This window comes from Colias philodice, chromosome 8, assembly GCF_061535455.1.
Source record: "Colias philodice isolate Cphi_HAF_F1 chromosome 8, ilColPhil1 Martin Lab GWU primary, whole genome shotgun sequence".
In the NCBI taxonomy this organism is placed as follows: domain Eukaryota; kingdom Metazoa; phylum Arthropoda; class Insecta; order Lepidoptera; family Pieridae; genus Colias; species Colias philodice.
The window spans coordinates 824,886-969,064 of NC_143093.1; the positions used below are offsets into that span (position 1 = coordinate 824,886).

The following is a 144,179-nucleotide window of genomic DNA, read 5'->3' on the forward strand; positions in this document are numbered from 1 at the left end:
CACTTTTACCGTGGTTTCATAAAACCACACAACATTTTTTCCATATGTAAATGTATATATGTATAGTTTTATGTTTTAAGTTTCTGAATAAAAGTCTTGCATATAATTAATAATTAATGTTAATATAATAAGCTATATTATATTATATGGATAATAATTAATTATTATTTATTTCAGGGGATACAAAAGTCGAATGCTGGAGAGAATGACCTGGGCCTAGCTTCAGTAATGGAAGAGTATCCAGCAGTTCATTCAATACGGAAATCAAATGAAAATACTTTTCGTCATGAACGCAGTAAGCATTTGTTATTCTTTCATTCATTAATTTAACATGGCCCTAATTACATTTTAAATCCATACCGCTATTTTTGTATGAGAATGAACTGAAAAATATTTATACAACTCATTATTTTGTGAAGAGTGAAGTCCCATGTCCCCTAGTGGGGTAAGGGGTAATGTAATGTCAGATGTATGTATGCATCTGACATCTGTTTCACTGATCGATTTTCTTTAGGGACTAGTAGGTGGACAGCCTCCTGTGTCCTGCCAGACCGAGACATTTTTTTTTCTTCGTCTCCACCAGGAATCGAACCCAGGACTACGCTCACGCTTCAACCACTGTACCAAGGAGGCGGTCAAAAAAATTATATAGTAGCTATGGTTATTTTTGTTAGCATTTCTTAATTCTAAAAATAATTTAATTTCAGGAAATATATCGACACCTATGAAGACGTGAGGACTTTATTTATAGTTTATATATCAACATGTTGTGCCAAATAAGCGTCTTTATCACAATAATTATCATGCTTTGGAATAAAATTATGAATATAATATGATAAATAAAAAATATTTTTGATTGCATCTTATATACGATCCTCACAGAGAGAAAAACTCATATTTCTATCTGTTTCTATTTTTACGATATCAATGTCCTACCCAGATTTGTTTTCTTTGTAATGTTTAAATCTGCATATAAATCATGTATAATATAATGAAATAAAACGTCTTATAAGTCACCATTTTAATAGAAAATCATACCTACGTATTCCTTAAGCGTAGGGTCTGTATATTTCCATGATGCTAGTATATTTCTGAAAACTATTTACATGCAAGTCGACGCCTGCGGGTGTCCAACACGTTCATATTATGGACAAAGGAGCAATTTAGTATTTGCACATGAAGCCTTGCTATATTTAGCTATAGCCTTGTGTATTATGCATTGAAGATGAGATATAGAATGTTTGAAATTTGATTTAATTTATTAAAACATGCAATGTGTGTTCAATAATGATTTATTTTAGTATGGATATTAATATAATAAACTAGCGGTCCGCCCCGGCTTCGCCCGTGGTACCTACATGTTTAAACTATCCTATCTCTCAAGTTGGATCCAACTGCACATGGTGTGCGAATTTTATTATAATCGTTTAAGTGGTTTATTAGTCCATTGAGGACAAACATTGTGACACGAGATTTATATATATTAAGATTGTAGGTACGTTTAAAGTTTAAGAACGGCTTAAAACTGTAAAGTCTTGTATCCACTTGAGCATGCTCAGGCGAATGAGCAGCTCATTTGGCCGAGCCGCTCAAGTGGAGACGCCTGAGCTTGCTCGGGTCGCGCGTGCTCAGGCGTCTCCACTTGAGCGGCTCGGCCAAATGAGCCGCTCATTCGCCTGAGCATGCTCAAGTGGATACAAGGCTTTAGAAAAAATTTGAACGTAGGCGAAAACTACGCACTGAAAAATATTGTATCTATTTTCAAAACATTTCATTTACACAATTGGTTATGTTCAACCTTCTTGCAAATAATTTCTTGAAACCCATGTATTAAATAAGACGATTTACTTAACTCTTGTCCAAATTACAATTGCTAACTTCATCAAAACTTGGTTAACATACTTACATTAAAGATTTATTGATTAGATGGAAATCTAATTTATATGTAACTAGATTTCCGCCCGCGGCTTCGCCCGCATTTTCAAAGGAAAACCCGCATAGTTCCCGTTCCCGTGGGATTTCCTGGATATGCAGCCTATGCAGCTAGCCTATGCAGCTTTCTAATGGTGAAAGAATTTTTGAAATCGGTCCAGTAGTTTATGCGTGAAAACCATACATACATACATACATAATTACAAACCTTTCCTCTTTATAATATTAGTATAGATAGTATAGATTTAATGCGTGATAACAAATCTATTATGGATAGAGTTTAAATCAATAATAATATTCCTATTATTCAGAGTTTACCTTATCTTGCCGTAAACTATACGTATCAAAACTTTTGGTCTATTGAATACAAAGTTTGTAACAGTATCTATACACTAATAACCTCGCTATTAAGTCTATTTACTATGAAATATAGATTATAATAGCCTGAAAATAGGGTTGATATTTATGTTTTTATTTTTTAACATGATGTAACAGAACAAAATGCCTAAATTAGTTTGTTAGTGCAGTATAAAGTGAAGTCCCGTGTCCCCTAGTGGGGTAAGGGGCAGATGCATTATTCATACATCTGTTTCACTGATCGATTTTCTTTAGGGACAAGTAGGTGATCAGCCTTCTGTGTCCTGCCAGACCGAGACATTTTTTTTTTCTTCGTCTCCACCGGGAATCGAACCCAGGACCCCTCGGTTCTACGCTCACGCGTCAACCACTGTACCAAGGAGTGCAGTATAGACAATGATAAAAATCAAACTAATAAACTTCTAACGGTGCATTTACATCAAACGAACATAGAGCTAGAACTAGAGCAAGAGCATTTTTTCGTGATTTAGTGTAAACAAAAACTGGTATTAAGTATTGTTCAGTATTGAGTAGAACATTGCATAGAATCTTTTCGAACGCCCTAAGAACAACGAAAGAATGCTCTACGCCTGTTTACACAAAAATTATTTGTATAGTGGGAATAGAATGAGCATTCGCCCGTCTGATGTAAATCGACCCTAATAGTAGTGTGCTGTCATGAAATCCAATTTATGATGTGCAATGTGCGTGACATACACATGGACAAAGAAAAATTGATCACTTTTTAGAAGTGCAAATATTTATATTTATAAATAGAAAAATAATTGTCGCGTTTATAACCTTCTGTACCTATTAAATTTATATTTTATCCATTGCTTAATTTATTAAAAAAAATGAATATTTATCTGAATTGATGCACTGCGGCATTCGAATCCGGGAGTCACAAATCAACGGAATAAAATATAACAAAAGATGAAATTTGTATGATTTTTTATTTTTATCATAGTAAAACCAGACGGAATGCGGAATGTAAAATATATAGATAAATTGTCGCTTGAAAATCTCAAATTATGCATGGATAGAGCTCAAATTTTGACGATATACAATTTCAATTTTTAGGGTTCCGTAGTTCGTACCCAAAAGGTTTTTATGTATTCTTCCTTCATGCTTCCTTTATGGATGCGTAACGAGGAATATGTTTGTAAAGAACCAATCATATCGCTTCATTTGGTTTGAAGATTGAAGCGTTTAGATTTTGAAGCGATACTATTGGTTATTTACAAACATATTCCTCGCACATTATTAGAGGAAAACCACCCTAATGCTATTGTATAGTGTACTTTCATTTCAATTATACATAATCCTCATATCCTGGTAGTTCTTTTTCACGCGTGTATCAAACTGTCGCATGTCGTGTCGTCGTGTCGTACCCGGCTCGTCCGATATGTCGTAGTCGTGAGATGTGCATGTACAACAACCGGAACATTCGCAGAATGGACAGCAGGCTTTCACCGCGTCCCATGCTCCTATATAAAAAATAAAAATAAATAAATAAGTAATAAAAAATAAATAGCAGACCTTACTATGTCACTGTAACAATAATTGAAATTAAGATTAAGAAGGCTATCCGCTATCACGGTAAGATCAATATGTGCGTAGCAATGCGGATCAAACCGCGGGGCAGAGCTAGTTAGACAATATGAGTACATAATATTATTATGATAGAAATATTTCATTTATTTTAATCAATGGACTTAATTTCTAACTTAAGCTATATGTTAAAAATAATTTCAAAACATATTTTGATCAATGCCAACTTGAGATGCGTAATTTAATATTCTCATTGAAATATTTATAGACCTTTCTATTGTTTCTTCAATGCGAGAGTTGTTAAACTATAGTTTTATTATTTAAATAAAACAAAAGAGGTACCTAGCTTAAATTTCAAGATTTTAAACATCTACGAAATTGCCGTAATTTTAGAAATAACTGTTTGCTATTGTAATATAAACAGTCATGTCAATGACTTAACCAGTCGTAAGTATTTAATTACATAAGACTTTACTTTTACATATTAACAGTATGTGCTAGCGTGTGTGTGTGTGTGTGTGTGTGTGTGTGCGCTTGTGTAATTGTGTATGTGCGTGTGTGTTGTTTATGATGTGTGTGTGTGTGTGTGTGTGTGTGTGTCTAATATTTTTAAAAGCCATCAATTTTACGTAATAGCAATCACAATACGATTAACAAGCGAATGATTAAAATTATTTTAAACATAATTTAAATATAATATAGTATAGTCTATTTAGAATTTATATAACATTTATATTATTAATTTATTTCACAAAATGTCGCCCAGCCAGGTCAGGGGACCGAAGTTTTCAAAGTGATTTGTAAAGTAAAAGTTTGCAGACTGTCCGCAACTGAGTTGGTTGAGGAATATTAAGTTCTGGGTAATTTCAAATATCGATGAACGCATTTTAGGTTTATACTGAAACTAGCTGTGCTCCGTGGTTTTACCCGCATTGCTCAGCTTCTGTTGGTGTTAGCGAGATGATATAATATGGCATATAGCCTTCCTCGATGAATGGGCTATCTAACACCGAAAGAATTTTTCAAATCAGACTAGTAGTTCCTGAGATTAGCGCGTTCATACAAACAAACGAACAAACTCTTCAGCTTTATAATATAAGTAAGTATATATTAATTTATAACTATACAGGGTTAATGAAAAAAGCGCATCATCTCTTGCAGGCAGATTCACTTCATCAATCCCAGCAGCATATTTTGTTCTACGACTTTTTTTGTTACCTACTAGCGGTCCGCCCCGGCTTCGCCCGTGGTACATGTTTACGTTTTCTCTACATAAGTACCATCCTCGTACTTCAAGGAATGTAATAAAAAAAGAATTATCGAAATCGGTTCAGCCGTTCTCGAGTTATGCGCTTACCAACACATCTTGCGATTCATTTTTATATATAAGAACTAGCTGGTGCGTTGTGCGCGGGCTGCAAGCAGCCCGCGAGCCCCTTTTGCCCCCGGGTTGAAGCAATAGGGCAGTCATTTGAAAATGCATCAAAATCCCCCGTCAATTTGTTATTATTTGCCAACAGCGATTCCACAGTCAATCGGAAGTGCTTATAAATTCCCAATTCAAATATTTTCTATTCTGGAATGCTGTCGACCTTCGAGGGTGCGTGGTGCGCGGGCTGCAAGCAGCCCGCGAAGCATCCCAGGGCAGAAATCTTCAGTTATTTGAAAATGCATTAAAATTCCCCGTCAATTTGCTATTATCTGCTAATAGCGATTCCACAGTCAATCGGAAGTGCTTATAAATTTCCCATTCAAATATTTTCTATTCCGGGGGGCTGTCCACCTTCGAGGGTGCGTGGTGCGCGAGCTGCAAGCAGCTCGCGGCTCATCCCAGAGCAGAAATCTTCAGTCATTTGAAAATGCATTCGAATTTCCTGTCCATTTGTTACATCTGCTAACAGCGATTCTACAGTCAGTCGAAACTGCTTATAAATTACTTATTCAAATATTGGTTAAATTTTTGAAACGTGATCCCGAATTTCATTTATTTGATGTGTCTAATCAATAGCGGTGACTTTTCATAATAAACTGTTCAAGACAATAAATGTGTGAAGATGTATAAAACATATTGAAAACTTCAAGTCTTTTTAGTAGCGTCGTTTAAAATCAAATTCATTATGCTTTCGGCACTAAAAATATCTAAGTGAAAGCCATAGGACTACAGTCAAAGGGTGTATCGAATAAGATATCGTTACACTATAAAAATAACTACTTTAAAAAACCGACTTCAAAAACGGAAAAGTAAAAAATAATTAATTACTACATATTATTTAGTTGTGTTATTCACTATATAGGTTTGAAGTCGGTGCCAAGCACTAAGCACTTATTAAACTACGCTATTTTTTGATACAAGAACTACCTACTTGCAATTCAATTACATTATTCGCATTAAAAAAAATTGGCTATTTTCGATACAAAAACTACACTACTCTTGGTGTAAGTCCTACGCTTATAAAGCGTGAACGATTGGCTCATTCACTCAATAAATGTGTGAAGATGTATAATAATATTACGTATTGAAAACTTCAGTCTTTTTAGTAGCTTCGTTTAAAATCAAATTCATTATGCTTTCGGCACTAAAAATAAGAACCTACTTTTCGGTTTTTGAAGTCGGTTTTTTTAACGTAGTTTTAATAGTTTTTAACCTACGTAGGTAGTTTTTTTGTTTGAGTGGGAATCGCCCTAAAGTCGCTTCTGTTCAAGAGTTTACTTAACACGCTCGTCGCTTCGCTCCTCGCTACCTATTTGAATATTTACGCCGGCCGCTGACGTGTCTTGCTCGCTTCGCTCGCTTGGCTAGTGCGGTAGTTCAAAAGTTAACCTAACTCGCTCGTCGCTTCGCTCCTCGCTACTTCTTTGAATATTTACGCCGGCCGCTGACGTAACTTGCTCGCTTCGCTCGCTTGGCTAGTGCGGTAGTTCAAAAGTTAACCTAACTCGCTCGTCGCTTCGCTCCTCGCTACTTCTTTGAATATTTACGCCGGCCGCTGACGTGACTTGCTCGCTTCGCTCGCTTGGCTAGTGCGGTAGTTCAAAATTTAACCTAACTCGCTCGTCGCTTCGCTCCTCGCTACTTCTTTGAATATTTACGCCGGCCGCTGACGTGACTGGCTCGCTTCGCTCGCTTGGCTAGTGCGGTAGTTCAAAAGTTAACCTAACTCGCTCGTCGCTTCGCTCCTCGCTACCTATTTGAATATTTACGCCAGCCGCTGCCGTGATTCGCTCGCTTCGCTCGCTTGGCTCATGCGGTAGTTCAAAAGTTAATAAATATTTTCTACTCCGGGAGGCTGTCGACCTTCGAGGTTGCGCGGTGCGCGGGCAGCAAGCAGCCCGCGGCGCCGTCTTTTGCCGTTGCTATTCAATTACCCTTCCTACTATGGACATTTCCATACAAAATTTTCGAAAAAAAAATTTTGCTTTTTACCTAAAATTTTTATATGCCTGGAAGCGGACCAGGTTTTGAAGCATTTTTTGCTTCGGCGACCCCGACCTACCTGCCACCGGTTCAGAGAGCCGTTGAATTTCGTGATGTATGGAAAATGGAAACCAGGGGTCGGAGAGAGATTCTGAGTATGCAGTTTTGTGAATATGGCCGATAAGAGCACAAAAGTCAATTTTTAGACCGATCGTAAAGTAACCGGCGCCACCATCTTGCTTTGAAAAATTGGCCATTTTTGAAAAAAAAATGGCGTCCAATTTGAAATTTATCGATTGCCCTGGTAGCGCCCCATCTTCCTGATTATTTTTTAGTTCTACACCCCCCACCTATCTGGCGCCGATTCGGAGAGCCGTCGAATTTTGCGTTGTATGAAACTCGGAAACCAGCGATGGAAACTCGATGATGAGTATGCCAACGTAATGTGAGGCTCGATTAAAGCCCCTGTGCCAAGTTTCAGCGCGATCGGACCAGCGATGGCCGTTTTAGCATTTGTATGGCGGCGGCCATTTTTTCCGCCATTTTGAATTTTTTTCACTATTTGTGGTAATTGCTCGAGGTCTACTACAAGTTTAGTTTGAGCACCCCAGATGTAGCTGCTACCGTTTGCGCGGGCCGTTGACCGTCTCCGCGGGCTGTGAGAAAGTTCAAAATTTCGGATTTTTCTGGATATCCTGGAAGCTGGGCGAGTATGAATGCATCATTGGAGTGTTTCTCCGTTGCGCCACCTCGTCTAAATTTACGTTTTTATGTTTGCGCCAAAAATGGAAAAATTCCAAAATCGAGCATCCCGCTATAGCTCCCTGGTAGCGTCCCAGGGTGGTGATCATTTTTAGTTCCGGGACCCCCCACCAAACTCGTACCGTTTCCGCAGGCCGTTGGATTTTACGTTGTATGGAAGTTGGAAACTGGGGCCCGGAGCCACTCGAACGGGGCACCGATCGATTTGCCGGCTCGAACAGAGCACGTGTGCCAAATTTGAGACGTAAGGATTCATAAACGGCGATTTTGGCAAAGTACGGCGGCCATCTTGTTTTCGCGAAAATCGCCATTTTTCCACCACCCCTGGTAATCGCCACCAGTTCCGAGCATTTTTTGTTCAGACACCCCCCCTCCAGGTATCACCGTTTTTGCGCACCTCCAGGGGTCCACTCGGTTTTCGAAGATGATCGAGATCGCTATATTTTTCCTCTGGTCACTCGGCGCACCTCTACACGATCACGTCGTTATCCCCCCCACTTTCCACGTAGTTTCCGAGAAAAGCGATGTCAGTCAGTCAGTGGTAGTGTAGCTTTATATATATATATGATATATGATATGATGATAGATATTATATAATAGATATCACTACATAGTATATTTATTTATTTATTTTAATTTAATTTAATTTAAGTATATAATTTGTTAAGTTTCAGACAACGCTGGAGAAGCCGCGGGTGGAAAGCTAAGTAATATAAATGCGAAGTAACTATGTCTGTCTCTTCTTCAAGCTTCAACCACTGAACCAATTTGGATGATATTTGATACAGCTTGAAACCTAAGAAAGAAATAGAATTGATTGATTCCGGAAATCCTACGGGAACGAGAACTACGCGGGCGAAGTAGCGGGTGCAAAACTAGTATTGTAATATAATGAACGTGATATGCTTGGTAAATTGAAATTATGATTGCTACCTATGTGATGTTAGATTGGCTCCTTTAGCCAAATGTCACAGTATGGATCACAGATGATATAATACTACACGGATTAAACGCGTGACTACGTTAGCATTTGGTTAATGATTTACGCCACTTTTAGAAATAAAATGTTGAAATCCGTGCTTTCACGCTTTTTTATTTTATAAGAATTATTATTCGGTCCTCCTTTTTTCGTTAAGTAGGAAGTGTTGCTTTAGAAAAATATAATGGTAGATATCAATACATTAAATATAATGTGTTTTTTTTCTGTTATTAGACCTTTATAAATAAGTACCTAAGTTAGGTAATCAAAATATTCATCAGGTGGAGCTGTGGTCAAACGTCTGCCTATTTATATAAAAAGGTATAAAAAATATTCTTACTACCCACAAAATGTTTCAAATTAGTCCTTCGAGCATTTACCAAGTTTTTTAGCCAGCTGCGCATATTTCAAGTACGTTGTGGCAATAGTATCATCTATGGGGGCTTGGCAGACCCTCACCACGTCTGGGGGCTGGATGGACCCCTTCACTTTGACGGTCACCCGCCGACTCCGGGAGAACAACGGGCACGGACTGTTGGGGTACACCATAGAAATCTAAATAACAAGACACATAGAAGTGCTAAAATGTCATAATTCGTATGAAAACCGCTGTCGCCAAAATCAACACATTCAAACCGAAAGCTAAACAGTACACACAAGTAAACTATGCCTTTTATTGGACAGCTTGATTTTAGTGAAAACTAACTTATCTATTAAATTAAGCTTTTGAATATGTATCCTAACGCACGAATTTACGGTTTATTTTAGAATAACATCCCTAAGTATATGAGACTTTTTGCTCCAATACGAACAAACGTGATAATAAGAATGGTCGACTGTGTCATTCATTGTTATTTCGATTACTATGGTGACGCTCGTAATACTTGTAAATATTCTATAATTTTAAGGAAAAACGGCATTATTTCTAAAAAAAAATATTTTCCGATGAAATATTATTCCTTTATAAGTATAATTACAACTTGTGGAAGAATTTCCGCAATGGGAATTGCTGAAACACACCATGTATACACTCGTACGTCTCCAGAGCAACTGAACAGTGACGAATGCACTGGTGTTGTGCAAATCACCTGAGTGGCGACAAGGTCACGCACGCTTACGACTTCTAGTGTCTTGTTATTTAGATTTCTATGGGGTACACTTTCTAGAACAAAATTATATTAAATTTTTGAGTAGCTATTGATAGCTAAGAACATATAAAAGATTTTAAAAAAGATTTAGAGACCGCAGACGTAGAGACGTAGACTGGGCTTTTATAAGAAGTCTAATCGAATAAATAATTTTTTGAGTTTGAGCTTAAATAAATTTCACTTGTGACACGTGTGCTCGGCACACACGCTCTATTTTTATGACTTTTTATAATGCTTTTATAGTGTGTGTTTGAATAAATGGTTTCATTCTTTCTTTTTTTATTATTTCCATTGACATCTGTTTTCGACCTGATTGACCTTACACCGTTTTACACGTGTAGCCTGAGGGCTAATCACTCTCGATCCTACAACTCGAGAGCAATATAACAATGCGTTCCGATTCCTAATAGGCCTGCCTCGTGGCTGTAGCTTTAGGTGTGTTTACAGGAGTTGTCTGTAATGGTGCATTTACACATTGCGTACCCAATACAATATTGAAAGGTACCTATTATAGAATAATATCTACAATTAATATTGTAATCAATATTGCTGTAACCTTGTTGCATCAATGTTACATAATAAATATTGAAATTATTTGGTCAAAAAGTTACGCTTAAAATCTTTTTTTAATAAATCGAAGGTATTATAAGACCAAGTAGGTATAAAAATAATAAGTTGTTATCGGAACAATATTACATATTAGTAGTTTATTGGCGCAATTGAAAGCGTGTAAAAAAGTAACAAACGTACATCCACACATTACAAACATTGTACATAATATTTCTAAGTAGTAGGATATAGTAGGATTACCGTAGGCCACCTCCTAAAGCACTCCTGCAACGGCTTTCTCTCCAACAAAAGTTCCGCTGACGTGTTCTGAATTTGTCCTTTCCACTCTCTTCTACGGCTCTTACAGACTGGACGGCATCTTATCACCAAGGCATGAATTGATACGAAAATAGAATTAAACTGTGATGAAAAGGATAAGTGAATGGTAAAAAAATTGCATCCTTGTTAGATTAAATTAAAATTAAATGTTGGAATTCTTAGCCGCAGTATTAGCTGAAATCCTAAACGAGGTAAAACTGTACATTATAGGGCGTGGAATTTGGGGGTAGTGGGGGGTGGAGAGAGGGGGGGTGGGTACTAGGAACTTCCCCTGTAAAGGGGGGGGCGCGAAAATTAATAGTTTTCGAGATATTTACAAGTTAAGTTTTGGTCCGCCTAAAGCAAAGGGGGCGCAAAGTAAGGACTTAGAAAATTTTTGATCTAAAGTGAAAATTGTATAGGAATCATAAAATACATAATTTTTATTCAAAACGCTAAAATAAGCATGTTTTATAAAAAAATCTTTTTCTCTAAAATAAAAAATGGCCGAGATATTCGCCCTCAAAGATTGATGATAAAACCTAACCCTTTCCCTATCTCCTCATGTCTTTTTTATATTGTCTCAGACACTGCCTTAGCTCCGGCGCTACGGGAAGTGCAGCCCTTCCGCCCTTGCGTGACAAAACACGGTCGCCCGTACTCCACTTCGCAGCTTCAGCTTATTGGTCGCCTTCGGCGACCAGCCTCAGCCGCTCCGCTCCGCACGGCTCCCGAGCTTTGTCACGGCGGGCGAGGGCTGCTCTCCCTCCGCGCCTCCGGCTTTTTACATACACTCTAGGGGTAGGGCAGACAAGACCACGTGGAATTCGGGGTTGACAGCTTCGGTTCTGTGGCAAGTCTTATGATAATGCAATGCTTATTTTAGCGTAACGTTTTTTAGCTAGATTCGGACTTTCGCAGCTTAATATTGAATACATAATATTCCATCATTGAAAAAATTTACATTTTACAATCCGTCATGTATCTTGGTAATTATCAAGTTTAGAGAAAAGTTGCCCCAACAAAACATGCTTTTATTAGCGTAATCTTTACGATAAAACAATAATAAATATGTGTTATAATGATACCAACTCCATCAAAAATTTTCTAAGTCCTGCGCCCCCTTTGCTTTAGGTATTTTTTTCCAGTTCCACATTGATCTGAAGCAATTAATATTAATTATTACTTTACAATAATAGTTTTCAATACTAGTAATATTGCATTAGCTCTTTGATTTGAAATATGACAGATTTAATGTAATAGACATTAGTATGACCTGTAGTTTTTTTTTTTGTTTGAGTGGGAATCGCCCTAAAGTCGCTTCTGGCACTCGCCGGCCGCTGCCGCGGCACGCTCGCTTCGCTCGCTCGGCTCGTGCGGCAGTTCAAATGTTAACCTAACACGCTCGTCGCTTCGCTCCTCGCTACCTATTTGTATGCTAAAAGTAAAAGTTTAATAGTTTTGTACAGTTTTAGGGCTTAACAGGAGTACGCACGAAACGATCTCGACTGAAAGGCAGCAAACGAACGGTAACTGAAAATGACGTCGTTATTGTTTTGTTCCAAGGTACAAAGCGTACAATTAATATTGGACAGCGCTAGTCGTCCGCTAAACGGATGAATAAAATAAATTAGTCGTCCGATTACCGGATGAATAAAATAATTTAATCGTCCGATAACATCTATTTATCTATATAGTTAGGTTATCGGGGTTTCTTTAGAGAACTGCCGCACGTATTATAGGTTTTTTGTGGGGGGAGGAGGGCACACGTAGGTATTTGATTTTTTTTTGCGCGTCGACGGAGCCCCGCTTCGCGGGGCTCCTATTTCTGTGTAGTTTTTTTTTTAAAGAAACCTAACCTAACCTAACCTAACGGCTAACCTAACCTAACTTGATTTTTTTTTGCGCGTCGACGGAGCCCCGCTTCGCGGGGCTCCTATTTCTGTGTAGTTTTTTTTTAAGAAACCTAACCTAACCTAACCTAACCTAAAGGCTAACCTAACCTAAACCTAACCTAACGAATTGAGGGTGAATATCTCCGCCATTTTTGATTTTAGAGAAAAGTTGTTCCTATAAAACATGCTTATATTAGCGTTATCTTTACGATAAAACAATAATAAATAGGTGTTAAAATGACACCAACTCCATCAAAAGTCCTGCGCCCCCTTTGCTTTAGTCCAACCCAACTAGCTTTAGTGTTAAAAGGTTATCTAGTAATCCGAATAATCGGACGATTAAATTATTTTATTCATCCGGTAATCGGACGACTAATTTATTTTATTCATCCGTTTAGCGGACTACTAGACACTTCGATTAATATTTTTGTTAAATTATAAATTGTGAATATTAATAATTTTATTTTATTTAATCTATTTTACAAAAACTATACTTAATAATAATTATTTTTAATGTTGTTGTTAAAAATATATAAATTTCATAAATAAAATTTAAATTATAATATTTTTTTTGTTAGATAGAAATGTTTTACCTGAAATGAAACGCGTTTGACAATCGCTGTAGGTCAATTTGACACTGTCATAACAGTAAGTTCGCGTTTCAAAGATAAAATGGAGTAAAATTTTCCGATTTTCAAAAATTCGTGACTCAAAAACAAAAAGTTTTCGCGCTGTGAAATTTCAGATTTAGGTTCCATAAGACAATAGCTAACCACAAAAAAAATTACGACTCTCAACTCCACGCCCTATAATGTACAGTTTAGCCCTAAACGATTTATTGGTCATACTAATCATTTGAATATTTTTAAAAGGACAACGACAGACAGGGCGTTCAATAATAGTGAACTCAAAGCTGTTGAGAAGCTGCACTATACACTTATTACACGAATATAATAATATTATATTTTGCTATTTGTGTCGTGAATTTACAAATATCATAAAAAGAATACTAAAGAGAGGGAGCACTAAAATCTTTCCAACACGTTTATGAAAATGGTCTATGAAAACAGCTAAAACTATGAAAAGTCTGCGTTATCCAAACTTTGCTCACAATAACCAGTGTATTATTAGCTAGATTGTTCAGAATAGTTTAGGTTTACCAAAATTAAAAATAATAATATAAGTAATTACTTGCATAAGTGATTAGTGGTCTTAGGATCAGGCTTAATTTTTGGTAACTGTATCATTTCGAAAGATTCGCATAGTGTGCTGTAAAAAATATTATGAGTGTTTTTAGAACTGTTAATTTTTGACTTGACGGATTGGAAACAGATAAAAAATAGCTAAAAATAGATAAAGTATTAAATTTACCTGTGATTTATATGCCGTTTAAAATTTATTTTCTATGCGTTTGGAAAAAAATATACAAAAAATAAAAACAGACTCTGTCAAATCATTTTCTAAATACTTAAAATATTCCAATATCCATAAAAACAGGTTCACGCATCACTTGTGAAAATTTGACAGGTAATTGACATTATTTTAATATCAAGTGTAATATGTCATTTTGTGACAGGATTAAGCGAACCTGAAAACGAGAGAGGATTCAAATGTCAACATTACGTAGGTACATACATACATTACATGTCATGTGATCAACATGTAATATTTCTTTGCATTTAGGAATTTTTCAACACATTTTTTTTTTTATTAAGAAGTTCCTCTTTTATAGGCCTATGAATGTAAAAAATAACTCTTGTATGTGTATGCTTTCTTACGCATCTAATGGACCCATAAGACCCCTCTTAATTGTCAGATTGTCAGTATATAATATTATCTGAATATATTTAAATAGACCTATATCTACACAGAAATATAATAATTCTATACCTATTCGTTGTTAAACTTAAAACAGTAAACAAATATTTTTAATTATGTATGAATATTTTATATTTTCTTACCCTTTAAATAGATGAGCTGCTCTGAACTGCTTTCCCTTTTTTAAACTTCTACCCCGTTAGAAACCACAATATTCCTGTGTAACGTATGTTTTGTATTAGTTTTTACTTTTTAGCCCCATTCAATCCCAACAAAACTGGCATGGTACTAGTTGACAAACACACATACTAACTTTAATAACAGTCCAAAGTTATCACGCCATCTGTTACATTCGTTTTAGTCGAGCAGTTTCTAACATGCCCCGTCTGGTTTCCGCAATTCATGCTCATTTTTGCACTGTTGGATAAACTTTGAAACTGCTAAATTAGAAACTGCGCACTTTGCAATAACTAACATATTGCATATTAATTTTGGGGACGAAGTTTTAACGATGGAATAAAAGAGCAATTGTTTTTAGAAGCTTTTTATTAGAAAACTTTATTTTCACTCACTTGAAATATAAATATTAATATCGAAACTACAAAATATTGATTTTATTGTATAGAAAAAAAATGGTTTTCTTTAATTTGTTCATAAAAATTGGTACATCAAGATTATTTTTTAGGCTTTTTGCAATATATTAAAGTTTGAGAATGACCAGGTGGCTCCATGTATCTGTAAAAGTAAAAAAGATGTTTATTTCCTTTTAATAAATTAGTTTCGATATTTTTTGTCAATTTCTTGTAGCGATTGCATTAATTATCTTCATCTTGTCATTGAAAAAGGTTTTGCTTGTTATTTAAAATACATCCAAGATTAAAACTGGCCCATCATAATGTATTTACCAAAGATAACCTATGTTATGCGACAAAACTATATTACATGAATAACATCATTCAAATCAGCGCAGCCGTTTCAGTATGAAAGAGTAACAAAATATATTTAAATCTATAGGTACTAATATTATAAAGCTGAAGAGTTTGTTTGTTTGAACGTGCTAATCTCAGGAACTACTGTTCCGATTTGAAAAATTGTTTCGGTGTTAGATAACCTATTTATCGAGAAAGGCTGTAGGCCATATTATACGCTAAGACCAACAGGAGCGGAGCATTGCGGGTGAAACCGCAAAACACAGCGCACATTACATACTTAGGATGCTGCACGTCCCACATCTCAAGTTTTTCACACATCTTCTTAACTGTGCCATCAGCAGATATTTTCCTATCTCGTTTCTTCACTTTTTTCGACTTTCCATTTTCAGTATCTGACAAAGAAAATAAGATTTTTTACAGCAAAACAAGCCGTTTCGATGGTAAACCGGTACGCGTAGACAAACAAAAAAATTGGTGAGTGCGAGTTTGTTTGGCGACTCGACTCTATCATATGCTGTTGAAACCTTTCAAGCAAAAAAATAATATACCGTGCCGCATGCCTTTAACTTAAACTTCAGAATGTCACAAACAGATACATAAATTACCTCAAGAAACAACCTTCTACGGAAACAGTCTGGTACAAATGTTTTTATAAGTAGCTCCTAAACATCAGTAATTTGAAGCTTGTTGCATCATTACGAAAACATACTTTTAGCAAAATAGCCAGCCAGCTCGTAGCCACCGTCGTAGCAATGCATTTTATAAAGGTACTCGCTACGAGTTATTGCTATTACGCTACGCTGCACTCTACGAACCACTCGAGACGGCTACGACGCCTTTTAAAATGCTACGACGAGGTTTTGAATTGTGTTAACCTGTTTATTTTAAACATTTCTTTGGTTTTTTATTTTGAAAATTTCTTTGATTTTCTTTAGATTGATAAATTTTAATTAAAAATAGGAAATTATAAGCCTGCCAAAGAAAAATATAGCTTTTAACGTCTTTATAAATCAATGTAAAACGACATTAGAAAATTGTAATTAAAATTATGTCTGGAACTGGGATTTATTTGAAGAATATATTTTAAAGAAAACTAAAAGAGTAAAGGGAATTATTTATGAAGAGATTTCTTTCTTAATTAAAAAATATAGACCATAAATAAGAAAACCACTAAATCCGAATAAGCTGCGAATCAGGATAGAATAGAATAAATTAGAATATTTCTGTATTCGCAGTAATAAAATACAGTGATGAAAAAAAAACTGTTTATAACGTAAAGGCGTATGTATGGACTTAGCATGATACGAACATGGCTGTTAATATTTCTGGCTGAAACTAGATAATCTAATTTTAATTAGCCAAATTATTGGAATACATTTTATTAAAATGTTTATAAGTGTAATGTGAAATAAATTAATGTGTGATGAATCTTTTGTTACTATCTACCTTGAACCGATCCTGTGATAAAAGAGATCTTACGCGATAGCCACTAAACCAAAGAAGGTTTTCTTTGTTTATAATTTTACTATTTGTTGTAGATAAATTTTATTACTTGTATTTATCTTCTTAAAATACAAAGATTTACACATTCGAACATAATATCAGAATAGCATCAAGTTTCTACGTAACGAGGTCAGTCGTTCCTAAAATAAATAGATATCTAGACGATAATAATGTTTGCATAATATTATATAACTATTGTTTATTTGGTTCAAGTGTTTGTACGTGCAGCGTGTAGGACTCAGGAAATCCTGTTGGAGCGGCGTGGGCGTATTTATTGCGACTATAAATATAGATGGGAGGTTTGTACGCTTCTATGTGGTATGGCAATACTGGAATATATCTATACTAATATTATAAAGCTGAGTTTGTTTGTTTGAACGCGCTAATCTCAAGAAATACTGGTCCGATTTGAAAAATTCTTTCGGTGTTAGATAGCCCATTTATCACGATAAGACCAACAGGAGCAAAGCAATGCGGGTAAAACCACGGAGAACAGCTAGTGTGATAATATTTGTAAATCTATCGATATAGTTCATACGAAATACATTCAAAGCACATGGCTATGCATAGAATTTTTGCCGAAATTAATATCAATTTAGTAACATAAGATAAAAACATAATTTCATAAATAAAATTAAATAAATAAATGCCTTCATAATAATACAATATTTATCTTTCGCTGCTAATTTTATGCAATGAAACCCTCATCAGTATCAGTTTAATATATTCTACTCAGTTTGCTAAATTCATATCGATATCTCGAAGTTGCCGACAAGTTTCATTTATACTTGATATATATTGTATATATATTGTACGATATTATATATATATATATATTGTATATATGTTGTCTATATATTGTACGATACGATATCGTCATACGACTATACGGTATAATAATATTTATTTATTTATTTGATTGTAATATAAATCTTTATAAGTATTCTTTAATTTGAATGAATAGTAACTTAAATAAATTATTAATTACTAAAATTAAAATTATTAAAATAATAACATTATGCTATGAGAATGTTGCTGCGAAACTATGTGAAGGTTTCCCATTTCGTGGTGCGAGTAAGATGTTTTTTTTTATTGGGTATAGGGAAGCCATTGACCACAATCTCGCCTGATGTTAAGCTGAGATTTGGTCTAAGATGGAACGCGCTTCCCCAGAAGGTACCTGTTCATTCTACGCTTGAAGATGCGCCGCTGCAAAGTAGCTGTGCAAGAAAGATGCACCCAAAGACATTAAAGTATGCTCAGTGCCAAACTTTATGGCGGCTGTGAATATCGTGCGAGTCGCTTTTCAGAACACAATTTCAGGTGTCAGTGGGCCTAAGAGCGGACTACTCGACTTACCTGCGCACCTTGCGACTCGCAGCTTATATCCGAGTCGCCATAAAGATTGGCGTCACCTGTAACTCCCTTGGTTTACCTTCTCGTTGAGTAACATTTTGAACGGAATCCTCTTCAGAATATTGCGCAAGTCCCAGGGAACAATACGACTGCGGCAACTTTCCCTCAAACGCCTTGTCTATCAGACCTGGACAAAGGAATGGCTTAATTAAACTTCGCCATTTTCTTATCTAACTTTCGTATTAAATGGCGGTTTGTATTACTTCGTTATGTGAACTATGTGCGCGATATTTATTGTTTTATTTCGATTAATTTAGTTAGACGATTGTGTTCTTTTGAGTTTATTGAGATAGGAGCATTGTTTGAATTGCAATATACCTATACATAAAATATGAAAATATATTACGGATTTTAGCTACGTACCTGTCAAGAGAAATAATATTATATTATTTTTTTTATAATCGCACATAATATATTTTATCTAAGAGGACAGTATAAGCTACATCATAATTAGGTTATTAATATAAATACCTATAATTACTTTAAGAAAAAATAATTAGTAGAGATCTACGCATTATGTTAAATTAATAAGTTGAATATTGGTAATAATTTTAATCTTACAGAAGAGCGAGAAAAAAATTAACCATTGCATTTAACAAGTGGACAAAAACAGCCCCTGTTACAAATATTAAAAGAAAATTATACCTTTTCCTTCCACTAATTCAAGCATAGAGACAGCTGTTTTCTCTTTAACAATAACATTTTCTGGCGAATCAGGTTTTATTGGAACACCAGTGCTTGTTGGAGATGACGTATCGTCATACACATTGTAATCCTGCAAAACAGTTATAAATTATATCACAACTTAAGGTACGTATCGTAAAGATTTTTTAATTCACACTGGCTCTGGAATTGAAATATGAAAGTAAATAAATTAATATATCGTATACTTTACACGCTCCTGACCGCCTCCTTGGTATAGTGGTTGACGCGTGAGCGTAGAACCGAGGGGTCCTGGGTTCGATTCCCGGTGGAGACGAAGAAAAAAAATGTCTCGGTCTGGCAGGACACAGAAGGCTGATCACCTACTTGTCCTTAAAGAAAATCGATCAGTGAAACAGACGTATGCATAATGCATCTGCCCCTTACCCCACTTGGGGACATGGGACTTCACTTTATACTTTAAATTTGTTTTGCTGATGGACTTTCTTTACAAACTTATAAGTAATCATCTCTTTATACTTTTTATAGAATAATGGGCATCGAACTCTTCAATCATCTCAGTTGTAATACAAATTAACTAGAATTATTTTTACAACGATATGCACTAGCAAGAAATAACGTGCACTTCAATCACTAAAAATATTATCTATAATTAATATACAAAAAACCTATTCAATACAGAATCGTAGTTTAAATACTTTTACTTACTATGATAAAATATTATATTCAGCAAAGTAATATAGTTTTCTAAAACATAGAATAAAAAGTAAAAGCAAAAATCGTTTTAAAATTTATAAAATAAATAGCACCCGAAGCGCTTCACAAGATCCGTGACTGCACTATCTTTTAAATCACAATTTTACAGAACTTTTACGGTTAAGTAATGGAGTCGTATAAAATTCCTGATGCGGGTTATATCTCTATTCTATAAATTATTTTAAGTTTAAAGTGCAGTTGGGATTATCAGATCGACCTTTGATAAAGTCGATGGCTTCAAACGTCATCGATGGCTTCAAAATTCTATCTATCGATTTGTTGTGGTTGTTGTTCGTTGTGTTTTATTACTGTTAACTTTGGATGATATAAATCAGGCTGTCGAACTAACCAAAACATCGTTAAAATCCGTTCAATCGTTCTTGAAATTTAAGTGGTGTTATATAACACACAAATATATAATATGGGGGTCTACAAGAGGAGAGTGAACAGGTACATTCTAGGGAAGCGCGCTCCATCTTAGGCCACATCTCAGCTTCCCATCAGGCGAGATAGTGGCCAAGCGTTTCCCTATTGCAGCATTAAAAAAAACCTTTCTATGTCACGATGTTTGTTACTAAACTCCTCCGAAACGGCTATAGCTACTACTGTAAAAAAACGTTCAGGGGCCTTAGACAAAGTAACAATTAAAAAACGATAACGAAGTTAGAAAAGGCAAAAATGTATGGGATTGACATACGCCGCGTTAGATCACGTGGTCTATCTAATGTCAATCCCATACATTTTTGCCTTTTCTAACTTCGTTATCGTTTCTTAGAGCCAGCGCGCACGAGCAACTTTGTCTCCGCAACTATTTTGTCTCTCCCATCAATTTGTATGGGGAGTTGCGTCGCTACGTGCGCGCACTTTCATACTAGCCCATGGGTGGGAGAGACAAAATAGTTGCGGAGACAAAAAAGTTGCGGAGACAAAGTTGCTCGTGCGCGCACTGTCTTAGAGCTAGCGCGCACGAGCAACTTTGTCTCCGCAACTATTTTGTCTCTCCCATCAATTTGTATGGGGAGTTGCGTCGCTACGTGCGCGCACTTTCATACTAGCCCATAGGTGGGAGAGACAAAATAGTTGTGGAGACAAAATAGTTGCGGAGACAAAGTTGCTCGTGCGCGCTAGGTCTTAATTGTTACTTTGTCTAAGAGCGTATACGCACTATGCGGGTAGCCGCATTGCGGGTAGCCGTCCGGCTGACCGCAATCACAATTATGTACGTAATATTCATTTCTATGCGCACTGTGCGGTCTGCGGTAGCCGCATCGCAGTGCGCATAGAAATGAATATTACGTACATAATTGTGATTGCGGTCAGCCGGACGGCTACCCGCAATGCGGCTACCCGCATAGTGCGTATACGCTCTAAGTCCCAAGGTCAGCTAGTAATATATAGCTTGATTCATTATTTCCATAACAATAGAAACTTACAGGCACAGTATCCAAAGCCTCCAGCTCTGTAGTACATTTCAAAAACTCCCAAAACATAACACACTTTTTTTGAACAAGATCAGTATCTTTCTCATCAGGAGTGAAGTCAATTATAATCCGTTGAGATAACAAAGGTTCCCCGCAGTCAATACCACCAAACAGTTCTTTGGAATTATGAGAAGATTCCGACCTACTAGATTCGGTAGGACTAGATGCAAATTTACCGGTCATTATGGAGTCGTTCATTGTATAAAATTCACTTGAACTATATGAACTATATTTATATAATTATTATATAGGAGATCTATATAAATAAAAATGAAACCCGTTTCGCGTTGTCACGGCATCACGCTTGAACGGGTAGACCGATTTCAATAATTCTTTTTTTATTATATTCCTTGAAATACGAGGATGGTTCTTATGTAGAGAAAACGTAAATATGTACCACGGGCGAAGCCGGGGCGGACCGCTAGTATACAATATTTTACAAAACAAAGGGACCTTATGTTTTTCGTATACTTAATATATTAATATATTTAATTAATATATTTTTTAGAAATCAAATAATAAAGTGTAAGCGTAGAAATTCAAAACCTTTGATATTAATGACATACAGTGACGTATTCGATATTAAAAATGAAAAAAGCATATTGTCAAAAAACGTGTAAAAGCAATTCACGCTACGTGATGTATTATTGAAAATACATTTTTATTAATAAAAATCCTGTTCTTCATAAAAGAGCCAAGTTGAATGGATTTAAATAACAATATCTAATATTCCCGGAAATTACATAAAAGCCAAGCTTATTGTAGAAACGAGACATATTTTTGTACTGACATATTATCACATACCTATTGTACATATAACAAGGTAGCGGTCCGCCCCGGCTTCGCCCATGGTACATATTTCGCAATAAAAGGTAGCCTATGTTCTTTCCCAGGGTCTAATGATTGTCTGTGTCTATGTTCTTTCCTCGGGTCTAAAGATTGTCTGTGTTTCAAAATCGGTTGAGAGTTTTAAGCGGGAAAGCGTAACAGACAGACAGACAGAGTTACTTTCGCATTTATAATATTACTAGATTTCCGCCCGCGGCTTCGCCCGCGTTTTCAAAGGAAAACCCGCATAGTTCCCGTTCCCGTGGGATTTCCGGGATAAAACCTATCCTATGTGTTAATCCAAGTTACCCTCTATATGTGTGCTAAATTTCATTGTAATCGGTTCAGTAGTTTTTACGTGAAAGAGTAACAAACATCCATACATCCATACATCCATACATCCAAACAAACTTTCGCCTTTATAATAGTATTAAGAAGTAGGCATTATTAAAATTTATTCCCTTACTTAGTATTATGAATGCGATAGTAACTCTGTCGATCTGTTTGTCTATCTTTCACTTCTACACGCCTAAACCATCGAACTGATATTGGATGATATTGGCTACGAAGGTAGTTAGAGACCTTAGAAAGGCGATAGGATAGGTTTTATCTCCTAAATTACACGGGAACAGAAACTATTTTAAAGATAATTTGTATTATGTTAACCAAAAATGCGATAAAAATGAAGATGAAACTAAAACTACCCGTAAAATTACATTATAACTTCAGCATCACCATTATAATGGGACAGGCCTCCATTATGTCATATTTATGGCCATAAACACATAGAGCCTAGCATATTTATCATAATATATTTCTTCCCACGTTATAATAATAGCTACATAACTATTTTTATGCCAGAGGCACTATCCCATGATATCCGTTTCTCATACAATTTGCTATCCACTATTTCAATTATATTTTAGGCAGGCCAATTTAAAGAACAGCTGAAAATGCTCCGACCGCCGCGGCCGCCGTGCAACCCAGATTGTTCCAATATTGCCCCTGCGGCAGGTACGTGAGTAGCCCGCTTTTTGAAGTTATTTTTCCATTTAATTAAATCGCTTCATGAGTGTAATGCATACAATTTAAAAAACTACCCTGACATTAAACTGTCATATTATAAAATAAATTGTGAAATAAATCAATAATAAAAGACAGTGATCAATAAAAAGAAATATTCTTGAAAATCTTTCGATAGAAGAGATCTAAGAAAATCTTTAATATTTAAGAACTCAAATGTGTTTATTCATGAATACAATAATCGGATTGACGTGATTAATAATTTCTTAGTCTGAGTCCGAAATCTCAAGTAAGCTTAAGCGCAAAACTAAATATATTGTCTTTAAATATCTCATAACTGTTCGCCCCGGCTTCGCCCGTGGTACATGTTTACGTTTTCTCTCCATAAGAACCATCCTCGTACTTCACCAATAAGAAAAGAAATACACAGTGATGAAAATGATTGGGATATAAACGCACCTGATATAATTTATACAAAACAGCTATGTATCATGCGCCCTACGTGAAGAAAAATCTCTTAATATACATACGTGAAAACACTGAGTATACAGGGTGGAATTTTGTGACGCCACCTGGTTGAAAAGTACTTTAAATACCGTAGACAAAAAAAATCTCAGAGGAAACAAGTCACTATTTCTTAAAAGGATGAACACTGCCTTTAAATATTTCCGAAAACTGGATTCACGTGCCCAAGAATCAATTATTACAATCTGTTAAAATAGCATTTTATTGCATTGATCATAAAGACAAATAATGACGAAACCTTACGACCTTGGTAAAACAAAGGACACGAAAATAACGCGTGAAATCAAATTATTTATATTCTATTGGCATTGTAAAATTCCACCCTGTATAGAAAAATATACATTTACCATGTGACAAGTGAAAATATCACCCAAGAAAAATGTATTACAATTGAATAAGCGGGTCCACACAGAGAAAGCAGCCTCGCGAAGCAATTGTAGATAATAAATATGTAGTTTGGAAAATCCAAAAGTGCACGCCTCATAATTTTTTTTTAATAATTATTTATTTATTATTATTTTTGTTTATTTAATAACAATTAAACCACATCGAATCAGACCCTGAAAAATGAAAGGGTTCTATTCCTGAGCATACTCAAGCGTAAGAGAAAAAAAAAGACTCGATTAGTAAAGTATTTCGGTCGCTATCGTGTTAACAAGAAAATCCTCCGCACATACAGACACACGGACGTCCAAGACAGAACTTTTTTAAACTGTTTTTTAACTAGTTTAAATAACAAAAATGACATCAAAAATATCATGAATGTTAAAAATAGTGTTTTTTCTTAATATGTGTGTGTATGTATTATCTTACAAGTGCAATGTATGATACAGGTATATTAAGAAGAGCTGGAACGTCAACACATTTACACATTGCACATGTTAGGCCGGGAGATACTGACACAAAATTTCGGGCCATTTGTAACAGGATGGCGGTCTAGAGGGGTCTTAGTACGCAATGACAAAAAGAAAAATGATGGTCAGAACGCTGGTACCGGCGGACTAGTCGCGTGGGCGTTAGTCACACTCGTCGGATAAATAGCGAAAGTCCAACGATTTGTAACACAAAAATTTTAGAATTTACCGATAGCCCTTAAAAAAGATGCAGGCGGTAGTGTCATGCCATACAGTTACGATGTGACTTACAGTCCGCCATACCGACGTGAATGCGTTGATTTAAAAAAAAACAATTCAACCATTTGTACCGAGCTCACTTTTGCACAGGTAACCATCGTCGTGCAGCCATTTACTAAAATTGCCATGCCATACTTTTCGGACGATTCCAAATGGTCGCCATACCGCGGAAAAGTCAAACGATTTGTAAATCGTTTGACTTTCGCTATTTATCCGACGAGTTCGACTAACGCCCACGCGACTAGTCCTCCGGTACCAGCGTTCTGAGTTCTGACCATCATTTTTCTTTTAGTCATTGCGTAATAAGACCTCTGTAGAACCGCCATTCTGTTACAAATGACCTGAAATTTTGTGTCAGTACCTCCCGGCCTATGTATGTGTCATATTTTGCAATTGTTTATAAATACAGGGTGATGTAATTGGTGTAGTACGAATATCTAAAAATCTATGAAGAATTTTGTGATACAGTAAATGGAAGAATTATAGACTATTTTACAGTATTTAATAAAATCATTTAATTTTTTGTTAATTTTCATTAGAAATGTCAATTTTTCTCACCAAGGTGGAAATTTGGATGATAAGGATCTTGTTAGAAAAATATAAATTTTGACTAAAATCGGCATTTTTTTTTTCAAAAATCAAATAACTAATTAATAATCAGAGTTATCACATTATTAAAAAAATAAGCCAAACTATACACAATTTTTACCTACTTGATGCAATCCTCAAAGATCTCAACCCAATAGAGTTACTATGGGGCATTATTAAAGGGAAAGTAGCATCACAAAATGTGAACTTTAACTTGAAAACTGTATAAGAATTATTTAGAAAGGAAGCAAATGCTATTAGTCTGGATATGTTTAGTGACGTTTGGAGAAAGACGCGAGAACATGAGGAAAAATATATTCAATTAGAACCAAAAGTAGATAATTACACTGACTCATTTATAATAACATTAAGAAATTCCGACGGCGAGTTCTTCGAGCGATGAAAGTTTCAGTGAAGTAGAAGATTACGATTATGATTAAATAGATTCTTCTTCTTCTCTATAGATACTGCTTTCTGAATTGGTGGTAAATGTTAAAACTGTTAAACTGTTATGACGATTCAAAAGTGCTTCTAGAAGAAGTCTAATTGTATAAATGTTTGAGTTTGAGTTTAAAACCAATAGTGTGAAAATTATACAATAAACATGTAACACATATTTGTTAGCGCGTATTGGTAGGTATTACGTACTTACTACAAAGTACAAATATAATATTTCTTAGATATCTTTACTCGACCAAAGTCAGGAATTTAATTATTATTTGATAATTGAATGATTATTAATAATTTTATCCAATTGATTATTATTAGAATAAATAATTAACTTCATCAATTGATTTACTTTTAAATTATAATTTTACAGGTAAATTATGAGAGCTTTCATAAGTTATTATATTTGCATATACATATCTACAACGCACCCATTTTACAATTCAAGTCTAAAATGAAACTAGAGTCGCATTTATTTTTGAACATACTGTAAGTGAAATTGCATAAGTGTGAGTACTGTGAACATGCCAGCTTTCCCTAATTGACCGATACATAAAGACATTTTAAGTTTGAAAAATCAGATGTTTTGCGCGAAGTGACAGTAAAACCCACCTCAACGCTTCGCTTATGAGGCGTGCAATAGTATAGAGACAAAGCTTCATAAAACCGCGGATATGGTTCCACTACTACAGGTACATGACAGATGCACATGCGAACCAGTAGGAAAATATCATCGCTTGTCGCGTAAAAAATAAAAATCATAAGATCATCAAAAGAATTACATTATGTAAGTAAATCAATTTAATTTGTAACAACCCTATCAAAATAGGTAAGAAACTTTCACGTTCAAAGAAGCTTTGGATATGTACTATTTATTTACTCATGTGTTTGGTCGAGACACGTCCACACTGAGCGAGCTGCTTTGCGCAACAATTTATTCGCGAGGCTGCTCGCTCTGTGTGACCCCGCCTAATGTCAAAAGCGTTTTACTGTTACATGAATAGGAATAAATACCTTCCAAGGAAAGCTTATTACGTCGAGGATTATTTATTTACATCAACATAATATAAAATCTATATTACGACCTATATTTTGGTACATAAAAAGAGTAATAAACAAGAACATCATTATTGATATCATTAAAGCACCGATAAGAAAGTTAATAACGTGGTGTTACATATGGGAGATATCTTCGATATTCTCGATTCATTTAGGCTTCTTTGCTGTAGTAGTTAACATAATATTTTATCAAAGGAAACAAATCTCAAGTTCTAGTTTTGAAAAAAAAAATCTAATGGAGAGATAATTTTCTGATGTCCTTTACAAATATTTCACTTTTCCATTGTTATATGCCTTATTTTATACTCTACTAGCAGTCCGCCCCGGCTTCGCCCGTGGTACATGTTTACGTTTTCTCTCCATAAGAATCATCCTCGTACTTCAAGGAATATAATAAAAAAAGAATTATCGAAATCGGTTCAGCCGTTCTCAAGTTATGCGCTTACCAACACATTTTGGGATTCATTTTTATATTATAGATAATCTACAGTTAATATAGTACTATACTAGTATAGGTATAGTTGGTTGACCGCCTCCTCGGTACAGTGGTTGACGCGTGAGCGTAGAACCGAGGGGTCCTGGGTTCGATTCCCGGTGGAGACGAAAAAAAAAAATGTCTCGGTCTGGCAGGACACAGAAGGCTGATCACCTACTTGTCCCTAAAGAAAAATCGATCAGTGAAACAGATGTATGAATAATACATCTGCCCCCTACCCCACTACGGGGACACGGGACTTCACACTATACTAGTATAGGTACTGTATTTAGTTTACACTGTATGTATATAAAACTACCTTAAAATAATCAGTCTATCAAATAATAGAGTCTTTTATAATTAAGAAATACGAAAAGCATGCAAATAAGCTATAGCAATAAATACACCGTTATTTAAAAAGCAGATATTCTTATCTTTCCGATTCAATGTAATCCAGCTCATTTCAATTCCAATCACAACCTCAAAGACACTTGGGAAAAATCTTAACAATTCAGTAGTTCGTTTTACTCTTGTCCTAAACACTCTATTGCCTTTCAAGCTAAACTGTGACTTAGAACGAGCACTAAAAGTTTCAATTTGCATGCTCGATGTTTTCTTGTATAAAAGACGCGAGTTAATGGACTCTAAAATATGCAGAACTCATCTTGCCTACCCACTACATTGCTACGTGCCACTCGGAGATAAATACGCTGGATTAGCGCTTATTTTTTTGTTTCTATATATATATATATATATATATATATATATGGTTATATCAATACAAAATAATTAATCTATATATATATATATAGTAGGGTAGGCAAGATGAGTTCTGAATAAGTATATATATATATATATATATATATATATATATATATATATATATATATAAAGGTGACTGATATAGTGATCTATCAACGCACAGCCCAAACCACTGGACGTATCGGGCTGAAATTTGGCATGCAGGTAGATGTTAGGACGTAGGCATCCGCTAAGAAATGATTTCCCGAAATTCTTGCGGGAACGGGGAAAAACGGGGATGCACGTACAAAGTCGTGGGCGGAAGCTAGTAGCCAATTAATTTTCAGTATAAATAGTCGAATATTGGGCAAAATCTTTAATGAAACCAACCAAACTATTATCCTTTTAAATAATAACAGCATTATAACTATATTATATTCCTCCAGTGATACTAACCAACACATTACAAGAATTTATAACATCAGAAACGGGATGATCTATGTCCTATGGATATGGATAGGCAAAGTGAAAATCTCTGGAATGGTTTACAATATTGCCTCATTTTGTCACTTTCACGACAAGCATTTATATAGTTATAAAAATTATATGCTTTGGCATTTGATACATTTTTATGCACAGGCGAGGCGAGGTGAGGTCAGGCGTCCGCGTCCGCGTAAGTAAGAAGACGCGTTCGAATCCCGACTCGTGATCGATGTTTTTCCTATTTTTGTAAAATTTAAATTTAATAGCACTCGAATGCTATAAAACTAAAATATCAAATTCAAATATCTTTTTTAAAGTGTTTTTTCAATAATTTACCCTATCTTCTATTTCGTAATCCTCACACTATCAAAGATGCGATCCACGTTCCCACATAATTACAAACAGTTAGACACACCTGCGTTTATTTACAGCTTCCAATTTATTTCAATGACACTAGAATCTAGATTATTTAGTTCTAGACTTGGGAATTTGTAATTTTCTAGTGGCTTTAACGGTTGAGTATCAATTTACGGATTTGTAAGATTATATTAAACAAGTCTGTAAATGTAATAATAAATAATAAATAAATAATAAATATTATAGGACATTATTACACAAATCGACCTAGTCCCACAGTAAGCTCAATTAAGGCTTGTGTTGTGGGTACTAGGTGACAATAAATTTAATATTTAATAAATACATATATAGATAACACCCAGACCCAAGAACAAATATTTGCCCTGACCGGGAACCGAACCCGGGACCGTCGGCTCAGTAGGCAGTTACTTACCACTGCGCCAACCGCGTCGTCAAATATGTTATATAATGTTATCACTACATAGTATAAAACAAAGTCGCTTTCTCTGTTCCTATGTCCCTATGTCCCTTTGTATGCTTAAAACTTTTTTAATGGATAGAGTGATTCAAGAGGAAGGTTGTAATATATAATTTATTAAGTTTTAGACAAAGCGGGCGAAGCCTCATTATTGTAGGTATAATTTTGAAATCAATATTATGTAATGTGCTTTTAGGTAACGTAAGATTTTCATTCAACGTTTAGTTTAATTAATAATTAATCTATACTAAATATTATAGAACTGAAAAGTTTGTTTGTTTGTTTGAACGCGCTAATCTCAGGACTACTGATCCGATTTGAAAATTTATTTCGGTGTTAGGTAGCCCATTTATCGAGGAAGGCTATAGAGTATAGGCTATTATCATCACGCTAAGACCAACAGGAGCGGTAAAACCGCACAGCACAGCTAGTATTAAAATAAAATCTGTAATATACGTGTGCAGTTTTGTACTTGTTCAGAAGAGGAACTAATTATTCTATCAGATTAGTCGTCAATAAGCAGTCGGGAGAATCTTTAGTCATTCATTATTTTTAAAAGACTAATTTCTGCTCTTGGCTTGTCTCACGTGCCTTGTACATAACTTCACTATCCATCAGTTTCCGCAGCATCCTCATTCATAATTTATCCAACGTTCTGCGTCTTATGAATATTAATAAGAAATACCTTAGTATATTAATTATTTGGCATCAAAAATGACTGCTTCCTTGCATTGAGGTCCTAAGTTCGATTCCCGGTGGAGAAGAAGAAAAAAAAATGTCTAGGTCTGGCAGGACACAGAAGGCTGATCACCTACTTGTCCCTAAAGAAAATCGATCAGTGAAACAGATGTATGCATAATGCATCTGCCCCTTACCCCACTAGGGGACACACTAGGACTTCACTTATGACTTTATCTATCTTTTTTTTAAACTTGACTATAGGATTTAACTTCTGTATTTCTATAGATCTATAGAAATAAATAAATATTTATTTTATTTATATTTATTTATTTCTATAGATACAAATTTCCAATAGAGATAAGTTATAATTACAATTCCAAGAACAATCCGCAAACACAAGATAACTGTTTCAGAGTAATTCATATTCGTGGAACAATTTATTAACTTCTTCTTATTAATAGTACTAGCTTTCCGCCCGCGGCTTCGCCCGCGTTTTCAGAGAAAACCCCGCATAGTTCCCTTTCCCGTGGGATTTCCGGGATAAAACCTATCCTATTTCTCAAGTTGGATCGAACTGCACATGGTGTGCGAATTTTATTATAATCGGTTAAGTGGTTTAGGAGACCATTGAGGACAAACATTGTGACCGGGCTTTCACTGGTTTAAGCTTTTAGCGATAGGATAAACTTTTCCGGTAAATTCGCGGACCTTAAACACCTGGGTGAATCGGAGCAAAAAAAAATAAAAAAAAAAAAATAAGATATCAGTCACTATTTTTTTAAATCAAATAATACTTTATAATATATATTTATTTCTTTAATATTCCAAAAAACGAATGGTTTTTATCACCGATATCGAATAAGAAAATAAATAATTAGGAGAAACATAAACGTTTAAATTTACGCCTGGCTTTACCTTGACATTTTGTAGGACTAATGAAATTAAAATCATCAAAAGTATTTTAATTGAGTTAGCAAAGAGTTCTAAATCCACTAAATCTAGTGTTAAAAGGTGACAGGTGATATTTTCCACTCTAGAGACGCTCTAAAAAACCCCTTAAACAACTGTACGTGACACAGCCTGTGTTTCAGATATGTACTAGCTTTTCATTCATCCTTTCCTATTATAAGCTTGAAAAATTATTGAAATAAAACCAATTCGAAGGAATTAGGATTACGAAATATATCCAACAACGGACGTAATTAAAATATGTTTACAAACCTGTTTTTTTTTCATCCTCTGATTGTTAAAGAAATGTTTTCGATGAATTTTCATGTATCTATAAAAAAAACATAGTATTTCATAAGGTAAGTGGGATAATCATGTCTTACATAAGTAAGAATGGCTGAAAAGACTTTTAATGATTTTTAGTATACTTGATTTGGCTGTGTTTGAAATAAGATAAGAACTCAAGAATGGGAAGCTTGGGTCTTCACCCAAGCTAGAATACCAGTACATGTTTTAAACGTTTATTGATTAAGTAAATATAAATAAATATAAATATTTCAGGACAATTTTCACACACGGCACAATCTGATCCCAAACTAAGCTTTCGCTTGTGTTATGGAAACCAGATGGATGATAAACATACATATATAATTTTTAAACAAATACTAATATAGATATAACACCCAGACACAGAGCAAACATCTATGTTCATCACATAAATATTTGCCCCGGGTGGGAATCGAACCCACGACCTTGGCTTGGAAGGCAGGGCTACTACCAACATATCCAACCGGTCAGTCTATTGACATTACAAGTTTATTGACATTATGAAAATCTTTCTTGAAATTATTGTTATTGCCATCAAGTATCCATACTTAATATTACCTATAAATGCAAAAGTAACTCTGTCTGTCTGTCTGTTACTCAATCACGGCTAAACTAATGAACCAATTTGCATGAAATTTGGTATGGAGATATTTTGATACCCGAGAAAGGACATAGGCTACCTTTTATTGCGAAATATGTATCACGGGCGAAGCCGGGTCGGACCTCTAGTATTCTGATATTGGTTTTAATTATCTATAGAACATAACACAAACACATGTTCCCAATTTCCATTACCCAATAATTGAATTACATCTTGCTTTAGATGCAGCTTCACACAATTATTGTTTCGACGTCTGCTCTATTTCAAATTAGCGCCCAGTTGACCTACATTGCGGAGCGAGGTTTCCACCCAATTAAGAATAATTACTTCCATTTGTATGATAAATTAACTTTATTCATAATTTACACATAACAAAATATATTATGAAGATACATTATTAATTTTAGACACATACAACTGAAAGAGTAGAATAAATTCGATTGCTCTGGCGGGATCACGGGTGGCCGAGTTGGGCAGGCGTCGCCCCGGAATGGCTGAAGACGCAGGTTTAAATCCCACCTCGTGATCGAATTTTTCTATTCTCTAAAACTTAATATTTATAAAGAACTAGCGGTCCGCCCCGGCTTCGCCCGTGGTACCCACATGTTTAAACTATCCTATCTCTCAAGTTGGATCGAACTGCACATGGTGTGCGAATTTTATTATAATCGTTTAAGTGGTTTAGGAGTCCATTGAGGACAAACATTGTGACACGAGATTTATATTATATACTAGCGGTCCGCCCCGGCTTCGCCCGTGGTACATATTTACGTTTTCTCTACATAAAAACCATCCTCGTACTTCAAGGAATATAATAAAAAAAGAATTATCGAAATCGGTTCAGCCGTTCTCGAGTTATGCACTTACCAACACATTTTGCGATTCATTTTTATATATAAGACTAGCTTCCGCCCGCGACTCCGTCCGCGCGGATGTCGGTCTTCGCGTGGATGGTTTATTTCTCCATTTTGAACTGGGAAGACATTTCTCACTAAATTAATATTAGACCCGTAGGCCGTATGTGACCGTGTGTTCGCGATTCTACAGAATAACGTCTATGGAAGAAACTGAAAAATTAAGATTTATTTTTTTTCTACGTATTTTCCCAGGATAAAAAGTATCCTATTTTATGCCCAGGATAATAAGGTATAATTATATCAAGTTTCATCGAAATCTAACCGTCAGTTTTGCCGTGATGCCTTCACATACAGACAGACAGACAAAAATTTTTTTTATCCACATATTTGGGTTTGGTATCGATCCAGTAACACCCCCTGCTATTTATTTTTTCAATATTTTCAATGTACAGAATTGACCCTTCTACAGATTTATTATATGTAATAGATTAAGATAAGATTAAGATAATAATATAAAGCTGAAGACTTTGTTGGTTTTTTGAACGCGCTAATCCCGGGAACTACTAATCCGATTTGAAAAATTGTCTCGGTATTAGATAGCCCATTTATCGAGGAAGGCTATAGGCTATATATCATCACGCTAAGACCAACAGGAGCGGAGTCACGTCACTAACGTGGGTGAAACAGCGGGAAGCAGCAAGTGAATCATAAATACACAGTTTTCGTCGCAAACACGTCATTATTATCGACTTCCATAAAGCTAAGATGCACCTAATTTCATCAATCTCTAAACAAAAACATGACCTGATTGTTTACGCAAACAGACTTAATTGAAACTCACTTAATTCCAATAAACCTGAGCCCAAACAAACTTACTTTCTAACTACGTGCGAAGACTCCTGGAACAAACTTCTCTAAGAAATAATGGACCAATTATTAAAAAACGCCTCTGTAAGCCTGTTTGTTGTTGTAGCGATAAGCGATCAGCTAAGCGGAAGCGATTTCAAAACATTATTCTTCTATGTACTTTTATCAAATTTTGATGAGAATGTTGCAAAAAGATTTGGCATAAAGATAGATCAGTTCTGGAATTCAGTAAATATATATTGTCTGCTATCTAACACAAAGGCCCAAGTACCCAGGTAATAAATACCCAGTATCAAAAAATTGTCGTAGGATCTAAAACTATGTATCGATCCAATCCTAATTTGAAAATAAATTGAAATTGTTAGTTTTAAAATATTATGAAAATCTAATATTCAAAGAGGTTCACAGTTTATCTTTAAAGGAGGAATAGAAAAAAATAGTATTTTTTGAAGGTGATCTTAGTAGTAAATTGGACCATTTCCAACTTACAGATAAGATTAACACTTTCCTGATTCATTTATAACTTCCTTTCTTACTACTCACTCTTACTTAACTACATTTACAATTGAATGCATCAATTATACCTTTTCAGAACCTTATAAACATTGAAGATTCATATTGTTAACTAGCACTACAATGCCCCATAACAGTAATATTATTTTTCAAATTAGGCCCGTGGTTCCTGACATTAGCGTGTTCAAACAAACAAACTCTTCAGATTTATAATATCTTAAAGGTTTATTATTATTAAAGGTTATTCACTTATTTCAGATACCTGGCTACATTCCAAGTTGGCCTTGCCTAAATCCACGGTAACTCTGATTTAATGTTAAATCGATAATTGACAAGTGACTAGTAATAATTAGGTACACCGATTAACAAATAACCCACGTGTCATCTGTGATATGATGTTTATATTAAATTGCGTTAATTGATTGATTTTAAAAGAGCGACTACGAAGTTTCTTGCCGGTTCTTGGACGTAGAAACTGCTTTCAGAATTGATGATAAATGACTAAAATGTGTATTAATGACGATTCAAAAGTATTATTTAATAAAGAAATGTTTGAGTTGGAGTTGGATGTTTGAGTTGGAGTTGGATAGTTTAGAAAAAGTATAATTTAAGTAAGAAATGTTTGAGTTGGAGTTGGAGTTTATTTTCCCAATATGTATAATATTTTAAATTTAATTGCAGATCCGAAGTGTAATATTGTATTATTGTTTCTACTATATTGTGAGTATTGTAGGTCTACGCAATCTAGGATGTAGTTTAAATAAATAAAATTATAAAATAATGTTTGTGTTATTTTGAACCCTTCTACCTTTATGATTTAAAAGCTTACACAGTGATGCTTAGAACAATACATCCCAACAAGCATGGATCCTAATATAATAGTATTATATTTCACATGCTGAAACGGCTCATTATCACGGCTATTTAAAAATATACTACAATATATCTACATACAGATCTAATTAACGCCAAATCCACTGAACCAATTTTGATGATAATAATTAGCAATGATGTGGCGTTGCCAAATGAAATATACCTAAATTATATTAGGAATTCTTTATTTTGCCTTCACCTAACAGTTTCATTTTATTAAGAGAGACTTATTTGTTTGATCACTTTATTTTCCGCCTGTTTGTCTGTTTGTCACGAATACTAAATATTATCATTGACCTTTCACCCCGGATTTGGCCATACGCTACACAGAAAACCACACGGGAATGCTTGAGATAGTGATAATATTATTATTAATATCATTAATAGGGTTTGGGTAATACCAGTTCGTTATCAGTTTCCATGTGTCTTGGCTTATCTGCGTCATCGTTATCAACACTCATCTGTTCCTATTAAAAGGACACGGGTCATAATTGATTCATAGAAATAGAGCAAAGAGATAGACTCAATAGTTAAGATTCAGGCTTGATGAGAAAGTCGCAAGAAAAACATCATTGGGAAAAGGTATATCTATACTAATATTATAAAGAGGAAAAGTTTGTATGTATGTAGGTTTTCACGCATAAACTACTGGACCGATTTAGATGAAATTTGGCACAGATAATCTTTAGACTCTGAGAAAGAACATAGGCTACCTTTTATTGCGAAATATGAACCACGGGCGAATATATAATATTATACTATGTAGACTTGTGTTCCTGTAGGAGTAAAATGTATGTCTGATATTGGTAATAATGAAAAGAGATTGAAACAATATCTGTCGCTTTATGAAGCTTTCAATGAAGATGAGCCGAAAATTTAACGACAAATTGAAATTTATTATTTACTCAAACATAGTACATATTTCAGTATTTATGATATCAGTAGGGATTTATTTGTTTGATTTGTAGAAAAAATAAAATAGACGCCCTGGGGAAATCATAAAACTTCGCAATTCAAATTCAAATCAGACAAAAAATGGCAATTTTTAACCTCCGTCCGAGTGGCAATATAATTTGCTTACATTTTCTTAGAAGTGAAATTGTTTCGTATTCAATTTAATTAGTTCGTTCGTTTCAGCCGTGGGACGTCCACTGCTGGACAAAGGCCTCCCTCAAGGATTTCCAGTACGACCGGTCACCGGCGGCCTGCATCCAGCGGCTCCCTGCCACTCGGACCAGGTCGTCTGTCCATCTTGTGGGAGGTCGTCCCACGCTTCGTCGTCCAGTTCGTGGCCTCCATTCCAGAACCTTTTTGCCCCAACGGCCATCGGTTCTACGGGCTATGTGCCCCGCCCGTGGCAATCAACGTGATAAATTAATTATTGTTAATTTAATTAGTGCTGAAACTTAATACAATTTATATTGTGTGACGTGAGAATTAATTTGATTCTAATTTCAGAGATATAATGAAAAACAAATTAATTATTCTAGGAACTATTTAATTGACCTGTGAAAATTGCGTTGTTTTTTCTCTGTTTTCTTTCATGTTCGTATAATTGAAATACAATCTATACTATTATTATAAATGCGAAAGTAACTCTGTCTGTCTGTCTGTTACTCAATCACCCCCAAACTACTGAACCAATTTTCATGAAATTTAGTATGGAGATATTTTGAAACCCGAGAAAGTACATAGGCTACTTTTTATCCCGGGAAAACTACGCGATCCCGGAAATCCCACGGGAACGGGAACTATGCGGGTTTTTCTTTGACTATGCGGGCGAAGCCGCGGGCGGAAACCTAGTAGCTTATATTATGAACTTTATAAAATTTTCAATGTATAGACTTTACGTAATTTTAGTGTTAATTGAAATAGAAGATTTCTGAGATTTAAAAGATATTCTTAATTGCTTTCTAGTCTAACAAGAGACGCCATCTCGTGACCTTATAGCTGTTGTCTCAGCTAATCACTAGACATTTAAGTTACAATTGAAGACAATAAAACTTAAATAATACTTACTATATAGGCTATTTACATTTTTTGTCACAATAATAGAAATAGATACGTCACTTAATAAGTTGTATTAGGTTTTTATCCAATTTCCCAGAAGCAAATTTTAGGGAAATTGATTCAATAATTTATATTATATAAAAACATATTTATTAAAATCGTGTTCATACATCAAATAGATACTTACATAAAATAAAAAAGCATCAAAAACACAAATTTTTTTATATTTTCAGGTCCAAAAATTCAATCTCAATTTTTATTATAAATTACTTTAATTACTTTAATTTTCACAATTCGGCAGGTAAATATAAAGCATGATATTATTACATTGCAGTAAAATATCCTTTATATTTTTTGTCAAAAACGACTCTAGTAAATCTTGTTCGGTACAAACAAACAAATGTTTCTTCTTTACAATATTATTATAGATAAAATGAATACAATTATCTATTATTATCTATGAACTCCAACCCGGATTGTTTAAAAGATTTATTTCGTCTATCTTGCTGACACCATTTTATAACATTGAATTTAAATGTTTTAATACATAGGTTCGTAATGTTAATATCTATGAAAGAGTAATTATCTTAACAATTCATCTCGATAGAAGCCAAATCCCAAATCAATGGTAGTTTTAAAAAATGGGTAAAGTGCGAGTCATACTTGCGACGCTAATAACATATGGCTTCGTACAAATACGCTAAATAGTGTTTTGCAAAAAAGAAATGTTCACCCATCTAATAATGATCAAGAACAGACAGACATGATAGATGGAGAGCGAAGTCTCATTAATTTAATAGTCCCGTTTAACCCTTTCTTTAAAGAACCCTTTTTTTTTAAGTGGGGAAATCTTGCATAGATACCCACGGCCTCCGGGGAAGGGGCCGTGGGTTATGTCGGATTAAAGAACCCTAAAAAATACTTGTCTGTTGTCGAAAGGCGAGAAAGATCTACCAATACCACGGAATAATAACTAGTAATTATCGCCAATAAGTACCTACCTACTAGGTTTTTCCCAAACTGCAGCTTCAGTTTCATTTTCTATGTAGGTATATTCCTTTCCCTGAAGTCACGAGCAAAACTATAATCATGTATCAATAATAATTATTACATAATCGTATTTCCAACTAATCATACATGTAATAATTACTTAATAAATTGCATCCTATTTGTCATAATGTAAACATGTTCTTGGTCTTAAAATAACATTGTCGTAAAATCGATTTACAATTTGTTTCATTAACCGGTTTATTCTAAAACTAGAACTTAAACTATAATATGTATCCATAGGTAACAATTAGGTCGTCTTCATGTTGGAAAACTGTATACCTATTTCACATATTATGTACTAGGTACTTACTGTAGCTTTCCACCCGCGCTTCAGTTGTTTAGGCGTGAAGATGAGACAAACAGTCAGAGCTACTTTTTCATTTATATATAAATACTTTAGAGATTTTCTCACTGAATTACATATTAATTATTATTGAACATTAGAATGAGGTCCAATTCGTCAAATATGATGAAATTAAACAAACCAAGCGATGTATATAGTTTTATGCATCAGCTAGCATTTTTAGACACACGTGTAATTAAAAAATGTTTTTACATTAATTGAATAAATATCGAGCGCAATAAAACAATTAATTCGTTATTTACTTTAAATTTAACCGGATATGTTTATCTAGTCCATGACCTAGTACGTAAGTAAACAATTTTTTTATGCAAGATAGCGAGATTTGAAAATCGTTTAGGCTGTTTACACACGTGCGTTTAATAAACGTCGTTATCATAAAATGTAATGAAGTACAGTCAGCAATTTAAAGCAATATGTTTTTATCGTTAATATTTGTAAATATTTTACGTGAGCAAAAATCTAAATTAATCAATGTTGTTTTGTTTTTCACAATATCATATGACAGTTCGTCGTTACAATAAAAAAGCAATACAGATAATTAATCATCATTTATTGCAGTTAATTATAAAACAAAGATAATAAAATTTAATAATCAAGGTTACAATATAGCAATTTATTTAAATTAATATTGTACAAAGTCTTTGAACCCACAAATACGCCGCTATTGTATATCTCTTCTAAATTAACTTATTCAGACTGTATTATCTGCGTGACGTCATGAGGTCAGGTCAACTAGGTAAACAATCATACCCATTGAACAATTCAAGGCAGTCTACACAGTCCGCTGTACTAATATGAACGTACAACACTTACGAACATTACTCTTTATTTCTACGATATATCTGACAAATGGCCAAAACTGGGATATAACAAACGACATAAAGGACATTTTCGAAGACAAAACTGAAGACATGAAAGCGTTTTTCGACGTACAGAGGAGCAGAGTGGAGAAGGCCCTGAACACAGGATATGTTGAAGCTGTAAAAATGAAAGACTCCGTAAGCAGTTACGTAGATGCCCAACAACGGAAGATCAGTGCTGATATTAATAGTTACGTGGAAAGTGTTAAAGAAAGTGGTAGGAAAGTAGCAGACACCTGGTCGTATTTGCCAATAGAAGAACCTGGTGCTCGGATGGAACAGCCAGACTTGGTGCTATCAGTACCAGGAGTTATAATTCGGAACGGATACCCTTGTGAAACCCATACAGTTGTGTCTGAAGGTTATATTCTAAATCTACATAGAATTCCTCATTCGAAGAACAATAAAGACGTTCCAAAGAAGACAGTGCTCTTACAACATGGTCTGTTCGCAAGTTCTGCAGATTGGATCTTGAATGGCCCAGAAAAAGGTCTGGCATACGTGCTAGCCGATGCAGGTTATGATGTTTGGATGTCTAATATACGAGGAAATAAATACTCCAAGGAACACGCTTGGCTCAAAACAAATACGAAATCATATTGGAATTTTTCCTGGCATGACATAGCGCTTCACGACCTTCCTGCAGTTATAGACTATATTGTTTCAATTAAAAAAGGTGATCCTAATTTAACATACATCGGACATTCTATGGGCACAACTATTTTATTTGCAATGTTGACTTTAAGGCCAGAATATAATAATATTTTGAAAGCTGGATTTGCTTTAGCACCAGTTGTGTTTATGTCTGATATAAAATCCCCTCTTAAATCTCTAGCGCAGGTAGCTTCTAACATAGCATATATGGAAATGTTATATGGCTCTCACGAGTTTATGCCAAAGAATTCTGCCCTTGGAAGAATATCTAGTTCCTGCGATGAGGACAATATGGACTCAATGGTGTGTAAGAACGTTATTTTCTACATCTGTGGCTATAATGATAAGCAATTTAATAAAACACTACTTCCCGTATTCATGAGGAATCTAGGAACTGGTACGTCGTGGAAAACAGCAGTACACTTCGCACAAGAAGTGAAATCAGGTGGTAACTTTCAGCAATTCGACTATGAGTCGAATAACCCGCGAGTTTATGGTTCACCAACTCCACCAGAATACGATTTGAGCAAAGTCACCGTCCCCATTACACTATTTTGGTCAGAAAACGATCTACTATCCAGTGAAAAAGACGTTCAAATGCTATACGATAGATTGCCAGCAACTACGAGGATGTACAAAATAGCGGATCCTGAATTCAACCATTTAGACTATCTCTGGGCGAAGGACGCCCCCACGTTATTGAATAAAAAGCTTTTAGAATATTTAGACGATACGTACAAGACAGGAATAGGAGGATTTTCTATCAGCTTCAATATTGGTAAATGAGTTTCGAAAAATAAGATAATTCCTCGTCGAGGGTGACGCGAAAATGTTTCTCGTAACGAAGTAATCGAAGAATATTGGGAACGTGACATTTTCTAACAGCTTTGTTGAGTATCGTTTTGTATTGTTTACTATGTACTGTGATAATATGTTATATAATTTATTGTAATAAATGCGTTATCTGCAAGCACATTTCATTATCTATTCTAAATGCGAAGATTTCGAGAATGTATCAGAATGTTATAATTAGCTCGTTATTTTGCGCAGTTCTGTTTAGTTATCAAATCAATCAAATACGATCAAATACATACAAATTATGTCAAACGCAAATAGCTACCGGTATTTATATTAATTAAATGTTATTGTTAAAATATTTATTAGTCTAATTTTAAATTCTGAAACAAACAACAACAAAAACTACAACAACATGTTTTGTAATATTTTTATTTAATTTATTTTGTTTAGTTCATATCCATGTAGTTAATAATATCATATTTTCCATTCGAAAATAGTTGGACTAAGATCTAAGTTTAATATTAAGTAATATTCAAAATAAACAATTATAAAACAGATCAAGAATGAGTTGCGAAGGTTTTATTGTAATTCTATCGACTTGTACTCGTTTTACAGTTCAGAATATAAGCCAAAAAACGTCACCATAAACACGTTTTACTTCCATCCTATTCGGTAGATAATTTCCTATTTTTTGCCCAAGGATAAATAATAATTCCTCTATAAACGAAGTAAACAAAGCGCAAAGTGTTACTAAGCATATTTCAATAAAAAATAATGTGCCATTTTCGATTTTCGGTGTTTTTCTTTGTTAGACGTAATTGCCTCTACGATACGATATATTGCACCTATTTAATGAAACCTTTGGCTATTTCACCCCTATGCGGCTTATTGCTTAATATCGTTCTGGCTTGAATTATTGGCTTTTTCAGAAAACCCGAAACGCAGAACGTGTTTGCATTTAAATATAAGCGAATGCGACCCGAATTTTTTTAGATTTCGCGTCTATGAAAGATACAGAATAAATCACCAGTTAAAAGATAGTTTGCTATCTCATTAATTTTACGGTAATAATTAATACACATTCCAGTAAATTAAATATTATTTTGGAATCAATTAAATTATCTATTTACAGTAGAATTATTAGAATAGCGCAAATAGATAGATGGTCTCTGTAAAATTCACTAGCTGTGCCCCGCGGTTTTCTCGAATTGCTTCGCTCCTGTTGGTCTTAGCGTGATGATTAGCCTCCTCATCATTGGCCTTTACGTCTATCACAGACGATTTATGGTGTATTGCCTGAGCAATATTTCTGGTGTCCAAACAATCCAATCTGATTAGCCTATAGCCTCGATAAATGAGCTATCTAAAACCGAAAGAATTGTTCAAATCGGTCCAGTAGGTAGTTCCTGAGATTAGCGCCTTAAAACAAAAAAACTCTTCAGCTTTAAAAGATTAAAGGTTAGAACATAATTATAACTACAATACATAATAATTAAGTATGTAACTACAGGAGTTTATCTTAATATATATAAATCTCGTGTCACAATGTTTGTCCTCAATGTACTCCTAAACCACTTAACCGATTATAATTAAATTCGCACACCATGTGCAGTTCGATCCAACTTGAGAGATAGGATAGTTTAAACATGTAGGTACCACGGGCGAAGCCGGGGCGGACCACTAGTATACTATATAAATAGAGCAGATGTTCTCTCTCACATAATTTCCTATATCATCACTACATAGTATAAAACAAACAACGCTTTATCTGTCCCTGTGTCCCTTTGTATGCTTATATCTTCAAAACTACGCAACGGATTTTGATGCGGTTTTTTTTAATAGATAGAGTGATTCAAGAGGAAGGTTTTAGTATATAATTTATTAGGTTGTTAGATAAAGCGGACGAAGCCGCGGGCGGAAATCTAGTAAAATATAATCTGTAACAATGTCTTTGTGGATTTTTTTAAATATTACCAATAACCAAGCTTAGTGAACTGCGGACGTAGCCCAGATATATCCCTGTCAAACGATGCTCAGAGAGGTGTTATTAATATGACGATATTGTGCTCGAAATTATTAACTTACAAATCAAATTTCATCTAATTCTCTTTGTAATATGATCACAATTATATTGAAGACGTATTCTTGTTAAATTTAATAACGGTCAGGTATTTGTCATTCCGTTGCTAAAAGGAAGGAAAAATTGACTGTGGCTTATAAATAGCTTTTGTAGAGGCGTCATAATATCTTGCTTGTAGATATTTACATATAGTATTTTTCAGCTATTGCATAGCTTCTATCGCGGGCCTTGAGCGCGGGGACCGAATCCAGAAATTCCGTAACGAAAAAACCTCACGCTCCCCACTCCGACGGGCACGGAGGTGTGGCTTGAAGGCATGCTATGCAATAGCTTTACCGCGGCAGTCCTCAATTGCCACATTTTTTATTTGTTCTGTTCCTGAATACTTCGACACTACTTTACATAGTGATTTGATTTATGAACTGTGAACTAACTTTACAATTACATATTTTGAGTGATACCTAGTGCCTATGATTTCCTCTGTTAAATCGGCAGAAAATCCAGTATCTAATTTACAATTACAAAATAAATAATGTTAAAACATGTAACTAATAATTCCATATTGTCTTTAGTGAGAAGTATCCGGTTTTATTTGACCGGAGAAAGGTCCGGATATTAGCGTGTCCGGTTCGTCCGGTTTTATGATATATTGTTAACGGGAATGAATACTTACTACGACAGCACGGAAAGAATAACACAATTTAATTATGTATACATTTACTAGAGGGCGCGGTGAAGTAAACACAACTGAAATTGTGCTCCGTAATTAAAAATTATTTATAAATATTATCGCTGCGTTTAAAAGTGAAAAGTTTGTGTATTGGACAGAACTAATTGGCATAAGTCAAATAAAAGTGTGAAAACCCGTGGAAAGTGAATAAACTATTACTTATCACATTATCTAACATGAAAATAACAGCTGATGTTCAAAATGACAGTTAACTCTTCAAAACATTAAGTGCAATTAGTGAAACATCGTTAAAAGAACAGTGAAATCGTAAAAAAATCGTTATAATATGTTATAAAGTGCAAGCAAACTCCAATAAGTATATAATCCTAGATATTTAAGACATTATTAGAAAATATGCATAATCATTCGCATTTAGAATAATAATATATTCAACTATTAACGCCATCTATCGAAAAAATCATTAACTTTTCGATATCAAAATAGCGACATCTAACGTATTAATCCTTAACTACGGAACAAAGTCCATACGTAACTAAATACGGGTACTGAGAACTTCTAAGAGAGGGCGTTAAGATGTCGAATATAGAACAGCTGATAAAAGAATTGCGAATTGATATTAACCCGTGACGCGTCCTATGTACAGACGGTTGCTCATAACTAAAACTGTACTGTAGCGTCCTGCGTAACAACGACTGTTCATAACGCGGCCAATGACTTTGAAGGTCACCTGTAGTTCTTACAAGTGAATGTTTCCAGTATAAAAAATATTTCTCTATGCCTTAAACATTTATAATTCGAATCGACACGACTCCGAGACAGGCAATAGAGACCAAAACCACAAAATAAAAAAAAAAAGTGAATCATTGATTGAGTTGCGTCATCGGCCATAGTTTGTGACATTTGTCTTGTTCAACGAATATTTGGATTGTGAATTATGCCGAGAGGAATAATTAGATGAGTGATAATTGAGACGTATATTACTGGAAATTTTACGTAGAATACGTTTATGATATTGGTTTTAGGGATATTTGAAGAATACTCAGTGAAAAAGTGTCTCAACTTTTCAGTGTGGAAGACGCAAAATGGCGCTTTTTTTCTTGTTTGTGAATAATGGAGATTTGTTATTATTCATAGTGAAATACGTTGTGTTAAATGTGTGAAAATATAAGTGAATGTATTTGGCAATCGTGTAGTGATATGAAAACGTGAATATGATCATTTGATGACTCAGCATTATCATGTAAGTGTTAGTATGTAAGCAATTAAAATTAAAACAAAAGAAAATCAATTTTTTATAATTTTATAGAAAAAATATATCGTCATGATTACATTTTTATGCTATAACTAGTTTCTTCCTCTTTCCAAAAATATATCATACATGGCATATAATTATAGAACAATAGGGTAAATAAAATTTTCAAACTCGGTAGTCATAAAAAAGCTAGATTTCGTGAACTCCCTTGACACTATCGGGATCGGTGCCGGCTGTGCGCCGGACGCGTCACGGGTTAAAAACGACTCCGAAGAGTCCTTAAAAAAAGTAGAACAAAGGATTACGAATAAAATTAATGAAAACATAGACTCAAAATTTAAAAGTATTCAGGAAGACATCGAAAAATTGAAGAAATCACATGCTGAAAATGAGCATAGATTTTTAGAAATAGAAAAATGTATAAGAATTAGAAATCTAATATTTTTTGGGATAGAAGAGCAAGAAAAAAGTTACGAAGAATTAGAAAATATTATTTTAAGCTTAATTACGTCGGACATTAACATAAATTGTAACAAGACAGAACTGCAAATCATTAAGAGATTAGGAAAAAGAACTGAAAATAAAATAAGACCTGTAATTGTTACTTTCAGCACATATGGAAAAAAAATAAGCATAATGAAAATGAAACACAATCTAAAAGAAAAAAATATTTACATAAAGGAGGATTTCCCACCAAAAATATTAGAAATAAGAAAAAAATTACAGGAACAACTTCATAAAGAGAGAGAAAACGGTAAAATAGCATACATTCGTTATGATAAATTAATTGTGAAAGAACCAAGTAACAGAAACAATCAAGACAAAGTTAACTTTAAACACAGCGGGAACAATACAAAAAAGAGAGAGCTAGAAGTTACACCACCTTACCTTTCAGGCGGACATGATAATAATAAGAAACATCAAATCGCCAAGAAGAACAAGATTCGATCCTATCCATCTCAGAGTAACCAGTATTCTATGAAACATTATATAATTAACAAAAATAAAAACTCACCCCAAATCAAACCAACAACTTCTATGTCATCAGATTCGGAATAACAATTAATAAAGCCCCCCAATTTGACAAAAACATCATTCACCCCCTCAAATAGTAAAGATTTACCTCAACATATTAATAATTATACACCTCCCCCACAACGGTTAGTCACCGCGGGGGCAGTAGACTGCAACCCTCCAAATTACATGAAAATAAAAAATATATACATATCCACGTTTAACGTACGTTCCTTAGCAAGTGAAGTCAGGCTCTTAGAGTTAGAGTATGCATTGTCACCAATAAAATGGGATATAATTGGTATTTCGGAAGTAAGAAGAAACGGATTTAAAATTGAAAATAGAGGTCGCTACATATTATATTACTACGGAAAAACAAAAGGCGAAAGAGGAGTAGGATTCCTAGTTAAAAAACAAAGTTACTTAGAAACTATAAACTTCATTGGGATATCTGATAGAATAGCATTACTGCAAATTAAAATATTATCTACCTTATATACTATCATACAAGTGTACGCGCCTACGGAAAACTCAAGTGAAGAAGAGCTCCAAACTTTTTATACTGACTTAGAAAACGCAATATCTCAATGTAGCAAGAAAGTTATAATTATGGGCGATTTTAACGCAAAAATTGGACAATCAGAAGATAACGAGGAAATGGTTAGAGGTATATATGGCTATGGCACAAGGAATAGTAGAGGCCAACGTCTAATAGATTTTTGTTTTCAATATAAATTTAAAATATTAAATACAATCTATAAAAAACCGAACAGTTTAAAATGGACATGGATGGCACCCAATAATAAAGTAAAAAATGAAATCGACTTTATTATTACTAATATACACAAAAATGTGAGCGATTTGAGTGTATTAAGTCGAGTTATACACCCGAGTGACCACCGCATGGTAAGAATGACACTATGTACCAAATCAAGAAAAATATCGCGTTCACGCTATTCGCAATCTACAACAAAACATATTGAATATGATACATTAAAAAGCCCATTTAAACTATGTCTGCAAGAATATGATACGGTACAGCACCTCTACGACGATATCGAAAAAAACATGCTTCAATGTTTGAAAAAACCAAGCGTAAATTCTAAAACTACACGAAAATGTCATATAATTACTGAGGAGATCATTAAGTTAAAACAACAGAAACATATATTAAGAAATAAAACTAATAAAACTCGTGAAGAAAAATATAAACTAACATATCTTTATAGAACAATTAATAAAAAAATAAAGGAGAATTTAAAAAATTATCGATTACAAATATTTGAAAATCATTTAAAACAAACAGGTGGCATAAAAAAAGCAAACAAGGTTTTAGAGAAAACAAAACAATTAATGACACATCTGACCACTCCTACAGGCTCTGTTACCACACACAGAAAACAATTACTGGATATTGCCACAACGTTTTACAAAAACCTATACAACGATATTGATCAAGAGCAAAGTAACGTGTTTAAAAATTTTAAGACCATCAGCACACATAATAATGAACAGTTTGAAGATGTCCCACCCTTCTTGGAATGTGAAGTAGAGCATTCTATTAAAAATCTCAAGACAGGGAAAAGTCCCGGCCCCGATGGTATAACAAACGAGATGATCATTGCGAGCAAATCTCATATAGTAAAACCTCTGACACATTTATTTAACCTCGTATTAAAAGAAATAAAGCTCCCAAAACAATGGCTATGCTCGGATATAATACTATTGTACAAAAAAGGAGATCCAAAATTTATAAGTAATTACAGACCGATTAGCTTAATTCCATGCATATATAAAGTATTTACCTCAACTCTACTAAGAAGACTGACATATATCTTAGATGACAAGCAACCAATTGAACAAGCGGGCTTTATGAAAGGAATGTCTACAATTGACCATATACATACTGTAAAACAGTTAATAGAAAAATATAACGAATACAATAAACCCTTATACATATGCTTTATTGACTATGCAAAGGCATTTGACTCTATTTTACATAGTGCTATATGGCAAGCATTAAAATCTCAAGGTGTCAATGAGACATATATATCAATAATAAAAACTATATATGAAAACAGCTATGCGAGAGTAAAACTAGACATTCAGGGACCAACATTTAAGATTAACCGAGGTGTCAAACAAGGAGATCCACTTTCAGCGAAAATCTTTATATCAGTACTGGAATATATCTTCAGCCAACTAAACTGGGAGTCATATGGTCTCAAAATCAATGGAAGATATTTATCACATCTCAGATTTGCAGATGATATAGTTTTGTTGTCAGAAAATGTTAAGGAATTACAAATAATGATAGAGTCACTCAATAAATATAGCAAAATAGCTGGCTTGAATATAAATGAGGAAAAAACAAAAATTATAACTAACAGCTCCCAACTACTTGTCACATTGAATGAATCTCCCATTGAGTATGTTGAAGACTATATCTATCTTGGACATCTCATCTCATTTAAATTATGCAACGAAAAAGAAATTGAAAGAAGAGTCAAACAAACATGGAACAAATATTGGGCTATGAAAGAAATTTTCAAAGGTCAGTTACCAATCCCATTAAAAGCCAAAGCGATGGATATATGTCTAACACCATGTCTCACATATGCATGCCAAACATGGACTCTATCAAAAAAACATGTGAATAGAATTAGCATCTGTCAAAGAGGTATGGAACGAAGCTTTATGAATATCAAACTGAGAGATAGAATAAGACATACTGTTATAAGAAAAAGAACGAATGCTCGAGATGTAGCAAGGTATGTCTGTAAAATGAAGTGGAAGTGGGCAGGTCACCTGTGCAGATTGAGAGATGACAGATGGTCACACACAGTTATTAATTGGACACCTTATTATAAAAAGCGGAAAAGAGGGAGACCAATTGCAAGATGGAGTGATGATTTGAAAAATCACGCAGGTGCCCTATGGACAAGAGTAGCCAAAAACAGAGATGAGTGGAAAAAATTGGAGGAGGCTTTTACCGCAAAAAGCGGTCCTTTATAATATATTTAATTGCATACTGTTTAATTATTTACTAACACTTCATTTAATATTTAAAAATAGAATTGTAATAGAAATAAGAATAATGTAAATACTAACAATACTAACAAAAAATAAATAATGTAATTAGATGTAAGAAAAGGAATAAATAAAGGCTTTTATTATTATTATTATACATTTAAATAAAATTGTAAGGTCTGTTTATTACTTATGCAATTTAAAAATATGTACCTCATACAAAAAAAGCTCTAAAATTATTATAAAAATCTCTCTCTCAACTTTGTGCGTGTATCTATTTATACAGCTAATTTTTAAAATTAGAAGATTGTTGTATGGAGATTCTTTCATTCTAAATTTATAAAGAATAGAAAAATTCGTTCACGAGGCGGGACTTGAACCCGCATCCTTTCGCGCCATTCCGGGGCGGATGCCTAACCAACTCAGCCACTCGTGACCCGCCAGAGCAATCGAATTTATTCTCAGTATTCTTTCAGTTTTAGGTGTCTGGAGGGACACACCGCGCGCCATCTATTGAGATGATTAACAACCATTTCAACCAATATGAAGCACTTTTCAGTGAATACAATATTGTAACGATGGAACACGACCTTTTTTGTTGAATTTATATTTTTGGTTTTATGGCATTCAAAATGCTTTATAAATATAAATTTATAAAGAATAGAAAAAATTCGATCACGAGGCGGGACTCGAACCCGCAACCCGAGATTAGCGCATTCAAAATAAGTATACCTAGATTAAAAAATAAGGTCTCAAAAATCACATTTAACTCATACAAAGTCGCGTGCGTTGGCTAGTTAAATAATATTATGTATTGGAGGCCAACAACTTTTAATATTATTTAATTTAACCACATCTCAGTCGTATCTCGCAAATGGAAAAGCGAAATTTAATTTATGACAAAAATCAACATTATAAGAGTTGCCAACATTGCCTCTAGTGTTACCAAGATCTGTCTTAATCTAGACGGTGCATATATTTATTCAGTTAGACTTCTTCTAGAAGCACTTTTGAATCATCAGAACAGTTTTAACATTTACCACCGATTCGGAAAGCAGTATCTATGGAGAAGAACCGGCAAGAATGAAGAAACTCTATAAACTAGGTACTCTATACCATGAGAACATATTTGAAAATATAGTAATTGTAATCACTTTGTCTGTAACTCTTTTAATTACCTTAGTTACAACTTATTAGTATAAAGGCTTAAAACAACTATAGATGTATCTACATTCTTACGAAAACTCTATAATAATTATGATAATAAATGATGATTTTCTTATAGAAATCAACATTATTTCGGAATGACATGAGTTATCATTTTTATAATTAAGTAGCTTACAATAAGTTTTTTTCACTGTTGTATGAATTTAATATTTTGGCGCCATCGCACCAATCTACGCCTTTAACAATGACTTCTTTCACGCCAAAAAGAAGCCAAAATTAAGATCCTAGGCGTATCTAGTCTACATATACCTATGATTTATACCAAAATAACGAATGTTTTCATTCAATAAAACACTGAATAAACAGTTGATATCGAGGACGTTAAAACAACACGAATGTTATTTATTACGTCTTGTACGTTTGTAATCCAATTTCATTTATGAAATATTAATTTTATAGGCTTATATGGATACTGTTAATAAAAAATATGACTCATATTGTACCCCGGCGTCTCCTATTTAGCCAAATTAAATTGTACGTTTTACCTTTATACTTACAAAGACGTGTTTTTTGTATCAAATATTTTCTACAGCTATTCATTATTTTTACATATATGTTTTAAACAAAAAATTTTAGATTTGTACGTTCATTTATATTTTTAATCGTACAAAGATTTGAAATTTTATCTAATACTGAAAAATTTGGCGTAGGTTTAGAAAAATATCCTATACACCTATCTGCAACAATAGTGTTCAAGGGCGGTGGCGACCACATACCACCAGGTCCACCTGCCTTTGCTTGCATAAAAACATAAAAAAAATCTTTAAAATCGAAATAAAAATCTGTTACTAAATATTCACTTATAATACCACAAGAGCTTCAAAATTATCGGGTATTTTCCGATAGGTTCGTTGCAAACAAATGATGGAGTCAAGTTTTTAGTCAAGGTTAAAAAATCACGAGCGCGAAGCGCGAGTGATTTTTCCTGAAAAACTTGACGACTTTATTTTTTTGCAGGGAACCTTGAGGGAAATGCCAGATAATTTTGAAGCTCGTGTGGTATTCGGGAGATTATTTTTCCGTCCCAAATGTTGGCCAATAATTTCACAATTGAATTGAACCTGTCAGTTTGACGTCAACGACCAGAGAAAATTTTCAAAAAATTATCACTTACAATACCACAAGAGCTTCAAAATTATCGGGTATTTTCCGATAGGTTCGTTGCAAACAAATGAAGGAGTCAAGTTTTTAGTCAAGGTTAAAAAATCACGAGCGCGAAGCGCGAGTGATTTTTCCTGAAAAACTTGATGACTTTATTTGTTTGCAGGGAACCTTGAGGGAAATGCCAGATAATTTTGAAGCTCGTGTGGTATTCGGGAGATTATTTTTCCGTCCCAAATGTCGGCCAATAATTTCACAATTGAATTGAACCTGTCAGTTTGACGTCAACGACCAGAGAAAATTTTCAAAAAATTATCACTTACAATACCACAAGAGCTTCAAAATTATCGGGTATTTTCCGATAGGTTCGTTGCAAACAAATGAAGGAGTCAAGTTTTTAGTCAAGGTTAAAAAATCACGAGCGCGAAGCGCGAGTGATTTTTCCTGAAAAACTTGATGACTTTATTTGTTTGCAGGGAACCTTGAGGGAAATGCCAGATAATTTTGAAGCTCGTGTGGTATTCGGGAGATTATTTTTCCGTCCCAAATGTCGGCCAATAATTTCACAATTGAATTGAACCTGTCAGTTTGACGTCAACGACCAGAGAAAATTTTCAAAAAATTATCACTTACAATACCACAAGAGCTTCAAAATTATCGGGTATTTTCCGATAGGTTCGTTGCAAACAAATGAAGGAGTCAAGTTTTTAGTCAAGGTTAAAAAATCACGAGCGCGAAGCGCGAGTGATTTTTCCTGAAAAACTTGATGACTTTATTTGTTTGCAGGGAACCTTGAGGGAAATGCCAGATAATTTTGAAGCTCGTGTGGTATTCGGGAGATTATTTTTCCGTCCCAAATGTCGGCCAATAATTTCACAATTGAATTGAACCTGTCAGTTTGACGTCAACGACCAGAGAAAATTTTCAAAAAATTATCAGTATAATACCATGTAGGTTGTACCACGTGACGTCGAATGGTGCAATTCTATTGGTCGATATTTGGGTCGGAAAAATAATCAAAAATAACAATAGGGTTAGTCACGTTAGTCACAGTATAATAAAATTAATCACAGTATAAATAATACATAGATCATGTATATGACTCTAGCTTACGATATACATATTCTGGCAAAGACATCCGTTTCAAACTTAGGGATCCGTTCACATGACAACGCTCGTAAAACCTTCAATAAAACCGTTTTATTGTGGGTAAAAGTGGTCGGCTTATACGCAAATGGAGATTTGAGAATTCAGAAACTTTAATAAAACTATTTGTAGAAAAACAGATTTTTATTGCTACAAATCACAGCTGCATTCCATGGAATATAATTATAATGCACACGATGAAATAGTACATTCGATAAATCTGTATTACAATACCAAAAGTAAGACATGTTTTATCCCTTTAAGTAGGGAATACATTAAAATACGTACATACAAGAAGCCATTACCATTTAAGAAATAGTATATGATCCTGGCTTTAGACAAGACTTTACAGTGTTAGAGGAAAAAGATAGCTAATGACGAAAATTATAATTTATAGATATTTTAAAGGACAGCTTACCATATTAACGATAAAAAAATTGAATACCTCATACTAAAGTAACTTTGACTACAAACTATATTATCAACATAAACAACGTAATCTATCTTCAAAGTAAAATGTCCCAACAAATTAAGAACACATCTTTGTCCATCGTTATCCCAAGCCCTTAGCATTAGATCACTTCGTCCCAATTACTACCCCACATGTCGCCTTATTCGTCCACCAATTACAAATTGGGACAAACTTTGAAGAGAATTTCCCCGGATATACTGGTAAATTATATACCCCGGACATATGGTCTCAAAGGTATAGGAAACTGGGATGGGTATTTATGACAAAATTTTACATTTGGTTATATTCTTAGTAGGTAAAATATAATGTTTAGTTAGGTTAATCTCATCTCCTCTCTGTAATTATAATCTACTAGATTTTCTCCCGCAGCTTCGCAAGTCTTCAGCTACTTCCATACCAAACTTCATTGTAATCGGTTCTGTAATATTTGCGTTTAAGAGTAACATCCATCCATCCATCCTCGGAAAACTTTCACAATTATAATATTAGTAGGATACCTACTAGATAATGTTAATAATATAAAAGTGAAAAGTTTGTTTATTTCTTTGAACACACTAATCTCAGGAACTATTTTTCGGATTTGATGATAAATTCTTTCAGTTTTCCATTCATGAAGAAAGGCCATTATAGGCTTTTTAACATTATAAGACGTTATAAAATCGATAAAAATATATCCAAAGTACTAAGCTAATTAAAATTCCACTAACTATACAAGTATACAATACCTAAGTACTGTAATATAAACAGTAAACACTCTTTCACGAATGATTTATCAGCTAACAACTCCGAAATTAATCTCTCAAGTAATTAATTACATCAAGTCTAACTTGGATTTCTGTTAACAATACGACAGTCACAATGTGTTTGTTGAACGAGTAAAGGAGACGTTTCTGAACGTATATGTTACTGGGAAATGATAAAAACCGTGATTTCGTCAAATCCCTAAGTGACATTAACAAACATGTATAATCATTATCCGACAAAATATCAAAAAAGCTCGTTATCGTCAGATCAGAATAACAACACGATTTTAACATTTTACTACATAATATAATAAATCCAGAGATTGGTGCAAACTCCTAGAATTTTTCAGTAAAATGGTAAAAAAATTCTGCGAAAGGTATTTCAAATATTACCTAATCAACATGAGAGCTTTGAAATATCTATCGCAGATTATTTATTCATTAATTAACTGCACTATTCTAGCCGTTTGATAAAATCACTATATTTATTCAGATAATTGATCAAATCTCTGTTTTCATAATTCCCCTACAACATATACATTTCCAGCCTCCCTTCTACACATTCCCCTGCGGCCTGTAACAAAAAACGTTTGTCAACTGTACGGGGATTAGTAACAAAAAACCGGCATGCCAACGGTTAAATTCTTTATCTCAAGTAAACAGTTGGAAAATGTATATGTACGTTTAGTTCAGGGCAATTTTAATTAAGTGTATCGTAGAGATAGACTAAATCTTAATACTATTATAAAGGCGAAAGTTTGTATGGATGTATGGATGTATGGATGTTTGTTACTCTTTCACGTAAAAACTACTGAACCGATTACAATGAAATTTAGCACACATATAGAGGGTAACTTGGATTAACACATAGGATAGGTTTTATCCCGGAAATCCCACGGGATCGGGAACTATGCGGGTTTTCCTTTGAAAACGCGGGCGAAGCCGCGGGAGGAAATCTAGTCTACTATGATTATATTTGTATGTATGTATAAACGTAGTATTGTTGGGAAAATACAATGAGGTATTAATATGTATCGTGGGTTGACAAGGGAAGTAGGTAGTTGTTTATTATTAAACACAGTTATTAACCTATTTCTATAAACAACTTTATAATATAACTAGCGGTCCGCCCCGGCTTCGCCCGTGGTACCTACATGTTTAAACTATCCTATCTCTCAAGTTGGATCGAATTGAACATGGTGTGCGAATTTTATTATAATCGGATAAGTGGTTTAGGAGTCCATTGAGGACAAGCATTGTGACACGAGATTTGTATATATTAAGACTAGCTTTCCGCCCGCGGTTTCGCCCGCTTCGTCTAAAACATAATAAATTATATACTAAAACCTTCCTCTTGAATCACTCTATCTATTAAAAAAACCGCATCAATATCCGTTGCGTAGTTTTAAAGATTTAATCATACATAGGGACATAGGGACAGAGAAAGCGTCTTTGTTTTATACTATGTAGTGATGTAGGTTTGAAATAGATTTTGTCTAAGGATTTTGCATTCTTTGTGCATAATAATAAATTTATCCTCACTACTAGATCCTTTATTTATATAACACTAGCTTTCCGCCTGCGGCTTCGCCCGCGTTTTCAAAGAAAAACCCGCATAGTTCCCATTCCCGTGGGATTTCCGGGATAAAACCTAGCCTATGTTACTCGTGGATAATGTAGCTTTCGAATGGTGAAAGAATTTTTAAAATCGGTCCAGTAGTTTATGAGCCTATTCATAACAATCAAACAAACAAACAAACAAAGTTTTCCTCTTTATAATATTAGTGTAGACTACACAATATGTTAAAAAAATATTTATAGACGACTACCTTTCCGCGCGGCTTCGCCAATGTGTACAAAACTTAACAAATTATATGCTTAACTCTTCCTCAAGAAACTCTATCTATTAAAAAAAACCTCATTAAAATCCATTGCGCTGTTTTTAAAATCTAAACATACATAGCGACTAACAGACAGTTACTTCGATATTGCTTTATATTATTACTAGGTGGTAGGTACATGTTTCGCAATAAAAATTATATTATTTTTTTTTTTTTGTGTGTTTTATGTAAATCTTGTGTGTGTGTGCAATAAAGTATTATCTATCTATCTATCTAAAAAGTAGCCTATGTCCTTTCTCGGGTATCAAAATATCTCCATACCAAATTTTATGCAAATTGGTTCAGTAGTTAAGGCGTGATTGAGTAACAGACAGACAGACAGAGTTACTTTCGCATTTATAATATTAGTATGGATGTAGTGATAATTTAAATGTACACGGTAACAGAACATTCTGGATATATTTAGACTTTTAAAGCAGATTTCCTACAATAAGTGAATTAAATATACCTAGATCCAAAGCAACCCACACTTGAATGCGTAGCTAAGAATAGCACAAATATTTTTCTACATTTTTCTTTGCTAATATTAAAGTACCAATGTATTTGCGGCTTAAAATATCTTTCATTTAGATCTAACCTACGAATATATAAAGCTGAAGAGTTCCAAGTTTGTTTGTTTGAATAGGTTTATATCAGAAAAAACTTAACTAAGTCGATTTAAAAATTATTTCACTGTTGGATATTTACGTGTTCCTGGCTATATGTATATGTATATGTATGTACTACTGCCGAAGTTGGGACGTACCGCTAGTATTCTTTAGTACCTTCCGTGTGTCTAAGATTTTATAGAAATTATCACTGATGAAACACAAGACACTTTATAAAATTGATTTGGACACGAAGCAGATTTCTTTCCATTTACATAAAGAAAGCAATATATATACGACAAGTTTGAACGAAATTGATATACCTTACTTACGATGAGGCTTAGGAAAACACTGCTATTTTTGTGAGAAAATCGAAATATTTCTTATTTAAGAATTAATTAAAATTAATACATCTATATACATAAAACTCAAAGGTGACTGATATAGTGATCTATAAACGCACAGCCCAAACCACTGGACGTATCAGGCTGAAATTTGGCATGCAGGTAGATGTTAGGACGTAGGCATCCGCTAAGGATTTCCCGAAAATCTTGCGGGAACGGGGAAAAACGGGGATGCACGTACAAAGTCGTGGGCGGAAGCTAGTATTAGATAAAAGCTTAACTTATTTAGACGATTTTGTTTAAAAAAAGAGCGTATGTGCTGAGCACACGTGTCAGAACTCAGAAGTGAAACTTCTTTGGCCAAATTCAAATATAGCAAAATCGTCGCCTTCCTCCGTGATGTGACAGTATTGCGTACGCGACTTTGAAATTTTACTCTCAGCGCGCCTAAAGAAGTTTCACTTCAAAATTTTTGATTTATCTATTGCCGTGATTTTGTCCGCAACGTAGAGTATATACGTCATAATAAAAATATGAATGTACAAGTTCAAAGTTTATTATTTTTATTTATCTGTTCATATCCTGTATTCTACGAAGGTTTCGCAGGATCCTATGTAAATTGATTCGAAAGGGATTGTATTGCGCTCGAGGGAGAATCCATCAGTAACAAGGATACAGTGTCAAAAGCCTTCCAATGGAGTCAGGTCGTCAGATAACTGCGCTTTGTAACAAGATCATATTTCTGAATTGTTTACTAGCTAAGAAAAGTTTATGAAAACCAGGAATTAGTAGACTTAGTTATACTTTAAAATTGTCCATTAGCCTTGTTCGCCTATTGTGTAATTTGTGTTTATTCTGTATTTTATGTGTTTATGTACAATAAAGAATTCATTCATAATTAATATTGTTTTCATTGTGGCACCACTTAAATGATAGAAAGAAAATATGATGTACAGCGGACTGAATAACAAATTTAACTAATAACTTATATTCTGTGTATAAAATTCATCCAAATACGTCCTTTTTCAGTTTTTCATGTTTATAAAAATGAATAAAACATAAATACTCACCTGAAAGCTCAGAACAGAGCATGAAAAGATATAAGTTACAAAATTTCCAAGAATTTTATCACACTTAATATTGAATATATATGTATCTACATATTAGTAAATTGAATAAAATGCATCAACATCAATTCATGTATAGAATACTGCCTCACAAGTCTTTACACCCGAAACCACTCCTTGTTACCTACCAATTAGGCAATTCACCAAATTAATTACACACATTAATTATACTTACCATTCGAACCAATCGTATTTATTACTTGACAAATACTTATCAGTAAATCACGTAAACAAACACCCCATATTATTAATCCACTGGACGCTAAAGCCCTTGGCATCTTAGACCCTTTTCAATGGATGACATAATTAGTCGACTTAAGGCTAGTTTATTTGAAGTTCATTAACGGACCCTTTTCAAATGTTGATGTACAATAGTTGAATTCACTTGGTGTATTGAAATTAATCTGTTCAGTGAAGGGAAGTTAATTCTGTAACGGTTATATTGAAACCTTTGAAACATTTAATAATAATCTTGAAAATTACGTCGTGTTAGTTACACTATTTATAAATCAAGAACGTCTGAAATGATGTGGCTGAAAAATGGTGGATAGCTTAGAACCAGGAGAAGAACATAGGATACTTTTTATCCCCAAAATTTTGAAAAAATTACAACCGGGGCAGAGTCGGAGTAAACAGCCAGTTAATTATGTGTATTATGGGTGTGTGTGTGTTATTAATGTAATAGAAAATTGCTTAACTTATACAAGTAATGAAGTGATGATTTTAATTCGCCACACCATAATATATCGACTCTACAATCCCATGAATAATACCTACGATTTTTAAAGTACGACTACAATTTATCCGTCCAATTTTCTACACCGATGGTAAAAATGTCAACTAAATATCAGTTTGAATACTTTCATTGAATCTCAATCCACAGGTTATCTTTTGCCGCAGCAATATATGGAATTTCTTGGAACATCTTAGTATTTATCAGTACATATACAATAAAACTGTAAGAATGTAAACACACCATAACATTATGGCTGTGTAAACCACTTGTCCTTTAGTAAAAAAGGCGCAAATTAACTTCGCAGCCGCAGGCCGGATCCTGAAACTTGATATTTCTATTCCGTGTTTTACATGAAAATCGTATTTCTATCATCTAAATGAGGGTAGTTTGGAGAACTTTTTATGCGCGACAAATCTTGTTGGCTATTGAAATTTCAAATGTTGTTTATCATTTTTGGGATGCTAGTTCCCGTTTTGCTGCTTGAATTTCCATATAAACAATATCTTGCTTTTGTGTGTTACGATAACATGAGAGAACTTTTTATATTTATTTTGAGAATATACTTAAGGCCATATAGGTACTATATGTATACCACAATATCGTAAACATTGAACAATTGACTAATCTCCACTGCGTTCCGTCTTGCCGCTTTCAGTGGCCGCATCGTACGTGTTTTGGAACGTTTAATACGAGAAATCAGAATTTTTTAAATAATAATTCATAAATAGATATATAATAATATAAAAATGAAACCCGTTTTCCACGGCATGACGCGTGCACGGGTGGACCGATTTCGATAATTCTTTTTTTTATTATATTCCTTGAAGTACGAGGATGGTTCTTATGTAGAGAAAACGTAATTATGTACCACGGGCGAAGCCGGGGCGGACCGCTAGTATATAATAATTCTGACTTCTAAACTTCTATAAAGTATAATATGTCTCTACATTTGTAGCGATAACTAGCATATTTTCAGCAAGGTTCTATCTATCCAAATTCAGGACAATCAAACATTCAAATGAGATAAAAGAAACAAAGCAATGCACCAAAAATGTTTCACAACCAAAGTTAGCTTTTAACAAGCACTTTCTTGTCCTACACTACAGCTATTGAAGCTCTTTGAGCTCATATTTTTGGATCAAATATTCCTCAATCCCGCCTGTGATAGAGCAGTGGATTTCTTGCAATTTTTATTATTTTACAGCTATACAGGCAAAGGAATTTTTAATTAAAGTGTAGGGGTTGTATGATTTGTTTATCAGTTTTATTACCTCCGAGTTGGTGAGCCTGGATTCAGACAAAAAGATAAATTTATTATTAAGAAAAAATATGTAGGTCTGCAGTCTCGTAAGTATCTCATTTTACTTACATAGTTTAATTATTTTTGTCATATTTAAATCATTATACAGTTTATTCATTATACAGTATGCCGACTGCAACAAAATATTTAAACAAAACGCTCTTTTCGAGTTAATAAAAAAAATAATCACTACATACCTAGTATAAAACAAAGTCGCTTTCTTTGTCCCTATGTCCCTTTGTATGCTAAAATCTTTAAAACTACGCAACGTATATTTTGATGCGGTTTTTTTTATTAGATAAAAGTGATTCAAGAGGAAGGAAGGTTTTAGTATATAATTTTTCAGGTTTTAGACAAAGCGGGCGAAGCCGCGGGCGGTAAGCTAGTTTACATATATAACATACACATAACAAACCACTAATACCAAGAATCAATATAACAAGTGTACTACAAGATACAAACGTTTCCACTCTTAATATTATCTTCAACACTTAATCCTACATAAATCCTTGTTATCTAGTGCTTATGGGAATTCCAAGACATTACAATTCCAATAGATCAGTTCATTACTAATTCTAAGAATCAATCTATGGAAGATGAAAATCCATGGAATGTCGTGTCGCATAAAAACCACAGGAACTGTCGTGTAAAGAACTGTCTTTATATTAATCTGTCTTTATATTAATCTTATAATATAAAAATGAATCCCAAAATGTGTTGGTAAGCGCATAACTTGAGAACGGCTGAACCGATTTCGATAATTCTTTTTTTATTATATTCCTTGAAGTACGAGGATGGTTCTTATGTAGAGAAAACGTAAATATGTACCACGGGCGAAGCCGGGGCGGACCGCTAGTTATAAATAAAATGGAAAATGGAAAAGAGCAACTACAGAGTTTCTTTCCGGCTCTTTTCTTAGAAAATGCTTACCGAACCGTTGGTAAATGTTAAAACTAGGTTATGACGATTTTAAGTGCTTCTAGAAGAAGTCATGAATAAATAAATGTTTGAGCTTAAGCCTAAAATCCTAGAAGTTCCTAGTTATCGAGCTATAAAAAGTTAATTCCATATAAAAATTATCAACGCAGATTAAAGGATAAGGTTAATAAAGGCTCTGCTTAAGTATAATGTAAGCAAAAATACACTTTACTTGCAAAAACACAAGGTTGAAATATAATTGCGTTTCGCCCCAGCTTGACTTGGATGAAATATTCATGATGTTTCCAATCTAAGATATACGTTTCCTCGGCACGTGTTGCCGATAGCTTTGAGGTATTTTTTGTGATGGATATTGTATATTTGATAGACTAGACAAAATTTATTTGTCCTAATAAATACGGTTCACCAGATAACATAGTTATATGAAAAAGAAAAAGGAAAAATCTGAAAAAAGTTATTACAATGTTCATAGGAAATTCTTTAATTTAAAGCAACAAAACCATTGCTTTAAGTTTTTATTTCTATTAATTTTTGTTTAATTACGCTGTTAATTTTATGACATACTAGATTTCCGCCTGCGGCTTCACCCGCGTTTTCAAAGGAAAACCCGCATAGTTCCCATTCCCGTGGGATTTCCGGGATAAAACCTATCCTTTGAGTTAATCCAAGTTATCCTCTATATGTGTGCTAAATTTCATTGTAATCGGTTCAGTAGTTTATGCGTGAAAACCATACATACATACATAATTACAAACCTTTCCTCTTTATAATATTAGTACATATATATAGAATATAGAAAAATAGTATGAAAAGCTTCTATTTAGTCCATTGAATAAAAAGTTCTAGAGTGCGTGAGTTAGTAACGTAAGATGTTTCTTCGGAAACATGTCAAGAGTCCCTAGGTAATAAACATACTAAAACCCCGGGACACTAGGAAGAGCCCCGGAGTGGGAGGAGGGGGGAAATGGGTCCATTTTTTTCATTTTTCGCTTAAATCTCAAAAACGGTACATGTTAGAGAAAAACTTTCAACGAAAAGTTGAAAGGCCATAAAATTATCTACAAGTTGTACCTAAATAATTTTTTCCTATATCCTACCGTTTCTGAGTTACACGCAGTAAAAAATAAATTTGGCTCAAACAATTTCCCCATACGATCAAAAAATATTTCTTTCTTCCAAAAAAACTCAAATGTGCAACTTGTGACCGGTACTGATAGATTGCTCTTAATTAGGTCTATAATTGGTAAAATAAACACATTCCTCCATGGAAGCCTTTAGGAGGAATCGATTGTCAAAATATTATATTAGGGTAGTTTGAGTTACTGAACTTGATCTTTTTATTTTTTTCTTCCATAAAACTCAAAAGTGCAACTTGTGACCGGTACAGATAGATTGCTCATAATTAGGTCTATCATTGATAAAAATACCAGATTCCACCACGGAGGCCTTTACGGGGAATTGAATTTTATTAGGGTAGTTACGATACTTGAACTTTTTATTTTTTTTCTTCCAAAAAACTCAAATGTGCAACTTGTGACCGGTACTGATAGATTGCTCTTAATTAGGTCTATAATTGGTAAAATAAACACATTCCTCCATAGAAGCCTTTAGGAGAAATCGATTGTCAAAATATTATATTAGGGTAGTTTGAGTTACTGAACTTGATCTTTTTATTTTTTTCTTCCAAAAAACTCAAATGTGCAACTTGTGACCGGTATTGATAGATTGCTCTTAATTAGGTCTGTAATTGGTAAAATAAACACATTCCTCCATGGAAGCCTTTAGGAGGAATCGATTGTCAAAATATTATATGAGGGTAGTTTGAGTTACTGAACTTGATCTTTTTATTTTTTTCTTCCAAAAAACTCAAAAGTGCAACTTGTGACCGGTACAGATGGATTGCTCATAATTAGGTCTATCATTGATAAAAATACCAGATTCCACCACGGAGGCCTTTACGGGGAATTGAATTTTATTAGGGTAGTTACGATACTTGAACTTTTTATTTTTTTTCTTCCAAAAAACTCAAATGTGCAACTTGTGACCGGTACTGATAGATTGCTCTTAATTAGGTCTATGATTGGTAAAATAAACACATTCCTCCATGGAAGCCTTTAGGAGGAATCGATTGTCAAAATATTATATTATTGGGGCAGTTTGAGTTACTGAACTTGATCTTTTTATTTTTTTCTTCCAAAAAACTCAAAAGTGCAACTTGTGACCGGTACAGATAGATTGCTCATAATTAGGTCTATCATTGATAAAAATACCAGATTCCACCACGGAGGCCTTTACGGGGAATTGAATTTTATTAGGGTAGTTACGATAGTAGAACTTTTTATTTTTTTTCTTCCAAAAAACTCAAATGTGCAACTTGTGACCGGTACTTATAGATTGCTCTTAATTAGGTCTATAATTGGTAAAATAAACACATTACTCCATAGAAGCCTTTAGGAGGAATCGATTGTCAAAATATTATAATATTAGGGTAGTTTGAGTTACTGAACTTGATCTTTTTATTTTTTTCTTCCAAAAAACTCAAAAGTGCAACTTGATACCGGTTCAGATAGATTGCTCATAATTAGGTCTATCATTGATAAAAAAAAGAGATTCCACCATGGAGGCGTTTAGGAGGTATTGAATTTATTAGAGTAGTTAGGTAAAATAAAAAGCTTTCGAATTTTTCACATTTCATGGGATGTAGCTCGAAAACGGCTGCGAATAGAAAAAAATGATCTAGGTACAACTTGTAGATAATTTTATGGCCTTTCAACTTTTCCTTGAAAATTTTTCTCTAACATGTACCGCTTTTGAGATTTAAGCGAAAAATGAAAAAAATGGACCTTTTCCCCCCTCCCCCCACTCCGGGGCTCCTCCTACTGTCCCGGGGTTTTAGTATGTTTATTACCTAGGGACACTTGACATGTTTCCGAAGAAACATCTTACGTTACTAACTCACGCACTCTAGACCCCCCTTGGAGGGACTCATTCAATGAACTATATTCGTAAAGAATGACCGTAAATATCTTAACCTCTTCTTATCTGTCTGAATTTAACAGCTATTATACAAAATTAATTACCAATTTACGAAACAATAAATTTCCCAGTCTAGTCGACAACGTTCCAAACAAACAGATGGTAATTGGTAATACTTAGTTTGAAATTTATACAGGTTCATAATAGTTTTTGTCTGGATTGAACTAGGTCCAAAATTGAGGAATAATTACGTATGTTTTAATAAACTTTTATTTTTAATGTTGCTCATAGCACATAGTAAGGACATGCTTGTTGCACTCGCCGAGCACACGTGTCAGAAGTGAAACTTCTTTGGCAAAATTGAAAGATACCAAAATCCATGACGTGAAGGTATTGCCATGACGCGACCTTGAAATTTTACTCTCAACGAGCCTAAACGAGTTTTACTTCAAAAATAAAACGGTAGATATTATTTTTTGTTCCCATACACACACAATTCTATTAAAACCACATCAGGCACTTTAGCCTTATCCGATTTTAAAATAACTAAAATTAGGGATAAGGTTTGCTTTCGAAGGAGACTTATTGCCAGACGACCTTTATATAATAAGAATCTTCATCATCCTCAGGTCCTAGATAATTATGTATCATTCATTCGTTTCATTCATTTATTCATTCATTCATTATCTATTATATTAATTACGTGACCAAATTTTATCTCATATACATAGATGTCTATATAAATTTATAAGTAACCATATTAATCCAAGGAAGCTGTGTGACAAGTTTAACCTAAATTGGTTCAACAATTTCAACATCATTATAAAAACAGAAGGAGCTTAAGATTTGTAATATATGTACCTAAGCGGTTTTTTAATAAGAGCAATGAGCAAGTAAGCTGAATTGTGTGTGATATACCTAATCGTGTAAATAGTAGTGCGTTCGTGTAATTGTGAAAATTGAACTGTGTGTACATATTTTAAATAACACTAACAACTTTCTTTTTTTTAATTGCAAATACCTAAATAAAATTCGAATTTGAATTTGAGAAATTAAAGCAGTTGAAAAGTTCGATATAATTTCATTTCCTTTGGGACTTCAAATTATCTATACTGGGAACGAGGATGACGAGATTTTCTATTGCAGGGGATCATTTTCGAAAGTTCTGATCCAATCAAGAAAATTGTTTCATTCACAGAAAGCTATTTTTTCAGAAATGATATTTTCATTAGGTCAACCCGGACGAAGCCAGGAGAAGCGGCCAGTTAATTATGAACTTAATTAAATAATTAATTATAATCTTTGCTGTTAACTAGAAATTCCTAAACCTTCCCAAAATTAAACAATCATGCAACTTCACTAACTTAATCGTGGTTTAAGGGAGGTTTAGGGTTAACCATGGCTGATCGAAATTACTACGAAAACTTGTATCGAAGTTTATTATTTGCTAACTACTGTTGTTACGTTAAGTTATAAGGTAGTCTCATTACCTCAAACTAAGTTTTAACACTGCCGCGTTTACCCGTAGTCGATGTACAGTTGTGTAAGAAAGTGTATTCGCAATATTAAATATTAATTGTGTGTGTCGTGTTATTTTTTTACGTATTAATGTGCAAGTGTGTATCACTATTTCCTGTATTTTTTTTAGTAACTTACGATACACAATCCACTTTGCAATGACTTATATCCTCAAATATGACAAGCATGTGCATTCATTAATACAATTTATAAAAGACGTGTGGCACTCGGGGACTGCCGCGGTAAAGCTATTGCATGCTATGCCTTCAAGCCACACCTCCACGCCCGCCGGAGTGGGGAGCGTGAGGTTTTTTCGTTACGGAATTTTTGGATTCGGTACCCGCGCTCAAGGCCCGCGATAGAAGCTATGCAATAGCTTAATATTTATTCAAAATATAACTCGCTAATCGAATCGAATATGTTTATTGCATTTCAAGTGTAAGAAAAGGCCTTTATTTATATATATATATCTTATATATAAAATTCTCGTGTCACAATGTTAGTCTGCATACTCCTCCGAAACGGGTGGACCGATTCTCATCAAATTTTCTGTGCATATCGGGTAAGTCTGAGAATCGGCCAACATCTATTTTTCATATGTACCACGGGCGAAGCCGGGGCGGACCGCTAGTATATATATATATTGTCCACCCTTCCGATTAAATTGAAGATGTGGATCTGCACACTGCTGCACACCTAATACATTAAAATATCTATATAATAAAATTTGTATTATCTACTCGACTGTACTCGAGTAACTTAACGGTACAACCGAAACAAACAAAGTTAGAAGCTTGTAACGCAGTCAGAGTGAAGTTGTAAAGAAACTGTGACGATACAAGCTATCAAAATGGATTATTTAACGAAAATGATGTTTTTGTATACTAGTTATAGCCCGTGACTTTGTTCGTTGTGTTCAAATAAAAAAGACGTGTGGCATTCGGGGACTGCCGCGGTAAAGCTATTGCATGCTATGCCTTCAAGCCACACCTCCGTGCCCGTCGGAGTGGGGAGCGTGAGGTTTTTTCGTTACGGAATTTCTGGATTCGGTCCCCGCGTTCAAGGCCCGCGATAGAAGCTATGCAAAAAAAGAGCAAACTTTGTAGGTAACAGTATCATTTCCTGTACACATATTCAGGTAGCATTTTGCTAAGCAGTTTCAACAGAGGTATTTGCACGAGGTATTTTTAAACATATAAATTTCTAAAAGCTTTACCGAAAATCCAAAGGCTTTCACCGTCCTAACTAGCATTCCGGACTACTTATGTACTACTTATGTTAAATTATGTTTAAAATTTTGGAAAGCAGCTTATTCTTCGCATAATATTATTGTTACCTTAAGTAGATATTTAATTTTCAAAATCAATTCTTATATATTCGAAATACAGGCAGATAATTAGAAAAACAACTACTCTCATTCGATAACACGGCTGCTATACATGAAACCAACTTGAGCGTAAACCAACCTTTTCGAAATTAACCACATTTTCCTTACTCATGCTTATTGATTTAAAACCTTACAGCAAGCAAGAGAAATATGGCCGGAATGTAAACTCAAATGACTGAGCTGTGGCCTGTGAGGGACACGACGATATAGCAAACATTTGCTTAGGACGAAGGGAGAACATTGCGTGATTAGCTCGGCTGTGGAGTTTTTTTAACCCTTGTAGTTTTTGCCGGAGTTTCGAAAGGGATTGCGTTTATCTATGTATCTGTTACAAGTGGCTTGCGCTGGTGATAATACTGATTAATTATATTATACTAGAAAGAAAAGAAGAAAGAAATTGCCGGGATAAAACCTATCCTATTTCCCGGAGTAAAAAGTAGCCTATGTCCTTTCTCGGGTATCAAAATATCTCTATACCAAATTTCATGCAAATTGGTTCAGTAGTTAAGGCGTGATTGAGTAACAGACAGACAGACAGAGCTACTTTCGCATTTGTAATAGGTATTAGTATGGATTAATAGCCTAAACTGTATGTCTCATGGTTTTGAATAAGTCATACGAACATTTAAGAGGGATAATTTACTATTTATTTATTACATTATTAATACCTTTACCTTTTGTTACAAAAATAAATTACGTAACATGAAAATTTCATAGACAAAACATGGAAATTCCGATTATATTACCTAGTAAATTCAACCGTTCGACGGTATGTCGATTGTGAATGCCAGACGAGTTAAAATTTTGATTAATTTAACAACGCTCGGTTTTCGTTTATTCCTGCACCCAAATCCCATGTTTGATTCCATCCCATTTATCTATTTATATCGAGCTTTAATTACGCCATATTGAATTTTCTGTCAAAGTCGTAACTAACGTTTGTGACAACAACAAAATAAAAATGTATTTCTGTAAAGGTAAAACGTTGTTATAGCGCTGTTATTATAAGTAAACTAGCGGTCCGCCCCGGCTTCGCCCGTGGTACATGTTTACATTTTCTCTACATAAGAACCATCCTCGTACTTCAAGGAATATAATAAAAAAGAATTATCGAAATCGGTCCACCCGTTCTCGAGTTATGCGCTTACCAACACATTTTGCGATTCATTTTTATATTATAGATTACATCACCTGAGATCGTATTAATTTTGATGATACATAATATATTAAGAATTATCTTACATTTCATATATTTGGCCTGAATCTAGAAGATTAAATTATTAAATCAATATTAACTCAATCAGACTTGTAAAAAATATCTCAAACAAATGAAACCAAATCTTTTTAAGAGTAAAGATTTTTATTATACAAAAGATAGAATAAATATGACTGCTTTTAAATATTACTCCTGTAGTATTTTGCCCCAACGGACTCTGAGAGTAATGTTGTAAAGAGTGCAGAGTACCTCCTACGCAATTGGGTAGTCACAATAGGGAAATCCAGTCAGAAAGACTTACTATGTTTAATAGTGAAGGGCTTTTAGTAAATCAAAGTATGTATATAATATGTAACTAGCTTTCCCGTTCCCGAGGGATTTCTGGGATAAAACCTATTCTTTGTTCTTACTGGGGTTTCAAACTATATTTATACCAAGATTTTCCAAATCGGTTCATTCCATTTGTAAACCATTCAGTGGTTTAGGTGTGAAGAAGAAACAGACATAAATAGTTACTTTTATTATTAGGGATTTTATATAAAATGTATTGCAATTATAAGACAGATTTCCATACTTCAAAAAAAATAAGATAGGGTAAAACCAGGATAGTTGCCGCACTTTTTAAAAAGGTCTTTTATAAAAAATGTGGAAGCTATTTTTGCTATAATCTGTTTGGCTTATTACTATAAGAAAGAAAAGATTTATTCGACGTGACATTGTTCTAACAGGAGTAAACACAGATCACAAGCCACTTAAAATTCAAATCCCCTTTAATATTTCAATGTTTCAGCCGATTTAAACGTGTTTATTATCAAGAGCATCCATCACTGTCAACTTTGACATACTAATGCAGTACCACTCGCATAGATTGCCGGCCATTTGTTACTCGATTCATTACTTTACCTAGTTATGTTTGTGAACAGGGGAATTTCAAAGATTTTAGACTGGCATTTACTTGACCAGAATGTTAGTTTACGTAGTCTCACATTATAGGTAAGGCTAGAGAAACTACAGGTCACTTTTATGATTAAAATAATAAAAGACCATCAGTACTCTGGTCTATCTCATTTTATATAGAATAGAATTAAAATATTCATACAAAACATAATATTAGCAGACGCTCTCAACTCGGTATAAATTATACAAAAGTTATTTTTATGCACTGAACTTTAATTACATTTATTATATATGAAGTTCATTGCATCCAACTTCGTTTATTTAGTTTGAATTTTCTGCGCTTTTGATATATTCTGAACTTCGAGCTTGCCCGCCATTTTGTGACTTTAATCAACATCTAAATTAAAATTGCTAATAAAATACCCTTTAATATTGTTTCCCCTTTCAAGTTTACGTGCTTTCAGGACCCTAATATCATTGATTAAATTATTACGTCGTATTTTGATAGAAATATACACGCTTTTCAGAACAATTCAATTTGTCTTTATTTTGCCATTTCCAATATTATTCCATGAATATATTATAACTGTATAATGTATTATGCGTGTTCTCGTATGTAATTGATAATGTACTCTCTACGTAGACTGATTATATAATACTAGCTTCCGCCCACGACTTTGTACGTGCATCCCCGTTTTTCCCCGTTCCCGCAAGAATTTCGGGAAATCCTTTCTTAGCGGATGCCTACGTCCTAACATCTACCTGCATGCCAAATTTCATCCCGATATATCCAGTGGTTTGGGCTGTGCGTTGATAGATCACTATATCAGTCACCTTTGAGTTTTTTAAATATATAGATGTTTGTTTTTTTTATTATATAGTACATTGTAGCTTTAACAACCGTATACTATATACGCGTACAACATTTCACGTATATATTCTGCAGTGTAATATAACTAACAAAGAATGCTTAAAAAAAGGAAAAAGAAAGAAATACTCCTGCTCTAAGAAATATACCAAGACCACCTAAATATACTATGTATATTGTATAAAAAACAATTTCGTACATAACTTTTTCGTAGTACCCTATACTATTATAATATTTATTACTTGCCTGCGCTACTGACCGCTCTGCATCTGATACGAATCACTGACATGCATACTAAATGAAGGCTGCTGCAGATGGATTTTTGCAATGCGCTACTTTGCGGCATGGACTGTGGACGCAGGCTTTATCCTTACATAAAGTAATAAATTTATATTGTTTATTTATGTAAGGTAAAAATGTAGAAACAGTTGAAGGATATTGACATAAAAGTACTAAAAACAACTTTGAATATTATAATGATTAAGGTGCTTACAGAAAATAATTCTGTACTTATCTTTTTATGTGATGATATGTGTACGTATACAATATTACAGATGATATGTCTGTAGTAATATTGTAACTCCCAAAAGAAAATATTTAAGTGGGATTTTAAAATTAAATCTCGTTTGTCTATATAGTTATTTACTATGTGTAGTAAAAATATGTGAAAGAAATGTTGCATAGAGCCAATATTGAAATATAAAGCTCCTAATGTTTATTTGTATCTACTTTTACACCGCTTTAAAAGTGGTGGGTAATGTCTATTTTTTTTAGTAAATAAACTTCATTACAATTATTTCACAAGGATATGCCCCAATATACGTAAAAATTAAAAATAAATCCTTTTTTAAAAGTAGGTTAATTGATACCTACATAATAAAAATAAAGTGTTATACGTTTTTCTTAAAGAATTACGTATTCTCTTAGTAGCGTCTTATTACTTACTTCCTATTAATTATTTAAGGATCGGATTAAGAAAAAAGGTTGTATCCGTACTCACAAAGGTTTTATTAAATAATGAAGAATGTTTTAATGGAATAATTTTCAATTTGACAGATTAATACGTATTTATCTTTTACTGTTAAGTATATTATTGAAATTATTGAAAATATAGAAGCAGTTTGCATTTTCAGGTACACATATTATCAATTTAATAAATCGCCTACTCTCTAAAGATTAAAAAAAAAACAGCTTTTTGTGCTCTACCTTAGATTTCGCACAGAGTACATTGTAATTTGTAACATATAATATTATGATCAATTGTTATAATTTCATTTAAAATTCCATCACATAGATTTTGTAATACTGAGTAAAATTTGAGTGTTTGTGCTTGAAAACTATTAAGATAAACATATCTTCTTGGCTCATATTTCGGGCGTATACGTAACATTTACGAGTATGTCACATCACGCGTTCTTATCTAAATTAAGATCTGGCTAAACTTGAACAGGCGTGAAGAAGAGGAAGTATATAGATAAAATATGTTCTTAGTTTTAAAGACTGAATGGATTAAAAAAAATCATTCGAGTATTGTGTAGGCATATACGTAATTTAACTATAATTTTCTTCAATAGTTACGAGTACCTAATTTAAGTATTCTAATTCAAAATCTATTAGAATGTATCTAAATATAATTCACCTCAACAAAATGGAACTGGTATTTTAATAAAAAACTGAGAATTTCTTATTTTTCCTTAAATAAACATTATTACATTAAAGCAACGACGACGACAGTATTAATGTTTTTCTAAAGCTAATATTTTGAAAATACAAGAATAAACTATGGCGTAATTAATTAATTTCCCTCCTACACGCGAAGAAAATAGACATCAAGTAATAACATCACAAAATATTATCCAACATTTTTATTATAACAGAGAATAAATATAGGAATTTCAGCGAGAAATTCTGTGAAATCTGTCTAGTATATTATAATTAATTTAAGCTGGAACACTGCGTTTTAAATGGAAAGCTTTTATAATCAAAGATTGGCGGCTCATATTTGTTAGTTTCCATCCACCCAGTGGGTAGACTCTGCTGCTGAAAACGACTTCGCCTTCTCCACAAAACAGTTCCAAACTACTTGCATCTAAGAAGATCCTCCATGTGCTGAATGCGTTAGGTAACCATTCCACTTGCCTTATATCTCCTTTTCCTCTATCCACAGAAATTTTTCCAACTACAGGATCCCATCTGATCCACACCATGCCACCGCCATCAACACCTTGCAAAAATAGCTCGACTTTCTGATTCATGTTTGCTTCAACAATCAGTTCTGTGGCTTGCGGCAACTTAACAACTTTATGGGGCAATAGACGACCGTCCATAACCGTGTGATGTCGTAACTTGATCATATCATCTAAAGGTTTCATTATAATTTTATCTCCTACTCGCCTCAGCTCTCTAACTAATGTCATAGCTCCTGACCAACCGTCCACGTCTTCTGGATGAGGAACTTCCCACATGCTAAACCACGCCACTAAATACCGCTTTCCATTATGTTCTGTTGTTTGCGCTGCGTAAAAGTCATGACCAAAGTCGATTTCTTGAAAATCAATTTCGGGATGGAATTCGTACGTCTCATAGTCAAAGCTGCCAATGATATAACCGTTCTGGAACGTATTCTTGTATCGATCGCCTTCTGACTTCATTCCCTGAGGGGACATCAATAAAACAAACTTACCGTCTAGTTCAAAGAAATCAGGGCATTCCCACATGTATCCCATATCTCCTTGCGATTCACCTATCACAGATAAGAACTCCCAATCCTTCAGATCTTTGGACTTGTACAGCAGAACTCTCCCGCGTTGGTCCAATGTTTTGCTACCAAGTATAACATACCAATCATTTCCATATTTCCATGCTTTTGGATCTCGGAAGTCGGGAGATCCATTTGGTGCAGCGGGCAGAACAGGATTACCAGCATATTTGTGGAAGTAAACTCCATCATCGCTGAATGCTAGATATTGACTCTCATTGTAGTACGGCTCCACATCTGTCACCACGTGAGCTGTGTACATCAACGTCATAGTGTCGCCAACACTAACTGCGCTGCCAGAGAAACACTGCTCTTCCCCGGGCAGAAGAGCTGTCGGCAGTTGGTTCCAATGTATGAGATCATAGCTAGAAGCATGGCCCCAATGCATAGGGCCCCAAACACTATCATACGGATAGTATTGATAGAAAAGATGGAATTCTCCTTTGTGGTACGAAAAGCCATTTGGATCGTTCATCCAGCCGACAGGTGGCATGACATGGTAGTGGAGCCTGTACCGTGGATTTATATCAGGAATTGTAAAGGATATGTATTCTTCTAATTCAACTTTTGCGCTGTCCACATCTGTGATGCATTTAGGAGAAGCGACCGCAAGGGAGAAAACAAAGACTAGAAAACTTTTGTGACGCGCCATTTTGCTTCTGAGACTTGTTGTAGAATTTCCGCGTATTTATATAAGAGCTGTTTGAAATATTCTGAAGTGCTTTGTTTGTCTTGACAGTCATGATAAACTCTAACACTTCTCATTACTAGTAAAGGGCTACTGACATTATCTGTTAAGATTAGAATTCACTCTAATTAATTATCATAATAGATTGAATGATTGACTTATCTAAGCGGAAACATAGTATTAAAATATATAATATTCACTCTGTTTACAACTATACAGTAGGGATATAACTCATTTAATTATTAAATGTTAAATGTTTTTAATAAACATTTAACATTTAATAATTTAATGAGTAAACACAAACTTTTAAATGAAATACGGAAGTAAAACTGTCATAACGAAGTTCTTTAGTAACTACCTACCTATTCCTTTATTTTTCTAAAACCAAGGAAGGTGTTTTATAGGACCACCCCTTGAGGCTGAACATAAGTTTCGTCAACAAATATATGTTTATACATAATAACCGACATACATATACTGGGTGTCCCACCGTTGGTATACTAAGCTCAAAGGAGGTAATAGTCTTGCATACGCTGAGTACGTAAAAAATAATTATAAAATTTGCGTCTGGAATTTTATAATTATTTTTTACGTACTTTTTTTAAATAGATGAATTCTTAAAACTCTATGTGTAGACACCTAACAAGCAACCCGCCCAACTTTGCCATCCGCATGTAAGCTATCTTTTAAGATTATATTTTCATTAATAAAATGCTCACATGAGCGAAGCGGTATATGCCGACTGCGCGAAGTTAGATAAGAAACATAGATTTTAAGGAAAAATTTAGCAAAATTATTTTGACGTAGGTAATTTTTATGTTTAAGTATTTTTTTACGTGATCAGTGTATGTAAGACTACAAGTCCCTTCGCGCTTAGTATACCGATAGTGGGACAACCTGTATATACCTAATATGGATATTTTTTATTACAATATGTATATTGTATACAAAAAATAGAATATTAATTTTTAAAATATAATCTTAGTTACAAGCTTCGTCACCAATAAGGCTTAAGTGTACTTATAAGTGATTCTAAATGTGATAGAGTGAAAGCCATCGCAAGTAATGAGTGAATTAACTATAAGTGGATGTAAAGTCTATTAAATTTAAGTCTGTGATATGATAAGTATGGTGCCATATTGATAAAGAAAGCAAAACAATTTTGCATTTAAGAGTGCGTATAAAGCCAGATAATTCTACGATTAAGCCCCGCACATTACGCGCCATGCCGCGCGCCCTCACAATACCCTCATACACCCGGCTCATCCAACGTACGTAAAGTTCATCGCACGCTAAATTATACACAATATTCTTCGCTCGTTCAACGCGTATTTTCGGTAGTTAGTAGGTATGTTGTCTAAAATAATTGTATAAAACAGTGAAGTTGAAATCATCACAAATTATGTAATATGTCTTTTTATTATTATTTGTTTATAATTATTAATGATAATCGATACATATTATAAAACAGTAAAAAACTGTCTGTATGTAATATATAAAAAAAAACAATATTAGGGAAACAGTATAGAGCACGAATCCGTAAAAAAAGTCTGTCGAAATAGCGAGTATAGATACTATTTTTAAATAAACATACGCAGTCGACGACACACATTCCTCCAGAACTTTATTTTGATTAATTTGGTTATAGTCCATTGAATGAGTCCCTCCAAGGGGGGTCTAGAGTGCATGAGTTAGTAACGTAAGATGTTTCTTCGGAAACATGTCAAGAGTCCCTAGGTAATAAACATACTAAAACCCCGGGCCACTAGGAGGAGCCCCGGAGTGGGGGGAGGGGGGAAATGGGTCCATTTTTTCATTTTTCGCTTAAATCTCAAAAACGGTACATGTTAGAGAAAAACTTTCAAGGAAAAATTGAAAGGCCATAAAATTATCTACAAGTTGTACCTGAATCATTTTTTCCTATATCCTACCGTTTCTTAGTTATACGCAGTAAAACATGATTTTGGCTCAAACAATTTCCACATCAATCGATCAAAAAATATTTCTTTCTTCCAAAAAACTCAAAAGTGCAACTTGTGACCGGTACTGATAGATTGCTCTTAATTAGGTCTATAATTGGTAAAATAAACACATTCCTCCATGGAAGCCTTTAGGAGGAATCGATTGTCAAAATATTATATTATGGTAGTTTGAGTTACTGAACTTGATCTTTTTATTTTTTTCTTCCAAAAAACTCAAAAGTGCAACTTGTGACCGGTACAGATAGATTGCTCATAATTAGGTCTATCATTGCTAAAAATACCAGATTCCACCACGGAGGCGTTTACGGGGAATTGAATTTTATCAGGGTAGTTACAATACATGAACTTTTTATTTTTTTTCTTCCAAAAAGCTCAAAAGTGCAACTTGTGACCGGTACAGATAGATTGCTCATAATTAGGTCTATCATTGATAAAAAATACCAGATTCCACCATGGAGGCGTTTACGGGGAATTGAATTTTATTAGGGTAGTTAGTTAAAAAGTTCATGTGTCGTAACTACCCTAATAAAATTCAATACCTCCTAAAGGCCTCCATGGTGGAATCTGGTTTTTTTATCAATGATAGACCTAATTATGAGCAATCTATCGGTACCGGTCACAAGTTGCACTTTTGAGTTTTTTTGGAAGAAAAAAAATAAAAAGTTCAAGTATCGTATCTACCCTAATAAAATTCAATTCCCCGTAAACGCCTCCATGGTGGAATCTAGTATTTTTATCAATGATAGACCTAATTATGAGCAATCTATCTGTACCGGTCACAAGTTGCACTTTTGAGTTTTTTGGAAGAAAAAAATAAAAAAGATCAAGTTCAGTAACTCAAACTACCATAATATAATATTTTGACAATCGATTCCTCCTAAAGGCTTCCATGGAGGAATGTGTTTATTTTACCAATTATAGACCTAATTAAGAGCAATCTATCAGTACCGGTCACAAGTTGCACTTTTGAGTTTTTTGGAAGAAAGAAATATTTTTTGATCGATTGATGTGGAAATTGTTTGAGCCAAAATCATGTTTTACTGCGTATAACTAAGAAACGGTAGGATATAGGAAAAAATGATTCAGGTACAACTTGTAGATAATTTTATGGCCTTTCAACTTTTCCTTGAAAGTTTTTCTCTAACATGTACCGTTTTTGAGATTTAAGCGAAAAATGAAAAAAATGGACCCATTTTCCCCCTCCCCCCACTCCGGGGCTCCTCCTAGTGGCCCGGGGTTTTAGTATGTTTATTACCTAGGGACTCTTGACATGTTTCCGAAGAAACATCTTACGTTACTAACTCACGCACTCTAGAACTTTTTATTCAATGGACTATTAGATTGTACGACATTTTTCGACTCAGCAATTATTCTAAAAATAAAATCATTCTTATAAATGTGTAGCTGGGCTCTTATGGGTCTATATCAGATGTTCCAGATCTTTGATTTTTTTTAATCAACAGAAAATTTCCATCAGACGCAACAATTTTTGTTGACGTCACTCCTATAAATGTTAGAGTGTGATCTCAGGGTCCCTCATCATACATTCTAGATCTTCGAATTTGTATATTTATATTGCCCAGATAATACCTACACAACAAAATAACTTTCATTCAAAGCCGTCCAATAGTTCCGGAGATTGGCGTGTACAAACAAACAGACACATAGAGTTTTTTTAGGATTTACGGGAACAAACCTATCCAATGTCCTTTCTCAGGTCTCAAGCTATCTCTGTATCAAAGTTAGAGCTTAGAGAGCCAGACATACATACAGACAAACAGACAAAAATTCTATAATTTGGCTCCTATATCGATTGAAAATCACGCCCCAAGTAGGTATTCGTAAAAATATTCAATGTACAGTTTTTACTTTCGTACAATTTTTTTTTATACCTATGTGATTGTAATATTATTATCTAATACAGATTGTAAATATATATAATGTGTAGTTACTATTCACAACTTGTATTGGTTATTTACTGGAGCAAACATAGGAATCTACCTATAGTAATACTATAATATATATATATATATAATATTATAAAACATTCCCGATTTTCCCGAAACGAATTTACAGAATTTACACAAATAATAATATCCAAACTCGCCTGGATAAACTTTCTCAAATGAATCTATAGTTTAGGTGGTCTGTTGCGGTTCTGCATCAGGTGTTTCAGTTTTCAAAATAAATTATTATTTTATATTTCCCGGATAATATAATAGTACCTACACAACAAAATAACTTTCATTCAAATCCGTCCAGTAGTTCCGGAGATTAGCGTGTACAAACAAACAGACAAACACAGACAGTTTTTTTTTATTTACGGGATAAAACTCATCCTATGACCTTTCTCAGGTCTCAAGCTATATCTGCACCAAAATTAGAGCCCAGACATACATACAGACAGACGTACAAAAATTCTAAAAACTATATTTATGTATAGATATGTACTACATATTACTATGTAATACAGATTATGAATATATTATACAGGGTGTCCCAAAAAGTAGTGATATACTGAAGCTGGGAGGTAGAGGGCTTAGAGGGCTATCCGAATCACCCCCATGTGTGTTATGCGATTTTTCGTATTTTCGGAGTTATTACATTTTTTTCAATTTTTCATCTATCGCCGAGTACGATGAGATTTTTATTTATGGTGACGTGAATTATTGCGCTAGATGCTTGTTTTTTTTTGTGTGCTAAGCTGAAAGATAGGCCAATTCAGTATGGTAACATTTACTATCGTTAGATCTTCGAATGGAATAAAAAAAAGAATTAAATGCCAAGAAAGATAAAATTACCCAGTATGTTCATAACTTCAAGGGCCCATAAAAAAATAAAATCACATAAAAAAGGTTTTCCATTTGGCTTTTAAAAACTTGCTCTATCGATCAGGTAGCTACTCTAAAAATTTCATTTTATTATTCTGAAGGCTTCAATCGAAAAATTGAAATCTAAATGTGGTAAGTGCAAAATTTTTATTAACATGATGATTATTAAAACCAATAAATAGGTGTTTAAAAATGATTTTTTTTAAATAGCCCCGCTGTTGCTCAATGCAAGTGCGACATCACCGTAAAAAGTTGTCTTTTTAATGTATGAATGCTCTTTTATCATTTTTAATGGTTTCTTCTGCTACTATGAATTTCCGGGTTATTTCGTCCAAATTGTGGCAGTCTCTCGTCTTTGTAGTATCCCCACGGAAAAAATTCAATAGGGTTTATGTCCGGAGACCGTGGAGGCCAGGCTAAAGGGCAAAAATACCCTGAAAGATGGATTGGTCGTTGCAGCCTGCGCATGCGCCGGTGACGCCTGCTTTAAAGCCTGGCCTCCACGGTCCCTCGAATAAACCCCATTGATTTTTTTTCAATGGGGATACTAAAAAGACCTCGGCTACTTGAGAGAATGCCCCAATTTGGACAAAATAACCCGGAAATTCATAGTAGCAGAAGAAACCATTAAAAATGATAAAAAAGCATTCAGACATTTAAAAGACAACTTTTTACGGTGATGTCGCACTTGCACTGAGCAACAGCGGGGCTATTTAAAAAAATTCTGGTAATTAAACACCTATTTATTGGTTTTAATGATCATCATGTTAATAAAAATTTTGCACTTACCACATTTAGATTTCAATTTTTCGATTGAAGCCTTCAGAATAATAAAATGAAATTTTTATGGTGGCTACCTGATCGATAGAGCAAGTTTTTAAAAGCCAAATGGAAAACCTTTTTTATGTGATTTTATTTTTTTATGGGCCCTTGAAGTTATGAACATACTGGGTAATTTTATCTTTCTTGGCATTTAATTCTTTTTTTTATTCCATTCGAAGATCTAACGATAGTAAATGTTACCATACTGAATTGGCCTATCTTTCAGCTTAGCACACAAAAAAAAAACAAGCATCTAGCGCAATAATTCACGTCACCATAAATAAAAATCTCATCGTACTCGGCGATAGATGAAAAATTGAAAAAAATGTAATAACTCCAAAAATACGAAAAATCGCATAACACACATGGGGGTGATTCGGATAGCCCTCTTGGTCCTCTACCTCCCAGCTTCCGTTCATCACTACTTTTTGGGACACCCTGTATATATACATATACATATTATGTATATTATAAAAAAATACCTATTCAATGTAAGTACAGTTTTGACTTTCGTACGAATTTGTTATACCTATGTATAGATGTTATGTATGATTATCTAATACAGATTGTAAATATAATATATATGTACTATTCACAACCGGTTTACATATTATTGATATTATTATTTACTGGAGCGAACATAGGATCTGCCTATAGTAATAATAATAATATAAATCTTTCTTGACTTGATTGATTGCACCGCGACTGTAAGAATTAGGTACCACTATGAATTTTATTTACCTATCTATAGTTGCTGCTGCTATCGCGTCAATATTCAGCCCGCGGAAATTATTTTACAGAAACTAAACTTTCTCAAATAGGTAAATCAAGACTTATCTTTTTATATTATAATTATTATTTATTAATATTATAACAATACTATTATAACTTACCTTCGACATTTAGTTATCTTTTCAATTTGAATCTTTTTTAGTTCTCGTTTCTCATTTTGTTGTTTACAAATCAATATTCGGCGTAATTATAAAACACGGCGCAGCAATTTTAGCGTGGTCTACTCGTCTCAACGGAGCGATAGCGTCTGATGTATGAAATAGAATTATGTTTTTAGCTCCCGGAACGTGCGATGGAAGATGATTTCTTGCGTAATTAAAAATATAGTAAGCGCCAAAAGTGTTTTATCGTGATTAAACCAAAACTAAAAGTAATTACACAAAATGCTCTGACAAATATATTGCAAATGTTTTAATATAATTGTTTATGAAAAAAAAATCTTAATAAGTATTACCATGTCCAGTAAAAAACGTAAAAGTGTGAAATTTAGAGGTAACTTCGTGAATTTTTTCTATCGAGTCAATTTCAATATTTTATGTTTTTGATCTGACAATATAATCGAAAATATCATCAAGTTTTACATATATTTTATTTTTTATATTTGGTCTTGAATATTACACGTATCAACTAAAAGTTGATTGGTGATTTGACTTTATACGCGCCCTTAAATATCCTAATTAGAATAAACAAATTTATCCAAAAAATTTGTACAATTTATAGAAAACAAGTGTAGGATTGTAAATTGTTATTGAGACGTACGCACTAGAATAGACTCTAGACACTAGAAAACCAATGTTGTTAGTTTTTAAACAAAGTAACAAATAACTAGGTGAAAAGTTAATTGTTTAGATAATTACTTATATTTCCTACTTCCATTAACCGTCAACTACCTAAACAAAGCTAACTTCTTATGAGAAAGAACTTTGTAAAAAAAAATTAAATCAACCAAAGGTCACACGTTAATTTCCATTATTCTGTAAAGTATGCGTCTCTACAAACTCCTAACCCATTTAAAACTTCTCAATGCTTATTGACTTTACCGATCTGATTAAAACTCAGCAGATAATTTAGAAAGAAAAAGTATAAAACTTAGAATCTTTCAAGGAATTTTTAATTTCCTGAAGTAATAGTATTTAAAAACTAAATTGATGAATTTTCAGTGTAGAATAAGGTTTTTTAAACAGAGCATGTAAAAATATACTTAACACCAAATTTACGTTGCCAAGAAAAAATGTCAAATTTTGACAATAGTAGGTACTCGGATTGTAGGTACCTTGGTAGGTACCATAAAATGATTTAAAAATATCGTTTATCCATATTAATGTTTCCAACTTTTTACCTACCTAAAACTATCTACTTAACTATATCAGAAAAATAACAGAGATATTTTATCAAGAAAAAACAGTATAATATCTCTACCGCCACAACGCTAAGCCATAGGTAATCCATAATAGAAAAGAAAGCGCCATTTACAAACAAAAGGGCTATTAAAATAATTAATTTTCATTATAACATTCCGTATCTTTCATCACGTTTAGACCGTTACGTGTACTTCCAACAGACCATTTAATACACATCCTTCAAACAATGGGATATTATTTGCTAATCCAGTAGGCTCGCCATTCCCCACGTGCGTCTGAACACGACAGATTGATAGACACTGACATTTCAAAGCTAGAAACAGAATAATAACTTTTTAAAGATATTTATTCACTCAAAGACGACGGATGCCTTTGTAAAATTATAATATCCGATTCGTAAATACGTTTCAATTGAACGCTGAAGGTTTGTATTGTTAAAGGGATCGGATTTAAAGATTTATTTGATAAAAATTGCTATATTTAGGTAGGTTATTGTTTGATAAATTCATGGATTTTATTTTTATTCTTATGTTGGAAACTTTTAAAATCTTTTTCTCATTCATCTTCTCTTGGAACTGTCTAACAAATGAAAGACAGTCGATGAAATAAACATCACATTTTGAATTCAAAAATTTTGAAAGCTAATGCAACATTTGATATAAGTAGGTGCTTATTTACTTAGATATTATCTCAAAAACATTGAGCTTAACCCAGTTACAGTAATGAGTAAAGCTTTCTGTTCCTAAAAAATATAAAAATCATACTGCAAAAGAATTCAGAACAAGATTTCGCTTAAAATTTTTGACGTGAGTTTTAAAAATGCAGCTGTCACAGCTCTTGATAAGTGTGAAAAGGAATTTTAGGATTAGCAGTATGTTACTTTGTGGATATATTCTAAAATTATTGGACACTGAATTTATACTGGATATTTGGCACATACATTATAAATTAGTGAATTATAGCACATTTAGGCAACGAGCTTTACACCCAAGTCGGATTCGACAAAAAATTATGTTCGCTTACGTCTACGTATATCGATCAATGCAGCGAATTGTAAAATACATTTCCCCTCTATCTATGAGAAAGAAACGTATAGGTAGGTATTAAAATAATTAATATACCCACCGAGACAAAAACTTCAAAGAAACACACTTAACTGTCTCCTTTAATTCGTTTTCTATCTCAATGTTCTGAGAAAAGTAAATATCTCATTAAATTGTCTGTCGTGTTCTAAAGTCACACTTATCTTGTACAAAACCTACAATCCTGAATTGAAAACGAATTACATAAGGTTTATCTTAAGATTTTAAGTCAGTGGAAGGAAACGCCAGCCGCCTGGATAGGTAGTGCGGTTGTGTTTATTTTATTCAAGCGGTGTGATATTGGAACTGAGTAGTAAAGTGAAACATTCCTTCACAAATTCCACACAATAACGTTTATATAAAACAATAAGACACACTGTTTCTTCATTTGGTAATAAAGAAGGTCGGTAATCCTGTTCGATTCGCTGTTAATCCATAGATTCGATACATTTTAAAAGAAGTAGATGATAGGTACTCTATAACGGTCTACCGACTTGCTTAAGTTATAGATACTACGTAATAAAGTATAAAGTAAAAATAGTATGTATTGTTCGTGTAATGTGAATGGTCTGATTTGATACATATTTTCAGAAATTTAACAGAGTTATAATAAATAAATACCTTCTAAATACCAGAAATAAATCGTGCCAATCTAATCATATTTCTTTGTACATCAAAAACAAGAGTCGGTCCTTGAACTTGAAATGCCAACCACAGAGCTCCCGTATTGTACATATTATGAGAAACGGTAGCATTTGAAATACAAACGTATTCTTGTATTTCGTAGTATTCAGGATTGAGGTTGTTTCATAGAAACTGGTTGGAGGTTTTGTTTAAAGTGCATAGTAATGATAGATTGCGAGAAAGCCACTTCAATATACAGCGAGTTTGTTGTGTTGGTGTTTGTTATTTATTTAATTTTGTATATAAAGTAACCCTATATACTAGAATAGTATTGTAGTGTAGGTACTATCCAGTGCTCTAGAAAAGTGAGAATTTCTTAAGAATAAAAAAAGGATGCGGATTTGATGCGGAATTTGAATCCGCGTCTCTAGCCTAAAAAATTCTCATTTAATTGCATAATATGTATGCTATAAAACTAAGTATCAAACTCTAGATAAGGATTATTTTTAATACCGTAACGCAAAAGGAATGAGTTGTTAAGTAGTTACCTAAATCTTTGAATTCTTGTAACTACATATTTCGTAAAAAAACTTTTAATAATTCAAAATCGAAAATAGGGACCACTTAGAGCTTATTAAAATAATTTATATTAAAAACAGAAGGTATTTTGGTACGGGGAGGTGATTATAAAGGGCCTTCACGCCTGCTCATTTACCCGTGAAATGATAAAGAATGCCCGAAATAACATTTATTTATATTTTTCTGACTTGAATAGATGTTAAAATTAATGATACGGTACGGGAATTTTGTCTGTCATAATTTCCTCTGCCTATTATCATCTTATTGGACAAACCTGGTGGCAGTTTAAGAAAATCACCTATCACGAAAGACAGACATTTTATGTCATTGCTAAGCCAAATAATAATAGTTTAAAAAAACTAAAAAACACGCTTTTAGTCCGGTTTTCTATAAATCGCGTGTTTTTTATTCTTTTTTAACTATTATTTATTTTATCAAATTAGTGTATTGTCATCGGTCCTAAATAAATCTACAAAGTTTGAATGAAATCTGGCCGTTTAAAGTGGGTCAAAATCGCGCCCAAAGAAGTCGGTTACAAACTTACAAACATACAGGTGAAGCTAATATAAAGCGTGTAAAAAAGACAATAGTTTGTTAGTTAGATCATACTAAAATTATTATAGATAGTAGTGACAGATATTAATTTTGATAATATGATTAATCTTCCTATTGTTAATTGTATATTGACAGTAATTAAAGGTATCGGACCAATTATGTATAGATTTAAATACTTAGTTCAATATAACTATGATTTATAATTAACATTCTTCAAAAGAGGACCCTTATTTTCATCTGATTTCGCTAAAGTCCCCAATCTATGTACCTCACTTTAGTTTAGCATTTTATAGACACCTACCTACCTAATTAAGATTAAGTAGGTACCTAATTCTTTAGCTGTCTACAAAGAGGTCTCAGTTTCAATTTCCTTTTTCAGTGTGAAAACTTTCAGTGAGGCTTACAAAAAGAACCTAATTTAAATGAATTTGAATATTGACTATAGCCAGTATAGGTATAAAGGCTTGGAAGAGAACGCTGTTATGCAATAAGGCCGCCTATATAATATGGTAATAATTTTTATACCTTTTTATTATATTCTATCTGTGTATTGTATTGGTTTCACGCTTAAAAAAATCAAAACCAAGTTGTAGCAAATATCTGCTTTTGCATTTCCATATCATATTTATTATGCAATGATAGTATTCTCCAGTTTGATGCGATCTCGAATATCTAAACAAGCACGTAATACAACTAGTCTGAAGTTTTGCATAAAACAATACAACTTTATTTGTTGCAGTCAAAATATAACCACAAAAAGGTGCACGAACCCAATTCTTGTTTGTAGAGAAGATAATTATATATCGTTATTTACCTATTTATATGTTACTAGCGGTCCGCCCCGGCTTCGCCCGTGGTACATATTTCGCAATAAAAAGTGGCCTATGTCCTTTCTCGGGTATCAAAATATCTCTATACCAAATTTCATGCAAATTGGTTCAGTAGTTAAGGCGTGATTGAGTAACAGACAGACAGACAGAGTTACTTTCGCATTTATAATATTAGTATGGATCAAGTAGGTACGCTCTGATAGTATAATCTCTAACAATAATACCAAGAAATTCAATTTCCTTGAATTGTGTTGGAAATCATTCGTATCGCAAAGCTCAAGCACTTACCTATATGAAAGTAATATTGAAATCAAATCTTATATCCGAGTGACTCTTCAGTATATCTTTTAATATACATTCATCCTACATTATTTAGATTACAAAGAGCTATGATATAATATTATGTATTATGAATATAGTGCAGTTATAATATTATGTACCTAAGTAGGTATACCAGGCACCAGCTATTAGGTAGGTACCTATGTTAAATTATTATTAGAAGACCAGCCCCCCTAGACCAGTGGCTTTCTATTAGCGTAAAGTTCAATAGAATAGATTATGAATGTATGAGATTGACGTAATCAATCGTCGTCGTCGTCGTAATCAAACGTCAATCTCATACATTCATAATCTATTCTATTGAACATTACGCTAATAGAAATTAGAAAGCCACTTGTCTAGGAGGGCTGCTTTGATATAGCTAGTAGGATAAAATTAAGATAATAATACCTATGTCCTAGCTTCGACACCCGGTGATGATCAGTAATTAAAAAAAATCTATTCAACAGATAGCACAGAAAAAGTACCTATACCTAATCAAGCATTGTTTTCGAGTGTCCTAGCTATACCAATAAACATAAAATCTAAACCTCTCCTATTTGTGTCATACTACCAATTATAGCAAACGAACCGTTTCCCATTTCTGTAGCAATATCCCAGAAACGTCCATTAAGCATAACGGACATGTTCCGAAATACGCAATCTGTTAAAAATCCCATTACAAATGTCCCAAATCCCTTTGACGTCCAACACCCATGTAATAACGAGAGAATTCACGCTCAGATGCGCAAACTTCCAATCCTCAAAAACCACAATTCTGTTTAGCTAGCACTCGTCGGTTGAGATAATTGTTTGATCTTTTAGATTAATATACCACTGTGTTTGTAGGAATTAATGTTGGTTTGGTAACGCAAATAATGCAGCGGATTGTATCATGAATGTACCTACAAATTAGATCGTTTATTCGTGGGTAATGCTAACTAACATTTCTAAAGAGGTCCTTTAGGAATACAGATATAATTTCAATTTCTCTTAACTTATGTTATGCAATTCATAACGCCTATCTTATTAATTCATTCAATACAATTCAATATGTATTTGTTTCCTTGCACTATGTTTTAGTCAAATCATATAGGTACCCTGTAGGTAAATATACACATTATAGTATAGCCTAATCGTATCCTGTCTAACAAAGCATATCTAGGTACTATTTACTGCTAACCGTTAAAAATCGATCAGTAAAACAATGGGTGACTTCCCGGAAAATAAACTTTAGCTCACTCACACAGTTCAAAAGTTCGAAGTCATAAGAAATGTGACTGAAAAATCTGTAAACTTTCTATTCTTTGAGTCAACTTCTTACAAAAGATTGAAGTGAGTCATTACGAGTTAAACTGAGGCAATTTTTCGTGCAGCGGGAGATCGCAGTCGTTCATGGGAATCTATTCAGGGCTTCAGATCCAATTTAATTGACGCGGATGCTTTAGTTTACTTGGTATTTCCTAACATTATAATTTGTATTTAAGAATAATTTTATTTACATAATGATAATTTTCAGTTAGGCTTTAAATTAATTTATGGTACCTAAGTGGTAACCAGCATCTGGTCTTGTCAACAGATCGAGTCATTTTCTCCTGGTTATGCAAAATTTTTCTAACCGTTCACAGATGTGAATGGTATTACAGCTTAGAGCATTCAAGGATCACGAATAAAACGTGTGAAATTGTTTTTGTAATCGGTTCATTAGTTCCTGAGATTATCGCATTCAAACAAATAAATTATTCAGCTTTTTTTAAGTATGTACAAGCTGCTTTCCACAGTTCTATCCGCATAACCTAATTTTTTACTAGATACTTACTTTTCGTAATCCAAACGGAAAAAAATCAAATCATCAAAACCCGTTCAGCCGTCCTTGAGTTATAATTAAATACATAACTAACATGGGTAACTTCAATATAATAAATACAGCATTTACCTATTTATAAACCATAACAAAAAGCGAAAACTTTGACCTATTGCCACTCTAAAGAAATTTCCAGTGAACCGTAAATGTGGGTAAGGGGCGCCGCAAATACGTCCTGTTATTTATATTTATAATTACAAAATACACTTATTCTATACACTTTCACAAAATTCAGTATTCGCAAAGGAAAACAAACATGTTTTCCTCTGGTTTTCCTATTTGTAATGGAGTTCAATGGGGCGTGTTCATTAATACATAAAGGGGAAAAATAAAACAAAACACAAAAGGAGATAAAATACGTTTATTTCTTAAAATTTGTCAATAATAAAACGGTGGCTCTACCGCCTCCACTTACTGTTACTGGGAAGTATACACAACGAAAAAAGTCGACGTTCATTTAAAACGCCGCGATAATATTCGTTATTACTGAAATCAACCAGATATTGGCAAAACTAATTTATTAGAAAACTGATATCTCGAAGCTTCTAATATTACTAAATCATTTCCATCACAACCATAAAAATAAACCGAGAAAATAAACGTACAACGAAGTAAGATCATACTTTTGAAACACAGCCACTGCAAAAAAACACTAGGTAATTCAATAAATAAACAGAGTACATCTAAATTATTTTATTTCCATAAAGGCATACAATATCTATTTCCAATACTATTCTAAAAGCCGAGTCATATATTTATAGTTACATTCATATACGGCGCTAAACGAACGTCGACTTAAAGCTAAAAAGAACGCATTTGGTTGCTGTAGCATTTACAATGCCTAAAGAATATTGCGTCCTGCGACTCGATAATAAATTTCAAATTGAAGCATTCACAAATACCGCTGCGGATATCTGTTAGAACATAAAATAATATTCACAATAACTAAAAAAAAATTATAATGCACGGTTTAACTCCGTTGCAGACGCTTGTCTGTTACCAACTGACGTGGTCAAATAATTATGGTCAGTTGAAATATTATGTTTTAAAATTTAACCGATAACCCTTCCTCGCAACCCTTGCTATAATACACTCAACCATTCCGACCAAATGTGAATGAATAGTGGTAATATTATGTTCATTCATTCCATTCATTGATGTGTTATTACAATCATGGTGAATTACGAAACTTTTAATTTTTTTTTTTAATATTCATAGTAACTTTGTTAAAATATTGATAAAGAATCACTGGGTTTATAATTTCGAAACAATTAAACCGTATTATTTTATAATTAACTGATGCAAAATGGAGCGTAGAAATGACATTTCCAACAGACTATAAACCAAAGTCAGAACTTATAGACCTGGCATAGACAACAAATTTATAATAATAATAGGGATGTGACGACCCCATCGCCCACGGTTGGAATATCTATTGTCTACGTGACAATAGATATTCCACCCGTGCAATCAGTCAACCCGCAGGACACCTTGTGGCGGGGTGTCGGGGAGTAGCGACCCCGCGGGAACCGAGTGCTCCCGGGGGAGGCCCCTGTCTTCATCTCCGGCTCGCCTTCACCGGCCGGTCGGAGTGAAGCCTGACGAGGACAGGACCCCCACCTCTGGCTTGCCTTAACCGGCCGGCCAGAGTGGAGTCGCGAGAGCTTTTAGCTCGAAGGGTGGATGCGAAGCGTAAGTGGCGAGTGGGCACGTGATGCTGGACCCTCAGGGAGCGCGTGATCGTAGTTTAAAGTCCAGGGACGCCTCTCCACCCTTAGCTGCTCACAATATGTTGCCCCCTTGTCGCACTATTGCAGCGACTTATTTCGGGGGCCCATACAGTGAGAGGGCGAGTCACCACCTGCCAACATATTTTTACTTTCTTTTAGTAGAAAGGCAGGTGCCATAGTTTCCCATAGTCCTCAGTACCAGTCCATTTAGCATCCCAATCCATAGCCCAATCATTAAATTTCCATACCCTGCAATAGTCCTACATCGGCCGCGGACTGCCCAGGGCTGTATCTCTATAGTGCAGTCATGGGCAGGCTGCGGCTGGTGTCCCACAACACATTAAAATTCTCGAAAGGGCCTCTGCGTGTTGGATCCGTGTCCCCACGTAAGCCTTCCAAAGATCCGGGTACTGTCCTTCTGGTGGTACCCGAGTATTATGGAAATGAGAAACATAATTATTATTTTTAAATTAAGGAACCATTCACTACATATTATTGTAATAACACACCACATCTCTCCTTACACATAGTCACTGGACCACATAGCGTCACACTCGCGCATCCAAAAATATATTAGCGTTCACACACACCGGTCCAGCCGAGGCACACACACACACACCTATATCATAAACGGCTATGCCAGTTTTAATGCAACTCTTTGATCGCTATATTCGATATATTGGGAGCGTCGAACAAACTTTCATTAATAAAGCCTCTCACTAGGTTATACATTATATACTTTTAAATGCTAAAAACTACGTGCTTTCCGTGTTTCATATTTATACACTAATATACGCTATAACTATATAATATTATAGTGCTAAGATTAAATTATATAATAACCGTATAGTATAGAATTTTTATACAGGTGTATGTTACACCGAAACCGTTATATAGGGGAGTTCACACTACACAATGTTAAATGATTCGCCGTACCAGTGTGAATACACCTTTATGACTGCAATATTTACCATCAAAATTTATAATTAGACATTAGTCATAATATTTTCGACCGTCACAATATATTCTGGTTAATTTATCATGTACAACGAAAATCACTTAATAAAGATTTTATTTTTTAATGAATTTTCGTTTTCATTTCATAGAAATATTAAACAGAATATAATCATCAAGATTTCACTAAACATTTGTTGAGAAAATATGTTTCATTTAGTTTTAGATACAAATCTAGAGTCAATTTAGCAAACTCCCTTGAGTTATAAAGAATTAACAATATACGTCCATACACATATTTCGACCTAGTGCAAAAGGACGATAAAAAATTGAGATTTCTATACAAAGAATTAGTGTTTTGGTCTTACAAAACAAGTAATGTTTTTTAATTGCCTTAAAACACCAGGCAATTGTTTTAAACTTTACAATTTTTAACAGAATTGCCTAATTATTTTTACATCGTTACTTTGGATAAATAGAGTAATTTCAATAATAATCCTTTTTTTAGGTGAAAGTTAAACTTTTTATAATTTTTGGAACATTATGTATATCATGATGAACAGACAAATATCAAGATTGTTTTCATCAGATCATTCTCTTGAGTTTTTTAATATTCAATTTTTGAAATTACCCCACATCTCCAAAGAAGTAATTTTTCTTCCTTTTTTATGTATTATAAAGACCTATACACACATTCGAGTGTTATATGAATGTACAGAATGTATACCAACAAGACAAGATCACAAAACATAAAATGTTGTTTTTTATTTTCCATACAATTCGTATTTTATTTTAGATAAACCAAAATCCATGGAATGTTAGGCCGCCTGTCCACCTGCAAGAAAACTTCCGCGAGTCAATGTGTTAGTATGAATTTAATGTTCTATGGAACTGCTGATTCCATTATTGGATATTGTTTTCTGTGCAATCTGTTGCTTAGGAACATAGATAATTGTAAAATATATCCTACCATTATTTTTAATAAGTATTTTATTATTTGTTTTGCAATCTCGACTCGTTGGATACATTTATATATAAAACAAAGTCATTTACATAGCAATTTAATGTGAAATACAGTAAGTATTTCAGTTCAATATTAAGTTTATATTCATTTTTTAACATAGATAATATAATTTTATAGGTATATGACCATTTTGCGACTTCGATAAATGATGAAATATATGTATGATAAAAAAAATACTAATAAAGGTTTTTAATAGATTCTTCACTGTTCACTTCAAAACCACCTGTTTTTACGTTTGAAACTCTAACCAATGTATGCTTTGCGAATATCTCCCCATTTATCAAAGCAGTAAGGTCCATTTCACATTGATAAAACCGAATTATCAAAACGAACAAGTACATTACCAATTTAATATAATATTTCACTAGGAAAACTCTTTAAAAACTTGTACTTCGTTTGAAATTCGTATATTTGTTTGCGTATAGCTCAATACATTTGTGACCGATGAATTATTAGGGAGAAATAATTACAAAATATCAAAGCGTCCTTATTCATAAATTTTATATGAAAGAAAATCATTAATTCCTCTAACAATTTAAAGTTATTATCACCTTAACACCTCCGCTAATAAACGTTCGTCAAAACGATGTTTTGTCGCATTCTTGCTTGTGTCAATACATTGAGAGGGAAAGAGACAAAACACATGTTTTCACGAATTTAAAAATTTATTAACCCGGGGCCTAAACGTTAAGAATATCATAGCTAAGCTTAGCCGTTCCATTTAAATATATAATTAATGCGATTTTGGTGTTTACAACTATAACTAACTTATTACAGACATCTGTAGCATTGCACTTATAATATTATTTGTGGTACAGTCGGCAACGACGATCGTCACTTTACTTCTTTTTTTGTCAACTGTACGCGTCACAGTACACACATGTACGAGTCCGGTGTAAACTTAGGAATAGAGAAAAATATATATATTTATAATAATAATATAATATTATGTATTTATCATAATAATATGCACTACGATGCAAAATCAAAAACCGTACCACACGAAACGACACTGTATACTTAACACTTTAAAGTTCAAAATCATAAAATCGTAGTCTATTTATTGCTAATTCCACACTCGTTGACGAGTTTGTCGTGTCGCGCCGCGATTGGTCGAAGGGGACGCGGTGAGCGCTGATTGGTCGAGCCCCGAGACCGCCTGAGCGCTGATTGGCCAATTGCAACGCAGCTAATTCATCTTCATAGATATTATATTGTCAATTCGTTTTAAAATATTCACGCGTAAAGAACCCAAAATCATGCTATCTCGCTTACGCATTAGTGGAGATATATCTCTCTCGCACACGACCGCATTTAAGTCGATTCTTTATTGGCACGGTACACATTACAATAGTTTTGTTCTTGTATTTTGATACTCGCTAGTGACTACGTATTATATTGACATTAAAATACATTATATATGTAAGGAAAATAAAGTGACATTCACCAAGATAATACGTTTTATAGATAACACTATTACCATTAGGAATACAAACGAAACATAGTCTAAAAAGACTGTTACATAAAAAAATAAGTGTGTTTTTTAAATAAATGTATTTCCTTTCTATCTTTCTAATACGTAGTCACTAGTTACTACATATAAGCCAATCAACGTTTCCGCGGTTGTACCAACGAGAGCCTCGCACGTAACACCGAGCGCTCATTGGCCGGCTCAGCTGTGCTCCTATTGGTTGATGCCGTGCTGCAGGATGCTTGTGGTGAGCTGCTATTGGTTGATACCGTGCTGGTAGCGGGCGCTGTGCTCTGTGCCAATCTACGAGGAACCGTGGTGATTGTCGTACTGCAGGTAGATACCGTGCTCAAGCTGGTAGGTGCTGTAGTATAGCTATTTTTAGCCTCGCTGCGATTTGCAGTCGTGTTGCTGGCAGATACCGTGCTGCGATTGGTCAGTACTGTACTGCTGCTAGACTTTGCCTCATTACGACTTATTGCAGTCGTGCTGTCACTGGCGGAAGCCGAGCTGCGATTGGTCAGCACTGTGCTGCTATTGGTCAGCACTGTACTGCTTGGCTTTGCCTCACTACGATTGTTTGCAGCCGTATTACTGGCAGATGTTATACGATTGGTCAGCACTGTACTGCTTGGCTTTGCCTCACTGCGATTTATTGTAGTCGTGTTACTGGCAGATGTCATACTGCGATTGGTCAGCACTGTACTATTAGACTTTGCCTCACTGCGATTCAATGTAGTCGTATTACTTGTTGATGCCATACGATTGGTCAGCACTGTACTAGGCTTAACATTACGTTTAGTTGCTGTACTACGACTCAGTATCATGCTGCGATTCGACGGCGCCATACTGCGACTCGGCGGATCCATGCTGCGATTGGTCAGCGATGTACTGCGGCTCGGTGATGCTGAGCTGCTATTGGCTGTACTGGGAACCATACTGCAGGTAGTCTTGCTACTAGTGGATACCACAGAGCGATTGATACTCCTGGATAATGCAGTACTACGGCTCAATTGTACAGTACTAGTTGGGGGGTCCATGCTATTGGCCGTCAGCGTGGTGCTTGGTTCCATACGATTGGCTGACGCTGTAGTAAGTAAACTCGTACTGCGAGACAGCGTCGTACTGCTGAAAGTCGTGCTGCGGCTCAGCGACAGCGAACTGCGATTGGACAGCACTGTACTAGTTGGCGGTTCCATACTGCGGCTGGGTAATGCTGTACTACTAGGCGATGACTTACTGACGGATGTTACACTGCGATTGGACAGCACTGTACTAGTCGGCGGTGCCATACTGCGACTGACCGAAATTGTAGTACCACTGAAATTCGTGCAGCGACTCAGTGATACCATGCTGCGATTGGACAGCGCTGTACTAGTTGGTGGTTCCATACTGCGGCTGGGTGATGCCTTGCTGGGTGTTACACTGCGATTGATATCCATACTGCATGGTGATTCCATACGGGCTGACACTATACTACAGCTGACTTGTGCTGTACTGGGTAACGTCGTGCTGCGATTGGCTGATGCTGTACTGAGTAATGTCGTGCTGCGATTGACTGACGCTGAACTGCTGGGTAATGTCGTGCTGCGATGGGCTGACGCTGTACTGGGTAACGTCGTGCTGCGATTGGCTGATGCTGTACTGAGTAATGTCGTGCTGCGATTGGCTGATGCTGTACTGGGTAATGTCGTGCTGCAGCCAGGCGTGCTGGGTGATGCTGCACTGCGATTGGCTGGTGCTGGCGGGCGGCTCGCTCGGGGCCTGCGTCACGCGCCCGGGTTAGCGGGACGTCAATACGCGCGCCGGTCGTCGATGTCGGACACCTGCAAATAATTAATACTTATAAATATAAAATATCCATTTTAGGGAGAAAGATAGATTGATAAAACATATTTGATGTGATAGTATGTCACAACGTATAATAGAGACAAAATTACAACAAAAAAAGAGTAATAAGTTTACGTAAACAAAAATTGAAATTAAATTGTTTGAAAACTGGAGTTTTTACAATACAATTTATTGTGAGTCACAGGTATTATGGGTACAGGTATAATCTCTATAGTAGAATGAAAATAAAGTATGAAGTGTCTTGTGTCTATTTAAATTTAAAATTTTAAGGTTTAGTATCTTTCTAGCGCCTATCTTAAAGAGATACAGGTAAGTGTCAAGTATACTTTATAAAGTGTCTATAGTGTCAAGTATCAAGTGTCACATGTAAGTGTCAAGTGTCAAGTGTAACTCACATGGTGCTTGGCCCGCTTGTGCGGCGGCTCGTCAGGCGCCTCCTCGATCACCAGCTCGCCTCCCAGCGCGCATCCCTCTTCGCCGCTGTAACCGCTGTGCACATAGACATACATACAAACTTTATATATAGACAATTAAAAAAATAGTTGTAAGAATTGGATTTCTAAAAACTTGAAGGGTTTCGGTAATGTAGTGAAAACCACAAGCATATGTCAATATACGTTTGTAATGGGTTGGTTGTAATGAATTCATGTATTGGGCGAGATAAAGCATATTTACGCTCGACACGTTTAATTCGTAATTGTTCTTTATTTATTTATACGAAATTCACAAACACGTATGTGCTAAAGCTTTCAAAGTGCAATTATCGCTATCTATGTATATGAATGCTACGGAATTTTACTACGTAGGTCCGCCATAAGAAGCAGACACACTAACACTTCCAAAGTGTCAGAGTGTGTCGATTCAAAGTGTAAGTGTCACTACAAAGTGTAAGTGTAACTCCAAAGTGTAAGTGAGTATACTAACGCGTAGTACGGCGAGTGCTGATGCAGCAGCAGGTTGGCAGCCTGCACTTCCTCCTCGGGGATCGATACCAGCCCGCCGCCCGTCGTGCCCACCACGTATTTCTCTGGAATTTATAGTTATGTGTTTAGTTTTTAAACTATTACACTATAATTATAACTATAAAAAATATGACAGTAAATTTAAAGTTCATTTAGGGCTGATTTTTCAATTCGTGGATAAAATTTATTCGTCGAATAACGTATTAAACTACCATTTCAAAAATGTATTCTTATTGCCCGTATATTTTGACAGTTTACGTAACATTTTAATATTATCGTGTAATATTTTATTAGACGGGTAAGTTTTATCCAAGGATTGAAAAATCGGCCCTTAGTTTATTTTCATCATAATCAGCCCAAAATTCATGCCTAAAACATATGATGTAACAGGACATGTGACAAAATGAGTTCTCGAAATATCTTTAAGTATATGTTGAAACATCAATTTCTGTATAATATACAACTAGACAAAAACTAAAATTGGAACTAATTGAATGTTGCGTTAAATAATTTCTTCCTACCCGAATTAATACGATCTTTTAGAATTCCCTAAATAAGTCTAATTGAATTATATGTTGACTCAATTTATCAAGCAAATATATTCGCTTCGCTATCGCTTCGCTTCGTACCTTCCCGCTCGCCGCCCGCACCGTTGGTGACGACGGTGATGTGGTGGCCCGCCATCACCAGCCCGCCGCCCAGCGACCCGCCGGCACCTGGACAATAGATACATTTGACAATTATTATATGTTTAGTGTTTACACTACTGTTGCACAAGTGAGATTTTTTATTGTGGTGTCAATTTATATTGTTACTAGCTGCTCCGCGCGGTCCTTCCTCGATAAATGGGCTATCTAACATCGAAAGAATTTTTCAAATCGGACCAGTAGTTCCCGACATTAGCGCGTTCAAACAAACAAACTCTTCAGCTTTATAATATTAGTATAGATTTCTTGTAAGATGCATTACATGCCATTCGATTTCATGTTGAGTCGAATCATTACCGATATTAGATGGAATAAGTTTTCGATTGAAAAGACATCTTTTCCAAATTGAAAAGTGCACATTTGTGTTTTATTTTTTTTTAAATGAATGCACTGCATGCAATGCATGTCGGAGTGGGGAGCGTGAGGTTTTTTCGTTACGGAATTTCTCGATTCGGTCCCCGCGCTCAAGGCCCGCGATAGAAGCTATGCAATAGCTTAATAACTAACCCGGTGATCCCGGCGCGCTCTGGCTGACGCCGGAGCGCTGCGGGAACAGGTACTGCGTCGAGTGGCTGTTGTTGTTGTTGCTGTTGTTCAGCCGCTGTTGCCCGCCCTATAGCACAACAGAATAATACATTTTACAATTCATTGATCTTCATTAGTTGCTGCTGCTGTTTTAACACGCACCGTAGCGGCATATTATTATAGAAAGCAAGACAAATGAGGAAAATTGAAAGCAATCTTTAAACCGGGTTTTGTGTTCTCTATATTCTAAATCAGTTTAAAATAAATTAATATCGAAATTACTTTTTTAAACAAACTTTTGTATAAATAATTAACTGATGTACAAAATTTATGTTAGGCCCAAAGTTGGAAATCGCAAATTGTAAGAAAAAATGCTTATATAACACGATACTGTCGTAGTAAGAAATATCACATCGTGAAATTCGAGTAATTGCTCTATTCATTTCTGGACCAACATTAATATAAAATTCTTTCAAATAATCAAATCCTGTCCTGTTCTAGGCTTAGTATATCGTGTTATAATATAATATAATAAATTCTTTATTTAAGAGTACCAAGACCCATTTCAAAACACAATACACAAAAATCACTATGTTATGTTTTAGGCTTCGAATGTATCATAAGTACGTATATATTCGTTTGCATTTCAACATTACACAACAATAAAGCTATTATAAAAAGCACTTACCTGGTGATCACTCTCATCACCGGTGAACAGGTCCGGCGTGGGCTCGCGGGAGAGCTCCTCCGGCGTCACCAGACCTGACACGCCCACCTGCGACGGCGATGTTGGCGCGCTCCTGTATATAAACAACATTATTATTATTCAAAACATTGTTATGTTCAGCGATAGCAACAACATCACCATCATTATCAATAACAACAATGTCATCACTACATAGTATAAAAAACAAAGTCGCTTTTTCTGTCCCTATGTCTCTATGTATGCTTAAATCTACGCAACGGATTCTGATGCAGTTTTTTTGAATAGATAGAGTGATTCAAGAGGCAGGTAGAGGTATATACATAATTTATTAGGTTTTAGACAAAGCGGGCGAAGCCGCGAGCGGAAAGCTAGTAATTACTCTAAATATTATCAATAGTAACATCACTGTTAACAACAACATAACAACAACAAAATCACCACTCTTTTCATTCACATTCTCACCACCATAATCATTATTTCAATAATCATTACTACAAGTATCAAGTTATCACGTCTTATAATACCACAAGAGCTTCAAAATTATCGGGTATTTTCCGATAGGTTCGTTGCAAACAAATGAAGGAGTCAAGTTTTTAGTCAAGGACAAGGTGATTTTTCCTGAAAAACTTGACGACTTTATTTGTTTGCAGGGAACCTTGAGGGAAATGCCAGATAATTTTGAAGCTCGTGTGGTATTCGGGGGATTATTTTTCCGTCCCAAATGTCCGCCAATAATTTCACAATTGAATTCAACCTGTCAGTTTGACGTCAACGACCAGAGAAAATTTTCAAAAAATTATCAGTATAATACCATGTAGGTTGTACCACGTGACGTCGAATGGTGCAATTCTATTGGTCGATATTTGGGTCGGAAAAATAATCATTATTATCACTATATTATATGAATGGTCGTAAAAGATACAAGTTCTATGTCTAAGTAGACTCAATAATAAGTTTTTCATAACTCCTACATAAAGTAAAATATTAAAATATCTTACTCTTAATTTTCTTAAGTATACAATTAAAACTAACTAAACATGAAGTTACAATTCTGCATTAACTACAAAATGAGCCCCTACATGAAAGTGATATAAACCAAACATTACTTTGTTTAATGATTTACTATATTTTTATTTACAATACATCTGAGCAATTAAAATCACTCACATATTCACAACAAACTTCGTAACATCAACTTCGAATATTTTTCATCAATATTTCGTTGAATCTATAGACAAACAATAATTATCCAGTAATTTAGATTTTCAAAGCTTGTAAAATATCCCTTACTGTATGAATGCATGTGTCTGTGTATACGTTTGTGTGAATTTTTATGTATCGGTGTGTCGGTGTATTGAGGTATCGTCTATTACGATATATGCATATGTGTGTGTTCGTGTCCGTACGCGTTTTTTGTGCGTATGTGATTGCGTATTTGCAATGTTAGAATTAATAATTAATTTGTGTAAATTATATTTTCATGCTGTAAGTACCTATAATTGTTTGTTACATTTAGTAGAATATAAGTCTGGATTTAGTTATTAATGAATCAATGTAAACAAACGTTGGTATTTATAGTAGTTTATAATGCATGTATGTAAGCTCGTGCTTGTGAGCGTGCGTGTAAGCGTACACGTTTTTGTCTGCATATTGCGTGCGCATAATGCGTCCGCGTATGCGTGTGCATGTGCGTGCTTGCGTGTCACTGCTTTTTGTAATATAATAAAGATTTAATATTTTACGGATAATATTTTGTATAAAATACTAGTTTAAGACCTATTTGTGTCAATTTGAAGAATAAAATAACATTTTTTTAGTTCGATTCCCGGTCGAAGCTAGTGAAATGTCGAAAATCTTTGAATGCAGTTCTATTTCTATTTAAGCATAAAGGAATGTTTTCCTTTCATCATAATTTGCTATCCCCAGTATTTCAAGTACTTTCCCTCGAAAATTTCCACACTGTATATTTATGTATGTTTGTATGTATGTGTATCTCACCGCGAGGACAGTCCAAAGGGAGCACGGAATTGAACTCCACGCGGGCGACGCGGGCGGAAGGCCAGCTCGATCAGCTTGCCCTCGCTCTGCGGGTCGATGCGCCAGAAGCTGCCCTTGCCCGGCTCCTCTTGGCTGCGGGGCACTTTTATGAAGTACCTGAGGAACATTTCGGCAGAATATATTATCTGTGGAACATTTAGAGCAAAATATTTATCTGTGGAACATTTAGAACCAAATAGATTACATGTGGAACATTTAGAACCAAATATATTACATGTGGAACATTTAGAGCAAAATATTTATCTGTGGAACATTTAGAATCAAATATATTAGATGTGGAACATTTAGATAGCAAATATATTACATGTCGAACATTTAGAACCAAACATATTACATATGGAACATTTAGAACAAAATATATTACATGTGGAACATTTAGAACAAAATATATTACATGTCGAACATTTAGAACCAAATATATTACATGTGGAACATTTAGAACCAAATATATTACATGTGGAACATTTAGATAGCAAATATATTTTTTGTGGAACATTTAGATAGCAAATATATTGCTTGTGAAACATTTAGATAGCAAATATATTACGGTCTGCGAAAATTGTAGACCTAAAATCATGGTATGAAAAAAAATGAAATGAAAAAATATTATAGATAGATATTGGATTGGCTGTTGAATTAAGAGCATGTGTAGGTTTTAGCAGCTTCATTCTCTTACGTACAGACTGCGTATAGTAACATTCTCACACATATAAAAATAATAATTAATGTGATTAAAAAATACTAAAAACACGCTTAAAATCATGATATTATTGTATTTTCACTGAAGCGTACAAAGTTTGAATTAAATCTGTCTGTTTCAAGTGGGCCTCAATACAATCTAAAAGAGTCGGTTACATACAAACATACAGGTGAAGCTTATAAAAAAAACTAACCGGTTAAGCGACAGATTGTGCCGTATCGAGTTCTGCCATCCCTTGTCCGCGGTGCGATAGTACGGGTAGTGCTTCGTTATATAGCTGTATATGCCACTGAGGGTCAGCTGTTTATCCGGTGCAGAGGCCACAGCTTGCACGATAAGCTGTGCGTAGCTGTATGGCGGCTTCGCTGCGTCTTCAGTGCGGGAATCGCGCGCGTCTCGAGCGTCTCGCACGTCGCGGGAGTCGCGCACGTCGCGCGGTTCGCGCACGTAGTCCGTTGTGGATGACGCCTGCAAGTATATGGTAATAGTCGATATATAGGGATGGTTGAAGGTTAATTTAGCAAAATATTGTAATCACTACGTAGTATAAAACAAAGTTGCTTTCTGTATCCCTATGTCCCTATGTATGCTTAAATCTTTAAAACTACGCAACGGATTTTGATGCGGTTTTTTTAATAGATAGAGTGATTCAAGAGGAAGGTTTTAGTATATAATTTATTATGTTTTAGACAAAGCGGGCGAAGCCGCGGGCGGAAAGCTAGTTAAGGTTGATGTTCCGACCGTCCCTCCATACATTTTTGATTACCTCTAAACACTTAACACAGACACTATTTCTTTAAAACTAATCATTTTATCACTTCTCTATAATGAAATGTGTGCGCGTTCGACCTTTTTAATCAATAATTTACAATATTTACTTAGAAAAACAACAGTAAAATACCGGAAAAATTTGACACTTCTACAGTAGTGTGCGTGACTTTTGCCAAGCGAAACACGACATAAAGCACGACATCTAGCGCATAGACTATATACTTATTACAGATCTAGCGCGTCAATGTCTAAACGAAAGGCGATGTTTAGACATTGACGCGCTAGATGTCGTGCATTCGCGTTCGTTATCTTATGCATAATGAGCATAATTCTAATAAATCAAAGTTCTGTGTAAAAATTGAGTAATTTCATTTCCAATCGTTCAAAGAAAATAACAATAAAATAAAATAAAACTAATGACCTTAGAAACTATGTTTTTTTTTATTTATTACTCATTATTGTTCGTCCGTCGTAGGTCTGTAAACTGTATTGTACACTGAAGGTAAATGGTACTGTAGGTACTTTAGTTCGGCGTCGTCGCTCGTCGGCTTGATATAAAATTACATTCTTGATTTCATTGACACGCGCTATGATTTGCGCGCGGAATTTCTTGTGTTGTGAATTTATTTTTGTATGCTATGCATTTTAATTGATTCAAATTGCAATGTTTCTCTAGTATGCATTTGAGACTATATTGTAAATTGTAATAATTGATCGTGGGTATAGTAATTAATTATTCTAATAACGCAATTAGTAATATATGTATTTTCGGTGGGATTCAAAACAAAAAATTGGCCCGTGATTTTTATGAAATTTCACCACATTGCAAATCACATCAATCATAGTTCATACACATGTATGACGAAAGTGATTAGTATTGTGGCTAACATTGACTCATCAGTTCATCACTGAAACCAGTGATAAATCAGTACCTATATCATATTGTGTTTGAATATTTTTAAACAATGATATAAGTATACAATTATTATAAATCGGTAAACTATCAAAGTAATCACAAACTTGCAAACATTGGTAAAATGTCCAGTAGTTTATGAGCCTATTCATTACAATCAAACAAACAAACAAAGTTTTCCTCTTTATAATATTAGTGTAGACAAACACTATGAATACGATCACGAATGCAAATTCGGGGATTTTCTAATTATTGCTAAATAATAATTGAATTCGTTTTGAAATACTCTATAATTTTTAGTGTATAAATAGACATTTATAATGTGGTGCTCATTTTTTTTGTACTGCTAACGCTATTGTAGGTACCTATTTTCGTTGTTTTATTTCAAGTGAACACGGCCATACAATTTTGTCACGAGCCGCCTATGATTGTAGGTACTTTTGTTAGGCTCCTTCGTCGTCCGCGTCGGCTCGAAAGTTCTTGATTTCATTGTCACGCGCTATGATTTGCGCGCGGATTTTCTTGTGTTGTGAATTTATTTTTGTATTATTATTATTTTTTATTTATTTTTTTATTTTATTGATTCAAATAAAATATTTCACTAGTATGCATTTGAGACTATATTGTATTATGTATAATTTATCGTAGGTATAGTTATTCTTATAACGCAGTTATATTTTCGGTGGGACAATTTGACCCGTGATTTTTCTGAAATATCACCACGTTGCAAATCACATCAATCATACACACGTATGACGAAAGTATAGTGGCTATAATTGACTCATCAGTTCATCACTGAAACCAGTGATAAATCAGTACATATATCATATTTTATTGTGTTTGAATATTTTTTAAACAACGATATATACAATATTATTATAAATCGGTAAACTACCAAAGTACTTCCGAATTTTCAGACAGACAAACAAGTAGTTTGAACACGCAGTTTTCTTATACTAGTAGCAAAAATCAAAACCATAATATTATGTTTCCCTACTATATTTTACTAAAAGTCGAGTGCGTCGAAATCGTAAATAATAATATGTTTTTCACCTTCCTGGTTATTTTCCCATAGTAAATAGTGTTTTAGGTTTGTTGTTGTAGGTAGGAATAATAATAATTATTCTTACATGTTGGTTATGAAATGTATATTGAAATAATTTACTTTTACAAATCATTAGTGATATAAGTTTTGAGTGAAAATGCTTGGATCAGCATAATATTATATGGTACTTCAAATACATGTTTTGATAAAAAAAACAATAGTGTAATAAAATAAAACTGCGTTTTATTGTAATCAATGTTGACAATTTTAAATTCCAAAATTATTGATCAATAAAATAGTTTACACCAACAAATATAACTTTTATTTTTATAACAATCGTTCATAATATAAACCGTAGCAGGTGGCGTTTTGAAGTTCTGTCTACTCATACAGAAAAATGGAAAACTTGTTTTTTTTGTAAACAATTTATTACTCATGTTGTTTGGCAACTCGAAGCGTGGTCGTCCGTCGTAGGTACTTTTGTTCGGCGTCGCGTCGTCGTCCGCGTCGGCTTGATATAAAACATTCTTGATTTCATTGACACGCGCTATGATTTGCGCGCGGAATTTCTTGTGTTGTGAATTTATTTTTGTATGCTATGCATTTTAATTGAATCAAATTGCAATATTTCTCTAGTATGCATTTGAGACTATATTGTAATAATTGATCGTGGGTAGGTATAGTAATTAATTATTCTAATAACGCAATTATATTTTCGGTGGGATTCAAAACAAAAAATTGGCCCGTGATTTTTATGAAATTTCACCACATTGCAAATTATATATTATACAATTACAATTACAATTATTATAAATCGGTAAACTATCAAAGTAATTACAAACTTGCAAAATATGCTTTTCCGAATTTTCAGACAGACACACAATTTTATTAGTTTGTTTTAGCAAAGTAGGTACCTATACCTATACGCTTACGTCGCGCGTCGCGTCGTCGAAAACGGTGCGCCCAGAAACAAACATACCTAATTCAGTTACAATCCTTTTTTTGTTCCGTAATTTATTGTATTTATTCTAATACGATTTTTTTTATTCGTCGGCCAGTTCTACTAGGTATAAAAAGATAAAATTGAAATATAATTATTGTAGCGACAGCCATATTATGTTACTATGTTTTCGTAAATATGTTTTTCACCTTCCTGGTTATTTTCACATAATCTTATCTTATATATAAAAATGAATCGCAAAATGTGTTGGTAAGCGCATAACTCGAGAACGGCTGAACCGATTTCGATCATTCTTTTTTTATTATATTCCTTGAAGTACGAGGATGGTTTTTATGTAGAGAAAACGTAAATATTATGTACCACGGGCGAAGCCGGGGCGGACCGCTAGTATCTTATATATAAAAATGAATCGCAAAATGTGTTGGTAAGCGCATAACTCGAGAACGGCTGAACCGATTTCGATAATTCTTTTTTATTTTATTATATTCCTTGAAGTACGAGGATGGTTCTTATGTAAGGAAAACGTAAACATGTACCACGGGCGAAGCCGGGGCGGACCGCTAGTCTTATATATAAAAATGAATCGCAAAATGTGTTGGTAAGCGCATAACTCGAGAACGGCTGAACCGATTTCGATAATTCTTTTTTTATTATATCCCTTGAAGTACGAGGATGGTTCTTATAGCTAGAGAGCTAGTTAGTTTAGTTTTAGTGCAGTGGCAGTGTAAATGTTGTTGTTGAGGTTATGTAAATTTAACACTTTAGTTAACTACCAAGATATAAAGAAATGAGGATAGGACACAATAACTATTGGTTGAGGTATTTATAAACTCATAATATACTTTTAAAAAAATCACGTTTTAATAAATTTCTAGAATTAAATTAGAACAGCTGATTCAAAAGAGCCTAAAAAATCTTAATAATAATAATTACGCTTCACAGCAAGAAGAAATGTACCATATGTACCCGCACAAAGTCGATATTGTGTTGCCTACCGTTCGACTCAATGGCTAGGGTTGTAACTACCTTTAATAATTATTACCAAACTAATAAACCGAGTGATGCGAAATAACCATAATTCTTTTAGAGTTTGATAAAATGATCAGGCAGGTATTTTCTTTAATCCTCTGAATTCTCGGTTACTAAATTGTATCGTTGAAATTATTCTTAATCGCGTAAATTTAATAAATAATCATATGGAAAACACTTTTCATTTGTTTTTTTACTTTCACGCCCAACTACTATACAATAATTACGTTGTTTCGGTATTTTGACGAGAAAACGCAGGAAACATCCGTTGTATCATTTTAGATAGATTGTATATTTTGTATCTGTAGAATTGAAATCAAAGCTATGTATATATTGTCTCCATTCTTTTCTTATCGGATTGTTGATCCCAATGCGAATGCGTCACTTAAATTTTATAAAAGACAATTAAGAACATCAAAAATAAAGTGATACGTAAATATTTCACAGTGCAATATATTATGTAATTAATAATAATTATATATTTATGAAAAAATAATTACATCAGATTTAATAATAGCAATTGTTTTGAATGTACATAATATGAATAAATGATTACATCATAATAGTAATAATCACAATTGTTTTATTTCCCATTTGTTGCAACCCTAGCATATTTTCATGTAGCAGCAGAAGTACCTACACTGGCGGCGCGGCGGCATCGTGCGACATCAAAGGCATTGCCTTACTAGGTAAGTTTATAATGACTCATTTCTTTTATTATATAATTTACGTTTTACTTTTACAGAATCCGATTCAATGGATTATGAAGACGAGTCACACAACGCCATACGATAGTGATGATGAATGAACATTTCAATAAATGCATGCGTGTTTTTTTATGTTGTTTTGTAATTGTTAATTGTTTCTTAAATAAAGAAATAAACTAAATATTTAAATGATGATTTGTTATTTGCAACACAACTTTATATTTGAGATTCTTTACAAATGTATATTTAGTTTTGTATCATCAAATTTATAAATTTTATTCCATAGTTTTCAAAATTAAATGTAAATGACCATAAAAACATTAATAAAGTAAATCATTGATGTAAGGAACGTAATACATATATACATCTGACCATGTAGAAGCTAAGTCTTGTTGACTGCTGAAGTCTGTAAAGTTTTGTTGTCTGCTGAAGTCTGTACGCAATGAAAATGTCTGCCGTTTCGAAAATAAGTTTTTAAGACCCTAATAAATAAAATATATGAATGGCAGATCTGGTCAAATACTTTCAAAATTGTATTTTTTTCAGCACTTTCATAAGTGTCTGCCAGAATGTTATCCGCGTGATAATGGTCTGCCATTGTTATTTTCCGATAGTAATAATAATCTATTTTCAAATATCAAAATGGCAGACGTGGTCAAATGGTTTCAAAGTTCGCCAAAAATTTCCACCTGTCTTACCTAAGCGCGCGCCCCGTCCACCACTCTGGGCTTAGTGACTCCTCATCTCATGTATAGTAGGTATAGGGGAATCAACACACAAAAATCCAGGTCTGGTCAAATACATACAGGTAGCTTTGCGCTAGCTCTCTAGCTATTACTTCTTATGGAGAGAAAACGTAAACATGTACCACGGGCGAAGCCGGGGCGGACCGCTAGTAAATAATAAAATAATAAATAGTGTATTAGATTTGTTATTGTATCTTGTATACCTACGAATAATTATTCTTACGTCTTGTTGGGAAATGTTCAAATACCTACCTATTGAAATAATTTACTGTTACAAATCATTAGTGTTATTAGTTTTGAGTGAATAGGCATGGATCAGAAATTCAGAATATAATATGCTACTAACTACTCAAATACATACATGTTTACACAACAAACACCACTGACCTCTATAACTATAAGTTATAGAGGTCAGTGACCGTCAGTGACAAACACTATGGATACCTACGCTCGCGAATGCAAATTCGGTGATTTACTAATTATTGATACCTAGTCATTGAATTCGTTTTGAAATAGCCTGTACTTTGTAATTTTTAGTGTTATAGACATTTATAAAATGTGGTGCTCATTTTTTTGTAATAAATCATCCCGAACGCTATTGTATTTTCGTTGTTTTATTTCAAGTGAACACCTATACAATTTTGTCACGAGCCGCCTCTGGCCTCTGGGTGAAATAAACAAGTCAAATGATTTTTGTTCTAATTGTATTTTGGTAGTAGTTTGTTTAGAATTTACATTACCATTGTTTAATTTTTATTTTGTATTTGCAGTAAAATAAAAAGATGAAAAACTTCATTAGGTATATTGTACGACACCTCACTCTGAATCGCGCTAGCGAAATTTTTTCGTTACAGAGCACATATACAACTTTCGGACAATCTTCATTGAGGCCGGCCGGCAAATCGAGTATGTCGAGAAACTTCACTTATTCGATGGAGGTATTCTACCTTCCTTCCTCCACAGTTGTGGGACCCCGACGTGCATTGAACACGCAGCTTTCTGATACTAGTAGCTAAAATCAAAACCACAGATATGTCTGTGATCAAAACCATAATAATATTTTTACCTATTATTTTACTAAAAGTCGAGTGCATCGAAATCGTAAATATGTTTTTCACCTTCCTGGTTTTTTTTCCATAGTAAATAGTGTTTTTGATTTGTTGTTGTATGAATAATTATTCTTACTTGTTGGTTATGAAATGTATTTTGAAATAATTTACTTTTACAAATCATTAGTGATATTAGTTTTGAGTGAAAATGCTTGGATCAGCATAATATCATATTTGCTACTTCAAATACATGTTTTGATAAAAAAAAAACAATAGTGTAATGTAGGTAATAAAATAAAACTGCGTTTTATTGTAGGTAATCAATTTTGACATTATTTATTTCCCAAAATTACAATAAAATAGTTTACGCCAACAAATATAACTTTTATTTTTATAACAATCCTACTTCCTACTAATGCGAAAGTTCATACATGTTTCAAAAGAAAAACTTTTACTTTTACTATTATTTCAATTTATCCGGTTTAATTAAGACTTAATATTGATACATATGATCATTATAAATACAAATAGGAATTAACAATATAACGAATACGTGGCACAACTAAAATTTTACCGATACCACCCGTGGTCATTCTCCTTTGTGGGTCATTTGTAACAGGATGGCGGTTCTACAGCGAAAAAAGAAAAATGATGGTCAGAACGCTGATACCGGATACCTTAAGATACTGTAATATAAAATATTACTAGATTAGATAAAATATTATAGGTAGTATCTTCACCGTGTGTGACGCGCTTTACATTCACGCCATCTAGAGTTAAATCTTTATCATTTTTGTATACGTCTGTGTGTGTAAACGACCCTGTATGCAATGACAGATGTTAAAACGCATAATTTTACCGAATTGGGTGGATTTTAAGGCAATGATATAACATATTTCAATAAAATATAATATTCAGTAACCGCCATGACTATTCCTAGGTTTGATGACTATTCCAATTACGCAAAAACTCAAATAAACTAGAAATGTAGAATTCAGCGCCATCTAGCGGGATATTGGCTGGGAACAGATCGTTGCAATCACCTTAAGTATAAAATTGGATATCTATTAGCATAGCCAGGACTCGAAATCATACAAGAATGCTCTTGAACTTTAAAAATATCAATAGTAGCTACCTAACTTCACAAGATTGTCTAGAGGAAATCATACCATAGCAAAAAGAGCGTCTGGTGTGTTATGTATCACGTGTTGTATATGTGTTAACTTACTTTTATATCTTTAAAGTTTCTATTACTTACAATAAGTAAGTTTGGATTTGATGATAGTGTGCTATTTTTGGTCATACAAACATGATCCTTGCAAACCCAGCATACAGACCCAGAAGCTATCTGTCTTACCACAAAAAACATTAGACAGGGTTTAACTTTAAGCGAGGGTTCTCTTTAATTTGGTTTTGTCGTATTTCACATAGACAACTATTAAAGTAACAGATCCCTGGTTTAAAGTTAGACTATGTTTAAATTGTTTTGTGGTAAGATCGTATAAGTTCATGACACGTCAAAAACCAACATAGAGGATATATCGTCACTCACAGCATTCCCATTGGTGGGCCGCTGGTGCTCAGCCAACGCCGCGTACTGCGCCACGAGGCCGAGGTCCGCGTGCCGCCGCCCCGACGAGCCGGCGCCGCGCGGCGACGTCGGACAGCTGTTCGTTGCGCTTATCGTGCCTGCAAGTTTACGTAGATATTGTAAGAATAGTGATTCGTTTTTTTTCGATTTACAAATTCAACTGAAAACGGAATAGATCATCGAAAAAAATATAAAATTCATCTGCGTCATATACAACGAAATGTGTGACTTTGAAACTATTAAATAAGTATTTGTTTTAAATAATACAGGATATTCTGTTCTACAACACTTTTACAACACGTTCACTTCATTGACAATATGCTATTAAAAAAATACTATTTGTAAACAATTTTATAGGACTAAACTCAATATTTTGTTTAGTTTAAGTCAATCATAACATATAGAAGACATAAATTTATTGAATATTTTGATCGATACGGGAAGAAAGGCTAGCCACTACTGGCTTCTATCGTTAGCATTGCTTTGCTATATTAGTTTCATTTTTTTATGCTTTTGTTGTAATAGACAAAAATTATAATCTGTATTTTAATTATTGTACAGTCTGTATGGTAATTGGTATCACAATAAACACTAAATGACCCTCTTCCTGTTTTTTTGGTTCGTGATGTAATGTCGTGTGCGCACATGGTAGCTTGTTAAAAAGGATTATAAAAATAAAGTTAATTTATCAGCGTGCACGAGTTGTGTTTCAATATACAATTATTTCAACAGCTTTATCATAGAATTTATTTCAACAGCTTTATCATAGAATAATGTCCCATAAAACTTTCCTGTGTAGTGTATCTGCATATTATAGTTTGAGTGTATCTCACCAGTGGGCGAAGGCGCGGGGCTGCGGCCGTCGCTGTCCATCGGTATGGTGATGCGCAGCGGGGGCAGCGGCGGGCCGGCGGTGCTGCCGCCAGCGCCACCGCCGCTCTCCTCGACCAGCGACTGAAACTCCAGCCGGATGTTCGTGGACGGGAACCGGAGGGTGCATCTGGAATGAGCGATAAGGGTGTTGATTAGTGTGTAACTATAGATATGGAAGAATACCATAAACTGAGAGGCTTTTTCCATCCTAAGCAACAAAACCACAGCAGCTCAAAAAAATTATAGACTTCTTAATTGTAGGTACTAGATAAAAAAGACACTCAGAAAAATCTAGCCACGTTTTCTTTTTCAAAATAGGTTGTAAGTTTTTTGAGTGAGCAATTTTAGGTAAGTACCTACTAGATAATAAGGAAGCTCAGAAAATTCTAGTCACTTTTTATTTTTCGAAATAGATTGTAGGTACGTTTCTTCTGTGTGTAATTTTATTGCAGACTTATAAAATAAAAATTGTGAAACGTACACATGTGCTCAAACATTATTTTCTATTCAAACCGTCCTACTCCATCAAGATTGTACCTACGTACATATTATGTATTTGCATTTGCATCTCTACAAGTTACTTGAGTAACAGACATAAAACGTGAAAGTTATGAGCTTTTGAAATAATAAGTCCCTGGAAGTTTCTTAAGTATGAAGATTGTTTTTATTAATGATAATTTAGAAGTTTTATTCTGAAGCGAAAAATAAATTAAATTTATTAATATTATACCTCCTCTCTAATCACAATTAAACAACCCAGATATACCTAATTAAAATGGAATTTTAAGTTTATAACAGCAAAAACTAGAAGTAGTTGGATTTATCAAAACAGTCTCAATGAGTTACAACACCGATGCGATGCCTAGCTGCTTGCTTTTAGAACTATGAAAAGCAGAATGTCTTCAAAATCATTCTATACAATATCTCTTATGCATGTTGCAAAAATCCCTTTCTTTCAACCTTACATACTTCCAAACACCAGCACTCACACAAAAAAAACACGCCCCACTCACACGCCAGCACAATCACATGTATTGCACACATGGAAAGCGCCGTACAACCAATCCCGTATCTCTATTCCAAACCATTTTCTTACAACAACACGCCATACACACGCGCACGCACACAAGGGCGCTTGCGTACTTCGACAGCACATGAGTAGAAAGACGGAACAGAGACTAAGCTTCAAACAAACGCGAGAATCGATTGCACTACTACAAGTACGCGGGGCATGTGTGTGTGACCGCAGGCCGCTTGTCGCGTACGCAGCGATTCTGGAAAAAACCGGTTTGCGCTTGCACAGGCATAGGACAGTCTCAGGGTTGATACGACGCACGTTGTTTGTTTTATTAGTTGCAACTTGCAAGTTTGAATATTTTAATATAAAACGTAATATTTCATTGTCAAAAATGGTTGTTTATTGTACTGTGTGTATGAATAATAGTAGAAAAACTAAAAATATATCATACTTCAACTATCTCAAGGAGTACAATAGGTGAGTAAATATTTTGATTATTACTTTTTCAAGTAAGTACCTACTTGCGTTTATTTTATTAGGTCCTTTTTTAATAAGATGAGAATTGTACACGGTGTGTTTTTACCTTTCATTATTATTACAAGTTTAGCATTTGTAAGTATGTATGTATGTATTGTAAGTGTGTACATACCTAGGTTGGGTTGTAGTAGGTAGTTTTGTTTAATTTGTCTTAACCTATTGTGACAACCCTACCAAAATAGGTAACAATTTTGCACGTTCTTAAGAAGCTTAGTCTCTGTTCCGTCTTTCTACTCATGTGTCGACAGTAAACACGTGCCGGCGCGGCGGCCAATCGCGAGGCGTTACGTAACCGAGATAATGGGCCAACCGCGTAAACAATAAAAGCACTGCTTTGTTGACTGTTGTGTTTACGAGTTGACAAAGCAATCGTATCGGATTGGTGGCTTTATCAATTGGCCACATTCTTGTGTTGTATTTGATGATATTATTATTTGATGAATATAAAAATCATCGGTGGCCGAAAGGACGCGGGTTGAAATCCCGCCAGATGATCGTATACTTTTTCAAATATATAAATTAATGCCAAAACACATTATTTAGATAACATATGGATATATCAGTTTATTTAAACAGACATAATATTTTCAATCAGTAAATAGTACAGCTACTTCCAGCGTAGTAATTTCTAATTAATGTTGTAAAAAAACTCAATGATCATAGTATCATAACACCATTATTAATTTCAACACATTCGCACATATTTATTAAAAAGTAATTTTATCCTGCCGTCATTATTAAAATGAGTGAAGGTATATCCCATAGGAATCCACGTTGGAAAAGGAGATTATGACTGATGAATATACAAATGAACATAATTAAAATGGAAGTTTTTACTTTGGTACTAAATATAAACACTGAAAATAAGACATCCATACTAATATTATAAATGCGAAAGTAACTCTGTCTGTCTGTCTGTTACTCAATCACGTCTAAACTACTGAACCAATTTGCATGAAATTTGGTATGGAGATATTTTGATACCCGAGAAAGGACATAGGCTACCTTTTATTGTGAAATATGTACCACGGGCGAAGCCGGGGCGAACCACTAGTACTTATATAAATAATTATTATAACTACGTCATATTATCCTGCTAATCCTATTTATATTAAAATGCAAAATTTGAATGGACGTATATTTGATACACAATCAAGCCCAAACGAATAAATACATCCAGTTAAATTTTAACACAGATCTTCATAATATTCTTGAATAGTCTCACTACAGAAGCTGTTGGCTGGATCTTGTTAATTATAACCCAAGTTAGATACAATTCCCAAAGCGTCTCAGACAAAGGTCAAAGGTAACTTAGCAAAACATTACCTAATAAGTAATATAGAAGTTTAGATGTTACTCAAATATTGTTTTATTTACACATAAATAATTATTTACACGTGTGTTAAATAAATCGCTCGATAACAATAAGATAATAACTTACTAGCATTTAAATAACGATAGGTACAGTATTATATCAAAATATTACATTGTCTCGTTCGATAAATCGCTGTGAAGTACTTATCCTACATTATTGATTATATACTTCTGGTCTAGATACTATTGTACCAGATTGAGGTTTACCTAATTCCTATATTTTTCAATTTATATGTACCTGTGTATAAATTATAAACCATATAATATGCGAAGATGTATTTTATTTTCGATTACAGCGATCACGGTTGAACAGAAATTATGTGTTATCGTTACAGATTCCGTTTATATGTAAACTAGCCGTGCTCCGCGTTTTTACCCGCAGTGCTCCATTCCTCCTTGGTCTTAGCGTGATGATATATAGCCTATAGCCGTCCTCGATAAATGGGCTATCTAATACCGAAAGATTTTTTCAAATCAGACCAGTAGTTCCCGAGATTAGCGCGTTCAAACAAACTCTATAGCTTTATAATATTAGAATAGATTAAAATAACAAATGGTCACAAACTAAATCTTTTCTATTATTCAAACAAAATCACCCTTAACACCTAACACATGCACTCCCCTCCTCCCCATCGACCAAATGCACTCGTCAAATCCCCCCCCATCCCACTACAACGAGTACACAATATATCCGGCTCACCGCACACGTCCATTCAAGTTTTTTCCATTCATCACTTACACTGCACAGTACACACACATTATCAGTGACCTCCGAGGGTCCACCTCGTTGTGATAACACTATTGTGTTATCGAGAATTTTGTTTTGATTTTCGTGCAGTAAATATTAAGTTGTAGTTTAAGTTAAATAGTAAGTAGATACATAGATTGTTAACCTGTAATGTTGTCTACTTGCTAATAAATAGTTTATTTTTTGTAAATTTTGATGTTACTAGGTATAATACGTCGAGACCACCCTTTAATTCTTGTGCAATTGAAATAACAAAAGCAAAAAGGGAGTTTTAAAAAATAAAACACGTGGAATGAATTAAAATAGAATTAATTGCAGGTAAAAACATAATACAATAATGATGTTGATGTTCACATTATAATTATGTATGATGTAAACACTACAATGTTACTTACGTTGTAAACATAGTCTCAATGACATCAATACTATTATTTCAAGTTTTACCTACTCACTATCTATGCATATACACGGGAAATTTTGAACAATTATTTATTTTGGATGAACTTTTTGCATAATATCATCAAAAGCACTACTATTTTGAAGCAAACCTATTACACCTTCGTTACTGTAAGCCCTATCTGTATCTCTTTTAGCATTCCCTTTTCCAAATGATTGTCAAACATCATTCTGCCCTCCATCAGCCGCAATGCGTAGGCACTAGTTCAGAAAGCCAATACTCATCAGAGTTCAATCAGAGTCGAGGGTCGTACCTAGTATCTATGGAGCCAGCGAAGCAATATGTACTTGCTTGTTTATCGACTGCTTATCAACCCTACAGGCTACAGTGCGCAGTCTAGATAATGATCTTCGGAGTTCATTGGACGTGTAATAATCTAGGTATAAATTGAGATCCCATTGGTAAGTGACTATTTCATGTGTTTAGAAGTATACAATACTTCGTATTTATCTCCAGAAAGATTTCAAGAAGGAAGGTACAAAGGTTTAAATTTGAACTGAACTAAAATATTATGAACATGGTAGCGATACATTCAAAAGATATTAAATAAGCATCAAATAGAGCTAATGTTTTATGTTAGTGAATTTAGCAGATCAAAAAAAAATGTGAGTTCTTATCGCGTGCAGTTGAGTTCTACAGTTCCTGATACTTTTTAGAAATAGTTCTGGCGTTTTTACCTTAAAAAACGACATTTGAAAAAATGATCTGCCAACTTCCCGTAGCAGATCATTTTTAGCAGATCAAAAAAAATGTGATTTCTTATCGCGTGCAACTGCACAGGAACTGTAGAACTCAACTGAGTTCTACAGTTCCTGATACTTTTTAGAAATAGTTCTGGCGTTTTTACCTTAACAAACGACATTTGAAAAAACCCGACCTGGACCCGGCTTAACGTGATGCTACGACGTGATGCTACGACGTGATGCTACGGCGTGATGCTACGCTGTGATGCTACGGCGTGATGCTACGGCGTAATGCTACGGCATGTGTTACGGCGTGATGCTACGCTGTGATGCTACGGCGTGATGCTACGGTGTGATGCTACGATGTGATGCTACGGCATGATGCTACGGCGTGATGCTACGGCATGATGCTACGGCATGATGCTACGGCGTGATGCTACGGCATGATGCTACGGCGTGAAGCTACGGCATGATGCTACGGCATGAAGCTACGGCATGATGCTACGGCATGATACTACGGCGTGATACTACGGCGTGATGCTACGGCATGATGCTACGGTATGCTGCTACGGCATGGTGCTACGGCGTGATGAAATATGACATAAATAAATTTTCTAGTGTTTCATTTTACGCGAGTATTTCTAAAAAGTATCAGGAACTGTAGAACTCAACTGCTCGCGATAAGAACTCACATTTTTTTTTGATCTGCTAAAAATGATCTACTACGGGAAGTTGGCAGATTAATTTTTTCAAATGTCGTTTTTTAAGGTAAAAACGCCAGAACTATTTCTAAAAAGTATCAGGAACTGTAGAACTCAACTGCACGCGATAAGAACTCACATTTTTTTTGATCTGCTAAAAATTATCTACTACGGGAAGTTGGCAGATCATTTTTTCAAATGTCGTTTTTTAAGGTAAAAACGCCAGAACTATTTCTAAAAAGTATCAGGAACTGTAGAACTCAACTGCACGCGATAAGAACTCACATTTTTTTTGATCTGCTAAAAATTATCTACTACGGGAAGTTGGCAGATTAATTTTTTCAAATGTCGTTTTTTAAGGTAAAAACGCCAGAACTATTTCTAAAAAGTATCAGGAACTGTAGAACTCAACTGAACGCGATAAGAACTCACATTTTTTTTTTTGATCTGCTAAAAATGATCTGCTACGGGAAGTTGGCAGATCATTTTTTCAAATGTCGTTTTTTAAGGTAAAAACGCCAGAACTATTTCTAAAAAGTATCAGGAACTGTAGAACTCAACTGCACGCGATAAGAACTCACATTTTTTTTTTTTGATCTGCTAAAAATGATCTGCTAAGTTCACTAACATTAATGTTTTTACATACTCGACAGTACATCTAGAATTACAATTACAATATCTTATAAACTCTCGGCGCACGTGCACAACCACTAATTACAAAAACAACAGCGCACAATAACAACTTAAGTCTTAACCTATAGCTAAACCATCTAGCTATAATCTAAAGTCTAGAATCTAGGCATAGACGTTGGCGCAAACAAACAAGTAATTATTACGTTTCCTAGAACCGCCGCGTGCGTTTACCAATCAACAACATGGCTGTTAAATTTGTAATCGTGGAAATTACAAATGTAATAGCAATTTTCGTTCGCGCGCCGCGTCATTATCGATATTAATCGACGTTCGAAAAATTGTTTATTTGAATTGGGTGCATATTGAAACAGTGTATATTTTTTACTCTAGGATGCAAAGAGCTATTTTGAATGTACATTTTAAAGCACAGTTTTTAATATGAGAATAACCAAAGATATTGGATTTCGCTAAGAATAACAGAAAAATAATACCAACAGAAGTTCGACCATCAAAACTAAACTTTCTGCATTGCATTAATACCAAATCATCCCGCCTACTGTTATTGCTGACCTTACACCGCACGTTTTGAGCTAATCAAATCAAACGAACCATTACCAGCGATTACTAACAAAATTACCAACCATGTACTCTCCACGTATTTTCAAACTCAAACCTTGTTATACACGCAATCAGTTCTAGCAATCACAACACGATACAAGAACAACAAATGCGTGGAGTAGGTGCATTTGTATTCGACCTACAAAACAGCGAAACGACGTGAACATGGCGTTTGTAAACAATTTTATCTCTAGCGTAAAGTGTTGAATGTACTACGCATTACCTATGTGCGCTCGTACACTACGATAATTAATGATATACAAGACTGAACAACCTCTACATCCATTTATTCCATACTAATATTATAAATGCGAAAGTAACTCTCGTCTGTCCGTCTGTTACTTAATCACGCCTTAACTACTGAACCAATTTGCATGAAATTTGGTATAGAGATATTTTGATACCCGAGAAAGGACATAGGATAGGTTTTATCCCGGAAATCCCACGGGAACGGGAACTATGCGGGTTTTTCTTTGACTGCGCGGGCGAAGCCGCGGGCGGTAAGCTAGTATAAATATATATAAAACCATATAGGCATATAGGATGGAACTGACGAATATTTAAACACTTAATATACATGGTGGAAAATTACTAAAACTGTTTTGATCGATTAAGTTTGGTTATGAGTCACGTAAACAAATTAAAGAACTAATCTTTTGAACAGTAATAGTACGAGATCCGGCTGCAGGATCAGTGCGTTCATCGGTTTTTTGCTGAAAACCGAATTTTTATGTATATTTATAATTAGGAGAATATATATCGACTAGGTTGCCAGTCAAAATTTGGCCGCAAGCATGTTTAATTAAAATTTTTCTAATCGATTTTTGGGAAAAAAATTCGTTCACTTGTTTTTTGAATAAAATGTAGTCTACATCACGTCAAATGATATAAAAATTCTAAAAAATCACGGTTGCCGCTTTTCACCTGGCCGCAACATCTTGGCAGCCTGGTACAAACAGGTATGATTTCGATTTATTTTTACGTTCATAACGCACATTTATGAATCATATATCAAATTAAAGCTATTTTTTTTCTATTTATTATCATATATGGTTGCCTTATTAAATCCGGCCGCAAATAAGGGTTGCTGGCGTATAAAAATTATAAATATAGAATTACTGCGTTCATTGGTTTTTTGCTGAAAACGAAATTTTTATGTAACTACAGTAGCACCTCGTTAAGTCGAACCTCGATAAGTCAAAAACCTCCAAATCTCGAAAAAATGTCTTGTTCCCTTCCCTTCAAACCCGAAAACCTCCGTAACTTGAAATCTTGGCCCTCTGTTAGTCGAAATAATCACAGAGTCCCTCCAAGCCATTTTGGTACATATTTTCACTCTATAACTCGAAAAATTAAATTTGACCTCTGTATCTCGAACATGGCAACATTTTATTTTACAATCTTTATAACTTGATCATTTGGACTTTAACAACTTGCCGACAGTGCAGTACACAGTTAGGGAATGCAAATCCGTTTACTTTACAAAATCCGGATTTTGAAAAACGGATTTATACAATAATCCGGAGAATCCGGATTTAGCGGATTTTGAATGAAAAATTTGACTTTTCCGTTTGAAATGTTTATTATTATGTAAAATCAATAAAAAACATGAATCTTAGTTAAATCAAATGTATTTATATTTTTCAATACCTAGAAATTAACTAGACAAACTCTAAAATTCTAATAAAATAAAAACTTTTACACTTTGGTTTACACTTTTACACTTTACACCTGTGCTTTACACAAAGAAAAAACATAAAGCAGACTCCTTGTCACATCCATCAGACATAAACATTATAACAAAACATTTAATATTTTCTTAGATAATAGAAACAACATAAATTGCAAACAGAGTTTTCATCATATACCTACAAACATATTAAAACGAAACAGCTTCAATTTTCTAAATCAGTAAGCAAAATCCTATTTTGCTTTTTCATTCTTTATTAGTAATGATGACAGTCTTTCCATCAGAGTTCTTATTTTTATCAAAATCAGTAATAACAAAATTCAAATTTTCATGAACTACACACAAAGTATAACTTCAATAAACAAGATTCTACAAAGTTAAAAAAAATACTTATTAATCATAGCTAAAATAAAACATTATAAATGGAAGCTACTCCATTACACCTGTCTTCACTCGAATACTCGAAGCTGCGTAAGCTGAAATACGTTCCAGTCGACGCTTCGAATGGTGATAAATTGTTGTAAACAAAAGTCAACAGTAATGCAATGTGATAAAATCTAAATTCAAACGTATTATTTCTAGGCCCGCTTCGCGACGTGTCGCTATTCGCGCCAAATTCGACTGCTTGCGCGGGAACGGGATGCACTTACAGTGCCATCTATCGTCTAACGCAAGAAACATTAGAACCTATAAATATTGTAATACTTTGCTAATATGTTCGAAAAATCCGGATTCCATTCTTTAAATCCGGATTTAAAAGCCTATTTAAATTCGAGCAAAATCCGGATTTATCGGATTTCGGGTAATCCGGATTGCATTCCCTAAGTACACTATAATTGTTTCTTAGAAAACATTTTAGGAGTATACGATAATAAATTTATGACTCACGTAAACACGTGTTTGCATTAAGTAGGCATCTGATGACGAAATTATCGATTCAGTAGCTCAGAAAACCGATACTAATGATTAGTAATATTCACGTCTTCTATGATGAGATGACATAGAAGACGTGAATAGTACATGCGCTCCATGCGTTTCCATCAAAGAGGCAAGAACCGCATTGAATACCTTACGAAATTTTATAGAGCAAACCAGTATCTCTGAAGAAGAAGAATTTTCTGTTCTTTATAGATCAGACAATGCTAGAGAACAACCAAATTATCTAAAGCAAAAAAAAATACTGACTTTTTTAATGCCATATTTTTTATTTTAAAATGATTTGAAATAATGTTGATTTATAATAAATAAAAACATGTTTGTCACCTCTGCAAGTTGAATTTTAATGTACTTTACCTCTCTAACTCAAAATTTATAAGAATAAACCTCAAACTCTTTATGTCGAATCAAAATCCGCCTAAGTCGAAATCCTCCATAAGTTGAAAACTCTATAACTCGAATTTTTTGGCGTCTCCCTTGATATTCGACTTATAGAGGTGCTACTGTATATGTATTTATAATTAGGAGAATATATATCGACTAGGTTGCCAGTCAAAATTTGGCCGCAAGCATGTTTACACTCAACCTTAAATATTCAACATCTTTAACAGCCGGCAACCCTTATTTGCGGCCGGATATAATTAGGCAACTATATATGATAATAAATAGAAAAAAATTAGCTTTAATTTGATATATGATTCATAAATGTGCGTTATGAACGTAAAAATAAATCGAAATCATACCTGTTTGCACCAGGCTGCCAAGATGTTGCGGCCAGGTGAAAAGCGGCAACCGTGATTTTTTAGAATTTTTATATCATTTGACGTGATGTAGACTACATCTTATTCAAAAAACAAGTGAACGAATTTTTTTCCCAAAAATCGATTAGAAAAATTTTAATTAAACATGCTTGCGGCCAAATTTTGACTGGCCACCTAGTCGATATATATTCTCCTAATTATAAATATACATAAAAATTCGGTTTTCAGCAAAAAACGATGAACGCACTAATCCTATATTTATAATTTTTATAAGCCAGCAACCCTTATTTGCGGCCGGATTTAATTAGGCAACCATATATGATAATAAATAGAAAAAAATTAGCTTTAATCTGATATATGATTCATAAATGTGCGTTATGAACGTAAAAATGAATCGAAATCATACCTGTTTGCACCAGGCTGCCAAGATGTTGCGGCCAGGTGAAAAGCGGCAACCGTGATTTTTTAGAATTTTTATATCATTTGACGTGATGTAGACTACATTTTATTCAAAAAACAAGTGAACGAATTTTTTTCCCAAAAATCGATTAGAAAAATTTTAATTAAACATGCTTGCGGCCAAATTTTGACTGGCAACCTAGTCGATATATATTCTCCTAATTATAAATATACATAAAAATTCGGTTTTCAGCAAAAAACCGATGAACGCACTGATCCTGCGGTGGGATCTTAGACTATAACTATTCCGAATTGATAGTATAATTCACAAACAAAACATTATTATCGTAGATTGAAACTAAAGGGGCTTCTATGTCTGTGTCTTATTTATTTTTTAACGAAACACACCCAACTAGAAATATTATAAATAGTTGCTGATTGAAAACTAAAAAGGCTTGTATAGCTATCAATAAATATTTAATTTATTCCATAACGAAGCACCCACCTAACTACCTACTAGTAACTACTTACTACTAACAAGTTACGTAGGTCGTCTGTAATATCGGCACAACGAATGAAAGCACAACTTCGACTACCCGCAAAAAGGGAATAATAGAGAGAAAATTTTTAATTAACGTAACCGCGAAGCCCTCACCACGCTGCCAGACTGAAAACATCGAGTCCAATGTACCTACACAGTTGATTTTTATAGCGAAAACGGAATACAGACTGCTATATTGATACTTATATTGTAAACTAGCTTACCGCCCGCGGCTTCGCCCGCTTTGTCTAAAACATAAGAAATTATATACTAAAACCTTCCTCTTGAATCACTCGTTCTATTAAAAAAAACCGTATCAAAATCCGTTGCGTAGTTTTAAAGATTTAAGCATAGGGACAGAGAAAGCGACTTTGTCTTATACTATGTAGTGATGAGGCGAAAATCTATAGTACACCTATATGTTACGCTTTCACGGCTAAACTACCTCACCGATTAGGAGGAAATAATTTTTTTCTGAGGTTCCACTCAAAATTTTAAAAGGAGGCAAAATCGCAAAAAATTACAATCAAATAAGTACAAAAAGAAACACGTATCTGTTGAAAGCTCATGGAGTTATATGTAATACAAAATTTTAATAAGAAAACAAAGATTAAACAAATACAGTCGAATTGAGAACTACCGTCGTTTTTGGAAACGTTGATTAAATAGAGTGAAGACTACTCATATATATAGGCTACTAGCTTTCCACCCGCGTTTTCTAAGAAAAACCCGCATATTTCCCGTTCCCGTGGGATTTCCGGGATAAAACCTATCCTATGTGTTAATCCAAGTTACCCTCTATATGTGTGCTTAATTTCATTGTTATCGGTTAAGTAGAGGTAGTTTTTGCTTGAAAGAGTAACAAACACAAACACACAACCTTACATGTTAGTGAACTTAGCAGATCATTTTTAGCAGATCAAAAAAAAATGTGAGTTCTTATCAATGACCTATTATACTAGTAGACGCGGCATACGCCAACATCATTGCACTAAAAAACAGCGTAATTAATACATACCTACTTACTAACGCATTATCACCAATACAGTTTAGACCGGGAGATACTGACACAAAATTTCGAGTCTTTTGTAACAGGATGGCGGTTCTACAGGGGTCTTAGTACGCAATGATAAAAAGAAAAATGATGGTGTGATCGCTGGTATCGGTGGTTTAGTCGCGTGGGCGTTAGCCGAACTCGTCGGAAAAATAGCGAAAGTCAAACGATTTGTAACACAAAAATTTTAGTATTTACCGATAGCCCATAAAAAAGAAGTAGGCGGTAGTGTCATGCCATACTTTTCCGGTGTGACTTACAGCCCGCCATACCGACGCGAATATGTTGATTTAAATAAAACAATTATTCAACCATTTGTACCAGGCTAACTTTTGCACAGGTAACCATCGTCGTGCAGCCATTTACGAAAATCGCCATGCCATACTTTTCGGACGATTCCAAATGGTCGCCATACCGCCGAAAATCTGCAAAAAAAATTTATTTCGCCAAACTTTTTGTACCAGTATTGCATTTGGATTTTTGGAGAGTATTTGATAAAATGTGACCATTATTATATTTGCCATACTTCTAGTAGGGGGAAAAAGTGCTGTCATACTTGAAAAATTAATTTAGTATGAATTTATATAAGTGAAGATTTCCAACACCTAGATCTTTGAAATTTTGTATTTATATTCTTTGATCCTCAAACTTCCAGGAAAAATAAGTGCCATACTGTTACAAATCGTTTGACTTTCGCTATTTTCCGACGAGTTCGACTAACGCCCACGCGACTAAGCCGCCGGTACCAGCGTTCACACCATCATTTTTCTTTTTGTCATTGCGTACTAAGAACCCTGTAGAACCGCCATCCTGTTACAAATGACTCGAAATTTTGTGTCAGTATCTCCCGGTCTAGTTGTTCTCTCTTTCACTCTCACGCACGAGACATAATACATGTCTCACTCATGTACTTCGTAATGACAACTGCCGATTAAAATATAAAAAGAACGTCCAGCCACGACGCTGAATGGTGCGTGACTAAGTGAAACTCGGGCACTTAGCTGAGTTTTTTCTTGCCAAAATAGAGAGCGGGTAACGTATCTAGCTTTTTTATATATCATAGGTTCTTATCGCGTGCAGTTGAGTTCTACAGTTCCTGATACTTTTTAGAAATAGTTCTGGCGTTTTTACCTTAAAAAACGACATTTGAAAAAATGATCTGCCAACTTCCCGTAGCAGATCATTTTTAGCAGATCAAAAAAAAATGTGAGTTCTTATCGCGTGCAGTTGAGTTCTACAGTTCCTGATACTTTTTAGAAATAGTTCTGGCGTTTTTACCTTAAAAAACGACATTTGAAAAAATGATCTGCCAACTTCCCGTAGTAGATAATTTTTAGCAGATCAAAAAAAAATGTGAGTTCTTATCGCGTGCAGTTGAGTTCTACAGTTCCTGATACTTTTTAGAAATAGTTCTGGCGTTTTTACCTTAAAAAACGACATTTGAAAAAATAATCTGCCAACTTCCCGTAGCAGATCATTTTTAACAGATCAAAAAAAAATGTGAGTTCTTATCGCGTGCAGTTGAGTTCTACAGTTCCTGATACTTTTTAGAAATACTCGCGTAAAATGAAACACTAGAAAATTTATTTATGTCATATTTCATCACGCCGTAGCACCATGCCGTAGCATCATGCCGTAGCATCACGCCGTAGTATCATGCCATAGCATCATGCCGTAGCTTCATGCCGTAGCATCATGCCGTATCATCATGCCGTAGCATCATGCCGTAGCATTACGCCGTAGCATCACGCCGTAGCATCATGCCGTAGCATCACGCCGTAGCATCATGCCGTAGCATCACGCCGTAGCATCATGCCGTAGCATCATGCCGTAGCATTACACCGTAGCATCACGCCGTAGCATCACGCCGTAACACATGCCGTAGCATTACGCCGTAGCATCATGCCGTAGCATCACAGCGTACCATCACGCCGTAGCATCACGTCGTAGCATCACGTCGTAGCATCACGTCGTAGCATCACGTCGTAGCATCACGTTAAGCCGGGTCCAGGTCGGCTGCCTTATTACGGATCTTGCAGACGATCAGCAACAACCAAAAATTGCACAATAGCTGTTGTCAATCGTCTATTTCTTATTACGTAAAAGCAGACAACAAGCAGATAATCTGCCGTCAACAGTGCTGCCTCTGTCGAGCAACTGAAAAACTAAAAATGCAGTTGTCGCTAATGTAAAGTCAAAGGTTGCTTTGCAAACGGTATTATCTATGACTTGTGACAGCAACACGACAGCAACAACTTAGCAATTCATCTGTTAAATATGCGACAGGTCTAATGCTTGTTGTTGACTAGTTGCTGCTTGTGTTATCATCACTAAAGTGTATAAAAACGCCAAATTACTCCCAAATATAGTGTTTTTTATTGATTGTTAACTAAGATTATCAAATATTTATAAATATAATTAAAATATATTGCGGTAAGTGTGCAAAAGTTTTTAGGTTAAAATTTTCGACAAGTTTTCGAACATAATTGTAGCATTGTACCAATAAGAAGGTATTAAATTTTGTCGTCGCATACATTAATAATATCTTAATTTACGATTTTATAAACAATGGCACGAACATGTTTATTAATTAATAAATGTTAGAGGGAGAACTACGAGTGTCTGTGCTTGTTTATAAACATACATAGTACCAACAGTTGCCACTTGATTGTGTGTGGCGCTGCTTTCCATACAAAATCAAGTGCATCGGTCGAAGAAAGCAGATGTTGTGCGACAGCGACGCAACAGCTTACATAATACGAATTTTTTTGACGTTTTGCGACCAGTCGCGAACCTGTCGCGCTGCTGTTGCGCGGTAGTCGTTATCTGCTGATTTTTAGCTAATAAGGCCGCGGGTTTTTTCAAATGTCGTTTGTTAAGGTAAAAACGCCAGAACTATTTCTAAAAAGTATCAGGAACTGTAGAACTCAACTGCACGCGATAAGAACTCACATTTTTTTTTTGATCTGCTAAAAATGATCTGCTACGGGAAGTTGGCAGATCATTTTTTTCAAATGTCGTTTTTTAAGGTAAAAACGACAGAACTATTTCTAAAAAGTATCAGGAACTGTAGAACTCAACTGCACGCGATAAGAACTCACATTTTTTTTTGATCTGCTAAGTTCACTAACATCATGCTCACAAACTTTCGCATTTATAATATTTTATAGGACTTTTACAAAATCAACACATTAATGTAGTAGACCGTAGGGGATGTAAGTTTTTGCTCGTAGTTTCAGCTTCGACTCAACTTTAATACAAATGGTATTTTTAGATTCGATAAATAGTAAATGTATCGATTCGTTACTTTGTAACACAGCATGTTGTTTTGCAAAATACATTGAACCCGGAAAACAATACTACTTATATGCTATAACATTATAATTATTAGATTATCATTATAAAATACGTTTCAGATAACTAGTACATAATTATATAAATGTTTATAATTAAATTGTAATGTTTAATGTTGTTCCATAAACATCGTTATGATATAAATGTAAACAAACGCGGATTTAACTAAAGACAATACGATTAATAAATGAAAAACTTGACCGTCTCAATAGTTTGTAATAACTTAAATAAAGAATTACTCTTTTATACGATTACATCTTTCACACATATAAACGCAGTACGCACCAACCAGCATAATTTCCGTGTAGTAGTTTCAGTAAATGTACCTTGAGACATTTATCAAGGTCTAAAAACATTTCAGAATATTCCATAGTGACGCATACAGTCTTAGATTCCAAATTTTCCTGTAACATCCCCAACAAAGTACCTACACTCTAAATGTACACCTACTTAAGCTGTGTACACATGGTGTTCAAACTTCCGCTCGCAACCTACGCTAATAAAATATGAATGAAAGATTAAAAACAAATGATAATATTTCCAACAAGTTGCGTTGCCCGCATCGCGGAATCTATTTTTAATTTCCTGTCGCAATGTTTCTTCGTTTACTTTACTTGTGTTCTGATATTACGTGACGTCATTGCACCGAGGTACCCACGAGGCTCCCTCTGTTATTGGAATTGTTCAGATGTTCAAGTGTAAAAGCAATTTTGTACTGCAATATCAAACTGAAAACAAGCTATGTATTTGAATTCAAGCGCACAGCGCACTTTTGTAGGCACTTTGAAGTCATATTTTTCTTTTAGTCACCAAATAGGTATAGGTAAACGAAGAATTTATAGTTAAAAAGCTGTAAATATCGTGTCTTTCTATAACCCTCACTCAAATCTTTCAATAAATGTATTCCAGCAGCTTCCATTCAAATATGGATCAATACTTCATACAAACACCTCTCATAGTTGAATCATAGGCGTCTCCAGGTAAGCATGCGCCTAGGTCTGGTAAACATCCCTATCTTATATTCAAAGCCTGTCTCATCTGGTCTTGACGGGACCGGATGAAACGCAAACTTGACATTTCTCTAAGCCATCTTAGATTTAGGACTTTGGCAGTATAAAGCTATGCACATATTTAAGCGCTTTAGAAGTATGACTCAATTTTCTATAAGCGCCACGGAGCGGATGGAATCGCATTTTGTGGCGGTTTTAAGGAAACTAATTTGCTCTCATAACAATGTTCAATTTCGCTAGTAATCCGATCAGGAACGGCAGCATCCTCGTGTTTATAGTTCATGCGAAAATGAACCTTACGCTCGAGAAAATACGCTTCAACATTTCTGGTACGTTCACCAGAGTTCATCTACTAATGAACACTGGTACTATGGTAGACTGTAGGGCTTACATTTATGTACGCTAGGAAGTCTCCATTTCATAACATTAAATACGTTTATGTTTTGAAAAAGTTATTGTCGTCTTATATGGAACAAAGCGCCTACTTTATGCAGTATAGCAATAAGCATGAAAACTCAGTGGTCTATGAAAAAAACCCGACCAGTCGAATAAGGATCGTAGTAAGTTGTCCATATATGTATAAAAAACCATTAGTGAATGGTGATGGTGAGATTGTTAAGACGTAAATTGCCCACACGATACCCAAGAGGTTAAGGGATTTCCCTTTAATCACAGTGCGACAGTTTCAATTCTGTATTTCGTTGATAATGATAAACAATAATTATTATAACGTATTGCTAAACTTTTCCGGATAAACTATTTATAATATATTATTATGATTAAACCAATATGGCTACTTAGTTGTTAGGAACTTCTAAAGTATTATCAGGTGTTCTTAAACTTTCCAAATATCTGATTATAAAATCAAATAGCACGAAAATCTATACCTACACCCAACACCCCCAGCAGACCCGGTTAATTAATACAATATTCATACCATATCGGCCTGTTTATTCCGAATTGAAGCCTCCGATACAATGACGCGAGTTACATCAAAACATCCAGTCGGACGTGCTTGTGCTGCGCAATATTCGCCTTTATTCCTATATGCATAGATGCGGAACTGCCCGGCACGTCAGCGCAGACACTGTATCGATCGTAGTCGAGCGTCCTTCACCTCGTGGCCTTTGAATGTTTTGGATGGACCGCGCCAGCTACGGAGTTAAATATGCAAACACGTACATAGTTTACACATCAACCCGTATTTGCGTAGACCCATTGGTTAAGTATAGAGTTCTCTACTTCACCCTAATTTCCTATTTCTTGGTAATGACAAGATAGGATAAAGGCAATTTGAATGAGGCTCTAAAAATCCAAAAATCTTTGTTTTTTTATTGAGTACGTTGATCAATCTGCCCCCCTATGCAAGTGGCTTTCTGTTAGCGTAGCGTTCAATAGAATAGACTACGAATGTATGAGATTGACGTAAGCTGTAGATAAACGTCTACTCATACATTCAAATCTCATACATTCGTAGTCTATTCTATTGAACGCTACGCTAACGGAAAGCCACTTGCATAGGGGGGCTGGTAGCATTCAGTGTGATCAGGTTCCGATTTAATTAGATTTATTAAAATCCTTTTATCTTGCACAATCTACATGTGTATTGTTTTGATAAAATTCCACTGCTACATTATATTGGTGGCATTAAATGAATATCGAAACATGTTTAATTTAGACAATTAAACAGAGGACGTAGTAAAAGCCGTCTCATAGCAACTGCTCAACATTTCGTAAACTTGATCATTAATTTGTGACGCATGAGGCGTTCATTGTACCGACCGCGACACGACAATACCAGTTTTCTGAATTACTTATTTTCAAACATATTTTCTTTCATTTCCTCACAGTATTTCCATTCATTTATTATTACGCTTTCGTGTATTTACGCTATTTGCGTCTTTGTGGTTATAAAACCAATTATATTTTGGCTCACCAATCTTCGTTTATTAAAATGTTTATTCAGACGTCCTTAAATAAAATGCGAGCATAAATTATTTCAGGAATACTCTCTAAGAACTTTCGAACATCGTTCTCCACAAATATGTGACTAGCAATCAGCCCAGTGATCTATTTCATCTCACAATGTGGAGCACAACATTACGCCAGACCGCCAGACGGCTGCACTGACCCAATGAAGGGTCATCTATTCTTGCATATTTCATTAGACGTGCTTTCTTGTTTAACGGTAAAGCCATTTATCATTGGAAGTTTCAACACCTTTGATACGTAATGCTTATGTTACTTTATATATTACTTATAATGGAACTGTTCGAGTAATGTGTATAGCAAGTAAGCTGTAAGATGCATGAGTGCTAATAGATTTATGCCTCATTATTTTATAGATTCATAAACAAAGTACATCAAGAACATCGTGATAATAAGTAATAGATTAATACCTCGATATTTTACCCAGTAATATAGTAGACGTTCCAGAAGATCATCTTCGGTCGCCTCTTATGAAGGTAGTACACTAACTTATGATTATGAGCAAAGTCTGATGGATAAAAGAAGTTCACTCCATCGATTACCTCATCTATTTCAGGAGTTCACAAAGTGTTACGCACTCCGCTACCCCGTACTCCGTAAGGTTCGATCAAGACATAGCAACAGTTACATCACAAGTTCGTCTTCCAATATTATTTAACGACGACAATCAATATCGGCCTTGAGGTTCGTAGCGTCGGGCGTCGTTGACTCCAGTATCTATATGATAATCTATGTCAGGAATATTTTCGCCAATCCGTTTGGCAGTATGTCACGGTTAATTTATGATTTTCGTCTACTCGGTTAGCTAAATATGGATGTGTATTTTTGGCGACGCTTTTCTTTATGAGGCATTTGTGAAATTGATTTTCTATCGAAAAAACGTCGTCTGTTCGATTGGGGTAATACAGGGTTATGTGACCAAATTTTATGTCCGTCAACATGATATTTATTATGTTATAGGTACATTTACAAAATAACTTACTGGGTACAACTCATTCCCAATTTTCATAATTCAGAAAGTATAATTTAATGCACTTTTATTTACCTCATCATTTAAAAACAAATTAAAAGCAATTTAAACTCATACAAATTCCAAAAAATAAACGTTGTTCAGTGCATAGAATTTTTTTTAGACTACTTTCTTCTTTTTACCTTACTTCTAACGAATTGGGTAAACGAAATTCCTTTTATCCCCAATACGCAAAAACTACAGATGTTTATTTAGGCTCGGATACTCAGGTGCTTTAACTACTCACTGGAGAGAATTTTTGTTATAAAGCAAGACAAATAAATAAAATATCGCGTTGATTGAAATATATATATAATATATAATTCTAAGTTGTCAACTCTAGGTTACATTTATTCCTACGAATAGCTTGTTTTATTTTCCGACTCGTTCATTTTAGAGTAGTAGATATGATATATTGTTTCCTATTTTACTCCTAGAATTCTTCCAACTACATTTTCATTACAACCCTTAAACTCCCTAACAATCGATCGCCCACTAATACACAAACAAACCTACATTCATTATATAATTTCGTACTATTTGCAGATCCATCAACAGATAGCCAGTAGCCACCCTTACAGGGGCTTGTAGTAAAGGTCACCGGTCACAAGAGCCTGTCATGGCCGTTAGGGGATATTTCAATAGCCATACTACAAATCCATTCAAGGAAATTGTTTTACCTGTATTAGTCGTATATTTAATATTTATCCTAACTTGTTTAGCGAGAGGTCAAACGGCTCTGACCTGTTGGGGATCGCTTTGGTACATAATTGGATAAATATAATATGAGATTGCCTCGGAATAGTTTCGTATTAAGCTGCATTGTTTCTCGTCTCATGTCTACGTTACGTCTAAAGTATGATTGATTAGTAGCTGCGTCCCGCAGAGTGACACGGGATGAAAAACCATTGCAATTTTCCGTGGTAAATGTTAGGTAGGTACCTACTACGTAGAATGAAGTGTGTGTTATAAGGTTTTTCTGAAGTGGCATCCTGATCTGTTCAGGCATTCTGACTTTATTTGTTCGAACCGAATATGAAGGATATATTTTGTTACTATAAATGAACTCACCGTTGAATAACATAACATAGAATTAACCTTACGAAATGCTATGACAAGTCTGGGCTCATCGATGGATCAGTAAAATTACCTGAAAGAAGAAAAGAAAATCCTGAATTATTTTGTAATGCTTGTAATTTTTGGTACGTAGTAATTAACAAAGAGGTTCGAAAACCTTCATCGCAGCCTTGAGCAAGATGAAATATACCACTTCAGGTGACCTAAAACTAATTATTATTGCTGAAATAATTAAAACCTACCGATAATTTGTTGGAAAATGTATCAAATAAATGATTATTAAACAAAACTAAATTATAGCAGTATAACATGCTAATGATTATGTAGGAGCTAAAATTATTCAAATGTTCACATTAATATGCAATATGCATGCATACATAAATAAAAAATAAAAAATGTAATCACACAATGTCAAAATGTGAACATAGTTCTACATAAAATTGACATAGCTGCAAGTTTGTCTATAAAAAAAAAACCGGCCAAGTGCGAGTCGGACTCGCGCACCGAGGGTTCCGTACATTGCTGTTTCTTTTGATTGCGTTGACATAGAAGTTTGATTTTGTTACAGCTTAAAGGTATTATAGACCTGAGTATTTGGTATGAATTTCAATTTAATACCTCTACGCGTTTATGAGGAAATGTGTAGTAAGTTTAAAATTATTAAAAAAAATATATTATGTGATGTAACTAAAAATTTATGGTTTTCGTAATTTTTCCTTTGTCTATGCTATAAGACGTTGCTTCGTACCAAATTTCAAGATTCTGAGTTCACGGGAAGCACCCTGTAGGTTTTGATTCCCTTGCAAGTGTCGAAAATTTGCGGCATAAACGGCTGTATCTTTTGATTGCGTTGGCTTAGAAGTTTGATTTTTTCACAGCTTCAAGGGACAGTAGACCTGAGTAATTGATATAAATTTCAGCTTCATACCTCCACGCGTTCCTGAGAAAAAGGGTCTTGACAGACGGACGGACGGACGGACGGACGGACGGACGGACGGACGGACAGACGAACAACAAAGTGATCCTATAAGGGTTCCGTTTTTTTCCTTTTGAGGTACGGAACCCTAAAAAGACGGGTGCCGGCAGAAGTGAAAACTTAATTATTAACGTTCAGCATGTTTGATATTTTGGAATGGTACCCGTCTTACGCATGGAATATAAGGGCTAAAAAAAATCCGTCTTACGCTTTTTCGATCAGGCCACGTGTTTAAGATTTTATACCCAACGCCGCTAAAGAAGTTTTCACTTCAAAAACTCGATTGCAATTCAAATAAAAACACCATTTGTACATTTATCTTTTGTACATATTTTGTACATTTACCATTTCCAAGGTAATTAATAACCATCCCTACATTAATCCATACATTAATTGTATAGACTTATCAACCCTCCAGCACTACACTGCTACTTCCGGGAAGCAATCAAACGCAAATTGAATGCAGTGTGATCGATACATCGCGTGTTACATATCTGAACGATTAGTTTCGACACTTCGCATTGGGTCAATGTACATTGTTGTTTAACGTAGAATGGAAATAAATATACATAGATTGAAAAGCTATAAAACACGCTTTAAATTTATTGTTGCCTAGATTTCCGCCCGCCGCTTCAAAGGAAAACCCGGATAGTTCCCGTTCCGGTGGAATTTTCGGGATAAAACATATCCTATGTGTTAATCCAAGTTACCCTCTATATGTGTGCTAAATTTCACTGTAATCGGTTCAGTAGTATTTGCGTGAAAGAGTAACAAACACACACACATCCTCACAAACTTTCGCATTTATAATATTAGTAGGATAGTAGGGTAAGTGTACTAAGTTTTAAATTTTACTTAAGTCTGTCCGGTTAAAGTGGATCAAAATCGAGTCTAAAGAAGTCGGTTACATACAAACATACTGATGAATTGAATATAAGCGTCTATATTGTGGAAAATTTACATTCAATCAATTAATCAATATCAAATGTCTATAGTTCAACATTAGACTTCAAAAGTTTTCACGACAAAAATAATAGCTTTTGTACGAAACTGTCTGACGACTATTTACACAAAATTTTTACCGCTTGTTGTATATGAAAGAGTAAGCAACTTAAATTTATTTTATATTCGAAATAGCGTTACTGTTCTGAAATTTATAAAAAATTCCTAATGTAGCATCAGCAAGTAGGTAGAAACGGCAAAACGTACTCCATTTCGAATAGTGCAGTAATTTATAAAAAAAAAATCACCGTCAACTTACAACTATCACCCAAAAGAGGTTTTATTTTGACGCCAACGGCCGGGTTTGTTTTGGCGAGTTTTTATCGTAATTTCGTAGGCAAATTAGTTAAATAACTAGCGCTTCGATTTCAACTCTATTGCAAATATTTAGAGTACAGTTTCCTTTGGCAAATTTGCAAATCGTGCACGTGTTTTGAGTAAACCAGTCTGACTACTTAACCCTTTTTTTTTTTTTTTTATAGTGGGGAAATCTTCCAAAGATACCCACGGCCCCCGGGGAAGGAGCCGTGGGTTATGTCGGATTCTTACCGACTAAAACCCCACTGTGTTCCGTCGAGCCGCTTTAATGATGGGGCCGCGGGTATTTGTTGGAATTCTTCCGCGACTGACTACTTAACCCTACCTCATCGTCATACATACTAGCACTATTAGTAGTTTTTTATTCATAGATTACAGCATTTTTTATGTTTGTTGATAAAACGATACACAATTTTTTTTTAAAACCAGCTTACGTCTACCTGAGGCACCAGTATATTTTATAACTAGCTGTGCCGCGCGGTTTCACCCGCATTGCTCCGTTCCTGTTGGTCTTAGCGTGATGATATAATATAGCCTATAACCTTCCTCGATAAAAAGGGTATCTAACGCTGAAAGAATTTTTCAATCCTGAGATTAGAGCGTTCAAACAAACAAACTCTTCAGCTTTATAATATTATTATATATTTACACTTAAACTTAATGTTATAAAACATACATACACTATTGAAAATTAACTTTCTTGTAAGATTTTTCTGTTAGTTTTGTACATAGGTTATTATTCAAATAATATATTTTAAAAAACAAAGACAAATAAAGCAAATAAATGGAGTCATATTGAATTCCGCGAACATACAGGCGCGGCACGGGCTTGCCTATTAAATACCATCACGTACATATAAAACTCAACCTTATGAATATGACCATAGAAATGAAAATTAAATTAATGAAATATTAAGTTGAGAATTTTTACAATTTGTAGACTATTTCAGATTTGAGTTTTCGTGTGAAATTATTATGATTGTAGTTTTTATTTTCATTCTAATATTATATTATAATGTATATTTTTTTTTACTTTAAAATATTAGAAAGGTAACATGACACGCGTTTTTTTTATTTGTTTTTATTGGCATGTAGCTGCTATAAATAGGATAAAAATTTATTCTATAGGTCTGCCGAAGACCAAAACTATAAAAACAAGGATAGTTATTAAAATTAAATACAAGACAGGGTATAATATAAGATCCCTTATGAACTAACTGATCGGTACCGAAATATTTTTTATGTGCTTAGTTAAAAATTAAAATATTAACCTTACGTTTTATTGGTAATATCGAAAGATAATTTGGTTAATTTACAAAATCATAAAAAAATAAATAAACTCAAAAGATATTGCGGGTGGAAATGGATATTTATTTATTATCTCCATAAAAGCCGACACCTTCCACGCTACAGTGTAGGGTTGGCATTTTCAAATTTTTATAATATTAAATATTAATATTTATTAATTTAAGTAACACTTTCCTAGAAAAAAGGGAGAATAACAATCTCAATACAAAAAAGGACTAAATAAATCTAAAAAGAACTTTCCTACGTTCTTGCAATATTCTTCGAAATTACCTACTTTTCTAAGTCTTCTACCCAATATAACATTCATATTATTACCTTTTGCCTCCAAAAAATATGTACTATTTCATCTTTTGCGAGAAAACATATTTCTTGTTATTCTTGCTGGCAGTACCACGGTCAATGTTGCACTTATCAAGTCTTATCAATGAACGCACGAAACATATTGACGTCCGCCAAGATTGTATTGCCTGTTGCTAAGATCCTATCAGGTGTTGTGTGTAAATAAATATATAGTCTCGTAAACAATATCAACATTTACAAATGGTGCTCATTTTTTGTGTAAAACATTACAACTTTAAGTTATTTCTCTTAGGTATTTTGTCCATTAACTGTTTTCATATATTTTAATAATCAACTAACAACACTATGGAATGATAGTAGGTATAAGATATCTGCATAAGTGATGAATAAATTTTGTTTTTATAAGGATAAAGAACACAATTTTAATTGACACCTGGCCAATTTGTAATTTATTTGAAATAAACAGGTGGCGTGTTAACTATACATTAGTTGATAAATCAAATAATGTTTGTCTATCACGCTAAAGATAACACCAAACAAGTTTTATTTAAAACTGATGCTCCTTTTTAAAAAGTGGCAAGAGAAAAATCATCGAAAAATGAGTATGTCTTTTATTGTGATCATCCTAGTGTCTGAATCAATCCCGCTTAAGCGAAAGCAATATATAGATATGTAATTAATTAATTATTATTATTATTTAAACGATCCATTTAATCTTCAACATCTCTAATTTTTTCATAGATTGTAAGTTATAATGGTTAGAACATTAGCGCATTGTAAGCTTACGAAATAAACTTATTAAACAATACAAAGCAAAACCTGTGCTATAAATCTAGTTCCAACATAACAATACACACACTTTAACCATGCACCTAGTATCTACAGAATCGTATTTCTAAGTTCTAGGTTCGGCAACTAGCTCAAACTGGGTCTAACTACACGCACACACGACACAACACATGTTATCACATACACACAATAATGCTAGACCGTTTATTTGGGTTAAGGTAAGAATAAAGGTGCGATAAATACACCTCATTAGTGTACATAATAGTGATCGAGTGTTGATCAGCACTTTTCAGTCCAAGTTATTGTTTGTTTGCGTTAGTTACGATTTAACTCAAAACTAGAAGACGTACCTATACTTAAAATTCCTTCACCACAGATAAGTAGGATTTTAGGTATACTATACAAATACGATGAAGCTCTTAAGAATATACAGGATATCTATTTATCTACATATTTACAGTAACCAGGTTATCCTTCCATTACGCCACATTCGATTTCAATCATCCAGTCATTGCCACCTACAGTAACCAGAAAAATCGCGAACATTCTAGAACTTTTCACACTTTCCCGAGCCCGAGACCATAAATACATACAATAAACATCCTTATACATATTATAAGTTAGATGTAGATAGGATATGAGCACAGGATATGAGCACAGGATATGAGCGATTGGCACGTCAAAATATAGCTAATTAGCCACTTTTTACTTAAGTTGTCCCTTTCATACCATCTCACTTTGACGTATGATCGTATATGCGTTACGTTTGCCGTTTTTGAACATCAAATCTTGTGTCGGTATCAAAACTTTATTACTCACTAGCTGTGCTCCGCGGTTTTACCCGCAGTGCTCCGATCCTGTTGGTCATAGCGAGTGATATATTTAGCCTATAACTATAGCATTCCTCGATAAATCGGCTATCTAACACCGAGAGAATTTTTTCAAATCGTACTAGTAGTTCCCGAGATAAGCGCGTTCAAACAAACAAAAAAACAAACTCTTCAGCTTTATAATATTAGTATAGATAACATCATTGATCCCTTAACAAAGTCCAGTCCGCCAGCTACTCACGTGCTGAACTATTTCGAGTGGACTGCACTGTGTATGGAGGCGAGGGTGACAAAGGAATGTCTATTTGCGTACTCTTTGTTCCATATTCTCTTATTTACGTCTGAATAATTGCCTCGCATCACAACTTTACTATAATGAAATAATGAAGCGAAAACAATGAAGAAACTTTGAAAATTATGTCTTGACATAGATTTTTATACGTACAGAATGCAATATAGATTTATGCTTTCGATGCCTTGTTTTTGTGTTATCGACATTGTAGTTTTAACATTTCATGTTATTTAATGTTTTTGTCAGCAATTCAATATACATATTATAATCACCAACAAAAACATTTTTCATCCATTAGCAACAAGCTTGTTTGTGATCAAAACAACCTACTGCAAACCTAAATTTCTTATACTCATTACTGGAATCAATTACTTCTATTCATACAAGAACCTTCATTCATTCATAAATTGGAAGCATTCAGAACGTCCGTCGCAACAGAAAGAAAAGCGCTCGGCCCATTGGAAAAATCAACATCATTATTGCAGCGTTAAATTAAAGTCGGTTCGCGGAAAGTCTTGGCGTCGCTAAAAGAACTCGCAAAGGTATACGCAAATGAATTAAAATGCTCCAACTAATGAGTCTACCTTGTGGTCTACCTACGCCTTCGTTAACATCGATTCTAGTAAACACTAGACGCTTCTGAAAAGAAAACATGCCATTTCTAGCGTGGGACAAAAACGTAGGTTGATGTTTTGTTTTGTGAGACGATAATGACCGAGGGATTTTCATTGGGACAAAATATATTTTATTTTCGTTTTAACTTGACACTATAAATAAATAACACAACAATATGTTTCATCCACTAATAATACAACAAGGCTTTCCCTTTATCAAGATTTAAGAAACTAACTAACTAACCTAACCAGTAGTTTAACTTCATCTTCCTACTCTAGTCAGCTACGAAATAAATGTCGATTTGAAAACAGCCATACCACGAATAGATGGCATGAGCATGATGCCAATAAATATGGCTAATGTCCTCACTACACGGTACACATACAGTACACTGTAAACACGAACCAGCCAGCCGCAAGATTCCGTAAACGTGCAGACATAAAGTCAACCAGTTCCACAGCACAAAAAGTACCAACAGACTGTCCAAAAGTCTGAGAAACCGCCTGATAACTGTTACTAACCGACCACGAACAATCCAACATGCACCTTAACAGCTTAATCATACGTTTGATATTCCATTATCTTGTCCAGTGTGCATCTAGATGGCAGGTCAAACAGCTCAAAGGACTTTGAACTCAATTAATTGCGCTTAGAGTCTGTTATGATTCGAGCGCGAGATCTGATATGATCGAGACAAGATCGACCGGCTTGAATTTCGTGTAAACATGACATTTGAAGAAGTCTATTGAAAAAAGGTTTTAAAAAGGCAAATATAAACTTTTTATTATTGTTAAGACCGCCACTACCTCCGGTGGGGTTCGAACCTGATACCTAGAAATATAACGTGATCCCTTTACAAGGGTCAGACCAGTATAAAAATAATTATACTTTCAGCGGAAACACACAGACTAACTTAAACATATTATTTTTATAGAGAAAAGCTAATAAAAGCCCTTACGAATGTGGGTTTCACTGCTCCAATCTTTGCAATCAGATAATATTGCATCATTGACGTAGATTTCTTTGATATCAAAAACGATATTATGCTCATTGCGTCATACAGGCAGTTTTTATCATTTATTTTACCTACATTAAAAATAAGCCTTTATAGCGAAAAATATAACAATAGGGAAAATTAGACTATCAAGGTAAAAATACATATAAATTAAAGAATAAGTATTCTAGTTAGTACATTTCTGCAGTGCGTCAGGTCTAAAAACATGATAAAGTTCACACAATGAGATTAAATGTATTATTTGTTTATTATCCTATATTTTGTTACTCTGTTGTTGTGTACAGATAAGTGTTGTTTTACGCTATTCTTATCAACTACAACATTACTCGCCAAAAGCATACTAATAGCGTTATCTTTTATCTTTATAACGTTTATTATTATAATTCAGGTCAGCAGAAATTCTTAATTTACGTATAATAATTATCGAAACATATTTTCAATCTCTCGTGCATTTTTCATGAAAATGGTAAAAATAATCATTTTTTCTACCATTGTATAAAACTACACAATGAACTACTGCTCCAATATATGTACAGAGGTTACTGAATATTTACTCTACATCAGCCCTGCAGCATTTTTTGATAAATTACCACATTTGGCTTAACCGATACATTATTTTGCAATATTTCTACTTTTTCCTACCTATTTGTATAACTTTTATCAATATCAATTGTTCATCTATTCAATGATTATTCTATGTTATCCAGAACATATAAAGCAGTCCCATTTAAAAAAAATCTTAACACTTGTCCACTTTTTACACATTACCATAAAAACACGAAAAACCAGTACACAATCTTTCCAGTTTCCACCTCCTCCATACCATATACCACCAGCACCAACAGCATACCATGTCAAAAAAAACTATACTACTAATACCTTCTGGTATTCACTATCAGTGTTTCTCATGTTTAGGTGCATACTTCAAACGTGTTTTTGCATCTGTTTGGCCAGCTGTCCGTTTGTACCTTGCGGAATGCGAGACCGTATCGCAACACAATCTAAGCTTGGCTATTAATTTTAGTGCTAGGCGCTTTTTTGCGTATATCAATTACACTTTTCACGGTGTGTTCAATCTAGAGTCTAGACTAAGAACATTAGTAATAAATCTTGAGGAAAATAATTGCTGTACTATGTATGTTGTTTAAAAGATCTAATTTGTGGTATGTAGTTACATTAAAATAAAAAAGTAAGTAACTTTAACTAACAGATTGCTGAACTTATAAGGCAACTACGACTGCTATAACCGATAAAAATTATAATTTCATCCAAACTATGTTTCGGCCTTCATCTAGTTTTTAATATAAACGAGATATTAAATCATACTTAACACAAAATCAATAGAAAAACACCCTCCACGTAAACAAGTTAATCGGTCAATGACCTAGATTAAAAAAAGCATATTCCCAACCACCTGATCATCCACATACAAACACATACACACTGCACCTCGAACCTTCCAAGCGAAAGTAACACATTATTTAACCCACATAAATAGATCGGATCTGTCGTGTGTCACACCGTCTCTGCGGCGAATTTATAATTAGATCGCCTTGCACTTTATTTATAGCACGATGCGGTGTAAACAACGCCAGTCATTAGACGAGAATGTATCTAGGTATCCTTTAGGCTGCTATTCCACTTTCCAGAGATGTGAAAGGGAAATGTGTCGTGCGAGGATGTGTAGTTGTGCCGTGAAAATGTGCGAAGCTGTTAAAATATGTCTTCTATTGCTGAAAATTATAGAAACAATCAAGATATCGCACTTCATGAAGACCTCGCACGCATTCCTAGCACGCATCTCTCGCACACATCGCTCGCTGGTTTTGTATACGCAAAAATCGAGCACCGCTGAGTCGTTTCCACCAAAGCTGTGCTGGCAGTTCTTTACAAAGACATTTCTCGCTACACATCCTCGCACGTCTCTACTCTCTAGTGGAAAGGCAGCCTTACGCCTCACTGTCGTAGGATGTGACAGGCTGGTGACGTCACGGCGCCTAGAGGATGTGGGCAATGCGTCACCATACCAGGGAACTGCGTTTGGTATGTCAGTGGGATTTGCAGTAACCTGTTGATGTTACACGTGTGCTAAAGTAGGTACTACGTGTGCAGAGTAATTCTAGTGATTGAACTTTATAATTGAAGATGTAATTTTAATGTGAGATAAAACAATTGATTGAAAGACAAATCCTCCAATTAACAGCTTTCCTTGTGAAAACTCTTCTGCGCTAATCAAAAGCGTGTTTTTTACCTATCATTTATATTTCAAATTATATTTAAATTTACCATCACTTGAAATTAAAACAACAAAAAATATTTGTTTAAAAATACATCGATATTTTTTTAAATAACACATCTAAGTATTTATGTAATAACTTTCAAGTATCCTTTATTTTTTTCGTATCATCTCTTCTGTTGGTTTTTTTGTTTTCATAAATAAATACACTCACCGGCACGGAATCTTGGCCACTGCAAATTTTTGGGTAAAATAACACAATTTCTTTTCTACTACAAAATTCAATAAAATTTTTATCAAAACTAGTTACTTTAATGTTTTTACTAACTTTTAGTAATAATTGGAAGTTTATAAGAAGTACTACCGCGTAGATATGAATTAAACAAGAATTTATGCTTTTCCTGTGAAATTTAAATGATTTCTTAAAAAATGCACAAAAATTAGAAAGAACGTTTCCATAAAAAAAAATTGAACCTTTGAATATAGGATGTTTCCTTCTCTTTCCTTAAACACTGTTTGCATCCAGTCTGGCATACTCTAGAAGACATTTTTGATGTCCACTTGAGCTATAGTGTACCAAACGGCCCCAGCTGTATTTCTAAGCTCATTTAACATTGGTGCTGGGTTGGAATCGAACTTTATGTTTCTTTTATGCATGTCCCAGATGTGTTCTATTGGATTAAGATTCGGGCTACGAGCTGGCCACTCCAATTTTTCAATAATAACCTCTTGAAGGTACTCTTATACGCATCGTACGACACGCGGACGTGCGTTATAGTGTATTAGTAGCAAATTTTCTTCACTGATAAACCTGTAATAGGGCTGAACATGTTCCTGGAGAATTTCCTCAATGTACCTGATCAAATTTAAGGCATTATCTACGATAACTAACTCCGTGCGAGCATCGGAACTTATACCTCCCCATACCATTATTGACCCTCCATGAAAAATCGCAGTTTGAGTGTGGTGATGGGTGAAAACCTCTCTTCTCATCTCCTCTATGCTGACTCTTGGCTATCAGAAGCTCTTAAACTGCCTTATCAGTCATCTGTGAACACCTCACGAGCGCACTGGCTGTGGGTCCAGTTTTCATGTTCTCGTGCAAAACGAAGACGTGCTTCTCTGTGATGTCGGAGGAGTTCTGGACGGCGTGCTGGTCTGCAAACCTTCAAATTAACTTCCTTCATTAGTCTTCTCACCGATTGCTTACTCACATTTCTTATCCTGGTGTTTTAGAGCCGGTGGCGTATCTCAAAAACTGTCAGAAAGCCATTTCTGAGTATCTCTTGAACAATAAACGGGTCTTCTCGAGCTGATGTGCACCTCACGCCTTCATTTTCTGGTCTGCACGTGTAGCTACCAGTCTCCTGGTATCTTTTCCATGCATAGTGCACCGCTGAACGTGCTACGTACTGTACATTAGGTACTTTACGTTGCGGCAGTCATTGGTCTGACATTGTGATGGCCTGAGCAGGTTGTCCAGATGTTAACGGCATTTTTTATTGTTTGTTATGATCATTGACTACAGTACAACAATAACAATATCTTAAAACGTCATAAACGACATCGAAAAAAGTTTAAAACGAACAATTCGTAACTTCGGCTTAACCGCACAAATCACAAATTTCGAGTAACTCTTAAAAAGTGGTAAAAGATTATTCTCAAACTTAATGATTTCTTACCATAGAATTAAACAAATAATATGTTAACATATCTGCATACAAAAAAATCGTGAAAAACCCTTCAAACTTTTTTTATTGGCAAATTTGTAAGTGGCCAAGATTCCGTGCCGGTGAGTGTATTATAAAAACAATATTAGCTCACCTTACAAAAGTTGTTGTTACAGGCAGCTTTAGTTTCTAGTAAGAATAATAAACAGCAATACTAACGGAAGCACATATTCTGAAGCATGTATTCTGAAAATAAAATACGAGATAACGGCACGTTCCGTGCGAAAGTGCAATTTTAGATACAACATAATGATAATCAGCTCATCCCAATGATATACAATTCAAACACGCATCATAAAACTGATATAAAGGGGAAAAAGCAATGATACTTTACAATTGTAAACCATACGAATAAAAAGCTGTTCTGAAATATTTTATGCGAACAAAGATCTGCAAAAAATATTAAAAATACCTTACCCTTTTATAACTATTACCTACCTAAAACTGACACACGCTATATTATGAGTACTTAATTATCATTGCAAAACATAAATTTTCCGCATCACCATACCGAATTAAACATGCCCAAAATCCATACAAGGACATAATATACTATATCGCAGGATAGCAGTGTGATCTTCCTCTTTAAATAATAATTAGCAAACAATCACACCTCGTTGACCAAAAGCATATGAATGGACGGAAGAGAGGCCATAAACTACACAATCGGTACTATAACAACACAGTGTCACAAACATAAAGTGGAATATGGTAGCTGTGTCATATAATACTTTGTCACATTATAGCTTTTTTGAACAGCCACTACTTTTAATGCAATATTATTGATGTTTTAATTTAGTATCCTATATCCTACTTATTGTTAAAGGCTCTTTGAGGCAAAAAGGTAGTGACATAAATTTCCTGTGTTGAACAAAAGTACTTATAAAGAAACAAAGTCTAACTTTTCATATACCTTAGCTTATGTTCATTGAGGTTATTTTATATGTATATTGTATATGTATTAGACCACACTTCGTCAGACATTATTTTAATGTTGGAATTACAAATTCAGTACCATTCCATTCTCATATCTTCCACCTCAATATCGAAAGATCTCCAACTCCCAATAAATCCATATACTAGATCTACACTAAGTAATAATAGTCACCACTATAAGCCAACGTCTGCGATATTGACATCATCGCATAGTTGATAGTACGACAGGATCCGTAACACAATGACTCATTTATTACTACTTTATATAGCACTAGGTTTCCGCCCGCGGCTTCGCCCGCGCAGTCAAAGAAAAACCCGCATAGTTCCCGTTCCCGTGGGATTTTCGGGATTGCGTCATTTTCCCGGGATAAAAAGTAGCCTATGTCCTTTCTCGGGTATCAAAATATCTCCATACCAAATTTCATGAAAATTGGTTCAGTAGTTTAGGCGTGATTAGGGAATCCAATCCCGCAAACGCGGGATCCCGCTAATGCGGGATCCCGCACCTTTTTTGCGGGATCAAAAATGCGGGATTACTCATGCGGGATCCCGCACGTTCGCGGGATTGAAAAAAAGTAAGAAAAATAGGCTCAGACGATGATCTGAACTATTATCGGACGGAACGGAACGTAATCAATGTCAGTTCCAGTAGGTACTCTATGACTGGGGATTCCCCTACGGCGCACGGGGATTTAACTTTGCGCGTACTGAATGGGTGGCAGAGTCTAGAGCTGCTGTGCGTGTACCCACTCGACATAATTCAACTGATTTGATATTGACACTTTTTGAATGTGGAGGGAATAGGGGGAAGTATTTGGAAGCTGTTTATACTTATGTAAAGTCAATTCCGTCTACAAGTGTGGAAGCCGAGCGTGCTTTTTCCACCGCTGGTTATTTATGCAACAACATAAGATCAAATCTCAAAGATGAAACGTTAGATACTTTATCATTTCTTCGAAAGTATTTTCAAAAAAAAAATAAGCTGATTTAAAATGCCTCTAAAACCAATGAATATGTTCTATTTCAAATAAAAATCTAAATATGAAACGTGAAATATTGTGAATATTGTATTGTCTTAAACATCATCAGTATATTTAATTTATAATATAAGTGATAACTTTGCTTCATGTTGATAAGAATAATCATAAAAAAAATATTTGTGTGTATTTTCTTTCTTTAAATTACATGAAACAAAAATAATAATAATTAAAATCAATCCCGCAAATCCCGCGGGATCCGCGGGATTGATGATCTTAATCCCGCAGGCTTGCGGGATCGCGATTTTGATGCGGGATTGGATTCTCTAGGCGTGATTGAGTAACAGACAGACAGACAGAGTTACTTTCGCATTTATAATATTAGTATGGATTTCGCAATAGTCCTTGAGGTGTGTTTAATCATTATAGTTTAGTACGAAATAGTTTACTTGATACCTACATTTGAACCCGTTAACTATCCCCATTATTTGTACACTCTTAAAGGATTTCTTGTCTTTTAATTTAGGATTCAGAACAATTTCTAGACATAGGCACCGTAGATAACATTGGAGAAAGGAAAGAGCATTGTGACCTTTTAGAAACAATTTATTTAATAATAACAAACGGAACCTATAAGCTTTCTATGTTACTATGAAACAAGAAGTAAAAGATAATGAGTCACCCTCTCTCAAAACAATCTTACTTGGACGATTTTCTATAACAAATATGCTATATATTGTGTATTCTCTAAGCCCCCTCGAGTAAACATAAAACGATACAGTTAGTGCAGACAGTATTAATAGCAATGCGATCCTACATGCGCCTAATGTCCTTTAAAACATCCGAACATTTGGCCGTCCGCCATACAGTCAACAACGGTTGGAACTGTTACATAGGCTTACATTTTTTATATGTATACTAAAATATCTGAACTATGTATCTACTATCTTATGTAAATAAACCCGTATGAGAATCTAGATCAAACTGACTGATTTACCAATACCTTTAGGATGTCCTACAACTACAAGTGTTCACGACAATAACCTAAAATCTAAGCCAACCCAAAAACTTCCATACGAAACAACGACAAAAACTACCCTCAAATTTGAAAACCTACCAAAATTCCCATTTCCACTGCATATTTTCCCATCAAAGAAACATATCCCACATAACCAGTAACAATACAGAAAGCAGTGGCCTAGATAACAATAAATATAACTTAAAAAAACTAAAAGAACAC

At 34.4% G+C, this 144,179-nt stretch overlaps 4 protein-coding genes, 1 non-coding gene and 1 pseudogene across 5 annotated transcripts in view; 2 read left to right on the forward strand and 4 right to left on the reverse strand.

Annotated features, from left to right (window-relative positions):
* Positions 1–3,597: 3,597 nt before the first annotated feature.
* On the reverse strand, positions 3,598–14,153 carry LOC149486269 (uncharacterized). The gene is made up of 4 exons (XM_089697785.1): positions 14,098–14,153; positions 10,955–11,072; positions 9,377–9,551; positions 3,598–3,776 (listed from the first exon to the last, which is right to left on the reverse strand). The coding sequence occupies exons 1-4, from the start codon at positions 14,151–14,153 to the stop codon at positions 3,598–3,600; spliced, it is 528 nt and encodes a 175-aa protein (XP_089553911.1).
* Positions 14,154–15,398: 1,245 nt separating this feature from the next.
* Positions 15,399–21,658, reverse strand: LOC149486270 (uncharacterized). The gene is made up of 5 exons (XM_089697784.1): positions 21,428–21,658; positions 19,221–19,350; positions 18,595–18,702; positions 15,934–16,048; positions 15,399–15,459 (listed from the first exon to the last, which is right to left on the reverse strand). The coding sequence occupies exons 1-5, from the start codon at positions 21,656–21,658 to the stop codon at positions 15,399–15,401; spliced, it is 645 nt and encodes a 214-aa protein (XP_089553910.1).
* Positions 21,659–39,412: 17,754 nt separating this feature from the next.
* Positions 39,413–41,192, forward strand: LOC149486271 (lipase 3 pseudogene; annotated as a pseudogene).
* Positions 41,193–43,802: 2,610 nt separating this feature from the next.
* Positions 43,803–46,097, forward strand: LOC149486272 (uncharacterized). The gene is made up of 2 exons (XM_089697906.1): positions 43,803–43,857; positions 45,313–46,097. The coding sequence occupies exons 1-2, from the start codon at positions 43,803–43,805 to the stop codon at positions 46,095–46,097; spliced, it is 840 nt and encodes a 279-aa protein (XP_089554032.1).
* A 3,344-nt stretch (positions 46,098–49,441) lies between these two features.
* Positions 49,442–49,518, reverse strand: TRNAP-CGG (transfer RNA proline (anticodon CGG)). The gene is given in 2 exon segments: positions 49,442–49,477; positions 49,482–49,518. It is a non-coding gene; the product is annotated as a tRNA-Pro (tRNA).
* A 43,998-nt stretch (positions 49,519–93,516) lies between these two features.
* The window catches only part of FoxK (forkhead box K), a 62,157-nt gene continuing 11,494 nt past the window's right edge, over positions 93,517–144,179 (reverse strand). Inside the window, exons 2-11 of the mRNA XM_089697727.1 lie at positions 108,987–109,153; positions 108,115–108,251; positions 99,535–99,809; positions 98,582–98,737; positions 96,566–96,677; positions 95,860–95,965; positions 95,275–95,361; positions 94,608–94,710; positions 94,079–94,172; positions 93,517–93,658 (exon numbers count right to left, since the gene is read on the reverse strand). Of these exons, the coding sequence (XP_089553853.1) occupies positions 93,626–93,658; positions 94,079–94,172; positions 94,608–94,710; positions 95,275–95,361; positions 95,860–95,965; positions 96,566–96,677; positions 98,582–98,737; positions 99,535–99,809; positions 108,115–108,251; positions 108,987–109,153 (1,270 nt within the window). The 3' untranslated portion in view covers positions 93,517–93,625. The remainder of the gene's footprint in view (positions 93,659–94,078; positions 94,173–94,607; positions 94,711–95,274; positions 95,362–95,859; positions 95,966–96,565; positions 96,678–98,581; positions 98,738–99,534; positions 99,810–108,114; positions 108,252–108,986; positions 109,154–144,179) is intronic.

Excerpts from the sequence above, each read along its gene's own strand:
- LOC149486272 (XM_089697906.1), top strand. The coding sequence starts at position 43,803 with ATGTATACATTTACTAGAGGGCGCGGTGAAGTAAACACAACTGAAATT. Across the intron at positions 43,858-45,312 it reads CACAACTGAAATTGTGCTCC|AGTCCTTAAAAAAAGTAGAA; the intron begins GTAATTAAAAAT and ends ACGACTCCGAAG.
- LOC149486269 (XM_089697785.1), bottom strand. The coding sequence starts at position 14,153 with ATGATACAGTTACCAAAAATTAAGCCTGATCCTAAGACCACTAATCAC. Across the intron at positions 9,552-10,954 it reads GCTTTAGGAGGTGGCCTACG|ATTTCTATGGTGTACCCCAA; the intron begins GTAATCCTACTA and ends CTTGTTATTTAG. Across the intron at positions 3,777-9,376 it reads GCAGCTGGCTAAAAAACTTG|GAGCATGGGACGCGGTGAAA; the intron begins GTAAATGCTCGA and ends TTTTTTATATAG.
- LOC149486270 (XM_089697784.1), bottom strand. The coding sequence starts at position 21,658 with ATGACCGGTAAATTTGCATCTAGTCCTACCGAATCTAGTAGGTCGGAA. Across the intron at positions 19,351-21,427 it reads AGGCTTTGGATACTGTGCCT|GATTACAATGTGTATGACGA; the intron begins GTAAGTTTCTAT and ends ACTGTTTTGCAG. Across the intron at positions 16,049-18,594 it reads AAATGTTACTCAACGAGAAG|ATACTGAAAATGGAAAGTCG; the intron begins GTAAACCAAGGG and ends TTTCTTTGTCAG.